Raw genomic sequence first — 101,603 nt, 5'->3', positions numbered from 1 at the left:
TGAATGAATCACGTCAAGTGTACAGGTAAGACAGAATCAGAATAAATTTTTTATACCTAAGTACATTTCACATACGAGGGATTTGACTTTGTACTTTGGTCCAAGACATATAACAGAAACCAATCTATAATATAAAGTAGCATATAAATAACACAAAATATATACATTGGCATGACACTGGATCCATGACTGTGAAACAAACAGGTTGAAGATAATTTCTCAGTCTACTGAAGGGACAAAAACTGACAGATTTTTTTTTTCACTTCATACTTTATATAGAAAATTCAAAGTCTAAGAGTTTAGATTAAGCTCTATTCAGTTTGTAAAAGAACATTAAAAGCAAGATGTGAGCTTCCACATACAGATTTATCCAAAAAAAAGGCAAAAACATATCTTCATTGCGATGTTATGGTACTTTACTGCCCAATAGAAGAATGGAGACGCCACATCTGCTAGAACTGAAGTGGCATAATTTGCCAGTACAATTTCTAAAAGTTGTTTTTAAATTCAACTTTATTTATAAACAAAGTCTGGCAGTTACATTCATAAAACAACCACATTGCAAATGTAAAAGACTAAATAATATTTCATAAATAAAACAAGTGAAAGGTCAGAGGTCTTATCCAGTATTAAATTATGTAGAGACCTGTTTCAGAAGTAGTTACCCAAGCAGTGGCCCGCTTTGTTGTCATTAGCTTCAGCTAAAGCTAACATAGCTTTGCTAAGATAGCTTTGCTAGCAACATAGTTAAAGTTATCAAATAAGCCAATGTAGCTTCAGTAGCCTCAGCTAAAGCTAACATAGCTTTGCTATGATAGCTTTGCTAGCAACATAGTTAAATTTATCATATAAGCCAATTTAGCTATGTTAATCTTAGCTAAAGCTAATATAGCTTTGCTAGCTACATAATTAATTATCATATAAGCCAATGTAGTTATGTTAATCTTAGCTAAAGCTAACATAGTTTTGCTAACTACATAGAGTTATCATATAAGCCAATTTAGCTATGTTAATCTTAGCTAAAGCTAATATAGTTTTGCTAGCTATGTAGTTAAAGTTGTAATATAAGTCAATGTAGCTACATTATCCTTGGCTAAAGCTAAAATACTGTATCTTTGTGAGCTACATAGTTAAAATTATCGTATAAGTCAATGTAGTAGCTCTGTTATCGTTAGCTAAAGTTAAATATTGTATCTTTGCATGCTACATAGGTCCTGTTATCATATAAGCCAATGTAGCTATGTTAACCTTAGGTAAAGCTCACATAGTTTTGCTAGCTACATGGTTAAAGTTATCATATATTCCAATGTAGCTTCATTAAACCTAGCTAAAGCTAACAAACTGTATCTTTGCTAGCTACATAGTTAAAGTTATTTAAGCCAATGTAGCTTCATTAAACTTAGCTAAAGCTAACATACTGTGTCCTCTGCTAGCTACATAGTTAAAGTTATATAAGCCAATGTAGCTACGTTAACCAGCAGTTTCCTCTCCTTAAAGCAGAATAAATCTTGAATTGTGTCCACAGTGGTGTTCTTTAAGACAAAATAATCTCCGTACATGAATGTTTACCACAGAGAGGCTCTTACTGGGCAAAGATGTTTGGATGCCCTCTCTTGGCCCAGCGGAGGAGATGTACGTTAAATAAATCTATAGAACATGATTCACATTCACCTTTTCAATCTGAAACTTCCTTTTTTTATCCTTTTTAAATGTGGCACTAAGTCTTCTGATGGGTCTCTTTTCAGATTGAGTCAGTGATAAAAGCCATTCTACTCCACAAAGTCATGAACACAAATAAAAACACACTGAAATGTGACCAAAAAGATGTGCTAAAAGCAAAAAACAACAACAACAACAACAATGCATTAATATTGAATTCAGTGTAACTACACATGTAATGCAACAGCCAAAAAAAACAAAGAAACAAAACAGAAACAACTGCAAAAGAAAATGCTGCAAATCCAGTCATCTCAGTGTGCTGCAGGCATAAATGGGCGCTCACTTGCTCCACTTGTTTCAGTTAGAGGTAATGGTTAAAGCCCGCCTCATGAGGCTACTGTTTTCATTGTGTCTCTGTACAAGGAAAAAACCTACAGAACAATGGTTCTCATAGGTCAGTGTCTATAGGGGATCTACATGCTAGTTTTAGGGTTTATATTCCCAAAAAGATCAAAGATAAATCTAGACACTGTCAGTGTTGTCATTTGCTGCCAAGAACAGACTCAGAAGTCAACAGCAAGAGAGCGTTAAAAACACAGATGAATGATTTGTTCATTAGGGATCGACAGATTTTTTTCAACTTCTGATGCTCTCATTAGAGCTTGTTGGCGGCAGCAGCCTGGCTAGTGATCAGATTATCTTTCAGCCAAGAACAAAACTCTGCACACGATCACAAACGGCGCACAGCTCACAGATTGCTACGCTAAAGCTCACGCCAGGAGTTCTGTGTGAAGAAATTCTGCTGTTGTTGCTGACGAGGCTGCTGGAACTTCTGCAGCTGAACATGACTGAGAGTGGAAAATCCTCATGCATATAGTTCTGTAAACTCAGTATGAATTCTGAAAAAGGTCTGCTAGGCCAGACCTGCACCTTAGTCCACCATCTGGGGATCACTGCCCAAGATCCTTTTGCAAAAAGTGTGTCAAAGCCAGAGATTTGTGGCCCAACTGTGACAGTAGTTTAGGAAGGGGTGACCTAATGTATAGAGACTATTAAAAGTATCACCCCCTTGAATGTTTAACCCTTATATTAATTTTAAAAAATCAATTATGATCAATATAATTGATGTCAAAATGAAACTGATTTCTACAATGTAAAATAAGTGACTGCATAAATATGTCTTGGTGTCCTCTCTGTTCTTGCACACTCATTCAGTTTGTGAGGACGGCCTGATCTAGGCAGATTTACACACGTGCCATACTCCTTCCATTTCTTGATGATGGATTTAACTGAACCTCTGGGGGGGGGGGTGTTCAATGCCTTCAAATTTTTTTGTATCCATCCCCTGACTTCTACTTTTCAATAACCTTTTCTCTGAGGTGCTTGGAGTGTTCTTTTGTCTTCATGGTGTAATTGTAGCCAGGAATACTGGTTAACCAGTGACTGGACACAGCTGTCTTTATAGTAAAATCACTTTAGTCACATTTGCTGCACTCAAGGGATCCCAATTTCTCGTATTGACTATGACTGATTTATAAAATCAATAAAAGGGTAAAGCATCCAAGGGGGTGAATACTTTTGATAGAAGCTGTATACTCACTCAGATACAATAATACAAACATTTACTTACCCTGTCTCATTTTACTTAACATATATAATTAAACAACTGAAAAAAGTATCCTGGAGAAGTTGTATTCCTGTTAATGGGTATATTTTCTTAGCTTTCAAAAGTCAAAATTCTTACATATAATGTAAGTCCTGTTTGTTTACAGCATGTAAAGAAGATGGCAGAATTCAGAATTTCAAAAGCCAACAAAAGCAAATGTGCCATGCAAAGTGAGCTACAAGCAGCCTGCAGCACAGCCCGAAATACTGATGAAGGTGTCACATTTTTGCACACTAGCAAAAAAGTGACTAAAAAGATAGAGATATGGAAAAGTGTTAAAAAAAGGATGACACCCACCCTTCCAGATGGTAGCAGAACAAATGAGAACTATACCACACAAGAAAAAAAAGTTTTGATCATGTTTTATCCTTGTAAAATAAAAATAATACTTATTATAATAATCAACAACTTAACGGCTGATGCTGAGGGAACTTCACCTGAGTTGCCGAGGTTCAAAGGAGCTAAAATTATTATGGGAATCTCCTGAAAGATCACACTTGTATCAATTGCAACTAATGCAGGACTTACATAAGTAGGTATTTAAAATCATGTGGAGCAGGGCCCTCTGTTTTTTTTTTAACAAACTAAGAATGTATAATTACAGAGGCACAGGACCATGGATAGTTCTCCATTAAGCACAGATATAGTTAAGATATAGTTATTATATAAAGTACCTACAATCAACGTTCTTCTCTTTGAATGTTTATCCCTTTAATTAGTTTTATAAATCAATCATGGTCATTACAATTTGACTCTTCTAGTGAGAAGAAAATTACAAAAAAGTATGTAATGTCAAAGTGAAAACAGATTTCTCTTAAGTAATTTTAATTAGATATTAATACATAATTTAAATAACTGACTGCTTAATATTCACCCTCTTTAACGTGACTGACTTAATTCATCACAAGTCAAGCCAATGTGTGCTAGTAGTCTCACTGTTAGTGAAATGGGGATCACCTGAGTGTAGTGAATGTGTCTCAAGCGTACAGACACCTGAGTCTGGAAGGTCCAGACACTGGTTAATCAGTATTCATTGCTACCATTACACCAAGAAGGCAAAAGAACACTCCATGCAACTCAGGGAAAGGTTACTGAAAAGTATACAGTAATTATAAGAATAAGATGGATATTGCACATGTGTAATTCTGCCTAGATTAGGCCGTCCTCACAAACTGAGTGACCGTGCAAGAAGGAGACTAGTGAGAGAGGCCACAAGACACCTGTGACTACGCTGGAGTTACAAGCTTCAGCGGCTCTGCATACAACAACTGTTGTCCAGATTCTTCACAGTCAAAGCTTTATGAGAGAGTGGCAAAGAGAAAACCACTGTTGAAGAAAACTCATTAAATCTGGACTAGGGTTTGCCAAAAGGCATGTGGAAGACTCTCTGGTCTAGTGGAAGAAAGTTGTTCACCACAAACACACCATCCACACTAGGAAGCATTGTAGTGGCAGCATCATGCTGTGGGGATGCTTCTCGGCAGCAGGTCCTGGAAGGCTTGTTAAGGTAGAGGGTAAAATGAATGCGGGAAAGTAGAGGGAAATCCTGGAGGACAATCTTATTCAGTCAGCTACGACTTGGGAGAAGATGTTTCTCTCGGCAAGACAACGACTTGAAGCAAACAGCAAAAGCTACACAGCATGGCGAGGCAGAGTCAAAGCCCAGACTGCAATTCCACAGAGACTTTTGGCTGAACTTGAGGACAGCTTTTCATGCCGAATTCCTGACAGAGCTTGAGCAGTTTTTGTAAATAAGATTGGAGTAAAATTACAGTGTCCAGATGTTCAAGTCTGATTGGAACCAATCCACACAGACTCAGTGCTGTGATTGCAGCTAAAGGTGCTTCTACTAAAGACTGACTTGAAGGGGGTGAATATTTATCCAGTCAATTATTTTACATTACAATTTTTATTGATATTTCTTTGTAGAAATCTGTTTTCACTTTGACATTCAGTTTTTTTCTTTCATTTTTTTCTGTGCCAAAAAAGCCAAATTATATTGATTATGACTGTTTTATAAAATCAATAGAAGGGTTAGACATCCAAGGGGGTGAATGCTTATTATAGGCACTGCATGTGCATTGAATAGCAGGAGTAATTCTAAGATCACTACTGATTAATTTTGGATGTAAATTAAGGGCCAAGAGTGAGTAAAATAGCACTAAAATTTATTTTGGTTATCTAAAAAAAGTCACTGGGGACCCCTGGCCTCAACAGCAAGGTCCAAACACCTCAAAAGGCCACATATCAAGCTGATTATAGTGAGGAATATAGCTGGCACACTGAAGCAAGGACTATTAGAATGAAATGCACTGTTGTGGTAAGAAAAAACATGGAATAGCCACACTTGTTCCACTGCTTTGGACCACTACAGACCAGTTTCCCTCGTAGGCCACTGTAGTTAGAAGTAAGGTGGCCCTGTGAGCCGCTGTTGTTTGTTTATTACTGTTTATGGAACAATTGCAGAAAATTGGCTCTCATATCATTCCAAGCACCCGAATGTCTTCATACCAAGCAAATGACCACACATAGATACCACATATTAACAATGAATGTTGAAATTAAAATCACTGTTGTGGTTAAATAGCACAAACACATGAAAGCCCACTTGGAGAAAGCATCTGAGGGACTCTCAGACTGTGAGAAATAAGATTTTCTTGTCTGATAAAACCAAGATTGAACTGTTTGGCCTCAATTCTAAACGCCAGGTCTGGAGGAAACCAGGCACCACCTTTCAAATACCATCCCAACAGTGAAGCGTGATGGTGGCAGCATCATGCTGTGGGGGGGGGTTAAAAATACCCCGACCTAAGAGGAGATGCTTTCAAATATTTCATAATACACTATTTTATCATCATGATTACAGTGTTGGTTGTTTCCTCGAGATTTTGACTGATGTCTCTCATTTCTCTTGGGATCAGTGATGGTTTTGTCTTGTGATTTTCAGTTGGTTTTCTTAAGATCTTGAGATTAACTCAGTATCACTTAGAATAACAAAAACAAAATTGAGATACCAAAAACAACCATAGAACTTAATCATTATCACTGCGAAATCTGATAACTAAACGTGTTAAATGTCTTCTGTTTGAAGACATAAGGAAATGATGATAGTGGCTGCCACTATTGCATCAGTTTTTCCTTTTGTTTCACCTCCATTTAAGAGTTTGCATTTGTTTTTAAACTGAATTTTTATGTCAAGTTTTTGGATGCTGTGAATGTTGCAGCTGCATGTTTAGATGGAAAACCTGCATTTAAACATCAATACAGTCATGCACGGCCTCTTCCATGAAACCGCCCTCCCCTTAATCTGATGACATATCTGACAGTAACCCCCCCTCCTCCCTTTTACAAGTCATGCTTTGACAACAATAGCAAGCACAAAAAAAAATCTCTAATGGTGAGTGCTTACTGGGGCCTTTGCAGTGTAGTCTGCAGTATGGAAGGGGACAAAAGGAGGGCATTTTAATGGTTTAACAGGCCGACCCTGTGAGGACACAGAGGGGGGAGGGGAGGGTTAGGACTCTCCCTGGGCTGATCAGCCTCTCTCTACTGTAGCTACAATTACAACCCAGTGCCTCACATACCTGGATATGTTTGTTTTTTACTACTCCCCCAGCCTCAGCTCCAGCTAATCAATGCCTGAGCTCCCTGCAGCCTGAATATTATGGACTCAAATGGTGCTAAAACACTTCATAACTCAGCTCAAGCCTGGGGGGAATAGCATGACGGGTGTGGCGAGAAGACATATGAAGCAAAAAATCTCAGTTTCAGTGAGCGCTGCCTCATTATCATATATTTTTCTGTAACATTACCTATCCCTGGAGGAAATTTAAACATGATTGTAGAGCGTAAATATAGCTTGATGTTTTCTTGCTGTCATGCATGAAGACGAAGAGGCTTCACTGCAGCAGATGCATTATTAAAGCCTCAGTCTTATTGTGTTGTCACCCTTTACATAGCCTATACTGTTGCAGATCATTTCTGGGGGATCTTGTTTGGCTCTCATGCTGCAGGGTACATAATTCCTCAAAATGGACGATAGGCTGAGAATTGGGAAGGAGGGCTAGATATAAAGATAGGGGAGAACAGGGGGAGATGAAGCGGAGATGGTGGGTAAAAAGGGTGGTAGGATCAAGGTCAGTGTAGGTCTGACAGGCCGTGTGTCTGCAGGGTGTCGCCCACAGCTGCTGTGGCCTCTTGACCCGTTGGGGGAATGGATGAGGCTGCTCCCAGCTTGTTTTTTTTAACAATTTTACTGACCCACTGTTGGAGCGCAAAATAATCCACAGTGTAAGCTCCTTATCTACAGCACAATTTTGTGAAAAAGGAAGCACTAGAGCAGATTATTTGCAATTTGTCCTGAGAGCAGACCCCAATCTACAACCCCCCCTTTCTCCCCCTACCACCATTGGTGTATAAAGTAATTTATGTGCATGCATTGTACTGTCTAAATGACAGAGCAAATGGAAGATTTAGGGTTACACCAACAATAAGTCTTGGATCATTTTACTTCTATTGTTTGTCCAAGATGATGGGAAATCCAGTTGTGCTTGAAAATATATTCATATAATAAAATAGAACACAACAGAGCCCTAAAAGGAAATGTACCCATACATTTTCATCACATCTTTCATTTTATAGTGATAATAAGTCAATTTGATTTGTTATTCAAAGATTATGATTAGTTGACAATGCTATCTCTGCATATTAATGCTTGTTTTCTTTTGATAATAACTTCATTTGAAGTGTTTTCTCAAAAATCAACCAGGTCAGCTCTTACAGTATCTACAGTAGGTGTTTACTTAGATAACCTGTTTAGCAGCGTTAATTTCATCAACCAAAACTATGACCAAAAATGTCTGACAACCAACTTTTTCCCATGAGAAAGACAAGCTAAAAATCAGTATTTGGTGATAGAACTCTGACAAAAAGTAAGTTAAGATTTCATTATGCAAACCAGAACAAAACTAAAATCTTAGTGCTGGACTGTTAGACATTTCAGATCAATGATATTTCTCCACTGTTCTTCACTGGTGTATTTAAATAAATAAAAGTATTGATAATACTTTAATATAAGTGTTTCCCACTGTCAGTCATATGTCTAGGCATAAGTTTTAGGCATGTAGGGAATTAAGGATTCATCACAGGGCCTGATGTGCCACAACCTGGGGCAACAGCATTTCTTTTGTCTGGGCCTTTTCACCACTGAAAAGTTGCCAACCCCTGGTTTTCAGGTCCTTGGGTCATCCACAGCACGACCAGGGGCTTGTGGTAACCATACTGCCTGCCAGGATGGTACCCCAGGCCAGAGGTTTTTGACCTTTCTTTGCCCATGTCACACCTCAAATCAAGCTAAAATCCCAAGGCACACCCTATCCAAAGCCGTACAAAGCAGCCTCTTTAAAGGTCACATATTATGCAAAACACACTTTTTCAGGCTTGTCTAGCAAAAACATGTGCCCCTGGCCTGTTTTTTTGCCATTCGTTTTTTCCAGACACACATTCCTGACCCACTAAAATCAGCCCTGTGACAAACCAGTTGTGAACCACTTCCTTAGGCTGTGCCTACTCACCACATCTACCCCTTACTGCGCTCTTGGTGTGGACTTTGTAATTGTTTTCAACAGATTATTTTTCCAACCCCCTAGTTATGTGCAAAGACATCCAGAGCACAACCGGGTTCGTGTCAGTCCTGCTTGATGGTGCCATTACATCTATGCCTAACGTCAGCCTCAGTTTTTGGCTGAAACATGCCTAAACATTCTGCACAGTACTGTATATTGATTTTACAATTTGGCTGATTTAATCAGTTCAAAGAGAATCAAGGCTGTGAACAAAAGTAAAGGCTGAAATGTAAGAACTTTTGCTGACTAAAACTCAACTAAGATGCTTTTGAGTTTTCACTGACTAAAACTATAATTGTGAAATGACTAAAATGTAACTAAAACTAAAGAACATGTAAATCTAAAGACTAAGACTAAATTAAAAACAGCTGTCTTAATAAACACAGCTGTTTAGCTGGGAAACTCAGTGATCATTGGTGTTCTCACTTACAGTAAAGACTGTATTTCTTACAGCAACTCAGGGTGTTTGATGTTGATCAGAGATTGTGTTTCTGTTCAGCTTAAATCTAAGCTTGTTCATCTGGAGTCATGAAGGTTGTAGGGAGGACTGAAACGTCTACCTAAAGACCATGTATGAGTAGTCTGTTCTCAGGCAAGTACTGAGAGTATTATCGTATCTGTCTGCAATCCTCTACTTCGAGTATGAATTTTTACAGTCTGGTAAATGACACAGAGTACTCAAATGTAAACTGAATTGAATTAACTAACTAATTTTTGCCCATTAAGTTTGAGATCTTGAACAATGTTTATTGAGACTGTATGGACTGTACAATAACTTTTAGGCTTTTACATTAAGCTTTTTCACATTGTGATTTATGTTCATTTTACTGTTTCTATGCAAATCTTGTGCAAGATGAGAACATGCAGTGTACTTCGTTTGTATTTTTCATTGATTGGAGGTATCTGTGTAATATGGGTTATTGTTGCTGTTGTTCTAATTTTTTACTTATGTATTATCATGTGGCAGCTAAATGTATGTAGTGCTTGGAGTCCAAGACAAATTGCACCAAGGGAATAATAACGTGTACAGCTTTAGCTTTAAGTAAAAATACTTGATCACTCTAAGTATTTTTTTCATTGTACTCAAATTATTTGACAATCATCCCTCAATCTGCAGAGTTTTCCCAAATTATTTTGGGCAATAGACACTTTCACACCAAGAGTGAAGTTGCCCTCTCAGTTGGTTATATCCTGTGTGGAGGCAAACATCAACAAAGCTAGACTAATGTACTTAATGTGCACCTTCCAGTCACTGCTGCTTGAAGGTAATCTATTCAGCTTACTTTAGATGGCGTAGTTATTCAGAACTAAAATATCTGAAGAACATATGGTAAAATTGCAGTGGATTAGAAACATGTTAATTATATATTTTAAACTTGAGTCATACTCAAAAAACATTTACATAATCAGCTACAACAAATATTTTGAGTATTTTCAACTTGTTCAGTTTTTGAGTAAACACCAGATTTTTTTTTTTTTTGTAAAAATGATGGTAAGACTTATAAAAAGAATCTATGACTGTCCTCTTTGGGCTTCTGCACAATACAATACAAAAACTTGGACAAAACATTGATGTAACTTTTAAGTTGATTTCTATTGACTAGCATTTAGAAGACTTTAACTTTTAGATCAGCAAATTCAATGTTATTAAACTGATCCAATTAGGTTACATCGATTTTCAAAGACGACACATACACTAGAGAGCAAACATGAGAGAAATAAGAAATACATTTTCAGTTCAACGTTTTAAGCGCAAAGAGAGAGGAATCAGCTGATCGGTGTATATGTTCGTGTAACACATGTAGGCTGTTGTAACTGGAGCTGGGTGTGTGTTTGAGTTTGTGTTTCCTGAGTGTGTTCCTAAAATCCACGTGTCTCAGATATGGCCCTGTTTAGCTTCTCTGACATACAAATATGACTTATACTACACTTCCCATAATGCTTGGGTTCAAAAAAGACGCTATGACGTCGCAAGATAGCTAAAAGAGCTCTGGGTAGTGTAGTTTCCGATGTAACGTTACTCGTGGTTTCAATATATTCATTCCCAGAATGTTCTTACGTTTCCAGTACACGTTGAAAGTGCGAGTCGTTTATTTAAGCATGAGGAAGAAAACCCTTCAATTAATGGATTTATTTAACAGTATGCGGGAAAAAATGTCCACGCCACTACATTTCCCATATCCCCCTTGATTGCTGCGCATGCGTGCTTTGCCGCGGTAGCTATGTGTGAGCGCTGTAGTCACGTGGAGACTGTAGAGTCCTCCTCGGCTCTGTCCAAACATAACGTGAGCATTTAGCAGTCTGTCTGTCTGAGCGCTGCTCGGTGCTAAACTGATTCATGTTGTTTTTTTAGCCTCCCGTCCCTTTAAACTAGACTATTTTATCGAAGAATGAGCGATAACGATGACATCGAAGTCGACAGTGACGTGAGTATACCCACTTTTCGCTTCTTAACGATGTTATTTGGCTAACTGGCGATTTAGCTGAACTAGCAGCTCAGCTAGCGTTAGCTTCCTATAAGCTGGGCTAGTATTGCTTTTCTGTCTGATAAGTAGTCCTAGTCGGGATTCTAGTTTATAAATAAGAAAGAACAGCTCCTTTTTGCTTCAGAGCTTTGCTTGTCTGCTAAATTATACAACTTTTTAGTGACTTCAGCGAAACATTAAGATTTGCTGAACAATTATGGCTACAATTGTACTTTTTGTTCTGTTTCTTTGCAGGAAGACTCACCGAGATATCACTCTGTGGTGCGTAATGCTGGGGGATTTATCCAATGTCTAATAATGCCTCACTGCTGCTGTAAAGTTAAATTATTCACCATATTTTACGTATTTTGTTATTTTATGGTATTTGGTGGATTGGGGAGGTTGTACTGTGGAGGTTGGCTTCAAAGAGAATGTGAAAGTACTGCTTTCCTGCCTGTGGAAATGTTATTGATTTGTATGCATACATGGTGATTTTACCGCATTTTATTTCGACATAGTGTGTTTTAATGTGTTGCGAATGTGTCTCGTTGTCCGCGTTAGTAGTGCATTGCAGGGTATCCCCCATCCTGTGCGTACGCGGCCATAGGGAGACGGTGACACGACATCTATATTTAGACCAAAGCTTTATCCCGCTGCAAAAGCCTTTTTTCTTTGCTTGGGAATTATTTTTTCCGGTTAATACAAAGCCTCCTGTACTCGGTGGTGGCCGCTTTACATGTTTTCCCATCGTCGGTTCAACCCCAGACCACGGGGATTCCGCTCGTGATCAGGGTTTTTTTTTTTTTTTTTTTGCAAATCACACATCTAGGTCACCTCAGTAAAAGGAGAGCGTTTACATTTGCTCTGCATTCACGATGATGCAGGGGAAAACGAGGTGGCTAGTGAGGAGGCTGTTGCATGTGTGGAGGAGTGGTAGCCGCGCCTGCATCTCGGATGAGCCTTCGTGTCAGGAAGGGGTGCTGCGGGATGTTTTCCTGTGTTGCAGCCAGTGATTAGAGCCATCTTCTCTCTCTACAGGCCACTAAAGGGCTGGCAGCCTAAATGAATGACGTATAGCAAAGCTGCATCGGCATACCGGCGAGAAAAACAGCCTGCACACGACGTGCTTGATGCACAGGCTGCACGACAAGACGCTCTACCTCCACTTAGATAAACGGGTTTTTAGACATAGGATGGCTTTTAAACGACATCAGTGTTAAATTTCAGAATATGCATTACTTCTAATTTGATTTAAACAAGATATTTTTGCTCAGACTTTTGCCTTTGCACAGTCCTGAGCTCAGTTGCAGCATCATATGAGCGCCTATAATCAGATTCCAGCTCATTTAATTTCATTAAAGAAGCTATAAGTGTTAATGTCTGTCTTATAGCCGTTTGTGCCTCTAATTGTCAGTCCCTCTTAAGTCTGCACATTCAGAAAGAGGGCTTAAATGTTGATCGTATCAGCAGCAATCTTTGCGACAGCTTGTAAAGATTTCCTCCAAAATAGCAACCTAATTTCTGCTCCTCCAATTTAAAACTTTGCATCTTTCAGCAAGGAGAGGCACAGAAATAAGGTCTTTAATCTTTAATGGTGGGGTACATTGTGACACACATTAAAAAAGATCCCCAGACCTAGAAAGCAGGTCTGTTCTCTGAGATTACGTCTTAGTCTGGAAAATAAAAGTTTGAATGTCTTTATATATATATATATGAACTGAGCACCAAATACTTGCTATAAAGCACATTAGACTGAGTGTAGAGTGAAAACAAACGATGGACATTTTTCTTCCTTTTGAAAATGGAGATTGTTGGAGGGTTTAGATATACAAACATGGGGTTTTAGCTGCTCAAATATGAGGATTATCTGATTTCTTGGTGATAAATAAGATTGTGGATTTAGTATTTTGGCATTTTTGACCATCGAATAAACACTAAAAACATTTGAGTGTAGTACCGTGCAAAAGCTTGAAGCAGCCTCATGCTTTGTTGTTTTAGCACACTTCAAATCCCGTTTTAGACATATTTATAACTTAATGTCTTAATTAAGATAAAACCTGAAACTAGAAGGAATATACATGAAATAGACACGTTTTTCAGACCCATATGGACAGAAGTCAGCGTTCATTGTGATCTCTCTTTGCATCTGTGACCTCACTCTTTTTCAAGTTTTATCTTAGTCACATTAAACCAGGCTTCTATCAGCACATTTAAGAGTTGCTCTTAAGTTAAAGGCTTATTATGCTACGTTTGCATATTGCAGAAGATCAATACTTTTGTAATAGGGATGCACGATATTAGATTTTTGACAATATGACAATAATTACAGGTTAATTTTAGCTGATATCGATATTTAAATATAGTTCAGATTTAAAATGTCAGCTCTCAAAACACAAAATTAAAGTTTAAGGATGAACAGATTGATACGTTTCTGTCCTTAAAACACACTTTAAAGTGTAAGAAATGATGATGATTAAAAAAATGACATCAGCTGAAGTAGGTCCGTTGGTCCAACTAGGTTTAACTGACTTATCAGCTGATAAAAGTACATTTTGCGAGACAAAAATCCACTTAATATGGGCAGAAAAGTTCATACATGCTGGTACTGGTAATTCACTTTTAAAGCTAGTATCATTCTGATATTATTGTGTATCCCTGCTTTTTTAATGATATAACAGTCAGTCACAGTATATTTAAAGTGTCTGTTCTGTTGGGGTGATCATGAAATAATAGAGCAGGGGTCATCTACTCCATTTTCACAAGGAGCGGCTTTTTCTTGACTAATCCCATGGGTGCCAGACATTGAAATATACTGAAATAAAATCTTTATTTTTGTCTAATTAAAATATTCTTGTAAAAATATTATTTCCTTCCATAGTTAATGGAACATTAAGCCTTTAACAATGAGATCAGTCCCTATCACCTATACTGCAGCTAGCCACAAGGGGGTGATTGAGATATTTTAGGTACATATTTCTGGAGCCCTCTTGATGTCTATCACTGAATTTGATTCTAGTATGCTGTGTGTGATTGTCCAAAAATACAAGCAGGAAACAGATCTTTTGTGAAGATTCTCAGAGGAGCGAAATTGCACTCTCAAAGAGCCTTATGTGTGAAATTATTGCAAAAACTGCAACTTTACCTAACATAACAATAATTAGTATGTGTTTACTATGCCAAATTACAGACATACTAGTGTGCTTCTTGTCTGATAAGCTGCTAGGTTGAAGGGTTTTTTTTAGACTTCAAATAAGAAGATAAAATTTACCATGCCATATTTTTGTCCTCTCAAGTTTTCTGAATTTCATAATCCTCTGGGGGCCAGATGGGAAGTTGTAGGGGGCCTGATGTGGTTCCCGGGCCTCCAGTTGATGATGACTGCACTAGAGGATGTGGTCTCACATGTACCAGTCCTTTGCAGCTTGATCTCAACCCAGCTTTTTCTATCGCAGTTCTGTCTCTTTGCCCAGACGAGCCAACGCCTCATATGTTTGTAGTTTTTGACAACTCGCTCAATATTTGGGGATATTTCCTACAATAGTTCCACCATTTTCCAAAGTATTCTTCTTCTCTGTTCTGGTTTGAATTATAGGCTGCATTAGTCAGCACTGCCCCATAAATACTGGTAGTATTGCAGTGTTTGGTCCTAGCCCTTAAGCTTCTAGAGATGGTGCAGAAATCAGGACAAAATAAACTGAGTACCAAAAGAAGGCTGTAATTCTGAAGTTAAGATGTGCTAGGATTTTTTTATGCTGAAAACGTAAGCATTTTTAATAAGGTGCTTTCCTAAAGGAATCACATGATGGATTACCATAAAAATTAATCTAGTGGTGGCCAAATATTCTTGCTTGGTCCCTTGTGTCAGATCTCCTGTAGTTCTTCTTGAATATGGCTTTAGAGCAGCTGGGAACATACCATCTATCCTACATTTTCTATATGGTTAAGTAGCTCTCTGCAGCTTCTGTTTATTGGTGTTTCCACTGTTGTTAGAGCGAGGAGGTTTTCCACCAGCCTGTCACTAGTGTAGGTTTTCATGCAGAGAATGTGAGATGGCCATCAGTAGCTACCAGCTCCTCCAGTCGGCACCTGTAGCTGTTACGTAATGTGTCATGGTCAGGTATGAATAGACATGAGTGAGCTGCTCAGCTGCTGCGTCCTTTAAGGCAGCAGGCAAAAGGTATCGGTTTTATGATGAACTGATAATGGTGGCACTTTGGTAACTGGACACCTGTTTTTCATGGCGCCTGTCTGATGTCCTCAACAACTCTGTTAGTACTTTCTATGTAAAGTTAAAGGTTCCAGAACATGCTTGAGTACAGTTCGCTGTTATTATAAAGGCAGAGCTTCACAGATAAGACTATTGACTTTAGTGTTAAGTTGACTTCCAGCTAAGTTTGAAAAATGTGATGCTCATCAAGTTTAAACTAGAAAGGTTTGCAAAAACAGTTTGTCATAGAAGTAAAATAATGTAATTTCTTGGTCTTGGAAAGGATAAAAAGTACACCCGATTTGAAATAGTTTATTTTAATTTGTTTGTTATAAATTAATAAAAAATGCACACAGCAGAATTTACAGTAGGGTGACTTTACTATACAATAACAAGAACAAAGACAGTAATTCAAAGTGTATTTATATTTCACTTTTAAAATGGCCCCAGTTGACCAAAATGCACAATAGCTTAAAATACAGCATCAATCAAATAAGAGTAAAATACACGCAAAAACCTGAAAATAACACTCAAATAAGAGAATAATGGAAAGTACAAAGTGGTTAATATAAAGAACAAGAAGTGGTATAGGGAGGCAGCACCAAAGTGAGGCAGTAAAATCAAAAGTTTAACCCTGTCTTAAAAGTGCTGATGCATGAGGGAATTTTCATATCAAACAAGTTGAATGTATTTGGTAGCACTTCCATTGATCCAGTTTCTTTTCATTTTATACCCAGACTGACAAATGCACTTTATTGACCCCAAACTGGAAAACTGATAGTTTGGTAGTTTGGTTCATACAGCCACATGATGATCAGAACAACTCAGTAGAGCTGCACAATTATTTGAATTTGCTATGACTCATTTACTTCTCCAAGCAGTCATGTCAAACTAAAATATTGGAAACTATGTAATAAAATCTATTCTTAGGTAAGGATTAATACTGAACATTCACTCCATACTTTGTGTACTTACAAATGTGTAGCCCAACCATGAAGCAGTGGCTGTGTTTAGGCCTTGTCCTCATGGAGATAAAACCTATATATTTCTATTTATTTTTCAGAAAGTTTTCTGTAATCACAGGATTGTTTAAAGAAATGTCTGCTCAAGCACAAAACCATTGAAAATGACTTAAATCACTGTAGTGAATGTGCCAGACATGTGAGTGGCATGGTAATGCTGCCACAGAAATACACAAAAAAAACAGAAGATGGATATGGACCAAGTGAACCCAAAACTTTTCTCTTTCCCAAAACCTTCTCCAGACTGTTGATCTGGTTTCACTCCACAATGGATCTAGTGGAGTGTGCTGTTCTCCATGACCATTGTTGCTCACGGTGGTAGTAACGAGCACAGTTGTGTAATATGACATTAATGTTGTTGGCTGGGCTCGCGCATGCAGGTTAGGTGGGCTATGACGTAATCGTTTCAGGAAAGTTGCACTTGGTTGTACACACGGAGACGAAACGGTAGGTGTATGCAGATTTGTTCACTCTGGGGCCCGAAAGTAGTGATTTCAGGCTCCCCAAACGCCAGTTATGTGTGGACGAAATGTCGATCAAAACTTTTGTGGATACTCCTAAATTCATCTCATGTGGGTGGCCCCTTAGGGCCTTGTTGCTCTTTGCCTGAGCAGAATTTAAATTTTTGACTCAGTCTTGCCCTGGAAAGCTGTTAGTGGCAGGAAATAAGGTTTTCAAAATTTAGAAATAAGTAATGAAAGAAATTGCCCTTTAAATTAAAAAATTACCATGGTTAATATTTGTGATTTCAATTTAGAGCAAAATTATGGGGATTATCATTTTGGGCCATCCGCCTTATATGCAGAATTTGCTGCTTCATTTCCGCTTATTCAGTGCCTTCAATCAGACCGTCTAGTTGGTAATTAATACTCATTGTTTTTGTCCAAAGGAGATATATTTTACTTTCAAACCCCACCTCTCAGGTATCCAGTAATTACTTAGTACTTTGAGTAATATAAATGAAATACTTTTCATTTATATTACTCAGACCCCATAAGTCTGAAATCAGACCTAGAAACTCAGGAGAACTTCAGCACCCTGAGGTACCAACTTGTAATAGCAGGAAAATGGCCAACTTGGATATGTTATTCCTGGCTCTGACATCTGAGGTAAATGGATCGCTACATAAATTTATTATTACATGTAATGTTAAGATTTTTGCAGATATCACCAACTTGATTTGGTTACGATGGCGTAATTCTCTCGTGGATTAAACCTTGTGATCCATTTAGTCATAGGTGAGTGTCTTAACAGGAGCCACACCCATTGAGTACTGCGTCAAGTATTTAGAGCATAAAACAAAACCTGAAAATTTGTCGTACTTGTTTGAAGGATAACCAAATCATGCCACTCCTAAATAAAACACTGCAAAAATTGTATGTGAGGAAATTTCATGACTAAAACAGAATAATTTAACAAGAACACATTATTTCTTTAACAAAAGAATTAAGTTTCTTTGTATATTATCATTATAGTTAAGTTGTCATTTAAATAACCTGCATGGTGCTAAAGCTACGAAAAACTCAAAAGCTCTTTAGTTGCCAGTTTGAGCAAGTTGTGAGACACAAGGAAATAACACAAAAAGCACGAAAGAATAAAAGTAAACAGGAGTGATTATTTCTATTCATTTGTTTTATCTATGTTGTCTTTTACTAAAAATATCTTTTTTTATTAAATGAAGCTAAATGAAGGACTGATAGTAAGAATTAGCCTGTTAATCCAAGTTTATATGGAAATCATTAGAGGCCCTTAATGTCCATTACTGTCATGTAATAGTATACAGAGCAGCTCCAGAGAGTAGAGCTTAAATGCATTCATGATTTTAATTAACCTTCAAAGATTTATGGTATTAATAACCTCACATGAGAAAAGCAGTGTTTTAAGAGCCACAGAGAGAGGACTGTTTTCAGCTCATGCTTGTATGCCTCTTAAATGTCTGATCGTGTTTGTTGGTCGTCAGATTAGCTCAACACAACTTCAGATGTTGACATTCAGTGCAAGAATCTCAGACTCTTTTACAAACAGTAAATAAAAACAGGGAACCAGCCATGTGTGCTTTACAAACCCCTGAAATCTGCTGCCAGACGTGTAACTGCACATGCCAAAGATATCAGTCATGTGTTTGTTTGTGCCAGGGTTAGTGTAGGGAATGGAGTCAGGCTCTCTGGTGCTTTTTCGTATGATGCGAGGAGGCACGTGGTCCTTGTGGATTCGTGTCTCTCCCTGGTGGTTTGTTGTGTCTCTTGTGCAACAGGCTGCTGGAGCAGCTGTTACCATGTCATCCAGAGTAAAAACAAGGAGAGCTTTGTGAGTAATAGGGCGGCTACAATACCAGAAATTTAATCTAAGGTATGATACTAGTAAATCTCAAATGATGTTGTTTCATTACATAGGAACAATTAAAGGAAATTCTAAGCACCAAAAAATTGGTGATTTCTAATTATTCATGTTGGGAAATTGTAAGCAAATTGGTATGAAAACATTGCCGGGTTATATGTGTAATTAAGATGATGCTTGCTCTTTTGCTTGCAGCAGCATTTTGTGAAAAATGTGACTGAAGTTCTTGAGGTTTTTTCAAAGCTTTGGTACATTTTCATCCAACAGAGACGGCTGGTATTAATGGTTTAGTGGATAAGACCCCCAGTTTTTATACAGGATGAGAAAAAAAGATTTTTAACAATGCAGTGACCACCAGGGCTGTTAAATGAAGCCATTGTGGAAGTGAAAAAAACTGTTCCTGGCCTGCCCCATGTAGGCCATGTAGTCAGGAGGCTTAAGGCCTACTTCAGCTCTGTCTTTGCTAGTAAATTGATCTGAAGTTGGTTTGAGATAGTGTTTTCAATATGTTAACTGCCATGATTGGCATTAAAAGCCCCCTCCAGTAACTAAATGGGTCATGCCGATCGAGCTCTGTCCAATACTTTCTAAAGCTGATGTTTGCAACAGGTTGTGAAATTTCTATGCAAACTAGTTACTAGAAATGAAAGGGAAATCTCTAAATTGAGTTATGTTTCCAGCCCAATGGATGTGGCATCACCAGCCATTAATTTTTGTAGTGTAAATATTGGACTGGTTTCATTGTGCACCCCATTAATTTTCAGATCATCTGGAGTACATGCACTCAACCCACAAACTTCTGACTGTTTACCAGTGACGCATTTATAGCGCCAGATTGTAAGGAGCCGAGTAGGCCTTTAGTTTACCAAAGAAAAACATGGTTGACCAAAATTACACCCACACAGCAAACCATTGATTAGTCATTCAGGTTAAAAAGGGAAAATAAAAAAGAGGGAGAGAAAATCTTTCCTTTATCTCAATATCAGTTTAATCCATGACAAGTTCCTCATTGCATCCTTGTAGAAGTCCGAATTATCTGAAAAATCAACATTGATCATTTTTAAATTCATTATTTTGTACTAAAATAACAGCTGACAGGATCAGTGTGCCTGCCTTGAATAATATAATTTCCATGACCATGGCTCAGTAGCTGTTTAGTAAAAGAGCCCATAAAATATCCTCAGATCATTGTTGTATTCATTCATAATGATAACTATCAACAGGATCACTGTTGATCGCTCACGCTGTATTTGCGAGCATTATCAGACTGCATGCAGTGTTTATTTACAAAAGAGAATGGAGTGGGGACTCATCAACCCGGAGACATCGTCTTTCTCACATTGGCTCTCTGTCTGTAACAGACACTAATGCTGATGTGTACATTATAATGAGATGATAAAGGGACTTAATACTTGTATTTGCTGATCGGGGAATTAATCAGGCCACCGGAGTTGATGCTTGGATGGAGATACTCTCTGTGCCACTTTAGTGCAAACATCCTGCATCATCATGTCGAGCCTAAGATGTCATTTCCTAGTTAATAACAGCGTAACTGCTGTGAAATATTCATTTCAGTCCAAATGTTCACAATTACTAATTATGTTGTAAATGTTTATTTTCATTATGTGTGTGCATCAAGCTAAAAAACTGAAATAGACTGTCCCATATGATCTCAGAAATTCTGCCCTCCCCCAGAATGCTGCCCAACTGATGTTGCTGCAGTGATAATTAAGATAACAGGGACTGCAGCATTTAAAACACATGGTACTGAAAGGAATTAATAAGTTTTTTATTGCAGTTTAGTTCCAAATTGATGCTGCTAACCTTTCAGGACTTCTAGCATTAAATTGCTAACCATTAGGTTTAATTTGATACAGATGTTTTCATCTGAGTCACACTTCCCTCCATACACACAACACATTTAAAGCCTGTTTTAACCTGCATGGTGTCTCACACAAGGCTGCTTTGGTTTCTGTTGTTCTTCGTACAGGCTGAGTCATATGACACCTGTCCACTCCCACCTTTGCTTCCATCCGTCTGAGAGCAGCCATGTCATGACCACATCACCAAGCATTTTGATTGCTAATATTTAAATCAGGCTAGAGGCTGTGTTTGGAGGAGTGATGATCTGCAGAGCTGCGCTGCGTTTGATTGGATATCAGACTTAATGTCTCAGCCTGGTGAAAGCATGGATTAGGACATAGTCTGCTGTGATTGGAGGCTGTGATGGTTTGGCCTAAAAACAGGTTGAACTCCAGGCAGAAAACTGATCTCCTGACTGCCTGCCTCTCATCTGATCATGGCAGCCATCTTGTGCCTTTACATTGTCATTAGAATGCAAATGTGTGGTTGAAATACAAAGCTTTCAGATGCCTTTTTACGAGCCCTCCAGATAATTTGGAATATATGAAGTGTGCTTTCAGTGGGGATATCAGGAGGGAAGTTGTTCCATACAGAAAAATACATGAAAGTGTGGTCAACTGTGCAGAAACAATCCAACATTAACATTTAATTCAGATATGTTCAGTCTGGTAATGAGAGGCTGTGTTCTGAAAGCAAATCAGTTGATGGAGAAGGCAGATTTTCTTGGAGTGAATGGTTTGACTAAAGCAGAGTTGATGCAGAGTCATTGTTAAAAACAATTTAGAGATGATAGGGTTGTCAATACTTTTGGTTCCATGTGTTTTAAAACAGTGCAGTACCCATAGTTCTGATGATCAATAATGTAAAGGACTGAAGCTTTGGTCATGGATCTTACCACGGCAAAAGATGGTGCATAAAATGTATGGAATTGTTGCCAGGGCATTTCTTTGATTTAAACAGTATGCAGGAGTTTGTTTGCTTTTTAGTTGATTGGTAAAATGAGGGGACCCAGGATTATACGCCTAGGCCTTGCAGTGACGTTGAAATAGACATTTATATAGTTTGATACTGATTAGATGTTAAGGCATGCTGTTGTGACAACCCTATAAGCTGTAAGCCTGTCCTGAAACTGCTGTCTTAATTTTTTTTTGTATATTTTACTTTAAAAAATCTATTCCTCCATCTAAACGTGGAACTACAGTTGTCATTACAAATTTGATGATGTTTATATAAATTTAAACATCAGATAACACTGTAAATATCTGCGTTAGCACCTTCATTAAACCACCATTGAGTCAGCACAGTTAGAGATAGGCACAATGCAGCCTTTAAATTAAAAACTTTTTAACTTTGGAAAACATACATCTTGAGCTAACTTTACAATCAAAGTCTTAGTAAGAAGCATTTTTAATCCCTAAACAGCCCAGCAGAAATGCAGAGATGTTCTCATTTACTTCAAATTAAATGCATGAACTGTTAAAAAGGCAGGGAATTAAAAAATCTGAATTATGAATGATAGATAATTAACATCATGACTATGTCTATCATTTAGCTTTTGGGTTTTTTTCACCATATATATATATATATATAATTATATATACCTATACCTATATACCTGATGGTGGTTTTCCATCAAGCAGCCCAGTTTAGTTCAGAGCAGTAAGGCATAGTTTTTTATAGTAAACCCAGATCTTTCTTGCATTTCCACAGTTAATTTCCATTTCTGCTTCCTTCACAGTGATGGGACTTGCTGCTCTCTTTAGAGATGCAGATCATTTGGCCCAGCTCAGTTGTAAGAGTTTGTCTCTGGCTCTTAATTTGATACCAATTTAGCTTTTTTATGTCTATTAAAAAAATGACTGGTTCTGAAATGTAAACTGACTTCTGTCATTCACAGAAGAGTCAGCCCTTCAGACCAGCTTGTTAGGTGCTTGTAACTACGTCTCTTAAGTTGCCATCTTGAGTTGAGTTTTCATGTCAATCCAACCAATACACCACAGTTGGGCAATTATGGCCAAAATCAAAATTAATTGAACTTTTTAACTCCATTATGATGAATGAACGTTTATTCCACCTCCAACTCTGTTTGTTCTGTAAATATTTGTATAATTTTTTTCAATTTATAGTTATTTATTGAAACAATTGGAAAAAAACACATCAGCTGAAATGAAAATGTTTTCTGGAAAAGTCTGATTTGCAGAGAAAACAAGAAAAACAATTTTCTTGCTAAAAATAATTTATTTTCTTTTTACTGTGTATAAAAAGTGTCACATGACTAGTACTCTTTTGGGTTTCCAGCAGGCTACATGCCTAATGGCCCCATGGCTGCCTCTCACATGACCACACAGCCAGTAGTTTGTTTTTAAGGGGGTGGTGCATTAGTAGAGAGAGAATTACGTAGGAAAAAAATGAAATAATTAACAGGGCAGGTTTACTGCGGTTAGAGGCACTAAATGCCGGTTTTGATTATTTTTCAATTAATTGCCCAGCTCTAACCACGGTGTATTTGCTAAATAGTATGTTAGCATTTCCTATCTACAGATTCATGACAAAATGAGAGAAAGAAGCAGTTCAGCTCAGTATAAAACATGGCATGTGGTTTTTGTTCATTGCATGGCAATAAGAAGGGCTCAATAAAAGTAGGACAGTACATATCAGTTGTTTTGGTGCAGTGTGAATGTTGAAATAATGGTAATCATTGTTGTATAGCCAGGGATATTCTACTTTTTAAAAATTTCTTCCATCTGCCAGCTGCCCAGATGTTTTTATTTTTAAATATACCCGTACCGGCAAAACTATATAATTATATTTTCTAGCCATAGCTGAATGTTTTTGGTACCTGACCCGGTGCAGGACTCTTAACTCACACTAGGACCACTTGTCCTGTACCGTGCTGAAGCATGATTGCCCCCCTCCCCTGTTGCTCAATGGCCTGCACTCACATTACTTAAAGACCAAGTAGGCCAGAAAACAATTACTAGTTATACATACATCATCATATATAACACACGCATGGCCTTGCTAGATGTTTTGATGCTTAAGTTATCGACTTCAATGTGACGCTAGTAAAAATCAAGACACAGATACCTGCTTTGATATCACAACAACAGAAAGTCCTAGGCAGCCAAAACTGGCTTATTTTCCTTTGAGTCAGCAAAACTTGCAGCAGTCTAATGAAATACATGCAGTGCTTTTTAAAGCTTAACAAGCTGTATCCTGAAGTTTTCCGTCAGTAGACATCCATAGAAGACTTAAAATAAGGCATAAAGGCCAGAGTTGTCTAATACCAATAGGCTGCTGTTAAATTAGTGCATCCATAAAATGGCCAACTAAAGAAAACCCTGATCCTGTGCCCAAAAGTCCTGAATGTTGAGCTCTTAAAAAACTTTTTTGAGGTCTTTGTTGATCACAGAGCTGTTTAACCCAGTTTAATCCTCATTTAGGATCCACCGCTCCCTGTCCGCCCACCTCTTTCTCCATCTGAATGATCTGAGCGTCTTGACTTTGACACAGTCATGAATTTGAACAGCCACTCCTGTGAGCTCCTGCAGAGAGGGAGGGACAGAAATGCAGCGGGATACGAGGAGGAAAAGGGGGAAGGAGGGCGTTGACGTGGGGTCACATTGGAGGAGGGGGATGGAAGCTCAGGAGGGGCTGAAAGGCAAAAAAAGGCCCAAGAATGCAGGAACTTCAAGTGCTAAAAATTGTATTCCTTTCCTACACTGGTTTTGGCTTTTTTACCAAAAAGGATGCCCAAGGTTGTTAAAGGTGATTTGACAGCCAATTAGTCTGGTGACAGGAAATTAATCAGTGGCATTTCTAGTATTTATTATCTGTTGTTTCATCAGCCAAACAGCTTATTTTCTGGTCCTGTTTGTGTGTTTGATATCACAGAAATGTGACAGGGTTTTATGAGAAATTTGGTGCACACAGTTGGGAGTGGGATTATTTTTTGGAGTGGATGTGAATCTGGGCAGTGAACTGGGTATTTACAGTGGGCTTATGCATCTTAGTACATCATTTTGTTTTACATGAAATGGCCTGTTTATTTTAATGAAAAACTGTTGGCATGGTTAGACAATTAATCCACAGTTCTCTATCATTATGTATTTTGTACTGGTTCCAAAACTAGAGAAGCAAATTTCTTAGTCTTCATTTTAAAAGAGCATGGTTGTACAGTCTTGTTAGAGAAGCTTAGTCTTATTGCTTTTCTTGGGGAAGTTTAGAATCTGACCCTGTGTAAGTTTCTGCTTAATCTTCAAAACACTACTAGATTTTAACAGGAACTTTAAGGCTAGTTCTCTTGTAATGTTTCATATGTTCGTTTCCATATAAATCCAAAAGCAACCACAAAACCCTAAAAATTGTGAATGGATGTATCTATCAGTAAACTGGTTTCAATGCCATCCTCAGTATGCCTTTCTCTCACCAGTTTAAGCGCAAGCATTTTGTTGTAATGCAAACACAAGGCATAATCGATGTTAGCATAGCAGAGTGATATGTGATAGACAACAGTTCATTCTGAATCCAGTCATCAGCACGTGTTGCACTGAGACCTAAGAAAAGCCAGGTAACAAGTCAAATATCACCCCTTTGTCCAAATACAATTAATGTGTTTGCAGCAATGATGAGGTAAACATGAGTTTTACCCTCCTCTCCTGGTTTGATGTTTGTAGTAATAGCAACATACAGTGAGTGTACCCTCTTTGCTAAGCGTCTGTCGGCCTGTCTGGGCCTTTAACACAAACTGTTAGCTGCAGTGTATTAACTCTGTACTCTTTAGAGGTGTGTTTTTACACATGACTCGCTTGTTTTAATGCAGCAGGGAGTTGTCAAAGTTGTGGCATTAAAACGCTCAGCAGCAGCTGTCAACATGGTTGCTCTGTACACTCTCAGGAACCTCTGATAAAGCCATATCAAAGTAATAAAAACATATTTTTTTTGATAAGTACTTCACATAGTCTAAAGTATATTTTGCTTGAGTGCTTTTATGGTGAAGGCCCACATCAGGAAATGTGGTGTTGTCAGGAGCAGTTTGACACCTCAGCAGGAGAGAAATGAAACTTAAAAGTACAGATTCTCTTTGAACTCATTGAGTGCCAGCCCTTTTATAAAATGGGAAGTGCCTTGTGCCAGTGTTTTTGGCCATTTTGAGTCATCTTTCAAGACCCACGGAATATTTTGTCCTATGATTCTGAAAACACCAAATAGCTCAAATGAAAGAAGAAACTCTCTATTTCATCATGGGAAAAACGTTTGTTTGTAGCTTGTTCCGTTCTTGATTTATCTGAAGTTGAATAGAGGCTAGATTTACCAGAAAGACCACTTTTTTTCTAGAAAGCTGAGAAAAATACATTTTTGTGAAAGAGAGTCTGTCAAGCAGAACAGTGATTTGAATGTTATAATTTTGCCTTCAATGACATAAAAGATGTCTGAAAATTGTATTACAATTGTTATTTTATTGTAAAATAAATAACAATGCTTCCAGTCACTGCTGTGCCATTCACACTCTGGAACTGGATGGCCTCCACAGGACCTCCCTATACGTCCACGTCCTCTCCTGCTTGTCGCTGTATGCATCCAGCTGGCGAGAGGCTGCCTTATTTCTCCGACGCACAGGGGGGGAACCTTGCGGCATTCTTTAACCTCTTTGCCGGTCGAGGCAGATCAATAAAAGCGCCGATCCCTGGATTCGCTGTCGTTAAGTTCAGTGTTGGTTTCAGTGTGTAAGCGATTTCTCAGGCAAAAGTTTAAAGTTTCTTCCAGCATCTAAGTTAGAACTTTTAGTTTAGACTACCTCCGTAACAATCGCTCTGCTCTTTGACCCCAGGGTGTCCACCTCTGACATTTGATCTACCGTCACTTCTGACTGTAGTGTTCTGACTACGTATCCCAGAAGCCCCAAAATTACTCAAAGGGAGCGTGAGGGCGCCCCCTTGTGCCTGCCGCCGAAAAAACACTTGACGTATATACACGTCAATGGCACTCAAGCGTTGGTTTTTAAATGATGTATATATACGTCAATGGCACTCAATGAGTTAAAGAAGCGAACACAGAGATACTTGTACAATTATATTTTTTTCTTCAAACAACACCAAAAATACAGTAATATATATTTTATGCCACATTGGCCAGCACTACGTTGATAATTTTATGCTAGCAGGTTTAGTAACTGCGAGTAAAATATACTATTTTTGTAGTTTTGCACCAGTTTCCCTCATATCTGTGCAAACCTTGTTGTGGCTGCCATGCTTGTAGAGTAGAGAGATGGTGGAATTGATGTGAACTCTGGACATGATGTCAAGAGCCTGTTGGCACTTAAAGAAAAGATGAAGGAATCTTGTTGTTGCTATCGGCTACTGACTAAATTGTACTACAGGCCCCAACGTTCACAATCGGTGCATGTCTGAGGTTTATTTTTGCATAGATTTGGCTTGACAGGAACCCCAGAATTTCAAAGTTTCATTTGAATAGGAATCAAATATCAATTTGTATTTTGATATCATGGCAAAAAACAGACATCCTAGGCACCCAGCATTGAGTTATTCCTTCATTTGAATTATCAGAATCTGGTAGCAAACTCCAAACACGGCCTAAATTGCATTTTTTAATTATATATTAAGTATATTTATCCTTTTCTTACCCACCTCATGTTGGGTAATTTCTTTTATTATCACAAATGCAATCTATTTTCTGCACACTGTCTCAGTTGCACAAAACATCAGGCACATTTACACACTGAATCATTGCCAGTTTTGGTGCACTTGGTGTTAAAGCTGTTGCTAAAATTTGACTGAAGGTTGGTTGTGTTTTTTCAGTGCATTTTTGTATTTTAAAAATATGACAGGTTATTTTGTTTCAAACACATGCTATTGAGTATCAAATGATAACCTTAATACAGCCAATATGTGTACATTCATGGGGTTTCAGCTCCAGTGCCAGTGTTGGTGGTTTATTTGTACAAAGACAGACTGGGACTTGGCAGCAGCAGCAGAGCGGTGTATGTGTAGGTCGACTGGGGATGTTTGGACGCCTGCTGTCCTCTCTCTACCCACGCTGCTCTGCCGCCCGGCTGAAGGCCCTGTGACTCTTCTCATTGCAGGCAGACAAACGGGCACACCACAATGCGCTGGAGCGCAAGCGTAGGGACCACATCAAAGACAGCTTTCACAGCCTCCGGGACTCGGTACCCGCCCTGCAGGGAGAAAAGGTTGGTAACGCTCAGCCTGCAGGTCCCCCAGGCACACAAAAGGCTCATGTAAGAAATTTTTGTATAATGTGATGTGTTTGATAAAGGTGAAGTATGATATTTCTTAGATGTAAATTTTCTTGCAGAGATTAGGTCATTTTGTTGCTGCAGATGAGTTTTCTTCATGTAGAGGAGGGAAGTGTGTAGAAATTGGGAGGGAAGATTGGCAGCAGCAGGCAGTGATGCAGTCTAAATACTTGGACCAGCGTCAGGAAGTTATTATGAGGAAATTTTGTTGCTCTCTTCCTGTTTTGACATCCATGACACTGAGAGCGCTTGGAGCCGGTTCAGTAACTGGCCAACTGCGTTTTATTTTCCCCTAAAAGACCATTTTCTGACTCTTGACGCAGCGTGAAGGGCGGGGGCCCATGACGTGATGTGAGGGACGTTTAGCTGATGGTTTGTAAGAAGTGTTTGGTTACAGCTGCCTCAGAGCTCGACCCCCGCCTCTCTTTCAGCACCAAACTGCTGTGAGAGCTCAGTTCTAAAGCCAAACTGCTGTAGTTTTTCATGTGAGGAAGGAAGAAGAGGAGACTATTAGAGCTGGGTACCAAAAACTAAAATGAATCTGTTTACTAGTACTCTAAGCTGGCATTTAGTTTGTAATCTTTTTCTCTCTTTAATCCCACAGTTCCTAATTTGAGTCAAAATCCTGCAAAATTCTATTTTTTCATTCATGCAAAATCCTTGTGCTGTGCTTGAGGTCTTGCATCTTTCAAACCGTTGACATTTTTTTGACTTTATTGGGAAAACAAGTACAATAAGAACAGAAAAAATGACACAAGAATGAAAGTGGTACAGTGAGATAAACAGGGTTTATGAGTGGTTGCTAAATGTGCTTAAAATGGATTAAAAATAAGTCAGGTCCTTTTGGAAAACAGGAAAAAGTCATTCACGCTCTAAGGGGAGAGAGCTGGCATTCCAAGCATAAAAGGACTATGAAAACAAGGAAGGAAATGCTTAAAAGGCATTTTTTTGTAATGGCTTTATTATTTTGTTTCAAGCACTAACAAAAAAATCTTTATTTCCTCATTTTTACATGCTTTTACGCTTGGAGTGCCTAGTTTCTCCTCTTTCGGTGTGAAATTCATAACACATTTATTGAGAAAATACAAAACCCAGCAAAGATGGTAAGTCCCGCCCCTTCTTGATTTTGATTGGTCAGTGAAATAGAAGCGACATCAACAAGCATGGTGCAGTTATAAAAGTTGAAATATTTTGAGAACCCTGTGAGTGCAGTTTCTAAAAACAGATCATGCCAAGAACATTTTTGCCCTCAGGATGCTATCACTGAAAATGCTGGACCACATTGGTTTTGTGTGGAAAATGAGCAGAGCCAGTGCAAAAACCTGTCCAGGCCCTAAAGGCAACAAAAGTACAATGAGGAAGTGTATTTGTAGTGATACCCAGCCCTAATAAATCCAGATCTTACTGAAGCTGCTGCCTGTACAGTCAGTGAGAAGTCTAAAGGACACCAGGGAAGCATGAAAGCTACAATGAAACACATAAATATTGGTGTGTTTTCCTTGAATATTTGAGAGAGGATTTTCAGTGATCTAACAGTGCAGTAGTTGTGTTGTTTTATGTAATCTAAGCGTACACTATGACAGTAGTGTGTCAGGGTTGTGACCCGGCCTGTGGATGTCAGACTGAAGTGCTGGAGGATTTTCAGAGGTTAAGAGGGAGGCCAGCTGTGCACAAACAAACACACAGCGTTGTCCTAGATTTCTCCCTAGTTTGAGTGCAGTTGTTTCAGTCAGCCTTTGGGCCTGTCTCTGCAGCATCATAATATAGAGCACTGTTTTTATTTTCTGTGTATTAAAATGTGATAAGGACTCTGTATACTGGCGTCATTGCTTCAATTTTTGCATGTGTCACTAACAGCAGTCTACCAAACAGGCGTCTCGAGCTCAAATCCTAGACAAAGCCACAGAGTACATCCAGTACATGAGGCGAAAAAACCACACACACCAGCAGGACATCGACGACCTGAAGAGGCAGAACGCTCTGCTGGAACAACAAGGTAATTACAACACTGCTTTAAGAGCATCTCATTAGTGGAGCATTTTCAATTTGAGCTGAAAAACCTGAAACTGAAAATACTGCAAATAAAAATCAAACTTAAAATATTGCACCATAGTTTACATTTGAAAGAGGCAGATCGCGACTCACACTTTTGCTTCACCCTAGAGCAGGAGTCATGGTTGAAAATTCAATAGAACTGCCTGAGAAAGTCAAGAGCATGTTATTGTCATGTGTATATTTTTTTTATATTTGATTTTGGATTTCTCATTTCAAATTAAAAAGTCTGTTGGCCATGAAATACACAGGCCACGCTGCACAGAGGAAAACAGACCTGTTGAATTTTGGCTCTGCCTATGTTTGTCTCAAACTCTCTCCCCATATTTCCTCTCTTCAGTTGTCTTACCAAAATAAAGCCAAAATGCCCAAGAAAAAATCCATGTGAAAGATAGATTAGAGATTAAACAAAGATGTTTAAAAATACCAAATTCTGGACATTTTTAATTGATTCAGAAGGGTAGAAATTAATATTTGCATATATGTTAACTGGCTTTTCCAACACTTTTAGTATTTAGTGTATTTAGAAAGTTAGCAGACCCCCTTCAGTTTTTCATTTTTGTTTTGCAGCCTGATGATGCAGTCTTTGCAATTAATTTCTTCTCTCATTAACCTACACTCAGTTTCTATCATGAAAAAGTGAAAACAGAATTTCAGAAATGTTTGCAAAGTGATAAAAAAAAAAAAATATTCAGACCTTTTTTCAAAAACACTTTAAATTGAGCTCAGGTGCCTCCCATTTCACTCGATCTTTGCTGAGATGTTTCTACATCTTGACTGGAGTCCACCTTTGGTATATTAAATTGATTGGACATGATTTAGAAAGGTGCACACCTCTCTGTAGAAGACCTCACAGCTGACAATGATATCAGAGTAAAAACCAAGCCATGACTGCCTGCAGAGCTCAGAGACAGGCTTAAAGATTCCCAAGGACAAAGTGGTCTCCATAATTCTTAAATGGAAAATGTTTGGCACCAGGACTCTTAGACAAACAGCAGTCAAACTTTGTCATGATGGGGTAGTGTGCATTGATTGAAAGAAACAAATAAATTTAATGGCTGCACCATCAGGCTGCAAGGTCACAAAATTGAAAGTGAAAGGGACCTAAACACTTTCTGAATGCACTGTAAGTAACATCATAAAGCCTCTGTTTGTTCAAGTGTGCTGCATTTACACCATACTCCTTTAGCACATCATTTTTCCACTGTAAAACTTGTGCAATCCAAATTATCCTGTAAGGTAAAAACAATTATAAATGTCACTCAAATCAGATGAAAAAAGGCTCATTTGAAATTGGTTACAGAGCTCCTGAGGAGACATGAGCAGGAAAAATTAGAAAATAATCTGTTTCTCAGGGGAAAACACTGTGTTCATGTTCTAGTTAGTGCAGAAGTTTCTGATCCTCACGGGGTAGCTGCTGGTGTGCACCAGAATTTATTTTTTCTGCTCATGCCCCCTCAGCCTTGTAAAAAAGAGGATTTAAAGGAGAAATCTTTACAGAAACTGCCTCCCACTCAGCACAGCAAGGTTGTGTAAAAATGGTGCAACACTTCAAGTCTTCTCCATTTGAGTTTTTCTTGGATCTGTACCTCCTCTTGTACGTCTCCAGCCTCATTTTTCTTCACCGACTGTCATTAATTTCCTCTGCTCATGCTCCCTCTCTTGTCCTCTTCTGCTTCAGTCCGTGCTCTGGAGAAGGTGAAGGGCTCCACTCAGCTCCAAGCCAGCTACTCGTCATCTGACAGCAGCCTGTACACCAACCCCAAAGGCAGCGCTGTGTCCGCGTTCGACGGGGGCTCCGACTCCAGCTCCGAGTCGGAGGCCGAGGAGCCGCCCAACAGGAAGAAGCTGCGTGTGGAGGCCAGCTAGAAAGCGGAGCGGTTAACACCCCGGCCAAGGTCGAGGAGGCGGGGCACAAGGGAGGGCAAGAGGGGACGCAGCCTTTAAAGCTCTCGAGGCTGATAAAATCCCCCTCCCCCCTCTTCACACCAACAACCTCCACCCTCCTCCTCCTCGTCATCTTTTCTCCTATATCTCTGGGTGGGCTCGCACTGGAGACTCATGACCCCTCAAACCTCCTCTCACCACCGCCACAATCCTGTCTCTTCCCGCCCGATCTCTGTAAACATGCAGGAGGACGGCGGCAGGGTGGAAGGCGACTGCTTCAGTTCATGTAGAGAGCTTCAGGTTTTTTCCCCTCCTGTCCCACCCTATTTTTCTTGTTTTTCTTTGGTTCTCCGCCATCAGTTCCCCCCACCCCGCCCGAGCAACGTCAACAATCCAAAACCTTAAAAGAGGCAGCTTGGCTACTTAAGGACTTGATGCTTTTTTTGTACCCTCATGAAGCCCCCCTCCCCTCCTCCTGCCTGGGTTGTTTTTTTTGGGGGAGGAAGGGCGTGGCAGGCGTACTCCTCCAAGCACTGCTATATTATATATTTTCTGTTTATTTTTGTTATTCTTGATAAAAAAAAAAAAAATCAACCTGTTTAGAATTTACACACACACCTAGATAAATGGTCCTGGAGAAGTTTACCTTTTTGAAATCTAAAAACATTTGTAGCTTACTTTTTTTCCACTAAAGAATGTGAAGACGCTCTGAAGCTATTGTTTAAGTGATACCCACCTCAGGCCCACTGGATCGCAGATGTTTTCTCTGCCTGACACGTTTGTTAAACACAAAATGAATTAAAAAAAAGAAAGAAAACATGCCTACTTTGTTGAAATTGATGTTTTGAAGGAGAATATTCCTAAACTTGTATCGTATTTCGTCCTTTAGCTTGAAGTAGTGAATGACCATAGGTGGCTGAATACGTTAGGCATCTCGTTTTATATATTATGATTAAAAAAAAAGCTTTGATTGGATGTTTTCAACTTCTAAAAGTATGTTATGCATTTTGTAGTAATTTCACAAGTCATGGGAAAATGCCGATTCGTCACATGTAGGGTTTGAACTAGGTATTGAATGTCAAAGGTAGCTCCTGTTTTTTGCAGTACAAGGAAGCAAAACGAGTCCCTGTCCATGTGTTGTGCTTTACACAGTAAAATCAATGTTGCTGAATCCCCCCCAAGGAAAAAAAGGAAGCATTTGCGTGTCTAGGAAACGTGTGTGTATGTATATTGTTTCCATTTGATTTCCATTTAGGAGGATATAATTAGTGTAATAGGTCTTTGTTTGTCCGATTCCATTCCATGGAAATTACGAGTATGTTGTACATACTGCCAACAATTGTCTTGCAAGTTGAGGCCTACCTTTACTATGAGACTATAAAATAAACTATTTTATCCTTTAACCTGCTCCCTGTGGTCATTTAAGGACAGACTTGGCACACTGAGGACATTTAGTTGATCTGAAATTGAAGCATGTTAAAAAAGAAATCAATGTCCTGTTGTATTAATGATGTTTGCACTCAAACTCTGAAACTTTGTCCATCCAAGTTAAGTTTTTTGCATCAGTCCGATTTCTTTTAAATATCTGACTGACTATTCAGAGCAGCAGGTGTTGCACTTTCTCATTCCCTCACATCCAAACGTCTCCTAAAAAAAGTATTTTCCTAGTTATGTGGATATGGCCAATGGGACAGCAAAGATAAAGGATAAAGATTTTTACTCTGCTGTAACAAAGACTGAATTGATAAGCTGCTATCTCCAACTTTGCATTGCAATGCAACACACGGGCTTGTGCAGACAACCTAAATATTTAAAGAGCTCTGTCCTTAGAGGCTAGTCCCAGGTTTTTTTAATTGTCAATGAAAGCGCCAGAAAATCATCAGTACCGCTTTCCTCTGCAGTACCAGGCCTTTTTTCCTCATACTGCAAAATTTTGCAATTACTGGAAAAATAAATGCAAAGTTTATGCATCCAAAAACATTTGAAAGTAACTCTGAGCAAAGACCTTTAAGTGTGATTACGCTTTAATAAATTTGACACTCAAGATACTATGGCATCAAAATACTGGACTTATGATGCGGTTTAATCATGACATTGAATTCTGTAGATCTTATTTTAATTTGTGGTGCCAGTAGAGGCATCCTGTGTACAGAGGCTGTATCCCCAGGTTCATATCCGATCTGTGGTGGCTTTTCCTTTTCCTATGTTGTTCCCACTCTCTTCTCAGCTTCCATCTATCCACTGTCCTATCTTACCAGAGTAAAAGCCCCCAAATTTTTGTTGAAAGAAATAATATAAAAGTGATATACATTCTGATTATATTAATCTTGTATTTTAATGCTTTGACATAAAGGCAAAATACTTCATTTTTTCTTAATTTAGAAGAATACAAATAACTTGGGTTCAGATTTTTTCTGATTTAATTTTTTTGCTCTATTAAGATATTTCTTAATACATTTTTTTATTTCTAAAAAAAATAGGTTGACAGAAATTAAGACTGTCAAGCAACTTTTAATCATGATTTACTGCATAATTTATCACATTTAGAAATTCCTCTATTTAAATTATTCCACGTTTTGTCCCATTTAGGACTGTCGTAAACTTAGAGTAGTTACTTCCTGTTTTGGACACGGAGCTGCTTTTATTTTCAAGTAAATAAGGAAACATGCAAATGTTTGATATCACAAGGTGCAGAACAAGGTTATTATAGTTAACTAAAACTAACTAAATATCTAAAACTAAAATGAAAAAAATCAACAGAGAACAACTGAAACTAAATGAAAACTAAGCTTTACAAGAAACCCCGAAAACTTAAACCTAATTTTGTGTTTTCAAAACTAAAATAAAATTTGAGACACAATCTCCTTAGTTGTAGTGTTTGACGGCATCACACTGACATGTACAACCAAGCCTGAAGAGAGGAAGAGCCTGATTTGACTAAAAAAAGACTTACACAGTAGTCATTTTATGTCTAGAGTTGTAGGCAAACATCAAAACAGAATCAATTAATTGTAAAGTGAAGAGCCTTTTTGGGTCTCGCCCCTGACAAGTGTCAAGTATTGCTTAAAAAAATATAAAACTAAATTAATTAAAACTAAACTGAAAATGTAAAAACTAAATTAAAAAACTAATGAAAAATCCCAAACTGTTAAAACCTTGGTGCAGATGACTTTCCTACTAACTCTCTGACTTTGTTTTTAAAGGAAAACAAGATTTTAAGGAGCAGTGGTGGGCTAATTTTACACCACTGTGTCTGCAAGGAAACAGCAGTGGCTTTGCCAAAGTTTGCTGAAAGGGAAAATAAAACATGCAATCACTACTTTAAAAAATGAATGCTCTAATTGTGGACCTTAAATGCACCACCATAAATGTATTAAAGCTGACAGCCCTAAAAATGTGGCTTTTGTCATTTAAAAATGACTGGATAAAAAAATGTTCTTTTTGAAATTTCCTAAACCAGTACATAGTAAACTTTGTAGCTTTCTTTCAAATATTTTTCAAAATAGAAATTTCCTTCTTATACAAAGATAAGAGAATATAGTGCAAATAAAAAATGTTTGTGTTTGAAAACAGGGTCTTAAAAGGTTATTAATTAGACTTTTAAAGCTTAAGGCTATAAAAAAGTCTTATTTTTACTAGTGAGAGGTCTAAAAGGCCCTATGACTTAGATGTGTCTTTATCCAATCTTTGGTTCAAGCTGCATTTATTCTATTTATTTGCTGAAATGCTGTAGTGTATGTTATGATTAATATCACTGCATGTCAGGGGCCATCAAATACATTTGCACAAGGGCCAGATTTAGTCTTAACAGAGACTCTGGGGGCTGGACTTTCAAATAAACAAAAATTAAGAAAAAATGTGTCAGACTGATTAACATGTTATTGTACAAGTATATGCATTTTCTTTCCAACATTTTTTGCCTCTCTGAACCCATTTTTGATCATTTTTGCCACTTTTAAACCAATTTTTGCCACTTTTCGCCCATTTTGCCACTCTTTAACCCCCTTTTTGCAACTTTCCTGCCAATTATTGCCCCTGTGTGCCACTCTTTAACGCATTTTCACTAGTTGGCCAGGCTATTTTTTGCTATATTTTTGCCACTTTTAACCCATTTTTGGTACTTTTTGCCACCTTAATCCAATTTTCAAAACACTTTTCCTGTATGTGTTTCCCCTTTGTGCCACTTTATTTTTGCTACTTTTCATCTGTTCTTGCCATTTTGTAACTCCTTTTCATTACTTTTTTGCACCATTTTTGCCACTTATAACCCATTTTTAAAAAAAATCCCCCTTTGTCCCTCTTTTACATAATTTTGCCACAGTTCAACATTTTTTCCTGCCAATTTTTGTCCCTTTGGACCACTGTAAAACCCTCTAACCACTCTAACCCTTTTTTACCACTTAATCTGGCCATTTTTGCAACATTTCTGCCAGTCTTAACCAGTTTTTTCAAACATTTACTAATAATGGCTGACAAGTGAATTTCTGTAAACAGATCAAACGTTAGGTCATTCTAAAAATATTTAAATATTAATTGTTTTTGGTGTGGATTTAACAGCTGCAGACATTTAAAGTCAAAAGACATTCTTAAAACCACATCTTTTTTCCTACTTTTCTGACTTCAATGATCTTCTGGGGGCTGGACAGGAAGCTTTGGGGGGCCTGATATGGTCCTCAGGCTGCCAGTTGATGATCAGTGCAGTATGTTATATTGATAGAAAGAGGCATTAAATGTGCCAGAAACCATCAAATTTGGGTTTTCATGACATAGAAATGTATATCAATTGACATTATATTGAGTGCATTAAATCAGAAAAGTTTAAACAACAGGTTCACCTTTTGAAGTGATCATTGAGGGTATATTTTTATGGGATTGATCTAATTGTCCATATTTACGCTGATTAAACGTGTTGTGCATCATTGTTACATCCCTAGTTCAGAGTATTTTCTAATGTTTTAAAAAACGTTTACATTGAGTTCAATAATGGCTTTCTCATTATTTTAGTGTTGTTCACTGATAAATGAACTGCTGCAGGAGAGTTTCAGGACTGGATGTGCTCTGGTGCAGCATGCAAACAGACTTCAGGTTTTTCTGGTTTCCAGACGATGCAGGCAGCCGCTGTTTAGAAAAAAGACTGAGGGCAAAATGTACTTTAATGTCTGCTTATGCAACAATTCTCCCCTCAAACTGGTGTAGTTTTACTAGTGTGTTAGAAATAAACTAGGCCAGTTGCTTTTTGTTTTCCATCTATTAGCAGCAGACAGTAGTCAACCTACTTGATTCTGTCTGTTCTTATTTCAGAGCTGGATTCCTATTTACTCCGCTTAATTTCCTGCTTTAAAGCAAAGACACTGGATCTTTAAAACTCCCCCCTGGAGCAGCTCATGCTGACCCCAAAAAATGTTTTAATTATTTGGATGTTTCATGTTTTATTTACTGTGTTGGTGGATTGGTTTCTGCTAGTTTGATTTAAATGGAGCACGTCCTCCAGAGACAAACCAACAGCTGCTTTTATCTCAAACCAAGACTTGAAACCCTTTTTATTATTGTTTTACCTTTTGGGATTTTTTTGGGGAAAATCCCAGAGGTCCTTTGTTTAAAGATTTATTTTTTGGCCTTTATTGGGCCAGATTCAAACCCGAGTCGCCTGCGTATATGGTGTGCACCTTAACCACTCAACTACCGGCGTGCCCTTTGTTTAAAGAAAAATCCAAATGTCCACCAAGGTCAACTTTTTCATACTTGAGGATTTCTTTGTTGTTAAGTCTGATATGAATGTTAAAAAAGAAAGCTAGATTAAAGGCTTCATAGTTCTTTGCAGAGAAATACTGTGTTGAAGAAGAACCCTTTACTATTTTGTTGTCTTTTGTGGTTATATTGAGTCTAAAGGTGCTGGATTTTAAACACCATCATAAAAAGTGCTTTTTAAGTCAAACTGAAACCTTCCAGAGTTTCACTTTTATTTCAGAGAAAACACTTGGCATTACAAGCAAAAATTCAGCTGTTTGTGAAGCTGCCCTCGCACAGCAGCAGGCCTTTTTTTAGGAAAACTTCCCCTAAACTGCAGCCCTCATCTCTATCGAGGGTCGACCCTCCGTCCAGCTCCTGGACTCGAGCAGGTAAGTCCTGACCGTCGTATGCTGGTTCGAGTCTGTCCCCTGGAGTCGGCTGGTTTAAACATGATGTCATCACCACTGAAGAGGAACTAAGACTGATTGTCGGCTGATCCGGAGGGGGCTGCGGGTTCTGACAGTCTGACGTCAGCGGAGGCTGCTGTTTGCCTGCTGTCGTCAGGGATGGGCAGCCGGTGGAAGTGCTGCAGGGCCTGAGCCACCTTCTCCGGACAAATGTTGTAAACGGGATGACTTGGGGCCTAAAAGAGAGAATGTGAGGACAGTATAACACATTACTGAATAAATACAAACCAATCAACACTGGTTTTGGCCAAGCCAATATTAAAAATGAGCACATAGGTTAACAACTCAAACCAGGACTTTTCTCCCTCATTATGTGAAATTCATAAGACTGATAACAGAGAAGACTTGTTCATTACAAGTAAGCAGCACAAAATATGAATGAGATACAGCAAAAGAACAGCAGTTTCCAGTAGCAGCTCACACTTTGTCAGCAGCCTTATGGTGCTTTCACATGCCCCCTCCCTCTCCCCTGCTGGTCTGCTTTCACTTTAGTAACATCGTTGCACACCTGAGCACACAGTCTGACACAGTTGTCAGGGTGGGGGTATGCAATTAACTAGTTTGCAAATCTGCCAAGAAGAAGAAAGAAGAAGCAGCAACCATGACAATCATTTGGGCCATTAACTGGCCAAAGATAGTTTCATATGAGCAATGGAGTCCATCCTGCCAGTCTTAAGCCCAGTTCAGACCAAAGATTTGCGACACGATGAGACGGTTTTAGAATGTCGCTGGCAAGAGTCACAGCAGTCTGAACAAAATAAATACATTTTAAAAAAGGTTTATAGACTTTACCGTTTGAAAAGGGACTCTCTTTCCAGCTGCGCACAAACAGGACCTACAGCACTTTGAGATAAGCTAATGTGGGAGAAATTAAAGGCTGTCTGAGGACATCTTTAATATAACAAGACTGATCTAGCAAAGCATTTTTGTATTCATATGTCGTGAAATTGCACAGCTCCACAATGTTGGTGACAAGGGGGAGTAATCGCTCCCATGCACCCATATATGACACAAAGGCATGATCATGACGACAAAAACAGTGAATGTGCGGTACCATCCCTCTTGCAGAGACAGATTTATTGTAAATTAATTTATTTATAAAATCTCTTTAAAGCGAGTGGCTGTGAGAGTCGTTGCCATGGAAACGATGTGCCGTCTCCTTGAATTGCAGCAGTGTGAACTGGGAGGTGCTTAGAGCGTCACTGAGGGAACGTTCCAAATTTCAACTCGTCTCTTCACAAATCTTTGGTCTGTACTGGGCTTTAGACCAAATAAATAAATATATAACTTAAAAGTAGTCATTTTTAATCTAGTGTAGGCATTTTAGTGCAAAAACTCTGTAAATTGTACCTTCAGTACCAATCAAACAAGAAGATCATAAACTAAGCACATCTAAAACATAGCAAGAAAAAATAAAGAACTTGTGCAATCATTCTATCATTATCTCATCTTCAGTATTCTGTCAGTCCAAATGCAACCTGGCCTCAGAGGGCAGCGTCAGTGTTTCAACATTAATTGCTCTTTAATGTGTCCACACCCAGATAGTGAGAAGGACTCTGACTCCTTACCGCTGGCTTTATTGCTGATGTATGTTCATGTAAATTGGAGAGGTGGCTACGTGCATGTGAGCATGTGCAGGGAGGAAACTGACCGTAACCAACACTTAGTGCCAGTATTTCAACAGGAAACTTAAGTAACACTAAAGTGAAAGCCGGTGACACTTCAAGTGAAACCACGTCATCTTACTTCTACACCTAAACCCACAGCTGGAGCTGCTTCTTTAATATTCATCAGCAGGAAGTGAACTCTTAAACTGAAATAAAGGCCTGTCAGACACTTCAATGAAAAACAGCATCATGCTCATAAGACTTTAAACACAGGTGCCTTTAACCCAATTTAAATCCAAAAATAGCAGATATAAGAAGGCAATTATTCAATAATTTACCACATGGTGGATAGATTAACGGGTATGAGAGCATCAGAGGCTAAATTAAGCGGTTGATTGGACTTCTCGAAAGGCGTTTCATGTTTCAAGATAGAGATAAGAGCTGCAGACTGTAATTTCACCATTAAATCATCAGAACTGATCAAGTTAAATAACCCTGGGAGCAGCCTGACTAATGCTCATCTTTTTGGCTCTATCATTACAGAAATTACTGTCATATTCTAGTACGTCTTCATGTGTATGGTAAACTTTAAAAAGAAGCCATCAATGTTGGCTCCAGACAGATCTGTGCCAGATTAAGGCTATTTCACATTCATGAAATGATCATTTTGTGAGTTTATCCTTTATTCACTCCCTCCCAGCCCTGCTGCAACCTCACCAGTCTGTTCTCCTCTTTGCCAAGGATCATCTCATGATGAATCTCCTGGTTTCCAAAGTGCTGCGCTATAGAGAGACCACTCAGACAGTAACACGTGTGGTAGAAATCTCTGGACCTGGGCACAAAAAGGCATAATACAGGGCATAAACATCTTAACGACAGGCAGGACCAAAACAGCGAGGATCAGATTGTTTTCAGATAGTGTTTGAGAGGCCAGCTCTGATGGTGTGTGTCCATGTGCGTGTGTGTCCATATGGTGTGGGACTGACTTGCCAGGCTTATCCACGAGGCCCCCCGATGGGTTCTGACAGCAGAGGAGGATGTACTCTTGCAAGGCCTGCTGCTCGAACATCCACCTCTGCCGACTCAGCTCCAACTCTCCTGCACAAACAAAAAACACTCTCATTATGTTTGTACAAATAAATAAATAGATAAAAAAATGAATGCAATTAAAGCTGGGAATTATTACTAGAGAGAGGTTAAAGCATTGCAAAAACCAGGTACCCAGGATCTCAAGGGGGGCGCATGATTTTGTCCACCCTGACTTTGTCAAAATTATATTTGCACATGAATTAAAGGCATGATAAAACACTTCTAAAGTACTTTATCCAAAGGTTTTTCTTTTCAAAAATATCATGTACAGGGCAATTTCCTTTAGGTTTTGTTGATGAAACAGTTACAATGTATGTTGATTTTTGACAGCATGGCATCTTGTTTTGTTCTTTCATGTGTCTCAGCATTTCTTAAATACAGATAAGGGAGCTGCAAGTAAACCACAGATTTAATATGTCTGACTGAAACTTGACTTTATAAATACACATTCAACTGTATGTCCAGCTTAAATTAAAGTTTTTGGGGGGGTTTTCAGACTAACACATAGATACTGTGGCTGGAGATCAACTTCTGAATGCATGCATGTACACACTACATGTACACACCGCAATCTAAATCTAAATCTAATTAGACCAGACGAGCCTAGGACTTCTGCACATGCTCCACAACCCTTGTTATGGCCTTTTACTTGGAAGTAAATACTAAAGGTAGTCTTGCCATCTGCCTTTTTAATATCACCATAAGCTTGGGGTAAAAAATGCATCGGAACTATAACACTAAGGGGAGGAAGACTTTTTAAAACTTTTCAAAAACCTAAATTTTGCTAAATTGATTCATCATCTTTTAATACTTTCTAAAACCCCACAGACACCCAGTAAAGGCTGCATTACCTTCTTTGAATAAGGCTCTGTGGAGTAGAGGCAGGAGCCCAGCCTGCCAGAAAGAGTAGCAGCCGTCCACCAGTTTGTTGCAGCGGCCCTGAAAGCCTCCTTCAAAGCGCATCTGTCTGCTGACCACCCAACGCTGAGGAGGAGACACAACAAACACATGTTAATCCGTTAAAAAAAAAACAGCTAAAACACCACTGAGGGTGTGGAACTGACATTTCCATAACATGAAACGTGCAGGGCGGAGGTTATTTTTACACTGGAGCTTAGACCCCACAAAGTCACACCATAGCAAAGACTGAATTAACTAAAGTGCTGTCTTAATATTTTCAATAAAAGGGGAAGGCGTTTGCAATATTGTTGCCATGGAAACCTACAGTATAATTGGGACACATGCAGCCTGCTGGGCTTAGATTGACTAATTATGGAGTATTGGGTTAAATACCAGCTGGGGTCTACTCTCCTGAAGAAGAGAGTTTATTAGCTTCCAATGAGCACCAAAGAAAAATCTCAAGAGTTTCACTGAAGAAAATTAAAGTGCAACTAAAATGTATACATAAATCTTAGAATTATGCCTGAAAAGATGCTTTCATTTACAAAAATATACCAAAAATAACTACAGGATTACTCTTTTTAATAGTCACTGACTTGTGATAATATCTCATGATTTTGTCTGCTTTAAGAATCAGTGTCAATATTTTCAAATACTGAGACATTATTTTGACAAGAGAGACTATTGTGAGACACAAAGTCATTTTTCAAATTTCAGATCAGTACTTCAAGGCGTCATTACTTTGTGATACTGAGTCATTATACTAACGAACTGTCATTATTTTGGGATATTAGAAAGCTCTGATATTATTTTAGGTTACTAAATCATTATTCACAAATACTACATCATCATTTTAAGATATTAGGTCATTTTCATGGTAAAAAGTCTTTATGTTTTAGGCAATAAGTAATTGTTTTAAAGGAAGCAATCCTATAATTTTGAGATAACAACATATTTTTTGAAGCAGTTCATTATTATATTGACACACTGTACATATTAGTTCATTCTTTTATGAGAAAAAATTAATAAATGTGGAAAAGGTCACCGATTTCAGATACTGTGTCACTATTCTGAGATATTGTCATTATTTTGAAATACTTAGTTTTTTTATTGAGATTTTGACATACAAGGATGTGTCCTTGTTCTTCAGCTCTCTGTTGAGCCGGAAGTATTTCCTGACCCACCGTGCAGGTCCATCTCAAAGCCTGCTCTGAGGTCAAACGATCAATGAGAGAGGAGATGATATCTAAGGAGCTATGGGTGAGGATATGTGAGAGTGGGCATCCTGGAGGTCGTTTTACTGACGATTCGAAAGGCAATAACAAAAAGTGGAGATTAATCACTGTTAACTAAAAAAAGAGAAGAAGCACTTAACTTTAGCAACTATTCATGTAGAGTTTTTTACAGCTGGATTAATAACATGTGCCCAGTTAATCCTACAATGTTGGAAGAAGCCAAAATCTGTGAAACTGAAAATGTGGAAAGAAGACATGCTGGAAATAGATGCATGTGGGAAACTGGTTGGAAAACTGAACTGGAGAAATGGCTAATGTAAGGAGCAAAGGGACAGTTTCTACCGTCATATTCTGGAAGAAAAAAAGCTGATCTTGTTAGGATGTTGATGGACAGTAAAAGCACATACAGGTAATTGTACTGGTCATGTATTTATGATGCTTTTGCACCCAATCTGTTGTACACTTAACATCTGTCACACATTTCAGTCCTGTTTTGTAAGTTTATAGAGATTTATTTTTGTCTGTTTATATACTTGTCTACTTACATAAAAGTTTACTGAATTATAAAATAAATGGAATTGCTTTAGAGCCCCTGCACTATGTAATCCCATCCACATGCATTCATATGCCACGGACACAGCAGAGGGAGAAATTTTGGGTTGTCTTGCCCAAGGACACATCAACAAGTAACTACAGGTGCTGGGGATTGAACCTGTGACCTCATCTCAGCTGTGCCATATGAGTGGTCAGTATCTATTTTTAATAATAGACTTCAGGTTGTTTTTCATGTGTTTCTGGTCATAACTTGCTAATATACAGAACCAAAGCATTGCTAGAGTGTATTCTATTGCAACTAATTGATTGTATATTTCTCTACAGAAACAAACAGCTGTTTAAGCTGCCTGACATCGGAGTGATGATCAGCTAACGCCATCATCACATCACATGACATACAAAACAAACAACAAATGAGGTTTAAACAGGAAAATTACCACAAAGTATCCAGACGTTGTTGAAATGAGGGACGGTTGATAAAAACTGAGAGGAACATTCATATTTGATAAAAAACATATTTGAAAAACAATGAATCAGCGCTGATCTTGCTATGATAATGTGATGGTTTTGTTTTTGTGAGGTTTAAATAAGCTCTAGTTTCAGCACACTTTTCAGTTACCTTGGAAATTTCACCGAGACCTTGTAAATGGTTTTGTTTGTTATGAGTGAGCTGAAATAAATTTTATTTATTCATTCAAGAATGAAAAGAGGACGTCTCATGTCTTAAAAGGGACATATTTTACCCATTTAAGACAAGTTTATATTGGTCTCAAAGGTCCCCAAAACATGCCTGTGAAGTCTGTTGCTGAAAAAACACTCAAGTATATGATTTCTGTGTGTTTCAGCCCTGCTCATAACGAGCTGTTTCTGTGCCTGTGGCTTTAAATGTAAATGAGCTGTCTGACCCCGCCCCTTTTAGGAAATGGATGCAGCTTAATGGATATGGAGAGGAGGACAAAACTTTCTTCCAAGTGGGGAGGGCCAACCGAACCTGAGGGCGTTGCTAACTTCCCACATGACATCGTGAGGGGAAAATCTGAGAACGGCTTGTTTTAGCACACATTTTCTGAAAGGTGGAGGGGGTCCTGGTACTTGAGGGGATTGTGGACAGGCCAGGGGCACATATTTTTGTGAGAAAAGGCTGAATAGGTGATTTTTGCATAATACATCCCCTTTAACACATACGTATCTCCTCAATCGCTCTATCCTCTGCTTGGCTCTCTAAGCTTCCAGTGAGGGATGAAACTTCATTATTTGAGAAGCTCAGTCGTCATCCTTTCCTGTTGAGTAAAGTCAAAATTCTCAATACTATGTCAGTTCTTAAATAAATGTTATCATTAAATTGAGATACAGTATCAGTATTTGAGTTTTGTGTAATTTTAATCATTGTGCCTTTATGTTCTCACACACCGTCATTACTCAGAAATTCTATCCATTTCTAAGATACTATCACATCATTCTGACACACACCGCCATTACAAGATTCTTCGTCATCATTTGAAATGATACCTGTAATCTTCTGAGAGATTAAGTTATTTTTATGACATTAGCAAGTCACTATTTTGGGGACAGATATCCATACTGACTGGTCATTTATGAAGAAGAAAGTCACTTAAAAAGTGTCCTAAATTTTTTAGACACTTGGTCATTACTACTTTAATTATTGTTATTATAATAAATATTTTTTATTTTAGTGGGGAAGTCTCCAGTTGTAATAACTCAGAAGAATATCTTTGTCTCTTGGGTCAGTACACACTAGTTTAAATGAGCCTTTCCAGCAGCAGAAGCTGCATGTTCCTCTTACAAACACCAGCTTCTCCAGAGTAGATGTAAAACAAAGAAACACTTTTTAAATATGCATATTTTATGTTTTGGGGTTCATTCTGGCCTCCTTTCAGTGTTAAATATGAAAAAATTATTAACTCTACTGTTGTAGAGACTTCTGAAAGAGGCAGTTGTTTTAGCTGAAAAACAGAAATATCAATATGTTTGAGGGTTTTTTTTACCTCGCACATGTAGTAACCTTCTTCATGAATGCTTTATAATGGGACTGCTTTGCTTAAAGCAAACTTTCAGCAGACTGATAATTCATTTCCAGACTTTCTTGTGAGAATATTTCAGCTTCCCTTTCTTGAAACTAGATGTAGATGGTTTTTTTCCTATTCAAGCCAAGCCAGGGCATTGAAACACAAGTTCAGTGTTTGCATCTTTATACTTGAAGTTGTTGATTTGTAAAACTAAATTGAAAAGGTTGAATTTTCTTCACTCGTTTTTGTTCACAGCTTCGTACTTGTAGAACAAAAATCCTAAGAATTACAAAATGTCTCCTCTCTTGTTTGTTAAGTCTACAGTCTTCAGTAATGCTGCATGAAAAATACAACAAGGCCACATTAGTCTGCGAGATGCCATCAACATGAATCAGCCCCCAATGTTAATGATTAATTTATTCTCTAAGAGATGAAACTGGAGCTGTTTTATCAGTGTGACTCATTCTACATCACTGGATGAAAGAAAACTTTAGAAAAGCAGCTTTTGTTCTAATCCACTCAAACACAGAATACATTTAAAGGGGCACGGCTGTAAGGATAAAAAAGAACTGTAGATTCTAGAGACATGTCTCTAGATCAGATTAATATCAATATGAAGTGTAAATCCATCCTATTTTTTAAAAATAAAATAGACATTCTATATCAAGATATTGATTTTAATTTGCTACAAGACAAAGAATTTCAACCAAACCTCCCAGCTTAAAAGCTGGAACATACAGAAGTTTAGCAATTTTCTGCTTCTTGAAAAGGGCTGCATGTTTATGCACGGATAGCCCCGTTCCTCACAATCCCCTTCAGACAGGGCCTTCCTATGTGGGGCTTATGCATGCATGGGCTCCCTCCAGGTAATCCAGCTTCCTCCCACAGTGGAAAGACATGCTTGTTAGATTAAATGGTGGCTCTAAGTTGTCCGTAGATGCCAGATCGCCTGTTTTAATGTAGTAAACTACATTACATGAGCTCAACAGACAGCTGAGAAGGCGCTCAATTATTTTTTTGCTGAAGCTGGTGAGAAGGAGAAGACCAAGGACATCTTATCCACCAAGAAAAGCTTTCAGGGGCACCAGGTTAGCTTAGTAGTTAAAGCAGGCACCCATACACAGAGGCTTTTGTCCTCAATGCACTGGTTTGTGGAGTCAATTACTGGTCTCTGCGCTGTTTGGTGCATGTCTTCCCCCTTCTCTCTCTCCCTATGTTTCCTGTCTCTCTTCAGCTGTCCTATCTAAATAAAGGCAAAAATTCCAGAAAATAATAGTAAAAAAGCTTTCAGTGTGGTTCTCTTCTCTGCTTTGAATAAAGAAATGTTGTCCAGTTCTGGTAGAAGTGCCACCACAGGTGGATCCGCGCTAATCTCTTCACTGGGTGTCATTGTTTACAGGCTTGCAGTAGCTTAAGCTAAACCACATGTTTAGTTATTGCCTCTTTTTCCTCAAATGATGCTGATTGGTCCAGTCATCCTCCATCTGAGAGCAAATGTATCAGCTTGATGCTTCGCAAGATGAATGGACTCTGGCCAACCTGTCAGTTTTGAAAGGTTATGTGAGTGTCACTAGTTCTTTCTTTCAATTCACCAATTGTTGGTAATTTAAGACATTGTTTCCCAATCATTTTTCTTTGGAGCCCTGCCTACATGTACCTGTGAGAAGCGGAGCCCCTCCAGGACCCAAGAAAGAAGAAAAAGTGACACACTGCCACCAAAAATCAACATAGGTTTGATTATTTCACTGATAAAACCCTACGCATGCTTTTCTTATCAAAACCTTTGTATAAACTACTTAATAACTGCTTTTTCATGGCTTAAGTCAATATTTGTAAATTTAATTTTGGCAGCTTCAGAGCAGACAATGCCTTGTGCCCCCCCTGGGGGGTCCCAGACCCCAGGTTGGGAACCAACGGTTTGTGACAAAAGTAAAACTATTTAAACAAATAAATGAAGACAACAATAATAATTTATCACTTGCACTATCAGCACAAGACACACCACAGAGTAACGCAGTAGCAGTGTAAAAACAGGTGGTTATGCCATGCGCTTACTGTGTCAGTGGCAACCAAGCCTCAGAGTTGATTGGCTGGTACTTGTGTGACCTATAGCCACTTAACTTGTCTCATCAGTTAGTCCTGTGGATTATCAACTTTCTGACAAACAGAACTCAGAGGGTGTCTGTAAATGGCAATTTATCAGACTCCCTTACTACTTTCACAGACTCACCACTAGGGTGTGTCCTTCCCCCCTCCTCTTTACCATGTACACTGATGCTTGTAGGAGCACTAAGGAGGGCAGCTACCTTGTTAAATTTTCTGACGCCACAGCTCTGCTGTCCCTCCTTCAAGGTCCAGTGTTAGATCATGGAAAGGCTCTACCTGATTTTATTTCCTGGTGTGATGAGAACCTTTTAGATTTAAATGTTTCGAAAACTAAGGAGCTGATCTTTGACTTCAGACTTCAGAGAGACACCGTGGAGGAGTGCACCACTCATAATGAAAAAGTTGAGTGTAAGGTCATACAAATATATAGGCATATATTTGGACGATCAACTGAATTCTCTCTCAGGCAGTCCTGTCATTCAGTGTTGTTTCCATCAGTCTTTTATTGAGTCTTCTTTGTTTTTCTTTCATATGCTGGTTTCACAGTCTATTGGTCTGAACAGTTTTGTTAAAGTCTGTTCTAAAATCATCAGTGTTAATCAGACAGATTTAAATTCATTTTGTAGCCAGCAGATCCTTCACAAGGCTGAGAGTTTTCTGGCTTCTCCTGATCATGTATTTATCAGTGAGTTTTCTCTATTGCTATCAGGACGTCGTTAGGTTTTACCTGTGTGTAGAACTAACTGCCATTTAAATTCATTTATTCCTTGTGCAATCAGATTATTGAATGCTCCTTAGGGTCTTTCAGTCTTTTACCCTGCAAGTCCCTTTTCAGCCTGTTATATCAGTATTCACTTTTTTAGGTCTTATTGTGTATTTCAGCTTACATTTACTGTTGTTGTCTTTGTCACTGTTTTTATGTACAAGCTGCTTTGAACAAATTGCCCCTTGAGGGATTAATAAAGTTGTTGAATTGAACTGAGCCGATCAGACGTGACGTGGGCATGACATTAAGTGAGACTATGAAGAGTAAAAAAAGTAAAAGAAAATGTCAGTAAAGATAATGGGCCAAATATACAATACAATCATCTAAGTAGAAAATCAGCTGACCCCTACAATCAACACACTACAGAGTATTATAGCTCTTAAAGAAGCTAATAATGTGAGTCAGTGATATTAATGAGCAGTTGTTTCATGCTGCTGTATAGTTCTCGACCCGGTGTCAACTTACAACCTTTTTGAACCACCAGGACTCTCTCCCTCCCCTGACCACCATCTCCAGCTGCACTGCTGCTCAGGTTAAACCACTCAGACAGAAATCTATATTTTGAAAGGGACAGATATTGACCCGAGACACTTAAGAGAGCGTACTCTCTCAACCTTTGACTTGAAGTACAGCTGATATTTACTAAAGAGCTGAGAGGCTTTGACCAGAGATAGGGACTTTCTTTTCTGAGCTTGTTAGCATGCGGAGAACTCTTTAATCACTCACATGCAGGTTTTAACTTAATAAAACTCAGAATTCAAATATCTGATGACAGAAAAGTGATGGGAATGATTGTGGAAAACCAGTTAAATAATAAAAAAGTTAAAAATGATCAGTCATTTCTCACCAGTAAAGCTTTAAGATCCAGCATATGCTCTTTCCCCAGGATGACGAGTGCCGCTGTGCCACAGAACGTGTAGCCCCCGTGGGCCTCCAAACCTGGCACTCCACTTAGACCACCCTCCCAGTTCTGACACCTGGAGACAGTGCAAAAATAAAAGGCACAATAAAAACACACTCCCTGCTTTATGAGAGAAAATGGAGGCACAGAGCGGTCGTTAATAATTCAGAAATAGACCGCTGTGTTGCTAGGTTGTACCTGAGGATCCAGCTGGTCGTGTCCTCGAACAGTTTGGGTGTGAGGATGTTTGTGAGCGATGCTACAGAAGCTGCACAGTACGCACTCCTGGAAAAGGAAGCAGGGCAGACGTGGGTGAGCAGGAAATCCGCTCCTCCTACACTTATCTTCCAAAGCATCATGTTTTAGACAACCAGCAGACAAAATATAAATATCCATTCTTATTTTTGTGAAGTCATCTGGGGTTTAACATATTTATCTTTGAGCTCTGAACCTTAAACTCCAAGATAAGGCTTATATTTGCTTTTTTTATCACAAAGAATCATCTCAAAGACAAGACACAAATATAAAGTAGAAAGCATCGTCTGTTTAGCTTTCTTTCCCTGAACCACTTAACAATTGGTGTGTGCAAATATTGAAAGACAGCTCTGAGTGTGCTCAGGGTTAGAATACTCTAGTCCTAGGGTCGTGTCAAAATATATGGCACTAGTCCAGGGCTATCAAAACTTTTTTTTAATGGGGGACGGCATACAGAAAAATATAAAGATGACACGGCCACTGTGATGTAATTTAGCAAACCAGTCCAGTGTAAATTAACCGCCAAGCATTCTGGGAGTGTTGGGTAACACTTTACTTTAGTGGTCCCTAATAACTGAGTAATTTCATAGAAATAAGGGGCAATTATCTTTTAATTTCTCAAGAATAAGGTGGCAATTTCACAGTAATAAGTTGGTATTTTACCAAATAATACATTGGTAACAGTTGCTTGATAATTCCCAGGTAAATTCTTTATTTCTTTATAAATTAAAGTGAGTTCTTCCTGAATAGTTTTTAAATATGTTTTAGGGTTAGGGGTTAGGATTAGGGTAAAATACCACCTTCTTTACCAGGAAACTGCAACAATACTACATGGAATTACTTTGAGCAATTAATACATAATCATTAGGCAAATACTTCCTTAATATTACCATATTTTCGAGTTTTATATCCAAAGTCTCTATACTTGCAAAGCCCATTGTATCCCCCATTGTTTGTTTTTTTTTTAATTATAAGCTAAAAATAAGCTACATCAAAGAGGCCCAATCATCCTTATATTCCTCTGTATGTGGCCCACAGGGAAAAAGTTTGGACACCCCTAGTACAGAGTGTGATAAAAGGAATGAAAATCAGCACAAAATTAAGTGTATATTTACCATAACACATAGTTTTAATGTGTTCTTGTTTCATACAATAATATGTCTCCAAATAAATTTAAAAAACACTTTGTTCAATACTAAATTGGCACTAATAAAACTGAGGTTTGCTGGTAGTTAACTTAAGTTTCATCTGACTACATCAAAATGGTGTAGAGGCTAGGGCTGGGCAATTAGTAACAATTTAGAGTAAACCGTAATGTCTTGCTGTAATTTTTAAATTGCATAAGTTGCAATATCACTTATCGTGAAATGTGTCAAAATACCAGTTTAATACCATTATTTTTGCAGCAGAGATATTATGCTCTCAACATGCAAACATTCAAGTGTCTTTTTTTCTAGAACAGCTTTAAAAAAAAATCTCACTTACCATATCTTTGTATTTCTGTGTACATATGGCCTTTAAAAAATCATCCAGCCCTAGGTAGAATGTTTTCTATGTGTGTTTGTTAAAAATAAACAAGATGACTAACTTAAAACTAACTGCATATTAAATAAGAATATTTGGAAAAACACAAAAATCACAAATAGATTGTTTTACCAGCCTAGTAGACGCATGTCTTTAATACTCTTGTCCTCCATCCAGGAGGTAAATAGGCAAACTGAGTGACAAAGCATTTCATAGTTAGCACGTTTTTCATAATCACTGTAAGATTTTAGACTTTTGCTATGTGTTTCTTAACAATTCTTATTCTGTGCTACTGGAGGAGTTATTTTGCATAAAGCTGGAAAAAAACACTGCCTTTTCTTTATGTCAACAATTCTTATTAGAAGACAAAACTTGCATTTAATTTGTGTTGTAGTCATCTTAAATTTTTCTATGTATTCAACTGAAATTCTAAAAGAAAATGGGTTAAAATAAACTTGAAAACAGCTGGGTAATGTAGTTTATTGAAAACATGACTTAAACAAGAGTAAACTGTGCCATTTATGGGGCGATTTTAAGCTGAGGTTTGATCTTTGAACTCACTGCAGATGACCTGACAACAACAGGGCCTCTTGAAGCAATGGCTGACTTTTTGGGGGCATTTTTTATAGCCAGAGATCTGTGTAAAAAGATTTCAGGTTAAGACTTTCTGTGCATTGCCTTCTTTTACACTTTGTATCAGACTGAGCTGGGGCCATTTAAGAGCAAATCTTCTGCCGCACTTGATTTCAGATGTCTGTTTGATGTGTCCCACCCTGTGCATAGGCTGTTATCCTGCAGGTTTACCTCTACCTACAGACTTTGCAGTGAAAAATCTGGAAATGTGAATTAATTTACAAAGACGGGATGTAGTTTAAAACAATGGCTACATTAAAAATCAAGGAAAGAGCTGTGTCAGGTCTTAGATCAGAAGTTTTTTATTGGTTTTAGGATCTCTAAGGGGAATATTGTGATCAATTCTTAGTTGGTTTTGGTTTGGCTTTAGGATTTGATGACAGTAAGAAAAAATATCAAATAAAATGAGGACTTATCCTGTAATGAAAAGTGAGACTGTGTGACTTCTCTTATTCTGGGTCTAATAAAACTTCTTAAATCCACTGGATTTTTTTCTTACTTCATTAAAAGTTGACATTTTAGAGATATGTTGTTTCCACAGGAGAGAGACAGATGAGCCAACCCAGCAGAAAGGAAAAAACAGTTTAAATTATTCAGAATGACAGCAGAACATTAATTGGTTTGCAACAGATAACAGCCTCCTCTGAGAGCAGAGAAGTTACTTTGACTTTTGTGGTTCTTTGTAGAAACCGGAGACGATACCTCAAAGCTGCTTATTAAAAAAAAAAAAGCCATCGCTCCACAAAGAAGATTCAAAGAAAGGAAATGCAATACAAATCCACCTAGAATCTACTGTTATTATGCAAGCAAGATGGGTATTTCTACTCTTTTGTATCAGCACCAAAGAAGAACAAAAAGACATGTAAAAAAGAAAAGAGATGAATAATGTCCTAAGTGTTTGGTGACTGTCTGACTCCTACACAGTAAGGACATGGTAAAAACAGCAGAAACATACACTTGGCTGTGGCTTCTGAAGTATTTTTCAGACTGATTTTGGTGCAGACAAAGCAAATGTTATTTAAGGAAGCGACAAGGGAAAAGTGATAAGAGAAGATGGAGGGGTATGCAACGTTATCTTTTGGGCTCTCACCTGACATCCACCTCCCCTCCAACGTGCATCACAAACGAGCCATCTGGCTGCTTCACTGACCATAGGAAATCTAACAGTTTCTCCCTAGAGAGGAGTCAGAGCAGGAGGAGAAGGAGGGGGGTTAGAGAGGGGAAGAGGAGGAGATGTATGATGACAGGAAGAGCAGAATAGAGGCGATAAGGGGAGATAGAGAGGAGACAGGGAGGAGGAGAGAGGCGGTTTAATAAAACATTGAGACAGAGTCAACACACAGAAATCAGGACTGTGAATGTGAGAGGTATCGTCCTGTCAGTTACAGAGACATTAATACAAGAAAAAGTCATTTAAACAAAACTAACAAGCTCTCATAATGAGCTGCTAATTAAATTACATCAAGATAATGCCTGTAATACCTCCTACAATAATATGCCTCTGCTTATTTCATTTTACATTACATTCCTACCTATTATACAATATTATATTTACTACCATTGAACATATTTTAGGTGATAATTAACCCGTGACATCAACATAAGGACATAGTATCTACGTCTGCAGAAGAAATTATTGTATATACTCCCAGCAACCACTTTATCTGGCATTCCTGGTCAGCTGCTCATTAATGCAAATATCTAATCAGCTGATCACATGGCAGCCACCAATACATTCAAACATGTAGTCAAGGTCAAGACATTCTAGAGAAGTTCAGAGCATCATAATGAGGAAAAAGTTGACTTTGAACATGCTGTAGTTGTTGGTCTGGCAGAATTTTCATGTCATTTATGCCAAATTCTGACCCCACCATTGGAATGTAGCACAAGATATCACGATTCAATGTACCAGGCAATGTTTTACTAATCTCCCATCTCATACATCAGCTATAAAGAGTGGCTATTTAAATTGCTGTTGCTTTTCTTTATGTTTGGACATTCTCTGTAAACCCTAGAGTTGGTTTTGTGTTAAAATCCCACTAGATCAGAAACACTCAGCCCAGCCTGTCTGACACCAACAACCGTGGCACATTCAGAGTCACTAAGACCACCTTTCTCTCCCATTCTTCATTCATTTTCAGATCTCTCCTGAGATGTTCGATAGGGTTCAAGTCAAGGCTCTGGCTGGGCCACTTTACGACGTTCGCATTCACTTTTTTAAAATAGGTGTTTTCGTCCAATCATGCTCCAAACTGCAACATATTCAATGAACTAAACATGCGTTGTTGAAAATGTTGTGGAAACTTGGGTCGCGATCTGTTGTAAGACAGACTGGTGGGTCCTGAAGCCAGACCAGCAGAGATTCACTGATCTAGAACATTTTTATTATCATTGAAATGAATGCAGTTCACTAGATCCATTAAATATGTAAAAGTTTAAAATCAAGCCTGCAGAGCCACTAACAAAATTCTCATTCTTCGTAAGACAGAAATCTCCAAAAGATGCCATTAAAAAGTTCTCTGACAGATCTACAGTGCATTTCCTCTTCCAGATCGGATTTAATTTCAGTTTTCTGAATAAAAGTATCTTTTCACATCACATTACTTTAGCGTATTGCTGAAACAGTCAAACCCAACCACAACCATCACATGGCCATGTGGTAATACCTGGTATAATATGAGAACTAGACTGTACCTGTCTATAACATTGTAGGCCTCATCTGTGCCGATGATACAGAGAGCGTTGACAGCAGCATATGTAGGTGCAAGGTGGGCATGTTGTCCTGGACCCCCCGCGAAGCCTCCTGTGGGGCTCTGGCAGCGAGCAAGAAACTGACATACACTGGGGAGAGGAATAAAAACATGAATGGAACAGGTTGATTAGGCTGATATTTTTTGGCACACTGAATTATTATATGTTACAATATAATCTTGAACTGTCTGAAATAAAATGAAATGAAATGTCAAATGTGCTTTATGGGTTGATAATGTATTATGTTTTAAAACAGTGAATGCATTCTCCCTTGTTTTCAATCAAAATGGTAAAGCTAATGTTCATTGAGTACATTTTAACATGCTTTAATCCACTGTTAAATTTTGTATAAGGCTTAACAAGTACTTCTCTTGAAATATCGCATCAAATCAACAACATCATATCTTATTGTATCTTGAGTCATGGCATCATATTTCATGAAACTGTCTTGTATCTCAGGCCTGCAGACCTTTCTGACATTTCAAAATGAGAACCTCTGCCTCACTTCCCTGAGCTGATGTGGCAGTAGAATACAGACCTCCTCCCTCATCATCCTTTCTGCTTTCTGCTAAAACGTCCAGTCCATCCTTGGCCATGTGGGGAATTCACAAAACTGAGAGCCAAATGAGTTGGAAGAAAAATCTACAGAAACTTTGGCCAACCAGTCCTGAGCCAAAACTGACCTGAGAACAGTGTGCACTTCATGAGAACGCAATCTGTTGTAGGTTGCATTGTTGTAGATCTTTGAACAGAGCCTCTGTGTGTGTGTGTGTGTGTGTGTGTTTGGGCACGAGGGCGTCACACAGGCGTGGGGCAGTGCCAGCCGGTGTGTTGGCACGTCTCGTGGTCATAATGAGAGTGTGGGTTTGCAGCCTGGCAGCGCTCCTCGCTACAGGGTTTGCAGAGTTTCTGTCGACTGGCAGTAATTTAATCAAATGACATTTTGGAGGCAGTAACACTGTTTGACTCTGTTTGAGGCTACAGCTGCAGGAACACGGCTGAAATACCAAACCTGCCCGCTCGGCTCAATTTAATCATTAGTCTTGTTAGGCTCAATTACCTGTCATGGTAACTTCAGGAAAAACATTCATTTGACCACAACCAGAGTCAGAACCATGACTAAGATTATTTGTTGCAGTTCATTATGAAACTGCAAGGCCAAGAAGTTACAAAACAAAAAACTGACACTGTACCAGAAAGACATATTAAATAATAACCAAGACTCTTCAGCTGTGATTCCAAATTATATAGACATTGTAAATCAAATCTGCAAAAATCAAAATTCCAGAATCTGAGTTGTGAAATCTTTCTGTTTTTCTGCTTATAAATGCTGATTCTCCTCCTGTGAAATAATCCTCTATATCTCTGATAATTTCTACTGGTGTTGTGAATATAAAATAAAAATCAGTCAAGCAATTTTGCTTCAGATTTTATTGTTTCAGCCTCAGAAAGAGACAAAAAGTCCTTTGTTAATTACTATTGACTTTGTGGAGGAAGTTCTGTTTTTTTTTCTCGCACAAGCTCATTTGCAAAGGCAAAGCTATTTCAGGATTGCCTTTATTCATACAATAGTATTTAATTAATAATAAAGTTAACAAAATATAAAGGATTTTTATGCACAATGAGCCCTATTGCGATCCTCAGCTTTATTTTCTTGTTATCATCCGTCCTTGCTGTATAAATTGCTTTACACTGCCATAAAGTCCTAACTATTAAATTCCTTTACTTCAGGGGGGACTGCGGCTCAGCAGGTAGGGTTGTCAGTGGTCCCTCAGGTGGGTGGTCAGGGGTTCGACCCCCAGCTCCTGCAGTCACATGTCTTGGGCAAGACACTTAACACTAAATTGCTTCCACTCCTGCACCAGTGGTATGTGTATGGATGCGTGTGAATGGGTTTAGCTAATACTGACGGTCACTCTACACAGCAACCTTCACCATCAGGGTCAGTGTGGTGTCCTGACACTCTATTCTATTTCTTTAAATGCAATGTTATGACCTGTAGAGTCGTGACCACCCCGCTATCTGTGTCATTCTGGATTCCAGCCCTTTTTTGTGCAGCATAGCCAAAGCAGCTGCCTTCAAAAGTGGCACCAAACTCCGCCACGCTGTTCTGCATTTCGGTGTATCACAGTACTTTATGAGCAGTGAAGATGTTGCTTGCAATACACAATAAATGGGGCAAATTTTCAAAAGCATCTGGTCACACGTGATATGTGATGTTGGTGGCTGCACTTGTGAACATAGTAGCGTCTCAACACTTCACACTGGTATATTAATTAAAACATACATGGGTTGCAGCCAGTTTTGAGATGAAAGTGACTATTCTTGGCAAACAGAAAGTGACATAGAGCTGCATAACATCCAATCATAAGAGAGGAAGATTGTATCACTGTCGCCCACCATATTCTAGTAGACAACATGCATGTGCGGCCCACGGACTGACAAAAATGACAAAAACAAAAAGTTTTTACTCAAGCGAGCAGAGAGAACAACTTGAAGTCAGCGTGAACAAAGCAATAACACATGCAGTATGATTGTGCACACCCAAAGAAAACTTTCCTCCTCTCAGGCTGCAAAGATGCACACTTCAGCAGAGAAATGTTGCACATGAGTGCTGAGAAAGTGCTCACAAATATTCTATGTGTGCATGGCTGTTTGATTTATGCTCCTCAAAATCCTCATTTGTTTTTCTTATTAAAGCGCATATGTTTTGCTACCTATCTGCCTTCATAAAAGTGCAACTTATTTGTTGAATATTTTTGGTATATGCTGATTTTTGTTTTGTTTTGAAATTCTTCTTTTCAGTGTACTCTACCTACTTTTTTGTGAACTTTATTTTGCATCTTTTAAAATGTTTTCCCTTCAATTAGTGGACCAAAATAAAAACAATAGGTGATTAACTGCTTTATATTAGTCATAAAAAATAGATATTGATATTCACATTAAAACTGCCTCTACAGAGCTTTAATGAGACATTCAGTAGTCGCTGCTTCAGTTACTGTAATCATCTTTAAACATTACTGCACTGCAGCATCATTGTGCTTTGAGCGTAATTATGAGTACTAGTCATAAATAGTAAAGCCCTTGCCAGAGCACAGGCACGATTTGGCTCCATTACTGCGCCACGATGGCAGTCCTGATGTAAAGTGTGTCTTTGCTAGTGTGAGTGTGACTCACTCTGAGGCGACATTAGCAGGAATGGGCTCTTCTAGCAACTCCAGACTGTGAAGAATCCAGAAGCAGAGCCACGGTCTACTCGCGTCCAGACACTAAACACACACAGACAGAGACGGACAGCACCACACACACGCGGATCACATGATAAGATGGGCATCAGATGACCAATTATAGCAATAAAAGAGATTGTGAGATGAGTCAGAGACAGAGAGGAGTCTGGAGAAGGAAAATGATACAGCTGATGCTCATAGGCAGACAGCACGTGTCATTTTAGGGTAAAATGATGATGGCTATGCTTAAAAACAACACAGTGATGTTAAACATAACACACTTGACTCAATTTGTCATCTTTATTTTATCAGTGCCTATATAACATTAAATATGATACATAACACACTCCATTGTCAATCTAACATTACAAGAAATGACCTGGCCTGGCCTACAGATATCAAAATTACCTGTGTGTTTTAGAAAGATAAAAAATTTAAATGTTTTAATGATTAATGGTATCAAAATGTACCAAAGCCTTTAAAAAATACAGATCTTCAGTCACATTCTTAAACAAACACTACTGCAAGAAAGAGAAAGCAAAGATAACGAGCACTGTCTTAACTGCACAAATACTTTGGCACTGTTTCAATACTAATGTTTCTGTACTGAAACATCGCTTGTCTTTTCTACAATTTAGAAGTTGTGCAGCATTTTTTCCACAATCTCTTTAATAAAAAATATTTCTCATCCAAAATTGGTTGCTTTCTAATTTGGTGGGATCTTATTGATATCAATATTGTACTTTTTTTTAAACAGAAACTTATCAAAGTTTCAAATCTGGTATGATGACAAGCTTAGGATTTTGCATTGTTGTAAAGTGAATGACTGTACCTCATAAGCGTCCGATAAGTGACGTAAGCCTTTCTTGAGATACTGGTAGTGTTGTTCCCGCAACAAGGTTGGCCTGAAGAAACGAAACACACAAGGGAACAGTTGGTTACAAACAAATGGTAGATCAAATACAAGTTAAATCTTAAAACTACAAACATTTTGTTTCTTTGAACAGCTAATTTTCTGGTTTGTTCCTTGGATAGTACAGGACAGACAAAAATAAGACAGCAGCTTCAGACTATCCTTTAGACAGACTATGCAGAGAGAAAGAGGGAAAAAGCAACAAAGCTTCATTTGATTCTCTGTCCTGATGTAACCCAGCTTACTTGTGAAGTGTGAAAACAATGCTATAACTTTCATTCACTTATAGTACCTCTGTTATAAACACCCTCATTTTTTAAAACTCAAAGCATTTTATAAAAAAAGGAGTGAATGAAACTCCTGTGGAGGCATGTACACTGCTCGCTGTGCTGGTCTGTGCATGCTGGCAAGTCCACCTGCTTCTTTTAAAGTGTGGATCTTAAACACCTGTATACCACAGGAACGTTCGGGGAAGGTTTAATGGTATTAAAACAATAGATATTATCCAATTCTACTGTGTAGTGCACATTTTTGTACAAGGAAAGCTTTAAAAGCTTGAAATATCAGTATTTGATTTCTGCAAATGTTTTAATGTAATACATCGTATTCCAGAGGAACATCTCATCTGCAGCAGAAGCACTGAATAAGCTAATGCCAAAGCGTGCAAAGGTCAGGTTTACAGTTTAAAATGTAATACTGTTTAATGGTGACTTACAATCAAATGAGATCTTATAAACTGTGAGTACTAACAAATGCCTCTTTGTCTGATTTCCATCAGATACACGTCTGATGAGCATATTTTGACATTTCAGTGAAAAGCTAAACAATGAAGTATTCTTGTGAACAGCTATGTAAGCATCAAGGCTTTTGCATGCTTTTACATCACTGTCTGTCTACAGAGAGATGCTTCTTTAGACCTGTCTGCCCAATTTTGTGTTTGTCAATGCCACAATGTGACTCAGCCCATTTGACGGAGTCACTGACATTTGTGTGAAGAAGGTTAACTCTATTATGCTACTTCCTGTTACTTTTATGGCTCTTAAATAAACCTAGAATGCAACCACTGAATAATTTGCATATACGCCTAATGTCAACAGAAATATTTTTGCAATCCCCTGTAGTGAGTGACGTTACAGTCAGGAGTCTGCAAAAGGTCAATATGGAAGCAAGTGGCATACTTGCATGTTTTAAGTTCTTTCAACCCACGTCCCCAGAGTATCTGCCTGAACTATCACCAGTGTTTGTAGTGTAACAATATAAAATGACAATAACACAAAGTGTTGACTTATACTATGACATAAAATTGTATTAATTACTGGAATAAGGAATAGTGCTGCATAATTAATCTAATCTAAGTGCAATTGCAATATCAGGCTGTGCAATTATATAAAGCTGCAAGTATTTAACCTTGCAAAGCAGAAGGACCCGCCTGTTTCCATGTTTCTCACAACTCTATATTCTGTTAAGTTTATTCCATGGTAGCGGCTACCACATCATATGTTTTGTTGCTCTGATTGGCCTGTAAGGATGTGACAGACAGAACGTTCATCCAATCACCCTCCGAGTTTCAAAGGCTCTGCCCTTTTTCAAACGCCGTCTATCAGAGGTTTTCCAGATGGATGTGTGAAACAAATCCATCCAGCGTGCCAGGTTAGCAAGTATTTTTGTATTAAGCAGAACTTGGAAGTAGGGCTATCCAGATTGGTTCACAGCGGTTAAACTCAACACGAAGATGCAGGCTTTTTGTAGGCCACTGAAGTGGCACAACTGAGTGTCTCTGCTCTGTCCTTCGTCAGAGCCCCAACTCCTGTGACCTGTTTAATTCACCAGTCAGTAAATATGGGGTATAATATTGCCTGTCTGTCATCAGATTTAAATGTTCACGTTAGCCTTAGTGTCTGTTACAGGGAGATAGAAAGAGTCATGACCAGTGGGCTTTCCTCCTTCACCTCAGAAAATAAACGCTGTGGTCTGATATAAGCTCATAAATAGCACAGCGCCGGCTGGAACAAGTTATCTTATTAATAGTTACCGTTATAAATTAATACAAACAATTGTCCAAGGATATATTGTAGGCTATAATGCCAAACAGTTACTGTGCCGTGATCACAGAAATTATATGACGCTGATCGTCTTTGAGTCAGCTGTTACTTAAGTATAATAAAATGGGGATAAAAATAATCAAAAGTGCCTCATAAAGCTTGTTATGTTGATTTTTAAGGTCATCCAGGTGACCAGAGGGTGCAATGAGGAGCCTGTTATGGATTAAGCTGATTTTCGGTCAAGCAAGATTTTCTTTGGTTGACTACAGCTCTACTTGGAAGGTTTACAAAAATGCCTTCACAAGGCCTTTAAGTTTACAATAGGGCCACTATTGCACTGGTATCCTTCTGGTGTGTGGAATTAATGGGTAATGCATACTTAAAAATATGAAAATAAGCACTAGATTAAAATAATGACACACATTATGAAAACCTTGGGGGGCAGTTTGTAGTTACAGACATGCATAGTCCCTTTTTATCATTTTAATGTCAGAAACACCAGAGCATCCCTCACCAACATCTGTAGCTCCCATTACACAAACACGCACACATACGAGTCAAAGACAGCTGACACCCTCCTCCTCACCACCCACACGGTCGTATCCACTGCCTGCCCTTTTCACGCAGCGCTCACCACGACGGTTGTAATTAAACTCTACCTTCTCAGTGTTAGTCACAGATCACTGCTCGAGGTTTCAGAGCAGCAAGTCTGCAGCACGAAAACAATCAGGGGGAACTGATGCTAAACAGCTGAGAGGCAGACCGCCCACCGCTGCTCTGCTCATCAAACAAGGAGTAAAATTCTGCTGTTTAAATGTAGAGGGCAGACCTGGCTGCAGACAAACATCTGGCAACAAAAACAGATATCCTCTGCAGCAATTATTGGGAGATTTCTTGTTTGTAAGAAAATGAAGTCAAACTCCTGCACAATGTCTAATTGCACAAATAAACTGACAACACTGACATGTATTTGTGCAATTTAGACAGTGCTCTTTCTTTTACTGGTGGCAGCTTGGTTAAAAATATAATGATCTTAAGTTAAGCTTTGGCACTTCTTGACCCAGTGACAATCCTCTGACCAGTTCAATCTGACAGTCCAGAGGTCAAAGTTAAAACCTCAGGGGTGACAGACCCTTTTCAGTAGCAGGACTGCAGCGCTTTGCCTCCACATATTCCGCCATCCCCACGCTGCAGGTTTTTAAATAAAACCTAAAAGTGCACTTTTATCCCCAAACTTTAGGCTTTGTCTTACCCTCTCCCTTTCCTTTAATCTTAATGTTTTATTTCCTAAATCCTTTTGTACTCATGAATAGGCCTTGTGTTTTGTTATGTTTTTATATCTTTAATTTTCAACGTACAGCACTTTGGTCAACCTTTTCTGATTTTTAAATGTGCTTTTAAAATGTGGACTGTATTGGAACCTTCATTTCTTATGTGCATCTTCCTTTAATAGCTTGTGCAGCTGATTTTGTTTGTCGTTGTCAATGGTTTCAACTGACAGCAGGTTAAAGTTTTAAACATTAAATGAGACGCTTAAATTCAACAAATCACACACAAAAACTCACAGACACTTTTCTTTAGAGCCGTGACTATAATAATCTTCATAGTCAGGTTGTTACATCCCTAACATAGTTACAGCAAAGATCACAAAGTAGCTAAGTAAGCTGCGTGGATACATCATCTATGTGGCTTTGTTAGCTTTAGCTGGGTCTGCTAAAACTCATTTTGATAAAGCTAACTTATCTACATAGCTAAAGCTAATCTCACAAAGCAGCTATGTAAGCTACGTATCTATGTTATCTACATAGCTATGTTAGCTTTAATTACGTTTGCTAAAGCTCATGTTGACAAAGCTAACTTAGCTACATTGAATTATATAGTAACATCAATTGCATAGCTATGTAACATTTAGCAAAAGCTAACAAAGCCAAAGCAAGTCACCTTTCATGTAACCACTTCTAAAACAGGTCTATACGTAATTTAACATCTGACTTTTTTCTCTATTTTGTGGTTATTTCATGAACGCAACTTACAGACTTTGTCAAAGAATAAAGTTGCATTCAAGGGGAAATACTTTACCCTTTTAAGACAAGGTTATATTGGTCTCAGAGGTCCTGAAAACATGCCTGTGAAGTTTGTTGCTGAAAAAAAAAAACCCTCCTGTATTGGATTTTTGCATGTCTGAAAACCCCTCTGTTTCAGCCCTGCTCAGAAGAGCTGTTTCTATGGCTTTAAATGTAAATGAGCTGTCTGACTCCGCCCCTCTCAGGAAATGGATGTGGCTTGATGGATGTTGGCTTCCTGATCCTCTTCTCGGCTGGAGGCTGAGAGGAGGATCAGGAGAGGAGGGCGGAATGTTCTTCCAAGCGGAAAGGGCCAACCGAACCTGAGGCAGTGCTAACTCCCCACATGACATCATGAGAGGAAAATCTGAGAACGGCTTGTTTCGGCACACATTTTCTGAAAGGTGGAAAGATCTAAAACTGGAAATACATTTTAACTATGGCACTTCCGTTCTGAGATATACGGTGCCTCAGATCAATGGTTGGTGAGAGTGGCTGTCAGAGATGAACGGTCTGCAGCCAGACTCCTCTTGATATTACTGGTTTATGTACTAGAGCAAAGTGTAACCACATTCAGCACAGACGCATGGATGTAAACCTGCATGGAACATGCAGGTGGTTCAAGCAGTGTTGAGCATTAGCAAACTCAGCAATCGAAACAATTTACCTCCAAATAATTTCAAATGAATTGTGGTTGAGTGTAACTATTTTCTGAGTTTTCTTACATCAGACTTGTTGGTTTGAGTGAAGTTAAATTCCTTTTAAATTGACAAGGAAATCAGTCATCTGTAAATGCACTTCCTTCTAAGCAGATTAAAGATGTCTCTAGTCAAGGGCAGAATCAGTGATGTGGTGCAGGATATACACTGGTATATACAAAGTATACACACTTATTTTTTAAGTCTCCATAGAGTATACCCACTTCTAAATAATGAGGATACCCAAAAAAGAATGTAAATTATGAATACACTCATTTCTACACCACTGGACTGAATATACCTGAAGTGAATTGAAACAGCTGAACTCACTTCTCAGCTCTGTCTGTCATATAATGTTGGGATGCAGAACCTGAAATGACCATGACCTAAGCTCAACTGTTGCTTTTAATCTAAATGCACGGAAAGGAAAAAACTAAGTGCTTGTCCTTTGCAGAATAATGGTGAATTCTGAATGGATCTTTGTTCCTGGCAAAGAGCACCCTTCAGGACTTCAAGAGATTCAACACAAAGGCTGCAAAAAGAGACTTTCTTTGTTCAGGGAAAATTTATCACAAGGGGGATTGTTTTAAAGCGTCCACATTTACTTTGGCAGATGTGGGTGGAAAAATGGCATATCAGCACCAACTTGAAACAAGAATACATCAGTGCATTTCATTTGTTCTCATTCGAGATAATGACTGCAAATCATTTAACATTTTAACCTTAAATTCCCCTGGCTTTGAACCCTGAGTCCTGACCAAATGATCAGTCACTGAATGTATAATATCACTGATAAACACCGTTCATTTTCACATAGGACTGAACACGTCTCTTCATGGCTGCTTAGACCGTGACATTCAAGTCCATGCAGTTGTCATAGAAATGAAATGAGTCACCCCATTAAGAGCGGGCTGATGACAGCGGATGGCAGGAGCAAAGTATGTGGGCTGATCATCACACCGTTTAGATAACAGCCTTCATACATCACCGCGCTGCCGTCTCTGCTGGCAAACTGCAGGTGTTTACGAGCTCACAGCCGCAGCCAATGAGCAGTGTTCATGTTAATGCCTCATAATGGAAGTAAATGCATTCAACATTATGAGGCTCCTTTGACTAGATTATTATAATTACAGATGCAGCTGAAATACTCTGACCAATTTGTTGAAATGGGTTTGAAAACGCGTGTTTTTCATACACTGTTCTATAAGAGTTTTTAGGATATTCTGAGTTGATGTTAGGTCAATTATGTGTCCTGATTTCACATAATTATCTGACAGTCATATGTCTGAAACAAAAACTAAGCCACTATAAAGGCCAATCTTTGAACCCACATGCTGTCATCTGAAAACCATATAGTCAATGGTAGCTAAAGCAAACCTTTCAGGTCTTTCAGTGTAGCCAACAGTTGACAACATCCTGCAAGGATGTCTGACATTCATAGTTTGACTAACAACTTGAGAAGCCAGAAGGAAAGAGTGTTGAAAAACGACATTTAACAGTAGTTTTTTAGCTTTCAGATGTCTTTCTGTAGATATTAACTCAATAGAAATTGTTGTTTTACAGCTGCAGATGGGTCCAGTGCTCACATTCCTCTTTTGCTCTCCACCCACACACAAACACTGATTTCCTGTATGCAGAGGAGCTGAACAATATCAGAAAAAAAGGTGACATTGTGATATCTATCCATCTGCAATGTACACTATACGGACAAAAGTATTTGGACACCCCATCATTCCACCAACAGGGAATGTGATAACATTGCATTCAAAGACATTTAATATGGAGTTGGATCCCCTTTTGTAACAGCCTCCACTCTTCTTGGAAGGCTTTCAACAAGATTTTGGAGTGTTTCTGTTTTTCCCCATATGAAGAAAACATGAAATAAACAATGCTATCCTTTGATAGGGTAATATTGATATGAAGTATGATGGATGAACTAACACCAAAAATCAAAATAAGCTTTAGCTAAAGCTGTATGCAACATGTTTCTTTAGAATTAAAAAAAAAGAACATTTTATCACTAAATTTTTTGCAGCTACTCTAAGAGTAGCTGGTAGCTAAACCGAGTATCATCTAACAGCATGAAAATGGTGTGAGAGCTTAGAAAAAGTACAAATAATTAATTGTTAAAGAATATTTTAAGTGTAGTGCAATAAATTCAGACGTCTGCGATGTGTTTACCCCAAAAGCTCATATTGTTGTTATGATCATAAAAAGATCTTTATAATGTAGCCCTAGTGTACAGTCAAGGCAAAACAAAAGTGGATATTGTGCTTGTAATAAAAAGGGAAGCCAGGAAATCAGAGTTGGTCTTGTTCCTCTGATTTTATGCAGAATCAGTAAACAGAGATGTACTGAACACCAATGTCAGCATATTTATTGGAACCTGATTCACTTGCAGCACAGGTATTCTAAAGCATGATGATGTTGTGGATACTCACTGTGGTAAGCTGTGTATTTGCTTATAAGCAGTGAAGACCTCTTCAATGCTGCGCTCCACTTTTTTCTGATAAAAAAAAAGAAAAAACAGGTAAGCATAAACAATCATTGTGAAGATCATTGTTTGCTTGTGAACAGAATTAGAAATCAGCTTTTCCGCATACAGTAACTGATACATGACATAGAACAAGGCACTAAAACTACCAAGGTTTCATTAGTGGCACTGTTCTTATTTCAGATCGCAGCAAATGTGCATTGTTTGCAAACATATTCAATAACCTGTCTCCTATTGAAAATACTCATTCAACTTGATCAAAATAAGCCTTACATCTTTTGACCAGGCATGATCATGATCGAGACTGTGTATTATTGATCTTAACTTTTATTTCCACAGAAACAACTTACTACTATGTAATACTGACAGTAGATGAGTCAATTTGTTATGGGAGAAAGGGAAAAATACAAAAACACTATGGAAAAGAGGCATTACTTTTAAATTATTTAAAAAAATATACTTGGTATCACTTCCTTGGTACCTAACTGCTAATAGATCTGTAATGTGTTGAGCAGCCCTGCATATAAACCTTGTTTTTAAAATGCCTATGTTTAAGAGCACATTTTAAATGGATATAAAGCAAGAAAAAACAAATAATTCCTTCTATGAGAGAAGAAGCAGAATTTTAAGTCAGAGTCCTACGGGCTAGTTAGGGGAAAGAACCAATTAAATATAAGGAAAGGGGGTCATTAATATTGGTTTCGTTGATCAGTGAAACAGTGTTTCAGTTTGCCGGGTGGCCTCGCTAAATAGCAACTTTAAGTGTAATGTGTTCTTTGGTTGTCATTGTTACAGCACATGTTAAAACCCTGTAGAGTCCTGACAAATGTCAATTTGTTATTGTGTTGGTTTATAAAAAAGTTAAAACACCCTTAAACTGACTGACGTTGTCAAAATTAGATGTGCACAATTTTTAAGATCATGATTACAAACATAATGTACATACTTCATATAAGGGCCTCCCTAAAAGATAAAAAAATATAGAGGATCTGTCACTTTTTGAACAAATTTCTTTGGATATAACTGTGTATTTAAAAGAACCCCAAACTCAGAATATCTGAAATTGAATATATATACATCTGAAATATCTGAAATTAAATATATATATATATATATATATAAAAGAAACAAATTGAAAACTCTGAGTTTAAAAAGATGTCAATTTTGACTTGATTAACAAAAAAAACAAAAAAAACAAAACAGGTTTTAAAGTCATAAATGAATGACATTGTTAAGTCAAAAATTTACAAGAACGCAAACTAGAAACAGTGGTTGGATAACCCCAGTTCACAGGAATGTCTCTTATAGTGATAAAGTGATAACAATAACGTGATGTATTTGGGTGACATTACAAATTACTCCTTTTAGCTCAGTCCTAGTAGCAAGCATCATTCATTTAGGCTCTCAACTTGTTCAGTTTGGTTTCACATAAATTTAAGACGTTTAAAGTAAAAAAACATTTTCAAGTATATTTTTCATAAATGAACAAATTTTTAAGATTGGAGTTTTCTTAGTAATTAACAGATTTTTTACAGACGGGCCCTAGAATGCAGTTGTAATAACCAATTGTTTGTACATTAATCTTTGGTGAGAACAACTGTGTTTAGGATAAGGTGGGATTTTGTCAATGGAAACAATTCAAATTGATGTTTTAATTGGGCCCTGGGGGGGAGGGTCTTAGCTTGTATTTTGTCTCAGATACTAGTAGGGGGCCCTAATGATAAAGGTTGGAAACCAGGCATATAAGTTATATGTATGCGCTGGTAGGTAACTTGCCCCGGAATTTATACTCCGTAAATTACAGACGAATTAAAAACACAGAAGTCATGAGCGATTATTACACATTACCAAAGACCTCTATGTAACACTAATCCCGTTCGAATAGGGTATAAAACTAAAATTAAAATAGCTGGCAGGATTAACACTGGTAAACATAAACTAAACTGAAATTTAAGTCCGGGGTACCTAACACTGGTAAATTTCTCGAACTCAGTCATAAAAATGGGAAAGCCCTCTTTTAAGAACATGTCTTATAAAACAGATGTAGATGTTCAGAGCGTCGACAATTTTTTATACTATCGTTCATTTAAACAAGGAGACGTGAAACATTAAAAGCACCCAGTACAGAGCACAATCGAAACCTTAGTTGTAACTATGACAACCACAGACACATTTGTCAGAAAGACATCAGTTAACACGGTAACTTGTTAAAACCTAGCACCAGTTATCTCATCAGTTATTGTATTATTTTGTTGGAGAGTCGCTAAACGTCTTACATGCTAAATTTAAAAGGGTTGGGTCAAACCTAAGCTTAACTGTTTAAGCAACTTAGCTCACGGCTAACTTAACAAATCTCTTTAACTTTAAATGCCAAGTACCTAAAGCTCAGGTTGGCTAACTTAGTCTAGCTAAAGCACGGAGAGCCAAGTTAATTAACGCGAACAACTCCCGCGATTGTCTTCATTTATGGCGGGAAAATTTACGTGTAATAGTTAAATTACGCTCGCAGTTTTCGTCCATTCACAAACAGAAAGCTGTCACTCCGTCAAACAAGCATTAGCATTAGCCACATGATCTAACGAAGCTAATCTGTGCTCCCATACCGCTCACCTGCTCCACTGAAGTCACCGTTTCCACCCCGTCATCCGCCAACATCTCTACGGAATGGCACTCGTTGAAGCACCGTAAAGGCATCGGTACACCGTCCATAATGATTTTAAAAATCGTTATTTAAAAATATGCCGCGGGGAACACGCTGCTGCCAATGCCGTTAGTTTGTTTTGATAGTTGACTCACTTTCAACACTGGACTGTGCCTACTTCCTGCTGAGGTTGGAGTGGGCGGAAACTGCGCGTACACCCGCTACGGCGTCTCCAAGGGAACAAACTTCTTCCATTCATTTTGGTGCGATAACGGCTCGCTGACACTCACGATATCTCGGGAAAGTGTTTTACGACTATTTTGCAACTAAAAATCTTAACACAGAGAGCATAATTGTTTAAACATTCACATTTCATTAATTTCCCTGTCATGAATCAGTGTCGAAGAAAAGCTGTTCTACCGTGCGTCTCATTTCTGCCTCCGGTCTACGTCGAGTCGGCAAAAACGGAACAAAAAAGTACAGGAAGTTGCCGTTTGGCCTTCAAAATAAAACACAGAACTCGATTGGGAGGAAAAAGTTATCTTATCAATACACATTATCATCATTTAAAATCTGTATGGGCATTTATAACATGTATTACTCTAACTCAAGACACTCGTCTTGTTTAGCCTATATCTTGAACGTTTTTTTACATGTTAGACAAGCATTTGAAGGTGTCCTCTTAGAAAAAGGAGCCGAAAGGAGATGGGGACTCCCGTTGGCTGGTTTTGGCTTAAAGAAGGCAATATACAGACTAAAAAGTGAACATGATTATATGATAATAATGATGATCATGACAATAATAATAGCTTTATTTATATAGAACCTTTCGTCAAAATGCAGCAAGAATTGCTGAAACCCACAAGGAAAAACAAATTACATTAAAAAAACGAGGAAAAATACAAAAGCAATGAAAAGAATAAAATGCGGTTAAAAACGATGACATCAGAAACACAAAAAATCTGTATCATAAATACAAATGATAAACTTATATTGAGTTGTGATTTAACATAACTGGATTACTAAAAAGCCTAACCACTTATTTAATTTTGGACAGACTTTAATCAAAAATCTTTATAGCCAAACGTATCTTAGAGTTATCTAAATGTGAAGCAAACGATTTTTGATGTAAGGAGAGCTGTTGTTCTAGCCAGATGTATTATCCACAATAAAAGAAACACTGCCTAATAAGGATATGCACTATTTGGTAGACAAAGGATACACTATGCCTATCAAAAAATATTATGACATTGTTAAATGAAGTATTTTCAAAATGCAACGTTGTTTAGAGTGCAACAAGTCTATGTAACGGTAGACATGCATGGAAATCAAATAAAATATTACTAAATCTTAAAATAATTTGGAAATGTAGGTATGTGCATGTTTCCCTTCCTCTACCACAACCTCAAAATGAATGTAACTTACAGATTTTATCATGACAAGATAAGACAGAATGGAAAACCACTTTATAAATCTTTAATGAAATTCTAATGTCAAGTTGTTCCTTCAAAGTAGCACTAAAGACAATCAAATAAATGTGAAATACAACGATTAAATATCCAATGTGTTTCAAAGTATTAAGGGGGTTACATTTGAGATTTGAGAAACATGGCAGATACAAGTATGATGGTTTAAATTAGAGACAATACTGTGACACTATCTTGGAAATCATACAATCATAATTTTGCTCCACAAAAATATTTTTTAAGTAAACGGCTAGGTCTTGTGTTGAAATGCGTCACCGGAAGTTGTCTTCTCTCTTCTCTCCTACTTGATAATGGTCCACCGCACCCACTGTAAGCTGGAGGCTACCTGTGAAGCCGGAGCATCCCTGTTTTGTTCCCCACCGACCCAGCCTCAGTGAACAAAAAGCAGCAGACCCACAGCCTCATGTTTACAGTGTGAGCAGACATGGGATACAGGCGGGGAGAGACCACTCATTCATCGCTGAGTTAGCTTGACTGGAAGCTTTTTTTTTATTTTTAAATTAAACAACACATCCAAGACCATGGCTAAGCAGTACGATGTGCTCTTCCGACTCCTGCTTCTCGGAGATTCTGGGGTTGGGAAAACATGTTTGCTATGCAGATTTACGGACAACGAATTTCACCCTTCTCACATCTCCACCATCGGTAAGACACTGCAGAAATAAGCCTTTTCTTTAGTTTTACGTATCACCTGTGTTACAAAATTAGCATTCCCTTTTATTTGCATGGTCTTCCAGCGCTTTCTTTTGATGTCATTAGCGTGTGACCCTCTCTCTGAGGCCAGCGTATTTCCAGTTTGATCTCCTCACATGAGAGTTAACAGGGGTTTTAAAAGCCTGCTTCATGGCTCGTTGAAGTTATGGGGCTCACGTCCAGAAACAAAGTGTTGACAATAAAATCAGTGAGATAACATTGGTTGGGGAAGCCCTGAGGGGGAAGATCCAACACTTGGCAGCCATGTAGATGAGTTTACCAACTGTCAGCACTTGGCACTGACAGAAAACCCCAGTGCCATACAAAAATAAGAGCAAGGCACATTTTTATATTTAGAAATGGGTCGTGTTTGGCACCAGGCATCTTTGTTGCTTACCAGATTGGGCTTCTGGGACTCCCAGGGTCTGTTAGGTTGATCTGGGTTCCTTGTGATGATGAGTAGTTTCAGTTCAGGATAAGTATGAAGATTGTTGTTATGTAACGCTTTAATAAAATTAATCGCAATGAAGGTAAAATTGTTTGGAATGATGCTTACAAACATTGGGAGAAACCATTCGTTGTTGTCAAATAATCAATGAACAAACAGGGCTTGAGGTGATCCACACAGAATTTAAAGCTCCTGTCAGCAAATTAAAGCTGAGTGTGAAACAGACAACAACCAACACTGATGTTTCATTATGGCATACCAAAGCAAACAAGGCCATCAACATCAAATTTGTATGTTTTTATATTGTCATCGCTTACATGTGAAGGTGCTGCCGGCTGGAGGGTAGGTGTCAGATGAAGTGATGACTGCATGCCACTAAAACAGACTTGTTTTACATTTTTCAAAGAAAAAAACTCCAAGATGAACCCCGTGTTTCTCACAATGTAATAAATAAAGTTAGCAAGGACACAAGAGGAGAAAGAGAGAAACATCCCATACAAAGCGTTTAAGAAGGACAGGACTTTAAAAAATTCTCGGAAGGTGATTGGATGAACATTCTGTCTCTCACATTCGGTAGTAGCCATGCTGCAGTTGTAAACTATGCTCAACAAGCAGACCCTGCTGTTGTTCATGAATGGTCAAGCTTGTTGATGGATCAAACTCATGCCGAGGCCAGTCAGGAGAAATGCAAACCATCTTTTGGCTAGAAGAGCTTTCGGTGCGGCTATTTGCTCTTGTTTCAGTTTAGAAATGTGGCTCAGTTCTGTTAAAGCTGCCGCTATGCTAAGCTACATCCAAGCTAATCGCTGCACCAGTGGCAGTCATTGTACATACTGGATTACAGTACTCTAAACCCCGCAATAAAACGGTCACTACTATAGCTACATGTGAGCTTTTTGCTACACTGGTTGCAGTCATTGCTTCCAGCACAACTAAACCACACTCTTAGCTAGCGTCCTTCTCCTCAAATGTCACTGATCAGTCAGATTTTTTTTCATACATACACCAAATGAGTTTCACTCCTTCCCCACACTGTTGCCACAAAGTCGGAAGCATAGCATTGTCCAAAATGTCTTGGTAAGCTGAAGCACTAAGATCCTGGTACTTGAACTTAAATCTAAGAACATGCAGAACTGTATGCAGCAAACTAACAGTACGTCTAAAATTACTTTCTGACTTTGCATCTTCCCTTAAAGCCCTGTGCAGTGTATCTCCTTCCCTTGTACGTATTCACATTTCAGATCCCTACAGGCATGTTATTGTGGTTCACTTTTAAACGGGGTAAATGAGGACATACAGCAAGCAGAGCTCTTTCTTCCCATGCTGCAGTGGCGGTGTCTCTTCTTCTTCATCTCTGGCAGCGTGGCTCCTCTCCCCATGTGTTTGTGTGTTCAGTTAACAGAGATATTTTCTCTCTGATAGAGCTTCTTCTTTGTACTTTCTGCACTAATTGGCCACAATGCAGAGAAAACTAAATAAAACATGACTTTGTGTGAAGTGTGAATCTCATGTCAGGTCATGATCAGGCTTGTCCCAGTGGATAGAAGGTAGTTTGTTAAGAAAAGATGGAGAGTAAGTTGTCTTTATAAGGTCAAGGTGATAAATCATGAAACAGGGGGTTTGTAGACAGATGATGCAGGAAAACATACTTCTTTTTCGCAAAATTTAGTGGAAATGTATTGACTGCTTGTGTTTTTGCATGATGTGAAATACTTATTTAACAATCTTTCAACTTTTTTAAACACCTTACAACCAGGTATGAGGACCAAATTCAGTTTTTAGACTCAGATTCCAACACTGGATCTCTCTACAACATATTTTGGAATAAGCTCAACAGTATGCTGTAACAAGTCATGAACCTATAGCTCCATATGGAGGAACGTCCTCCCTATAAACCATCATACTCAGGACAGGAGCAGCCGTGTAGTGACGCCTGCAGAGGTGTGTCTACTCTTAATTTATCCCCTACATTTTTAAGCAGCCCATCTTGCAGAGGATTCACAGCATGTGAAACAAAGACAATCTTGTCAGTCTTTTTTACTAAAAAATAAGCTTTTAAACACTGTCACTGAACTCCTGTGCTTTAGAGAGTAAGGATCATTATGAAACTAGCGAGAACGCAGGTCAGATTTTACAACCACCACTGGACCAAAGACCATAGGCTGCAGACAACTTCATGATTCTGCATCTTGATATTCCTCTGCAGTGTTGGAGGTAATGTGTTGCAAAGCAATTTGTTATTGTACTTAAAAAAAATCTCTGTCACTCTAAACAGATTTCCCTGAAAATTTGACTCACCATGTAATGGCACTTCATGGTGGTGTTTATGACGTGTGGTGAAATTCATAGGATGAAGTGGAAAATTGCTTTAAGAATAAAGAGGAAGAACATGAAATGACTAAAGGGTTAAATAGTGAATGTGCTAATTATAAAGAAGTTTGTTGTTAAAATCCTCTTTTGCAGCTTTTGAGAATATTTGGACACACCAAAGGTTTGTTGTCTGTGGTTTGTTCTCAGCTAAGCAAAAAAAACACAAGCCCATTCCAGTGATAATTTTGTCAACTGAAACTCTTGACTAAAAATGATTGTTCACAACTTTTTCCATGAGAAACATTAGACTAAGACTTGGCAACAGTGTTTATTTCAGCGACTAAAACTATGACTAAAAATGTTCATCGAGAGCCTTTTTTCCATGAAAAAAACTAGACTAAGACTAACAAAAATAGATTTTTGATGAGTAAAACTGACAAAAAGTAAGTTTAGTGTTCGTCAAGATGACTAAAAATGTACAAAAGTGTAATTTAGTTTGATAAAAAATTTTCTGCACATAGTGCGTGCATTACCTGCAATTCTTGGGGCTAATCAAGACGTCCCTGAGAATGACCACATAAAATGTAAGTGTTATTCTATTTTGCTGCATTTTTATCAATTCAACATTTTCACATAATGAAACTAGAAAAACATTCGGAGAGCGCAGACCTCCGCCATTAGTCCTATCTCCCAATAGTGAAGAATCCTTTTAAAAAATTCCTGGACCCGTCCCCATGTGCCCCCCACCACGGCATTCGCCAACTACTCCCTCCTCAGTGGGGTGATGACATGGTGAGGCAAGGCATTGGCTTTGTGACGGATGGACTGTCATGCTGAAAGCATTGCCTGCCAGTGCCAACAGATGCACTGACAGTCTCACCCATGGTCTCACCGGACGACTGGGAGTCATGGCAGAGGGTGAATATTCCTCTATTCCTCCAAGCATTGTGAGTATTCTTGCTACAGTTCGCTGTCTTTCTCTCTGTTATGCTCCAACTCGTCTCCTCGACTGGGCGTGCATCTTTCAGACTGTATAAACTCCGAAACTTTGAATAGAAACATTCCCAAAATGCTGCTGGGATTGAAGTTACTCATGTCCGCCATCTCCTGGTGTAAAGTGGTAACAGCGCAGACCTCCACCATTAGCCCTATCTCCCAATAGTACAGAATCCTTTAAAAAGTTCCTGGATCCAGACAGTGATCCAGATCACTCCCAAAATCTAATCAGTTCTTCTTTATGCCATTTCTGACATTTCCTGAAAATTTCATCAGAATCTGTCCACAACTTTTTGAGTTATGTTGCTAACAAACAAACTAACAAACTAACAAACCCACCCGATCAAATAACCACCTTGGCAGAGGTAATGATATGTACAAATACCTGACTTAAATATAGTCAAGTGTTAATCTAAACATGCAGTGTTTGAACTTAACTGCAAATTGAAATCCTAAAGATAAATTTGCCACATGAGTTCTTTCATCATCTTTAATTGTGTTGTATCTTTCCTTGGATGTCACAGTTGAAGCATTTATGATTATGTGTCTCCTGCAAGCACTCCAAAGCTGCAGCATGAGGCTTAAACTCAGTTTTTAGACCCACAGGTTCCTCCATCTAGTAATAATTTATGCTCAAAGCTCTGCTATTTATAGGCATGCCTATATAGCTCCTCACAGGAAACTTCCACCCGGCAGATGAATGTTTATCCCCCATACACTGCAAACATTCGTGCCATGTCTTGCATGATTTTTTGTGTGCTTTTCTTGCAGCATTTCAAGTGTAAATAACCACAGCTGGATGCACAGAAATCTGTCTCTTGTGTAGGTGCAGGTGGGGGGAGATCCAGGTATTTATACTGGACTGCATCTCTAAGCCACTGTGGGAGGTCTTTTATGATCCTGCAATAATTCAAACTCCTCCTCTCACACTAAACAGACCCAACAAAGTCCAAATAGAGAGAGAGAGCGATCAAGAGTGACCACCACTGGAGCTCTCCTGAGAACGATCAATAAATAATTTCCCAACCTTCAAGCTGACAGGGGGATATAAATTCTCCTGTGCCCCCGTCATGTGTGGCTCTATAAATCATCGGTTTATGTTAGAGTCTCCTCGCTCTATTATTGCTTGTATTTATCTTAAAAACTGCTGGGACCCCTTACCCATTAGAGTTTTATTCAATAACTCTAGTTTTCTCTAAACATTCTTGGATTAAAAAGCTGACGAGGGTCCTTATTCAGCATCTCTTGCTGTTAAGGTTGAAAACAACCTTAGAAAAAGCTGTTAGCAAACAGTATGACGATGAAAATATGTGGATGGAAGATATAGACATCCAAACATTACTCCTACAGGACTGATTAGCATCAAAAATGAACATTAATGCTACTTAAACCACCTCCACTCTTATTCTAAGGCTTATAATCAGTTTTTGGACATTAGCTGCAGAGATTTGCTCAGTCTGAGACCAAAAAACTTACTGTCATTTGATGTAAAAATTACAGCTCTGTTGTAACCTTACTTTGGTTAGGGTTAGGGTGGTCTAATAAATTTGTTAAGCACTGTATGTTACCGAATCAGAGAGAATCAAGTTGGCAAATGAAAAATTTCATTTTTGCCTAATTTTTTTTTTGCGATTTTAGCATATATATCCCATAGAAATAATGCAGTTGAAGTCCAGAAACTCCCTCTTTCAACTTTCATGCCACTAGAGGGTTATTAGGACAAAAATAAGAGATATTGTCGTAAATAAAATATCCAGGTGAAATCCACTCTGGTGCCATTTGGGCCCAATTTGGCCCAATCGCTGCCATTTGAAAAATCTCAGGTATCAAACTTTTTATAACTCATATGCCATTATAGGTGGTCACTGCATCATGGAATTCTTTGTTCCCCCTCAAATCACCCAGACATCTGTTTAGTTCCCTTTCAAAAGAAGTCTTACAAAGGAACTAAAGTTTGACACTAAGAGGAGCAGATTTATATTCAATGGCACAAAAAAACAACGCAAAATAAAGTGCAGCAAACTAAAAGAAACTGTCGAATTGCACAAATATGACAAGAATTTTCAGTAGAGGCTGGGCTTTCAAATGAAACCATGTTTGTGTCTGTAGTACCAGGCACCATCCCATAGGGGGCGCAAGTGTCTGGCTATGTAGCACTATGGCTACTTTGACATGTGGTCATTGATTTGAGTCCTTTTTGAGTTGGATGTGGTTTAGGTAAAAACTGTTTATTTTGGCTTGTAGCTGAGCTTCTTCTGTTTAAGTTGATGTGTAACATGACTATTTTTGTGCAAAAATAGAGTGGACAGAGCAAGTTTGTTTGGATCAAGGCGAGCAGGACCAAATTTGGTCCCACTAGGGCTTAAGGGGTTAACTATAAATGACAGAAATTCAACTACATTGATGGTCTATGTCAGCATGGAAGGGACATCTTGCTGACACTAGGAGAAGCCCACGTTTCCAAAAATATCTATGGCTGTAGATTTTGCTCTGTTTTAGCTCAAATACCCGGCAAAATCCCAGAAAATCAGCCCAGGTACAAAGATGAGTTTATCTAGGTCCCAACTTTATCTAAAGTTGTTTGTTTTTCTCCTTTAACTGGACATTTTGAGGACTTTTGGATCCTTGTGTGCTTGGCTTTCCTGCCTTTTGGACATCAACAACGTGACAATGAGTGACCTTTATTTTGAAAAAAAGTTTCTAGTCTTCACAGTAAACATTAGACACTGCAGATGTATCTCTTAACCTTGTGTTTTTTCCAGTCTTTGTTATTGTAGTTCTAAAGGAGTTGGACAGCCTTGGTCGGTATTCACACTATCAAAGAATTTCCCAACATAAAAGAAACCACAGAACAAGACGTGCATTCAGATGTGAGCTGAGATCTCTGCCTTTGATTTGATCCACCAAGGATTTTTCAAAATAAAGGCGAAACTCAGAAATGTAGGGCACAAAGAATAGCAAACTTGGCTACAGTACAGAAAAGATGTGACTTCATTCTCTTGTTAGACTCCAGAAGCCTATATGATAAAAACTTCACCACTGAGTCCATAATCCTCCTTTAAATCAAATAGAAATCAATCAAATTCATCTAAAACCAGCGGAGCATCTCTACCTGAAGCTCTAACACACTCTTACTCAAGCAGGAAGCTCGTTTTATTTTAACAGGTCACTTTGTTCCTCGTAAGGCTTTCATGTGGACAGACAGAGCTCATTCCTCAGGCAGGGAGCAGCTGTAGAGATGATTTAGTAATGCTATTCAGTCACACTACTGGGTTTAATCTTCCTCACCGTTACCTCTGCTGCCTCGTCACAGGGCTCCTGAGAGCTCGCGGCTGTCACAACGCCTGTGAGGTACGAGCCTGACCCCGCCCTATATCACAGCTCGGTAAGCAGCCGTCCTCCTGGAGATGTCGCGGTCACGGCCTGGTCAAACGTGCTGCTGCTTGACGGGCTCGTTAGTCTAAAGGGCCCGGCTCCGGGTCACAGCAGCCACTGATGTTATCATCTGAAGAGGTTATCAAAGACATCTGTGGTGTTGGAGTAACCTTGAGTCATGGCTTTAAGAAACAAACAGGGTATTTTCAGGAATCTCTGATTTGAAAGTTGTAGGAATAGCTTCAAATATGCAACTGCAACTAAAAACTACATCCCATTTTGCATGTCTTTTTTTCTCCATTTCAAGCAATCTCTCTATTACTGTGGTGTTCAACCTTACCCAACACTGGAGTCACATTGACAATAAAATACTTTTGCAAGAGCTGCTATCTAAAAATGCACCTTCTTTCTTGAGGACAATTTACATTGAAAATAGGGATAATGAAGGAATGAAAACATGAAGTACAGTGCATTAGAGAGGGAGGTCCTTAATATTCAATGATATTGATACTCCTGAGGATACTCCTTAGTGGTCCTTAAATACACGCTAAAATCAGAATGGACTTCCAGGTAGGGTTAGGGAAAAAGTTATGGTAAGGGTTAGGATGCTCAAAGTTGAAAGTCAACGAAACTTGCCTTTAAACGAAACGAAACCAAATGTTTAATTAGGCTGACTAAACAGTCTGCTTATAGAGAAAAAGCTTATCTCTCATGAAGACATTGGCAGCTAACAGAGCTAAGGCTAAAGCTAACAAAGCTGCATTAGTTATGTAAGCTATGCCGGTAACATAGCTTATGCATACAGTGTGTCCCAACTCCCATACTTCTTAGTAAACTGTGTTACAGTATACTTGGATGGATTAGTATTGTACCAAACTGTGCACTGACATTTAGCACTAACAGGAAGTGATGCAGTTTCACTGCCTCTGATTTCTTTTTCTACCTTTTTATAACAGCAAGTTATCAAAAGACGTTGGCTATTATAATCAGAATTTTCACTCACTATAACTTTCATGTAACTTGTATTTCAGTTTACCTCGTTCATTTTAATATAGAACCTTATTTTGCCTTCAACGCCTTTTTTTGGAAAAATAACATTATTAATTCTGTCCTGGGATAGGTGGCGTCTTCATCTTGGAATTTTAGGAGATGATTGCTTAGCAGAAATGTTAATAAAATCATGATATGTAAATGTAATGAAAGGTAACATTAAGCTTTGGTATCATTAATATTGATTACTTGCATCAATTCAACTCCTTCTGTTGTGAATACAGACATTGGCTATAAAAACAACAACACATGCTTTATACCAGGCTGTAAACATGTTTATTTCTCTTTTAAAGTTTTACATTTTAATACAGGCCTCTATAGAGAAAGGTGGGATCCCACCTTTAGCCAGCCTTAAGTGGCCAGAGTTAATCCCCCGGTTGTGATTGATAGCAACTTTTAAAACATAAAAGAATATTTTCCCTTGTCCCACTGTGGCCTAAAGACAACAGCAAGTGACAATTGCTTCCTGTCCTCTGCTTTTAATGCTAACCAGAGATGACAGAGCCATTCCCCAGTGAATTTGTGTCAGAGCCAGAGCATCCAGCCGTCCATCCATTAGTGAGCCTGTCAGCATTACCTACAGCACTAAGACACGTGTCACCACCTAATCCGTCTTGCATTGTCGAACACAGTCATCCAGGTAATTAGTCAAGTCAATTTTAGGTGTGTACCCATTAGTTTTTACATGGCTTTCACGGAGCTGATTGTTTAATGCTGCCGTGTTAAATTAACTGATGCCTCCCCACACACTTTGTGCTTGTCGGAAGTGTCACCATGTTCTGCAGAGAGCTGCAGAAGGGCTTTTCTTTCCAGACAGTTTTAGGATTTATTTTTCAAAAAATATGGCAGAATTGTTTGTAAACCTTGAGCAATTTTTGGACATTAATGAAGCAGTAAGTTGACAGCAAGTAAGGTGCACTAAAGTCAGGAAAAGTTGAATTATTGTGCAAGTTTTTCCAAAATTTGGCTTTCTATTTTTTACCATATGTTGACTTTAATTCTGGACCTATGACCTTGATGGGAGTTCTTTTGGCTACAGGCTTGTAGAGCTCTGGTATCGCTTCACAACTCAGTTTTACCACAAGTCAAGTACAGAGTTTGCAAAAAATGTTCAAAGCTTTAAAGTTTGTTCAGGTTTTCACTGTTTGGCATAAAACCAATTGGCTGCTTGCTAACTTGTTATCACTAGAAGAAAGTGTTCAGTGAATGCTCTGCAATTTCTCTCGACACTTTGAGTTGGAGGCTGAACCTTTAGGACTGTTCGGTCAAAAATTGAGGCTGACGTAAAGTGCATAATGGCAATTAAGCGGACCAGATGGCACTAACAGGCAGGGAAGGAGGATCGACACAACCCCGGTCATGCTCTGGATGTCCTTGCACATTACCAGGAGTATGGGAAAATAATCTGATAAAAAAAATAAACAAAGTCCACTGGACTTTGGATGTGGCGAGTTAGCATGGCTGATGGTACCAACCAGGCAGGTAGTAGGAATGCCACAAGCCCTTGGCCGTGCCGGTGGATGACACAAGGGCCACCAGCAGTCTCTGGGCAGATCACTAGGGTTGAAAAGGCCTGGACAAAAGAGATGCTGTTGAGCTTGACCTTGGCTGTGGAGCAACACTTGTGCTTTGGGTTGTGGCACATCGGCCCGTGATGAATACCCACACTGGGTTTCTGAAGCGGAGTGTCGCTGCTGGACTGGAGCACCAGTAGCGCAACTACTCTGATAGACTTGAGTTGGAGCGACGTGCTCCACAGTATGATTCGCCGGCAGATCGCAACACAGTCGCTGTATGTGGAAATTGGAGGTCAGCGTCCTACATGCTTAAAAATCTGCATGTGTAGATGTAGTGGATGTTTTAAGGCAAGGTTGGATTCCAGTTAAAGTTGTCAAAATGGCATCTCTGCCATCTCATATCCTTGGCAATCTTATTTACCAGAACAAAACAGTTTTATTTGAAAAGTTTCAGATCACTCGGTTCCCTTCTAGGCCTGTCCAACCAATTGAAGATACCAGAAGCATAACGCAGAAGGCTGCTCTTGAATGCAATATTTTGGCTGCATGACATTCACCTTTAAAGGGGACATATCATGAATAAACAATTTTTGTATTTTTGCAAATTTATTTGGGCATCTCTACTGTATACTGACCTGCAAAATAGGAAATAAGCCAACCAAATTCTTTGTTTGTGGTGTGAAACATGAAACTGATGGTCTGTTCAGAGTCTGCACCCACTGTGACGTCAACATGAGTCATTATAATAAAAGTTGATCCTCAGCTGATGTTTCAATCCATAGATCTCCACCCACAGACAGCTATTTAGAGCTGTTTACAACCTCCTCTGGTGCTGGATCCATATTTTATTTTGACCAAAACGCGGCACAAACATTTTCTTCTAATCACAGGAGACTGTGTCAAAACATTGAAAAAGGTGTATGATATGTCCCCATTTAATCATCCTGTAACAGCATCATTCAGGAATTTCCATTCAGTTTGAGCAAAAGTGAGACATCTGCTGTAGCGATGGAAACACTAAAACCAGCTTGAATGTCACACCTCAAATAAAAGAGACCTTCTTTTTTACCTTGACAACAGCCTTGGTCTTTTTTTGAGGTCTGATTTGCAGAGCTGGAGTGCACCTTGATCTATTCATCTGGTTTTATTTAAGCAGTCAGATGAGTTTCTATCAAGGATTTTGTTTAAACATTAAGTCAATTGAGTGGGGTTGAAACCTTCTTTGTTTTCGTTGTAAGTGTAATTGAATATGTGCCAGAGTTCAAGAGACTGACTCCATGTTTTCTTTATTCTTAGACAACCAGAGCTGGCATAAGTGCACACATTCCTCTCTTTAGTAAAAGTGCTTGAGTATAAAAGGAACTCTAGTTAGTATACAGAGAAGAAGGCAAACTACATCTAGATATGTTTTAACTAAACTGAAATGTTTTTGTGGGTTTTACTGATAGATACACTGTCAAAATTGCATCTGCTAAATATTATCTGCCCTGTAAATTTCTGTTTTCCCTTGTAAAAATATGACCTTGAAGGCTTTTATTTTAATGCAAAGAAACAACAGTGTTGTGCATTGTATTGATGAGCCTCTTGATGGCTTTGAGGCAAATGCAGAGCCCAATATTTACCGAGTGTGGGTATTAACTGTTTTATGAAACAGGCTAACAAGCTCTGTCGAGTGAGGAAATTGAAGGAAAATCTCCCTGCATGACTATCATGGTGCCATGTCATCTCCCTCTTTCCTCGTTCCATGCAGGTAGGACACACTGTTACTTGAATGGTGATGGCATTATGGCTAATAAATGTGTCTCAAGTGACAGTAGTATAAAGACACCTGTGTCTGGAAGGTGCAGTGTCAGGTTGATCAGTTTTTCTGGCTTCCATTACACCATGAAGACAAAAGAACACTCCAAGCACCTCAGAGAAAAGGTTATTGAAAGTTTAAGTCAGGGGTGGATACAAAAATTTCCAAGGCACTGCACATCCCCAGTTAAATCCATCACCAAGAAATGGAAGGAATTTGGCACATGTGTAAATCTGCCTACATCAAGCCGTCCTCACCAACTGAGTGACCGTGCAAGAGGGAGTCTAGTGAGAAGACACCTGTGACCACTCAGAAGGAGTTACAAGCTTCAGCATCTGAAATGGGGGACTCTGCACACAACTGTTGTCCAGGTTCCTCAACAGTCAAAGCTTTATGGGAGAGTGCCAGAGAGAAATACACAGTTGAAGAAAACTTGTTAAATCTTAACTAGAGGTCACCAAAAGGCATGTGGGAGACTCCATGGACAAGTGGCAGAAAGTTATTCGGTCTGATGAAACCAAAATGGTGCTTTTAGCCATCTGATAAGACACTATAAACACTGCACATCACTACAAACACACCATCCCCGCTGTGAAGCACAGTGGTGGCAGCATCATGCTGTGGGGGTACTTCTCAGCAGCCGACTCTGGAAGGCTTGTAAAGGTAGAGGGTACAATTAACGCAGCAAACTAAAGGAAAATCACAGCGGACAATCTTATTCAACCTGCAAGAGAACTGTGGCTTGGGAGAAGATTTGTTTTTCAGCATGACGATGACCTGAAGCATACAGCAAAAGCTAGCACTTTGACGTTACAGTTTTTTGGGGGGGTAAAAAAAGGCAAATTAAATTGACCATGATTAATTTATAAATCAATTAAAGGGTAAGTCATCTAAGCGGGTGAATACTTTTTATAGTCATTGTGAGTTGTCTGGATAGTCTTTTTGATTTACTAAAACTTTCCAGACTTAGCCTTAAAGTGTTGTTTCTTACTGTACAGCTGGAGGGTCCATTAGTCCGTTTCTGTGTCTCATATTAAAATGGCTGCTGTTTGCATGGCTGGACTTTAATGCAGTACTAATGCAGCCTCAAAGTGACGCAGAAGCTCAGCTTTTATTTCATTATCTCCTCTCCCTTCTCTAGTGGAGCCTCAGGCAAGCCAAGCTGATTGTTATGCTGACCTTTCACTTAGTGTCGCTCTGAACGCGCTCTCTCGTCAAAGGCAAACGCCGCCTCGCGACTCAAATGAGGCTTCACGCTGTCGAGTCAGTGAGCTGCAGCCTCTGCGGGGTCTTCACCCGACTCCTGCTTCTTCTTAGCAAACAAACGAAGAATAAAACCCACCAGTGCGGCCATAGTGCATCTGTCGGCTGATTCTTCAGCCTCATGGAAAACAAAGCTGGCAGAAATGTGAGCTATTAAAACCACAAACGACACTTCTTCCCTGTTCGGGGAATTGATGGCGCTCAGGAGTTCTTTCTCGGAGCGTGATGCTGGCTGTGACACATGGGTGCTGAGTGTCAGGTTAATTGGTATGAACCGTTAATTGATTTCTGAGGGATTAGTGTGGTCTATAGAAGCCTGTGGCTTTGCTTTATATCGACTTGATGCATTAGACAGAGGAGACGGTGATGGTGGAAAGAGAGGAGATGAAAGGAATTCAATGGAGACAGAGATAATAGCTCAAGTGATTTATTTACATATTGAAACCTGACTCAAATTTTCAGGCATTTTAATTATGACTCATCAAGATTTACATGAATATTGTTGCTGTTATAAGTACAAGGGCTGTAGCCATCTTTAAGGTCAGTGAGGTTGTGTCCTTCACTGGCAGACCAGTGAGTGAAGTTAAGAGCCTCTCAGCAGCATTACAAAGACAAACTAACTTCCTTTAAATTCTTTTTCATTAGTACTCAGCAGCTAAATTTTATTCACGTCAACTGATTTATACAGCACGTTTCATACACAAAGATCACACTTTTTGGTTGTACAGTTAGTCTATAGGTAATGACGACTGGTGAAGAGATTAGCGCGGACTTCATGTGACTTCAAGCATGGTACTGTGATGGATGTCATCTTTTCAATAAGACAGTTTGTGAAATTTTATCCCTGCTGAATTTTCCACTATCAATGATATTACTAGAAAGTTGAAGAGTTTAGGAACAACGGCAACTCAATCATGACATGGAAGACCATAAAAAATCACAGAGCGGCTTCAACGGTGACTGCAAAGGTGCGTGGGGCATAGAAGATGCAAGCCTCACATTACCAAGCATCAGATGGAGTGACGTAAAGCAGTGGTTCCCAACATGTGGGTCAGGACCCCCTTTGAGGTTGCCAGACGCCTTCCAAAAAAACAGAGAATATTTCTGAATGATTTCAAATTGTATATTTGACCCATCTTTATAAAAATACATGCATAAAATAGGGTAAATGTAGAATAAAAATCTGGTCATTTGGTGATATTTATTCTAAAATCAAAGTAATGTTTAAAAAATCCTTAAAGTGTCAGTCTGCACATGACTGTTCTGTAATTTGCATATCTGTGTTCTACTATGCTTCAACCACCTTCAGGTACAGTGGGGTCCCTGGTCTCTGGCACAACCTTTGGGGGTCACAGGCTGAAAGGTATTACAACCCCTGGTGTAAAGCAGTAGTTCTCAACTGGTGGGTTGGGACCCAAAAGTGGGTCGTGGAGCAGTTTAGAATGCATGTCTGGAAAAAAATGGTTGCAAAAGTCTACGAAGAACATGCAACCATACTGTTATTTTACTCAGTTTTATTGTGATAATGGGTAAATTAAACAACCCATTATCAATGGGTAAATTAATTTTTTATTGATACTTCAATTTATTTATCTCCTTTTCTTGCAATAAAAGGGCCCCTTTTGCCATGTTAATGAAGAAATTTCTCAAAATCTCTGGAAGATGGGCTAAAATTTATAGGTTATCATGGGGAAAGGGGGGGTGTAAAATGTGAGTGTTGTTGTGTGTCTTGGTCCTATCATAATTTCTGTTCCATCCAAGATCTTAAGTGCAGTTATTTTTATTTATTTAAACATGCATTGCTGAACATTTCTGAAATCTGGGTCGCGATTTGTCATCAAAGATATTGGTGGGTCCTGAGGCTAGAGCGGTTGAGAACCCTTGGTGTAAAGCCCACTGACACTGCAGAGCAGTGGAAATGTGTTCTATGGAGTAAAGAATCTTGTTTCTCTGTTTTGCAGTCAGATTGGTGAGTCTGGGCTTGGCAAGTGCTAGGAGAACGTTACCTGCCTGACTGCATCCTGCTAACTGGGAAGTCGAGTGGAAGATGGATGATAGATGGGGCGGTTTTTTCAGGGTTTGGGGTAGACCCCTTATCTCCAGTGAAGGCTAATCTTAATGCTTCAGCATACCAAGACATTTTGGACAATGCTATGCTTCCAACTTTGTGGAAGCTGTTTAGGGAAGGTTCTGTTCTGTTCCAACATGACTGTGCCTCAGTGCACTAAGACTGAATAGACATGGTTTGATGAGTTTGGCGGGGAAGAACTTGACTTGCCCACACAGAGTGCTGACCTTAATCATGTCAAGGACCTTTGAGATGAACTGGAATGGAGATTGCTTGTCCAACATCAGTGCCTGACCTCATAAATGCTCTACAGAATGAATGGGCACAAATTCCTTCAGAAACACTCCAAAATCTTGAGGAAAGCCTTCGAAGAAGAGTGGAGGCTGATGAAAGGGGGCCCAACTCCATATTAAATGCATTTGAATTTAACATCATTACAGTCCCTGTTGGTGTAATGGTCAGGTGTCCAAATACTTTTGTCCATATAGTGTATCACATGCATTGGATTGGATGCATTGTGTGGGAAATAGGACAAAAAAATGGACCCGTTAACTCAGTTTTCCTGACATGCTGGATCGTTCTGTTAGAACTGTTTTTATGGCCTTTTGCACCGTCACAAACGCACAGTTTTGGAAAGTAAATGCACCCTGTTTGCTTGTTGTTTTTGTTATAAAGCATACTAACATGCTTCAGCACTACATAATAACCACCATCAGCTCCTCTTTGAGGGTATCATTATCTATTCCTGCCTTCAGAAATGAACACAGGCTGAAAAAGAAAGTGCTTGTTATTTTCTGTCTCACACTCAGTTGTCTGAAATAGATCAGAGCTCAGTGGAGCGTGAGTGACCCCCCCCCCCCCCCCCCCATCCCCGTCCCTGTCTCCTTCTCAGTGGTGCTAAGCTAACGTTTCTTTTTTTTTTTTTTTTTTGCCCTGCTTGCTTCCTGATCAATGCTTGAAGTGAACTGATAGAGGGCTTGGCCTGCTGGGTCATTAACCTTTCTTCCAACAGGCTGATTATACAGGGATGATGTGGCGCATTTGTGTTAATGCCTGCTGTGATGTTACAAAGCTGCTGCTGCAGATCCTGGAGAACCTTTGGCTGTTAAAGACTCGCAAGGTTAATTGATTTCAGTTACTCTTTAGAATGGGAAAAAGCCTTGCTGTGAACATTCAGGACACCTGGCCTGAGCAGTGAGCACAGCACACAGAGGGTTGGAAGAATATCAAACACGTATTGTATCTCCTAACCTTCTGTTTTTTTCTCTTTCAGGAGTCGACTTCAAAATGAAAACACTACTAATAGATGGTATCAAAGTTCGGATACAGATATGGTAAGAGAGCACCACAGGGCACAATATTAAAAGGCTTTGTTTTCACTATATCATCCATCCATTTTCACTCATGGGGCTGGGTTGCTTTGGCAGCAGACAACCCAGACATCTCTCCCCAGCAACTCCTTCTGGAGTAATCTGAGGCCTCCTAGGCCAAAAGGGATATTTAATCCCTCCACTGAGTTCAGGGTCTATCCCGAAGGTCCCCTCCCAGATGAAAAGACTTCCTCTGGAGGAATCCTTATCAGAATCCCAAACCACCTTAGACAGCTTTAAATGTGGCAGCTCATCATCAGACAGACTTTTTCTGTGGCTGATGAGCTGTTAATCGTCTGTGGTTAAATAAATGCTCTTTATCAGTGCTATAATTAATAGCACTGGCTGTCAGTGCTATCACTGGCTGTTTTATCCCTGGCAGGTCTTGTGTTATCATGGCTAAACATGCGAGCAGCTTGTTCCAGTTGGAGATCCATTAAGTTCAAGTTTAAGTGTAACAGAGATGTGCGGGGATTTGAGTAAGGAAAGGATCTGTGCTCATTTTTTTACAGTTTATGTAAAGTGAAATCTATTACTGTGTTTCTGTTCTCTAGTACACATTATACTCCTGAAAATCTCTGTAAGGTCATGCTTGTATTTGCTTGTTGTTTTCTAGGGACACTGCAGGACAAGAGAGATACCAGACCATCACTAAGCAGTACTACAGACGAGCACAGGTACATGAAGCATCCTTGTGGAATTTCCTAATTTTTTGAGAAAACCAGCTTCATTATCCGGGAAAAGGAGATAAATAAGTTTAAATCTGGAGAAAAAGACTGAAAAAGACTTGTCATCACAAGAAAACCTAAATGGATGTGTAGATTTTCTGTGTCTACTCAGGGCTTTTATATATTATAAACTTTTTAGTCCTGCACACTTTTGTGACCCACTGGAAACAGCGTTACGACCCACTGTTTGGTTTCCGACCCCCCAGTTGAGAACCACTGGTCTAGTCAAACCACCAGAATAACGCTGATATTGTTGTTTATGAATTCAGCATTTGTTTCAGGCTTCTTAAAGGGCTGAAATTTGATTGTCTATTTTTCCAGAAACTGACAATAAAATTATAGGAAAAGTTTCCTGTTCCTGTTTTGTGTTCTCAAACAATTGAGTAAATCTCTTAACCAGGCACTGGCTTACAAAAAGCTGGTTTAGGCTGCCAGCTCTCTAAGTGGTGGTCTGTTTTGTTTACTGGAATAATATCCACATGTCCAAATGTATTGATTTTAAAAAAGCTGCTCGTAAAGATGAAAAAATGCAGGACATTTTACACATGGCTCTGCTTCTCGTCTCTTTTTTTATGCTTGTCTTTGAACATCTCTCTTCAGGGAATCTTCCTGGTGTACGATATCACAAGTGAGCGATCCTTTCAGCACATCATGAAGTGGGCCAGTGACGTGGATGAGGTGAGTCACAGAGAAACGAGGGATTTAAAATCAACAAGCATTACTTTCTCTGTATTGTGCAAAGGGCAAAGCTGACAATGACGGTCGTGCAGAAGCCTCCGGTTGACACGTTGTTGATAAAACCAAATGCTTTGGCCTGACAGACGCTGCTTTGCTGTTTTTATTAAATTTCAACTTCTTTTCAGTTACAGTCATCATATTTTAAAAAAATGTAGTCATAAATATTGGAGAGGCCAATTTTTTAATCTACTTCACAAAGCAATCTAGTCTGCTTGTCATTTTCCACATGGTTTTATTCTATTAATTTATTTATAATTGGCCTAATTTCCTCCATGGGTCTGTCTGAATATATACTCTATTGATCCTGGCACGCTTCCACCTTCATTTTAATCTGTCTCATTTCCTGAGCGCTGTTGTTTTTGTGCTTATCTCCCATCCACACTCGATATTTGAAATATCTCACTGCCTCTGCCTGTCTGTTTATTATTGTTTACTTATTCTGTTCCTTATGTGTAAATATTCTCTTTTTTATGTGTATTATCATGACAAACTGCAGTACGCTCCTGATAAGGTGCAGAAGATTCTCGTAGGGAACAAATCAGATGAAGTGGACAAGAGGCAGGTGGCCACTGAGCAAGGTGTCAAGGTTGGTAAAGCTCTGGCTCTGTGCTGTAACTGTTTCATAATGTACAATAAGGCTGAAGAGATTGTTTGTTTCTTATGAATGTTTATATTGCATTAATATTCATTCTGATGGATTCTTGGTTTGACTTTATTTTTTTAGACCTGTTTATGCCTTGTGTAGCCTACACATTAACATTCCCCTAGGTCAGTGTTTCCCAACCAGTTTTCCTTGGAGCCCCCCAATGATTCCATACCTAAAGAGTTCTGAACTTCCACTGGTTTAAATGTAAACACAAAAACTGTGCAGCAGGAGCTTAAAAGAAATAGTCTTCATGGCTGAGCAGCTGCATGAAAGCCTCACATCTCCAAGTCCAATACCAAGCGACAGATGGAGTGGTGTAAAGCACGCTGATACTGGACTGTGGAGCAGTGGAAACGGGTTCTCTGGAGTGATGAATCACACTTTTCTTTTTGGCAGTCAGGTGGGTGAGTCTGGGTTTGGTAGATGCCAGGAGCAAGGTTATAATAGTTTTGGATTTTTCCTTTTTTTTTATTTCGTTTTTTTTTTTGTTTTGTTTTCACTTTCTGTGTTCAATTTCAGTTTGGTTTAAAAAAGTTTTTACTTTGCAAAAATGCTTCATTTTAGTTTAGTTTAGTTTTTATTAGTTTTAGTGGTAGTTTAAGTTGTTTTTTGGGAACATGTGAGTACTGAGTGAACCTACATTTTTAAAAGCCCACTCAAACAGGCTACTCTTAACTTATCAATTTATTTATTCAAAGATTATGTTTGGATACAACTCCAGAGGTAAAAATATCACTGTTTGAAGTCTTAACTCATCAAATCAGGCCATTTTACATGCCCCAGACTTGGGGGTAGGTGCCAGTCAGTATGGTTGTGTCAAAAACTAGAACTAAAGATATTTTCTCTCCATTTTTATTTAATTTTAGTTAGTTTTATATGCTATGCGGTTTTAGAAAGTTTTCGTTTTTTTGGCAAGGCTTAGTTTTTATTTAGTTTCAGTTAACAAAAATGATTTTTGAATTTTAGTTGTAATTATTTAGTTAGTTTTTGTCAACTATGATAACCTTGGCCATGACAACATTACCTGCCTGACTGCACTGTCACCTGTAAAGTTCGGCGGAGGAGGGATAATGGTATGAGGCTGTTTTTCAGGGTTTGGGCTTGGCCCCTTATTTCCAGTGAAGGGCTATTTTAATGTGTCAGCATACCAAGACAGTTTGGACGATGCTATGATTCCAACTTTGTGGCAGAAGTTTTGGGAAGGCCCTTTTCTATTCCAACATGACTGTGCCCCAGTGCACAAAGCAGGGGCTACAAAGACATGGTTCGATGAATTCACTGTGGAGAGAGCCCTGACGTCAACCCCACCGAGCACCTTTGGGATGAACTGGAACAGAGATTGTAAGCCAGGCCTTCTTGTGCAACATCAGTGCCTGACCTCATGAATGCTCTACAGAATTAATGGGGACAGATTCCCACAAAAACACTCTAAAATCTTGTAGTTTATCGAACAAAAGCAAGACCCAAGGATAAAATAACAAAAAAGACACGAAAAAGACGCAAAATGCCTAACAACACTTGCAAAAGACTTTCATAGATATTCCTATCTCTTTTTCATCAAATATTGTATGTGACTATTTTCAAACTTAGTTATGCTATAAAGTTGGGTGTGGAGATTTAAAGAGAAAGTGATATGCACAATAGGCTTCCCTCGAACAAAAACATGTTGCTTTTGTTTCCCATTGATGTTTTTTCCTCCCCTAAAAAGCTCTGAAGTCTGCCTTTAGACCGGCTTATGCTTCATCTCTTGCTGCGTCATATTTTCCATTTAAAGCTGCAATTAAATGAATGAATGACAGCACCCAGCAGCTGTCGGACCACACTGCACCAGAGCGAAAAGAAATGACCAGTCTGTGTTCCAGAAAGACCAAAACAGAGAGGATTTGGCTCTTTCAGGAACATTTAATGTGTTTCTGTTATCTCTCTTGCAGCTGGCCAGGGCTTATGGAATGGACTTTTTTGAGACAAGTGCCTTCACCAACCACAATATAACAGAGGTGAGAGGATCTGTGGAGCCACGGCTGGAATTCATGACTTTTAAAGACCATGCACAGAGTAGAACTGTTAATATAGGAAAGGAAAGGCTTAAAAATACTGCATCTTAATTATCTTTTTCCTTTTTATGCTGTGTCTTCAAGACTTTCACACGATTGGCTGAGCAAGTGCTGGCCGCCAACAAAAAGGACCTGGATCTGCTGCGGACGTCTTATAATGACGAGATCAATCTAGCTGCTCTGGAGGAAGAGGAAGGACTCTGTGACGGTGCAGCGGGAGACCAAGGAAAAGCCTGCTGGTGTTAAACACATAAGACAGTTAATTACTTGTTATCATGTAGACTCTCTGAGCACTTTGAGGAAAGTTTGTTCCTTTTTTTTTGCCGTTTTCAGAAACAAAAAGGAGCATTTAGCTAATGTTTTGAAGCCAACGTCTCTCAGTCTCAAGTAAGGAGGACAAAAATGTTTATGAGCTGTGTGAGAGCGCTTTAAAGGACAAAGATGGGGACATTTTGCCACTAAGTGTAGAGACTGTTGTGTGCAAAGCATCCTAAGCTACAAATGTTAAGGTTTATCTCAGACAGACTGAGTTTTCATTGTCCAAACACTGATGCCTGCTCAGTATACTGTGTCTTTGTGAAACCAGATGCAAACTTTATTCATTTTAAATTCATACATGCAGTTGAAAAAGGACAGCTGGAGTTCAAGACTTTCCCAACCTTTCTGATAGACTTGGTACTGTTTCTTCAAATACAATAAAAGATAGGACTTGGAAATGTGCAACACTGACTTGAAGCTTTTAAAAATGTTGTATTTCACCATAATTTTCAAGTGCATTCTCTGGTTTTGATCATGGGGCTGAGTGCCTTGAAAATCAAGAATATAAAGCAACATTTTCACTAAGCAGATCCAGTTCAGTTCAGTCTAGTTTGGCTCGGTTCAGTTTTGCATGGTACGAATGTTTCACCTGTTAAATAAGGGCCAAAGTAGTACCGTACCTGTACCGTCATAGTTTTTGGCACCCATTTGTTGCTGTACCAAGCATATATCCAGCCTAAAGGAGTGGAGCTAGACTCACTGCAGTCCTCTGATTGGTTGAAGGGGTCGTCACTTCTTGTGGGACAACAGTAGTAATGGAATGTTTTGTACAGAGTTTAACGGCTTTTTTGGTAATCAACATGCTTTTAAAGGAAACAGTGATATATTATTTATCATTACGTAGATTGAAATGACAACAAGGGAGTAGTTATGTGTTGTTTTCAAACAAGCTGGTTGTAAAGGCTTATTTGTGCTCTCTTCAAATATGAAAGTAGGTCGGTGTGTTTTAAACAATCAGCACTGCCCAAATACTCACATGTGCAAAGGCATTTTAGGGCCACTCTGAAATATAAAGAATAAAACCAATCCATTCATTCTGAAGAAAAAAGAGTTTATTATGTTGTAGATAAACACAAAATTAAACTGAATTTTTTAGTTTAAAAAGAACGAAAATCATTGTGAAGTCAAAAATTTACAAAGGCATATAAGGGCCACTGTAAAATATAAATGATAAAATTAATCTTCTCATTTATGAGAGAAAAAATCTAAATTTTTGAGTTTATTAATTTGTAGATTCAGAAGAAATCAAACTCTAATATTTTCAGTTTTGAAAATACTTACACTTACATGAAAATAACTTAAAAGCTTAAGTTAAAAAAGTTATTTTGACTTTATAGATATGAAAATTTAAAGTGTGCTAAGTCAGAAATGTGCAACATCATAAAATCAAAAATTTACAAAGGTGCATTAGAAGCAATCTAAAAAAATGAATGATCAATTTTGCACATTTTGGAGGAAAAAAGATTTTAATTCTTAGATTTAAAAGGAATCAAACCATGATTTTTCTTCTGTTTAAAAAGTCTGAAATGAGCAAGAAAATTAACTATTTGATTTTAAAAAGTCAAAAATTTGACTTTACTGACTTCAGAAAACAAAGGTGTATTCGTGAAACTCTAAAATATAAATAATAAAAATGTATCTGCTAATTTTTTAGAAAGTAATAATAATAAATTTGAGTTTACTCAATCATAGATTTAAAAAAAAAATCAAAAGGATCTTTTTGTTTAAAACAGATTTTGAATTTACAAGAAATAACTTAAAATCTTTAAATGTAAAAAGTTGGAATTTTGCAGTATAGACTCTATAAGGTTGTAAATTTCTGGCTTTATAAACTTCATAGACAATTTTTATGATTTGTCTCCCAGATGCTGTCTGTTTTTTTTTTTTTTGTTCTTCTCAATAGCCCCAGTTTACATCCGTGTCTTCCAAGTCCAGATGTGATGATAATGTATCACAAGTATTTCCTCATTGCTCAGTCTCAGTGAAGAGTCTTTTTAAATCAGGCTCTGAACAAAAGTTCTCATGCAAATTAAACAGCTTCCCCTAGTACGATTTTGCTTCCATACAAAAAGGCTGTTTTCAATCTCATCCCAAAAAATCTAACTTTTGGCTATCATAAATTTATGACTTTTTAAATTCAAAAATGTGAAGTTTTTTTTCTTGTGAATTTCCTGCTCTTTAAAATCAAAAAGTTTTGGCTTGTCACCCTATGATTTCATAAACTGAAAAATTAGGGGTTTGGTTTCTTGTAAATTAAATCTTAATTTTTTATTTTATTTTATTCAAAAATTAATGGATCCTCTAATTTTTTTTTTCTTTTTTCCAGAGTGGCATTATTACACCGTCATATCATGAGTCTGTTACATTGCAGTGGATGTCAAAAACTTAATCCACCAGAGCAGTGGTTCTCAACTGGTCAGGCATCAAGTTCTGCTACAACCTATTTTTGAGAAATTACAACCCAAATTTTAGAAAAAATGTAATTGCTAGCTTTTATGTGACCAACTGTGGCTCAGTAGTCATCGTCTCTCAATCGGTAGGTTGTGGATTTGATCCCCAGCGCCTGCAGTCACATATCAATGTGTCCTTGAGCAAAACACTCAGCACTCAGGGTAGGGTTTGATTGAGATGTACTAATGCTAATGGTGAATTCTGCCATCAGTTAATGAACAAACAAACAAAACTGTTAGTTACATGACTTAACACCGCCCCCATTATTACTAATGGTATCTGCAACCTCTGAGAGAGTGTGCAGGAATATAGACAAAATTAACACGGAGCATGGACGAAAAGCTTTGTCTACAGTATATCTGTATGTATTTGAATGTAGAGCATAAAGAACCTCAAGAGCCTAATCTGGCTACCATTTGTCCAAGAATGATGATGTCTAATAGACATAATAAACCCAAAATTGTACTGAATGAAGAGCCATTTGGAAGCTAAAAGACCAGCACTTATTATTGAGCTGAGCCATGTGGATCTCTACAAACAAGGCTGGAATGTCACACGCTCTGGAAACACAAGCGAGATCTGGGTTTACTGAACCATAACGGACTGCCTGGTGAAAACAGCACATGTGATTATATTTGGCCTTCATCCCCCCTCTTTAGTGATTTCCTCTAAGTGTGTATTGGCTCTGCTGCACCAATGGCCTTTGTGTTTTTAAATGCAGTAGATGTAGGGTGAGGATTTGCCCAAAAGAGGGCGCTACATGAATAGCAAAAGCAGCCAAAACCCTGGAAAGGTGCTCATAATTATGTCGTGCTGGTTTACTGTTATTTTGCTCTTTTTATTTGCACTTGAAGTTGCTACCTTAAATGCAGTGAAGGATTCTCAATATATGCAGTTATTTTTCTTTGTTTTCATGCAAATATTCTGTAGATTGTGGTATTTTTAATGTTAAACCAAACATACAATCTGAGAATTTGCAGCTGTAAGTAATTATTGAGGGAGAGAGAATTAATTTTCCTCGTAGCAGAACTGAAGATATTTATCATTTTGTAAGTCTTTGTTAATGAAAGACAAAATGTCCTATAGTTCAGATAGTTTCATTGTACATACTTGGTTTTTCAAAGAGATGAGGATTCATTTATTGTATGTCCATTAGAGGGCTGTGTATAAAATAGCTATGACGGTCTTTAATATTCCCTCCTTGAAGATAAAACATCCGAGTCATTCTGTCCTTTTTTTCGGTTTTGTACAGAGTCCAGTGGAGATGCCATTCCTTTTTTTCTTATAGACTCAACAGGTGACAAGCAAGGGTTTTGCATGCAATCCACTCCTTTTTTCTTCCTTTTATTGCAACTTCAGTGAAGTTAATAATCAAAGCGACTGTCACACAGGTGAAGCATTTGACCAGAGTTGCCTGTTGGAGACGTGAACAGAATGACCATTAAACTTTGGCATTTCCTTTTTTCAACTTAGTAAAAGCTACAAAAACTGTTTCCAGTGTTTTAAATGGCAGTAAGAAGTTCTGGACTGAGCTCTAGATACACACCGTATCAATGCTCTCCTTTTTCTTTACGACTCCCTCAACCTGTATTTGTGGAAATGTATTTCATGCAACATGTAAAATGCAACATGTTATACTTGCGGAAAAGATGTCACATGTTTATGAGTAAAGACTTGCAGATATACAAGTCAGTGTTGAGTCTCCTTGGTTACGTGAAGACTATCCCTTGATATGACACATAAATACAGATCATGCTGTAACAGTCTGCTCAATAAAGGAGAACTCTCTGTGCCTGAACAGTAGAGGTATGATCTACATTACAAAGACATTACAGAGGACTGTGCATATGCACCACATTCATACATTAACAAAGAACTTCCTAGATCTGCATGTCAAACATAAAGGTATATACTGTATATAGATTACAGAACACAGTGTACCAACAGCACATTAAAATGGCCTCTGCTATTATTAGTAAAGGCTGTAGGTGTCATTGATGACTTAAGATATCATATGTTGTGAGCCAAACAGGAACAAATATTGAATATATTGGTAACACTTTATTTTAGTGGGCCCTAATTACCTAGTGTCTTTTGTAATGAGTGTAATTATCTAGTTGTTTCTCAAGAATAAGGCATAATAACCCTGTAAAAGCATATCGTTTAACTGAATAATTACTAGGAAGTATGGAATATAAAGGAAGTATTTACCCTGTAATGATGCATTAATTGTCAACTAATTCTTTGTAATACTGTTGCAATTCTGGGGTAATTGGGTAGTATTTAACCTGAACATGAACCCTAACCCTTATATTATTAGGTGGTATTTTACATAACTTCAACTATTGTAATACTTTGGCAGTTTTTTGGCAATTAGGTGGTATTTTACCCAAACCCTAACCCAAAACCTCTGACCTTTTACCTTTTAATATTCTGGCGATTCTCTGCTAATTAGGTGGTATTTAACCAGGTAATATCCTAGAGACAAGAGGATAATTTTCTATATAAGTTTCTTATATAGTTTCTTCTATCTCCCATGTAAGTTCTTTATTTTGGCCCACTTCATCAAACTGATAATAATTATTTCAATGAATGTTTAGGGTTAGAGAGTTAGGGTTTTGTGTTAATTTTAGGTGGAGTTATGGGTTAGGGGAAAAAAAAACGCCTAACTATCAGAGAATTGGCACAGTATTACTAGGCTAGGGTTAGAGGTTTTAGGGCTAGGTTTAATGTGAAATACCACCCACTTACCAGTGAATTGCCACTTTAATACAGCGGTTAGGATTAGAGCTTTAGGGTTAGGGTAAAATGCCACCTAATTACCAGAGAATTACTATAATACCATGAGGGTTAGGGTTAGGGTAAAATACCACCTAATTGCCAAAGAATTACCGCAATAACGTTAGGGTTAGGGTAAAATACCCCTAATTAACAGAGAATTGCCACAGTGTTCCAGGTTTGGGTTTGAAAGTTTGCCGCAATATCACAAAGGTAGGGTTAGAGGGTTAGGGTAAGGGTAAAATACCACCTAATTAACATAGAATTACTATAATATTATGAGGGTTAGGTTTAGAGGGTTGGGGTAAAAAAATACCCACCCAATTATCAGAAAATTGTCAAGGTATTCCAGTTTTGGCTAAGGGCGAAATACCACCTAATAACCATTATATTGCCAAATTACCATTAGGGTAAAATACCACCTAATCACCAGAAAATTGTTACAGTTTTCCAGGTTTTGTTTTGGGTAAGGACGAAATACCACCTAATGACCAAAAAATTGTCAAATTACTATTTGGGTTAGGGTCAGGTAAAATACCACCCACTTGCCTAAGAATTGCCACAATATTACAACGGTTAGGGTAAAATGCCACCTAATTACCAGAGAATTACTATAATACCATGAGGGTTAGGGTTAGGGTAAAATACCACCTAATTGCCAAAGAATTACCGCAATAACGTTAGGGTTAGGGTAAAATACCCCTAATTAACAGAGAATTACTATAATATCATGAGGGTTAGGGTAAAATACCACCTAATTACCAGAAAATTGCCACAGTGTTCCAGGTTTGGGTTTGAAAGTTTGCCGCAATATCACAAAGGTAGGGTTAGAGGGTTAGGGTAAGGGTAAAATACCACCTAATTAACATAGAATTACTATAATATTATGAGGGTTAGGGTTAGAGGGTTGGGGTAAAAAAATAACCACCTAATTATCAGAAAATTGTCAAGGTATCATTTTGTCAGGTTGTCAGGTTTTGTCAATTGTCAGGTTTGGCTAAGGGCGAAATACCACCTAATGACCATTATATTGCCAAATTACCATTAGGGTAAAATACCACCTAATCACCAGAAAATTGTTACAGTTTTCCAGGTTTGGGTTTGGGTAAGGACGAAATACCACCTAATGACCAAAAAATTGTCAAATTACTATTTGGGTTAGGGTCAGGGTAAAATACCACCCACTTGCCTAAGAATTGCCACAATATTACGAAGGTTAGGGTAAAATACCACCTAATTACCAGAAAATTGCCACAATATTCCAGGTTTGGGTTTGAAAGTTTGCTGCAATATCACAAGGGTTGGGGTTAGGGTAAAATAACTAATTACCAGAGTATGCCACACTATGATAAGGGGTAAGATTTAAAGGGTTAGGGTAAAATACCACCTAATTGTATGGCCCCAATATTACCAGGAATTAATTATAATTTTATACATTATTTTTTACATATTTTTACTTAGTTGGCATTACTTTGTAGACATCTGTTTTGATTAAAGAGGGTGTTTTGATTAAAAAAAAAAAGCCAAATTGTATTTATCATAATCTATTTATAAAACCAATAAAAGGGTAAAACATCCAAGAGAGTTCCAAACAAATACACCTATGGGCAATTTAGTTACTGATTAGCCAGATGAGCATGTTTTTGGAGAACCTAGAAACAATCTACACATGCACAGGAAGAGCTTGAAAACTTCACACATAGGGCTGTTCTTTCTGTGAGGCAACAATACGAACCACTGTACCACCATACAGCCCAGGTTATCTTGTAGACAAGTCAATTTTACATCACGGTAAGGACACATGCCATTGTAACTGGTACATAGTATGTAGTTCTTTCAATGCATTTTCAATGATAAAGTCACATTATGGGAATGAGTGTCAGTACGACCCTTGGCAGTGGCTTTCTGTCATTGTGGTCTAGATGGAGAAGAAGTAAAAATCTGTGTAACATTTTAAGCCTTGAAGTAGCTTAAAGTCTTCAGAAAGGGGCTTTAAAGGAACTTAATGTTATACCTAACTGAGCCACTAGATGACAGATTCAGCCCATAGTCTTCTTCCCCTCCTCAGTTTGTCCAACTCTACTTGGAAATTTAAGTCATCTTAACTGTGGCTTCACTAACAAATAGAACTTCAGAAAAGGATTGTTAAAGAGTATTTTATTTTGAAATATTTTAGGGACAGAAATAGGATACTTGTGACGTGTGGTTTCCATTCCTGAACCAAGTTTATGAAATGTTGAAAAGCATTCAAAGTGATCACAGGATGGATGGAAACAATAATTATAGTCACTACTTATCCAGAATCCCTTGTACGAAAAATTTTAGCCAATTTTACCAAACAAAAACTTTTAATTTTAAAACCTAATATCCATTTTATTCCAAAGAACCCTTTAAAGTCTGACAGATTCAATAATTTTCTGCACATCTAAAATTATAATTATACAAATTTGTTATTATGCATCAGACTGAGGGGTTTCTCAACAATAAAAGCAACAAAAAAGCTGCAAAGCTTTTATTCTTCACCTCCTCTGAGTTGTTAATGTTGTGAACTCATTAAAGCTCGCCAAGTGAAATTAGCATAGTGATGAATATGCATGTGAAACTGTTGTCTGGTTGACAGATATGACAGCTCAGTATCTCTCACAGGGCTGGATGACACACAGACACACGTACAGAGTCACAAGTCAACTTTCATAATGACACATAGCAACCCCCCAACCCACCCACCCACACATATGTAGTTTATTTATAGAAGTGGGGAAACTGTGTTGCTGTTTTGAGCAAAAACCCTCATTATCGTCATCACCATCATCATCATCATCATCATCATCATTTTCTGCAACACAATCCCACTCCACACTACTTCAGGTCTTGCAGCTGTCTGACATTCAGCCATATGGTGAGCCTGTGTTTGTGTGCATATATGTGTCAGCTTTTGTGAGCATAAGGGCGGCATGTTGGGAGTTGTTGTGATCTATCTGTGTGTGGGAATGTGGAAAAAGTCACAGGAAGTGAACCCAGCTCTTTGATAAGAACAGGCAATGAATACAGAGAGGAGAGTCCGTTCATGTTTGCACAGGAGTTGGAGCTGAACTCCCTTGACCTTTACACCTACAGTACAAGCTGTGATTTACAGGTATGCCTACATGGAGGTCTACTGTTGACCTGACAACACTAACATGAGAAAATCATTGATTCATGTCAAAGGTCTTCCATGAAGATATTCAAAGGTTTCCTCATATCACTGTATATGGTACTACCTCCTCCTCCACACATACCACTACGCTTATGAAATGCCATCAGTACCTCATAGAAATAAGATAGTTAGTGCTCAATGACATACAAACTTTATTATTTTTATTATAAGTTCTTTATGGACTGGCATTAATCGACACTTAACATACAGCGCTAGCAGTTTATCGTTAGGCATTTATTCATCACTCATTATCATTATCAAAATCATTCAAGTATTTTCAGTTGCGGCATTAGCAGTTTTGGTACAAGCCTTTTCATGATATATATCCATTCATACTTAAATGTATTATACTTTTCTAAAGCAGTATGGGCATCAGGCCATTCAACAATACATTCATCTTCTCTCACTGATTAACTAATACAATATTTTTTTTAAGATGCAGCATAAGCAGTTGGGCATTAGCCATTAAGTATGCAGCATTCACAGCGTGATTTGTTAAGAAATTGCATTCTCTAGTTTTTAGTCTTTTCCTAGTTGGTGCCAAGTTATTTAAAGATAAAGGTAACAAAACCTTGAATCAGATTTTAACCCGTCATGGTTTATATAAACATAAAGTGTTATGTACTAGGCTAGATAGGCTTTACAATGACTCAATTTTACTGGCATAAAAAACAGTACTGTAGCATGACTGCCATAGCTAGCTTGACAATAAATAGCTAGCCTGATGTTAGCCTCCCATAACAATAACACGACAACAGTAGCTAGTTTCACACTACCATATAGCTAGTTTATAGAGCTAGCTTGACACCGCATCTCTAGCTAAACATTTAAAGCTTGACACAGCAGCACAAGCTAGCTTAACATTACTGTAAAGCTATGGCTAACTTGATTTTAAAAAGCTGTCTTACATAGTAATCTTGGCAAATACATCATAACTTCCAGAGCTTGTATGACACTTAGCGCACATATTTGACACTACTAGTGGCTAGCTTATAAAGCTAATTTAACCATCATATTATATTTAGCTCACATAGCTAGCTATAAAACTCTGGTGTCAATCCTAACAAGCTGTAATGTCCTACACAGATATTGCTTTAAATGGACAAAGGTTGACAGAGGGATATTTCAATATTTGGTTGTATGAGGTATTTGGCAACAGCAGTAGTACTAGCCTCCAGTGATTTCAGTGTGAGTTGCCCCTTTAAAGGTTTAATATGTAGGATTTTTGCATTGAAATATGTATACTAATTTAAAAACTATACTATTTCTATGTTTTATGCATTTTTTAAAATTGAAGTCTTACAGTAGTTTTCAAAGACATTCTTAATAATTGTAACAGGAAATGTCTTGTCATGGTGGCTGCCATAGTTTCCAAGTTCAACTGGCCAATCTTCCCTCAGTGACATGGAAACCCCTCACACTTGGCATTTCCAGTGAGCTAAGACCAGCACTCCATCTCAATACTACTTTCTGTTTTTAATTGAGGACTATGTTCAATACGGCACCTCATAAGATATATTCACTAAACAGAAAGCCAAAGTTTTGTTTTCATATATAAATTTCTCATAATGAGGGAGAAATGCAGCTAAAAAGGCACTTCGGTGTTGGTGCTTGAAGTGGACCCAAAGTGCACATGT

General features: G+C 38.4%; 3 protein-coding genes across 12 annotated transcripts; 2 read left to right on the top strand and 1 right to left on the bottom strand.

The window, feature by feature from the left end:
- The first annotated feature begins 11,193 nt into the window (after positions 1-11,193).
- Positions 11,194-33,459, top strand: max (myc associated factor X). Of its 8 annotated transcripts, none has more exons than XM_041804819.1 (5): positions 11,194-11,375; positions 11,670-11,696; positions 27,946-28,053; positions 29,992-30,115; positions 31,853-33,459. In XM_041804819.1, exons 1-5 carry the CDS (start codon positions 11,340-11,342, stop codon positions 32,038-32,040), a joined length of 483 nt encoding a protein of 160 aa, XP_041660753.1. In that variant the 5' UTR covers positions 11,194-11,339; the 3' UTR covers positions 32,041-33,459. The 8 variants fall into 8 exon arrangements, with proteins under 8 accessions (XP_041660753.1, XP_041660752.1, XP_041660750.1 ...); XM_041804818.1 differs by having other exon boundaries at positions 29,977-30,115; XM_041804816.1 differs by having other exon boundaries at positions 27,946-28,101.
- A 4,535-nt stretch (positions 33,460-37,994) lies between these two features.
- fntb (farnesyltransferase, CAAX box, beta) lies at positions 37,995-68,875 on the bottom strand. Its single transcript, XM_041804480.1, has 12 exons — positions 68,652-68,875; positions 65,989-66,053; positions 58,664-58,736; positions 57,782-57,873; positions 54,548-54,694; positions 52,944-53,027; positions 49,640-49,726; positions 49,388-49,517; positions 41,803-41,935; positions 40,849-40,960; positions 40,580-40,694; positions 37,995-38,431 (listed from the first exon to the last, which is right to left on the bottom strand). Exons 1-12 carry the CDS (start codon positions 68,748-68,750, stop codon positions 38,264-38,266), a joined length of 1,305 nt encoding a protein of 434 aa, XP_041660414.1. The 5' UTR covers positions 68,751-68,875; the 3' UTR covers positions 37,995-38,263.
- Positions 68,876-70,502: 1,627 nt separating this feature from the next.
- On the top strand, positions 70,503-92,606 carry rab15 (RAB15, member RAS oncogene family). 3 transcript variants are annotated; one of them, XM_041805800.1, is made up of 8 exons: positions 70,702-70,814; positions 77,930-78,001; positions 86,961-87,021; positions 87,674-87,734; positions 88,386-88,463; positions 89,020-89,109; positions 91,101-91,166; positions 91,308-92,606. In XM_041805800.1, the coding sequence occupies exons 3-8, from the start codon at positions 86,975-86,977 to the stop codon at positions 91,467-91,469; spliced, it is 504 nt and encodes a 167-aa protein (XP_041661734.1). In that variant the 5' UTR covers positions 70,702-70,814; positions 77,930-78,001; positions 86,961-86,974; the 3' UTR covers positions 91,470-92,606. The 3 variants fall into 3 exon arrangements, with proteins under 3 accessions (XP_041661733.1, XP_041661734.1, XP_041661736.1); XM_041805799.1 differs by lacking the exon at positions 77,930-78,001 and having other exon boundaries at positions 70,503-70,814; XM_041805802.1 differs by lacking the exons at positions 70,702-70,814; positions 77,930-78,001 and adding an exon at positions 86,761-86,807.
- Positions 92,607-101,603: the final 8,997 nt, after the last annotated feature.

Source organism: Cheilinus undulatus, linkage group 14 (genome assembly GCF_018320785.1).
Source record: "Cheilinus undulatus linkage group 14, ASM1832078v1, whole genome shotgun sequence".
In the NCBI taxonomy this organism is placed as follows: Eukaryota; Metazoa; Chordata; class Actinopteri; order Labriformes; family Labridae; genus Cheilinus; species Cheilinus undulatus.
The sequence above is the reverse complement of the archived record's forward strand: the minus strand, read 5'-3'. Positions and strand labels throughout refer to the sequence as shown.

Bases quoted from the DNA above. Each gene is read 5' to 3' on its own strand.
- max (XM_041804814.1), top strand. From the start codon at position 11,340: ATGAGCGATAACGATGACATCGAAGTCGACAGTGAC. The intron at 11,376-11,669 runs GTGAGTATACCC...GTTTCTTTGCAG, and splicing joins ACATCGAAGTCGACAGTGAC to GAAGACTCACCGAGATATCA. The intron at 30,116-31,852 runs GTAATTACAACA...CTTCTGCTTCAG, and splicing joins CGCTCTGCTGGAACAACAAG to TCCGTGCTCTGGAGAAGGTG.
- fntb (XM_041804480.1), bottom strand. From the start codon at position 68,750: ATGGACGGTGTACCGATGCCTTTACGGTGCTTCAACGAGTGCCATTCC. The intron at 57,874-58,663 runs GTACAGTCATTC...GTGTGTGTTTAG, and splicing joins ACTTATCGGACGCTTATGAG to TGTCTGGACGCGAGTAGACC. The intron at 49,727-52,943 runs GTGAGAGCCCAA...TTCCTTTTCCAG, and splicing joins GGAGGGGAGGTGGATGTCAG to GAGTGCGTACTGTGCAGCTT.
- rab15 (XM_041805799.1), top strand. From the start codon at position 70,691: ATGGCTAAGCAGTACGATGTGCTCTTCCGACTCCTGCTTCTCGGAGAT. The intron at 88,464-89,019 runs GTGAGTCACAGA...GACAAACTGCAG, and splicing joins GGGCCAGTGACGTGGATGAG to TACGCTCCTGATAAGGTGCA. The intron at 89,110-91,100 runs GTTGGTAAAGCT...TCTCTCTTGCAG, and splicing joins CCACTGAGCAAGGTGTCAAG to CTGGCCAGGGCTTATGGAAT.